Raw genomic sequence first — 144,179 nt, 5'->3', positions numbered from 1 at the left:
AAAGTTGGTGTATTTAATTCATTGGAAGAAATTCCTTTCATACAATTGAAAAACTGACTCAAGATAAAAGAATTCAGCATTAGATAAGACTTGCATTTGCCACATGTTGGTAATGAGGAAGTTGAGCAGACAATACCCAGGATGGAAATCAGCCAGAGACCAATGTCTCTGAACCCCTAGATGTCCCTCAACTTTGCATAGCTGAGGAAACAGCCTTAGACCAGCCACTGCAAGCAGCCATAAAGGAAAGCCGCCAGCCAGGGGCAGGGATGACGGCTGAAGCTCAGAGGAAAAGGGTTGAAGGAGAAGTGGCCTGGGCCAGGGGGAGGAAGGGATGTGCGATGGAGCTACAAAAAGCAGAAAGTACCTGTTATGGACACTGAAAGCAAGCAGCCTGCAAAGCAGTGGTGTAATAAGCACCACAAAACTAACTGCATTACTGGAAGCCAGGAAAATATTACTACTTCTCCCCAGTGAAAATAGCTGGGAAGAATTAACATGAATAGATTTCCAGGATATTTTTAAGGAAAAAAAAAAACAGTTTGTATGACAATGTTTGTGTTTTTAAAAACTCATAAAGTGGTATATATTTCCCTTTGGTACATAGGCATGTCCATCTGCAAATACATAGTAAAAAGACTAGAAGGATATTCTGGAAATAAACAAAGACCACCAAATAAGAACAATCAGAGCTATTATTCGGGGCTTGCTATGCTAAGACTCAAAGAGAGGCAGGGGAGTTGTTAAATGAAGTGGTACATTGAAAAAAGGGAAGGCTTTCACATATGCTGTGTTTGAACGTTGTTGACATGATAAGTATGTTAACAGGCAAACTGGAAGTGGGACACCTGATGAGAGTGGTTTGGGGAGCATACTTGGCTTTCTCTGGTTCTCATGAGTTGAACGCTGACAGTCATTGACCAAGCACTGATACTTCTTACCAGGATGGTTGCTGCAGAGGTTGTGTATAAGTGTTCTGTTGACATACACAGTCTGGCCCTTGTTCGTTTGTATATTCACTGTGCACCAAATGGATATTAGTGGCTACCATTGGTAAGGTGGGAAGGGGTATGGACATCAAAGGCTCAATTCCTTATCTGTCATGCATTATTTTTTCATAAGAAGAATACATTTACTCATTTTTTACTTTTACAGTTTTTTAATATTCTGAAGCAAAATTGTAGAAGGGTGGTTAGTTGTCATTCCTAATTCTTAAAACCCTATACAATGAGTCCTATTCTTATTTTACAGTCAAGAAAACTGAGACACCAAGAAGTTAACCTGTCCAATGCCACACAGCTGATAAATAGCAGACAAAATTTAATTTCAAGTGTATCTGACCCTGAAAGTTACTTTTCAGTGTACCATGAGGCAGCTTACAAAAAAAGTTACTCTAACATTAAAAGAAACAATGTCTATTTGTACCACTTACAAAGGGTACAGGCAGACAGGTTGGATTAGCACAATATTGGCATCTATTAGCACAATACTAGAATCTGTCTACTAATTTGATACTAGAAATGGTTGCTGCCAGTTGAATTTATAAAACTGAGGTAGGGCAGGGACATGGGACAAGGGTCATGTCATTGTAAAATCTCCTTAGCCTGTGAAAAAGGCCCAGCTTATTCTTTAACTTAATCTATATGCTGTTCTTTATCTTCTTCCAACCCCTTAATCAATTAAGTAACTTTGTAACCAGGACAGGAGATAGACCTCCAAAGTGTAATTAAACCTAGGTGGATAAAGAATGCCAAGATCCAGAACAACCCAGTCACCTAAATAATCCTATTCTTAAAACAAAACTTCAAAGGAACAGTGAATCACCTGTATACATCATGTTTCATGCTTACACCTAACCAAAAAGACCCTATAAAACCCCAGACTCTAAACCCTTAAGCATACCTCCTGAGGTTGCTCTCACTTCCCTTTCTTTGAGTGTACACTTTTTGCCTTAAATAAAGACTTCTCATTGCTTACCTTACTGCATTTTGTCTCTGCACTCTTCCTGTGGTGTCTTTGTTACTTTGCTATTTCATTCTAGTTTCCAGGTTTTTACTTTCTCTGTCCTACTTCAGACAAGTAGGGAAGGGCTACTGAGAGTTCTGATTTGGGCTTGCGAGTTCCCATCATCAAGACCCAGACAGGACTGCAGGTATATTATCACGCTCCTTAGTAGCCTGACCAAAAGTCTCCTTTCTTCACCTTTGGGAAGTTCTCAGAACATCTCTCCATCCAGTGCTCTGTGACTCCCCAAAATCCTGGGGTGTTAGAGGCTTAGTTCCTACATTGTGCTCAATCAAGCAGACACTGGACACTAGGTGACTCTGGCCTTAGGAGTTGGCAAGGATTTGCCCCATGCTGAGCAGGAGTTCAATGAACCTCCCTTTCCTCCCTCTGTGCTTCCTTGCTCTCTGCTGCCTGCATTGCCTGGGGACATTCACTTCTACTCTTGCTTTAGTGAATTCCTTCCTTACCTACATGCATCTGCACTGTTCGAGAATTCTTTCTCATTCAGAGTCAAGAACCCTTCCCCATCCAAGTTGAGGTTTCACGTAGTGTGCAGGGAGAGACCTCCCCAGATACAGGTGCCAGAAAACCAAACTACCATATAACAGTCAGGGATGAATTATTACAAGGCTTATCCTTTGTATTTCCAGCAGGGTAGCTTTGGCTTTTGAAAGATAGCATCTAAACTACAGTTATAACTAATGAGAAATAGGATCATATGAAACTTTTACGCATCTTTCAGAGAATTCCTTTCAGAGCAGTCTATCACCCATATTGCTGAGGAAATGGTGTTGCCAATTTCTCTTTTAGGAGATGCTAATACATACATTTCCGGTGGGTTTAAAGCAGAAGGTGAACCAGTTGATTGGTTTTCATGTGCTAATGTAGCTAGCTTAACTTTATCTTGCTAATGAAAACTCTATTAAGGTGTTACAGTTACCTCTAGTTAACAATATAGTTACCTCTGGCTATAGGAGTGCAAATCAATACTGGAAGGGCTGAACTCCTCTCTTTTAAATCTTTAGTTGTAGTTACAGGTTGTGAAGACCTGTGAAGTTAAAAAAAATGCAATTTTTATGTTACGTAGCTATAGCACTCACATGAGACAACAGATTAGTGTCTATACACACTTTTGCTATTTTTCTGCCCTGAATATTACCTTGATGATATACAGAATAACCCAATCATTCTCAACACTGAAATAGCACATTAAAATGATCTAGAGTGCTTAAAACATAATATAAATGCCTTCCATTCCCCCAAGAAATGTTAATTCAATTAGTCTAGAGTCTGCGGCAGTATTTTTTGGAAGCTCACTAGGTAATTCTAACTAGCAGCCTGAGTTGAAAAGCACTGCTAGTGCCCAAGATGGTTAAAATGAAAAGGATTTCATGATGCATTTGCTCAATTTGTTTGCCATCATCATCCCTCTGGGGAATCATTGTCTCCCCGGCTATGAGGTCCTGATGGGGCTGACTCTGCCCCACCTGCAAGAGCCAGTCCTAGTGGTGCTCACACAACCCAGCTGAGAGTAATGCAGAGCATGGTGCAGCCCTCCCTAAGTTTCTGCCCTTTAATGGAAGTACAGCAGATGGTTTTCCTCTACCCATTCTAGGTTCAGTGGCTGGGGTCCTACAAATCAGACTGATGTAAGACAGATCAACAACCAAAATACAAACAGAGGTTTATTAATGCATGCACTGCACATACTCATGGAAGAATTCAGGGATGAATAATTCAGAGGGGTCGTTAGAAGTTGGGTTTATACAGCATCTTAACCAAATAAAATAACTTTATAAAGAAGGGAGAGGACAAAGGAAAAGGGTTTTAGACTTCTAAAGATAGCAAACTTTGGGAAGGTAAATATATGTGGGAAACTAATGGAAGATAAGGGCTAGTTAGTATCATTATATAGATTCCTCTGGTGCCATCTCTGGGCTGGTAAGAGTCTAGAATTATCTCATTGTTAAGAATATTTCTTCCCTTCCTAATAGACAGGGGGAAGCCAGGGAATGTTTCTTGTGTCTGATTTTTCTCAATTGTCTTCAACTCAAGATAATCCATATGCCAGAATAGCTATTTTAGGGTGGAATACTCTGAACCCTTTCAGAAAGAAGTACTCTTGGTTGACTGTAAACTGTAAGTAAGGAATATGTCAAGAATGGCTTGTGGCATCTTTATTACTGCATGGAGGAATCTTTCATCAGTAGAAGAGAAATGATACTAACATACAAACAGAATCTAATGTTGGAGAAAGAGCCTTGATTTTCAATTCAATAAATATCTATTTCTTATGTGGGTTTGCTGGTGATAAATGACTAGTATTAAGCCCCTAAGTCCATCACTAGACTTTCTATTAGATGATCTACAGAACAAGCTTAAGCTGTTTCATGCCAGTTTGAGTCAGTTTTCTATTGCTTACAACCAAAAGTGTCCTGAAAAATATAATAAACATTTAACATTTTTGTAATATGAGAACCAATTTTCAAAGTCATGGAATAGCTTACCTCTCCCCTCACTCCTTCTCAATCTCCCAATCATAGTTTTAGAATCTTTGTGTGCAAAATATAATCTATACAGAAATGTGCACAAAACAACATATGTAACCATTAACCAACTCAAGAAATATAATTTTATTAGCAACCCAGAGACCCAGTTGTGCTGTCTTCCAGTCATTAATTCCAGTGTGTCAACTGAAGGTAACCATTGCTCTGACTTTTAAGGTAGTCAGTTACTCAGATTTCCTTATAGGTTTACCATGTAAGCATGAATGCCTGAAATATAAAATTTTGCTTGTTTTTGAATTTTAATGGGAATCACATAGTAGGTATGTGTTGTGTTTGGTTTTTCTCAACATTATGTTTGTGAGATCCATCCATGTTCTTGCATGTAGCTGTAGCTCATTCATTTTCATTGCTGCACAATATCTTATTGTATAATAAATGTCAAGTTATTTATTCATTCTACTGTTGATAGACATGTGAATTGTTTCCACATTTTATCTATTATGAATACTGGTGCTGTGGACATGCTTGTACACATCTCTTTGTAAATACATGCAAGCATTTCTGTTGGGTACATTCTTAACAGCGGAATCACTAGAATCAATGGAATATAATTATGCTCAACTTTAATAAAAACTGTCAAACTGGTTTCCAAAATGAGTATAACAATCTACATTCCTTCCAGCAATGGAAAAGAGTTCCTTTTGTTCTAAACATCCTCAGCAAGGTATGGCATTAGCTGCCTTTTTAAGTGTGCCTATCCAGATGCATGTGCAGGAATTTCATTTTGGTTTTAATAAAAAATGACATGAATAAAAAATTGACACAATTACTAATGAAATTAAGTACCTGTTTGGTATGTTTATGGGCCATTTGGATACGTCTTTTGTAAAGTACAAGTCTTTGGGTGATGTTTCTGTTATGTTGTTTTATCATTTTCATATTGATTTATAGGGAGAATCTCTGTATATTTGAATGTTGTCCTTTTTTATTAGATATATTGTAAACATATTTCCCTGTTTGTCTTGACTTTTCACTTTCTTAATGGTATATTTTGATGAAAAGCAGTTCTCAATTTTAAGGTACTCTTACTTACCAGTCTCTACCTTAGTTTTTTTGTTTAAAAAGTCCTTACCATGATTTCATATTCTTTATTGTGTCCTGGAAGAATTGTTATAGCTTTCACATTTAGATCTAATATCCAACAGAGTTGATTTTTCTGTAATATATAAGGAAAGGATCATTTATTTTCTTTCCATGTGGCAGTCCAATTGTGAAGTACCATGTAATGAGAGAATTCTTCTTTCTCTACTATATTGCAGTGGTATGTTTTCTGTAAATCAAATGCACATGTGTGGATGGGTTTCTGGGATCTCCATTCTATTTCATAGGTCTATTTTGTACCAATACATGAGAGTCTTAATTACAGTGGCTTTCTAATAAGTCAAAATATCTATTCAAACAAGTATTTCCACCTCATTCTTCATGGGTATTTTGGCTGTTCTTAATCTTTTGCCTTTCCAAGTACCTTTTAGAATTATCTTGTCATTTGTGCTGCTCACTTCTTAAGTCACCCCTAAAACAAAGTTGCTTAGGATTCTTACTGGGATTATATTGATTCAGTAGACCAATTCAGGAAGAATTATCTTCTCTATAACACAATAGTTTTCCAATCTTTGGATATATCTATTTCTTTAGGACTTTAATATCTCAGTAAAATGTTATCATTTTCTCCATGGGGGTTTTGCACATCTTGTCCATGGTACTTTTTCATACTATCTTAATCATTTAAAAAATTATTTTTCTGATTTTTACCAGTATATAGAAATGCAATTGGTGTTTGCATATTAAGCGTGTATCCAGCAAGGTTGCTAACCTCCCCTTTTAATTAAAAAATATCTGCAGATTGCCTTGGATGGCCTACAATCACTTTCATATGTACTGTAAACAATGACAGTTTTCTTTCTTTCAAACACTTATTATTTTATTTAATAATTTATTCAATTATTGCCCTTGCTAGGACTTCCAATACAATGTTAAGTAATGACATTTTTAAAAATTCTTTTTATTTTTGTATCATTAATGTACAATTACATGAGCAACATTGTGGTTACTAGACTTCCCCTATTATCAAGTCCCCACCACATACACCATTACAGTCACTGTCCTTCAGCGTAGTAAGATGCTATAGAATCACAACTTGTCTTCTCTGTGTTATACTGCCTTCCCCAGGCACCCACACCCCTACATTATGTGTGCTAATCGTAAGGCACCTTTTTCCCCCTTATCCCTCCCTTCCCACCCATCCTCCCCAGTCCCTTTCCCTTTGATAACTGTTAGTCCATTCTTGCGTTCTGAGAGTCTGCTGCTGTTTTGTTCCGTCAGTTTTTTCTTTGTTCTTATACTCCACAGATGAGTGAAATCATTTGGTACTTGTCTTTCTCCACCTGGCTTATTTCACTAAGCATAATATCCTCTAGCTCCATCCGTGTTGTTGCAAATGGTAGGATTTGTTTTCTTCTTATGGCTGAGTATTCCATTGGGTATATATACCACTTCTTCTTTATCCATTCATCTACCGATGGACACTTAGGTTGCTTCCATATCTTGGCTATTGTAAATAGTGCTGCAATAAACATAGGGGTGCGTATGTCTTTTTCAAACTGGGCTCCTGCATTCTTAGGGTAAATTCCTAGGAGTGCAATTCCTGGGTCAAATGGTATTTCTATTTTTAGTTTTTTGAGGAACCTCCATTACTGCTTTCCACAATGGTTGAACAAATTTACATCCCCACCAGCAGTGTAGGAGGGTTCCCCTTTTCTCCACATCCTCACCAATATTTGTTGTTGTTTGTCTTTTGGATGTTGGCCATCCTAACTGGTGTGAGGTGATATCTCATTGCGGTTTTAATTTGCATTTCTCTGAGATTAGGGATGTGGAGCATCTTTACATGTGCCTATTGGCCATCTGAATTTCTTGTTTGGAGAAGTGTCTGTTTGGCTCCTTGGATCATTTTTTAATTGGATTATTTGCTTTTAGTTTGTTGAGGTACATGAGCTTTTTACATATTTTGGATGTCAAACCCTTATCGGATATGTCATTTATGAATATATTCTCCCATATTGTAGGAAGTCTTTTTGTTCTACTGAAGGGGTCTTTTGCTGTACAGAACCTTTTTTGTTTGATACAGTCCCACTCGTTCATTTTTGCTTTTGTTTCCCTTGCCTGGGGAGATATGTTCATGAGGAAGTTGCTCATGTTTATGTCCAAGAGATTTTTGCCTATGTTTTTTTCTAAGAGTTTTATGATTTCATGACTTATATTCAGGTCTTTGACCCATTTTGAGTTTACTTTTGTGTATGGGGTTAGACAGTGATCCAGTTTCATTCTCTTACATGTAGCTGTCCAGTTTTGCCAACACCAGCTGTTGAAGAGGCTGTCATTTCCCCATTGTATGTCCATGGCTCCTTTATTGTATATTAACTGACCATGTATTTTTGGGTTAATATCTGGACTCTCTATTCTGTTCCACTGGTCTATGTGTCTGTTCTTATGCCAGTACCAAATTGTCTTGATTACTGTGGCTTTGTAGAGCTTGAAGTTGGGAAGTGAGATCCCCCCTGCTTTATTTTTCCTTCTCAGGATTGCTTTGGCTATTCGGGGTCTTTTGTGGTTCCATATGAATTTTAGAACTATTTCAGTTCACTGAAGAATGCTGTTGGTATTTTGATAGGGGTTGCATTGAATCTGTAGATTGCTTTAGGCAGGATGGCCATTTTGAAAATATTAACTCTTCCTACCCAAGAGCATGGGATGAATTTACATTTATTAGTGTCCTCTTTAATTTCTCTTAAGAGTGTCTTACAGTTTTCAGGGTATAGGTCTTTCACTTCCTTGGTTAGGTTTATTCCTAGATATTTTATTCTTTTTGATGCAATTATGAATGGAATTGTTTTCCTGATTTCTCTTTCTGCTAGTTCATTGTTAGTGTATAGGAATGCAGCAGATTTCTGTGTATTAATTTTGCATCCTGCAACTTTGCTGAATTCAGATATTAGATCTAGTAGTTTTGAAGTGGAGGCTTTAGGGTTTTTTATGTACAATATCATGTCATCTGCAAACAATGACAGTTTTTCTTCCTTAGCAACCTGGACGCCTTTTATTTCTTTGTGTTGTTTGATTGTTGTGGCTAGGACCTCCAGTACTATGTTGAATAACAGTGGGGAGAGTGGGCATCTCTGTCTTGTTCCCGATCTCAGAGGAAAAGCTTTCAGCTTCTTGCTGTTCAATATGATGTTGGCTGTGGGCTTATCATATATGGCCTTTATTATGTTGAGGTACTTGCCCTGTGTACCCATTTTGTTGAGAGTTTTTATCATGAATGGATGTTGAATTTTGTCGAATGATTTTTCAGCATCTATGGAGATGATCATGTGGTTTTGTCCTTCTTTTTGTTGACGTCGTGGATGATGTCGATGGATATTTTAATGTTGTACCATCCTTGCATTCCTGAGATGAATCCTACTTGATCATGGTGTATGATCCTCTTCATGTATTTTTGAGTTGGGTTGGCTAATATTTTGTTGAGTATTTTTGCATCTATGTTCATCAGGGATATTGGTCTGTAGTTTTCTTTTTTTGTGGTGTCTTTGCCTGGTTTTGGTACTAGAGTGATGCTGGCTGTATAGAATGAGTTTGGAAGTATTTCTTCCTTTTCTATTTTTTGGAAAACTTAAAGGAGAATGGGTATTATGTCTTCTCTAAATGTCTGATAAAATTCAGCAGTGAATCTATCTGGTGCAGGAGTTTTGTTCTTGGTTAGTTTCTTGATTACAAATTAACTTTTGTTGCTGACAGTCAGGTAATTGGTGTGTTTAGATTTCCTGTTTCTTCCTTGGTATTAATGACATCATTATTTTGTTTTCTATCTAAGAAGGAAAGCTTTCAATATTTTAAGTGTGAATACAAGTATAATGCTTAAGTATAATGTTTAATATAGGATTTTACAAATGTTTTACCAAGAGAAAAAAGTTCCTTTTGCTTCTAATTTAACAGTGTTTTATTGACAAATGTTTGTTGAACTTCAGGAAACACCTTTTCTTTATTGATATTATTTTACAATTATTCTCTTTATTCTGATAATGTGGCAAATCATACTGATTGTATTTCAGTGTTAACTCAGTGTTTCATTCATGAAATAAACCCAACTTAGTCATCATGCATAATCTTTAGCATTAGAATTATTCATGTGTGAGACTGGCTTTAAATTTCCTTTCTCATATCAGTTTGTCAGGTGTGAGTATCAAGATTATTCTGGTCTTAGTTGATATTCCCTCTTTTTTCTCTTCTCTGAAAGAGCTTGTGTGAGATTGGCACATTACATGCCTAAATGTTTGGTAGAAGCCTGGCCCTAGAGTTTTCCTGCCAATGGCTGTAGTGACCTATATGTGTTCATTTAAGTTTGCAATCTTCTTCACATCCTCTATACTTTTGCTGATTACATACACACACTTTTTAAACCTACTTGTTCTGTTACTGAGATAGATGTGTTAAAATCTACGATTTTGAATTTTAGTTCAAGTTATGTTTTATATATTTCAGGGCTATATAGTTAGGCATAAATAAAACTTTTACATCTTCATGGTGGATTAAAACATTTATTATGATGAAGCATATATTTTATTTCTAATAATTCTTTTTACCTTAAACTATGCTTTCTTTGATATTAATATTACAACCTTAACATCCCTTTCATATGTATTGGCATTTTTTCTATCCTTTTACTTTTAATCTTTTTATATCCTCACATTTTAAATATCATGCTGGCAAACAATACAACACTGAGTTTGTCTCTTATGAAGCATTTAGTCCTTTTACAGTGTAATTACTGACCTATTCATGTTTAAATCTACCGTTCTATGAAATGCTTTCTATTTATCTTGTCTTTCAACTGTCTTCTCATTTGGATTTTTTAATGCATTTTGCCCTCTGCATTAGACTGGAGGTTAGATTTTCTTTTACTATCCTTTCAGTAATTTTCCTGAAGATTTGAACCTGTATCATTGACTTACCAAAGTCTGATATTATTTAAAAGAGTCATCCTCTTCCCAGACAAGGCAAAGTCCTTAAAAGACCTTAACTCGTTTAACAATTTTCAGACTTACATGCCATTTTTCTCAGGTATTTTAATTCTCTATTTAAACCTAAGACATTGTTATTATTGCTTTATGATGTCAATATTCTTTAATGTCCCCTCCAATATTTAGCACTTCCATTGTTTTTTTCTTTCCTTCCTACATCTTCCACCTTCTGATATTATATCTGTTTAAAGAACTTCCTTTAGTATTTATTTTAGCTCCAGTCTGATAGTGATGAATTCTTTTAATACTTGCCAGCAAATGCCATTTTGAAAGGATATCTTCATTGAGTATATAATTTTAGTTTGGCAGTTATTTTCCATCAGCATTTTGAAAATGGCATCCCATTGTCTTCTGGCTCATTTATTTTATTGAGAAATCAGCTCTCAGAAAACAGATGGGTGGTTCTTAGAAAAAAAAATAGACATACAATTACCGTATGACCCAGAGATTCCACTCTTAGGTATATACCCAATAGAATTGAAAACAGGGATTCCAACAGATACTTGGAATCCATAGACTCCACAGTAGCATTATTCATAATAGACAAAAAGTGGGCACAACTGACGTGGCCATCAAAAAATGAAGAGATAAGCAAAATGTGGTATATACAATGAAATATTTTTCAGTCATAAGAATAATGAAGTTGTGATACATGTTATAACATGGATAAACCTTGAAAATACTATGCTACGTGAAATAAACCCATCACAAAAATATAGTGTGATTGAATTTATATGAAATATCTCCACCAGCCAAATTCATAAGGATAGAAAGGAGAACAGACATTACCAGGAATGGAGGGAGGAGAGAATGGAGAGTAGTTGTTTAGTGGGTATAGGGTTTTGGTTTGGGATGATGAAAAGTTCCGGAAATAGATAGTGGCAATAGTTGTACAACATTGTGAATATCATTAATGCCACTGAATTATACGCTTAAAAATAGCTAAAATGGTAAGTTCTATGTTATGTTCATTTTACCACAGTGAAAACAAAAGAAGTCAGCTTTGACACCAGCTTTTTCACTTTCGTATATTTCTTGGTTCTTTTACCAACTGTCCTAAAATTTTCATTTTTTTCAGTGTTTATATTTTTATTTCTTTTTTCTTTGAAGTAGGCCTGTTTTTGTTTATCTGGCCTATAATTCCTAGGCACCTTGAAACTGAGGCTTCATGTTTTTATTAGCTTTGTAAAGTTCTTGGTCATTATCTAGTCAAATATTGCATTTGTCACATTCTTATTCTCCTTGTCATCTGGGACTCTCCTAGGACCTTGACCTTCTCACTAGGTCTTCTAATTCCTTTATAGTTCCTTACCTATTTCCTATTTTTATTTCTCTAAGTTTTATTCTGGAAAAATAAAATAGTTTTACCAATTTTCTCTTCAACAGTATTTAAGTTTTCCATGTTTCATTCGACGTATTTTCCTTTGACCAAATTCCCTCCATGATGTATCTGTCCATTGAGTTAATTTCAGTTACATTTTTAATTCTGGAATTTCTACTTGCATCTTTTAATGTTGTAACTTAAAATTTTTCAATATCTTCATGAAAAACAGTAAGGATAATCTGACAGAGCATGTGCCTGATAATTCCAATAAGTAAAGGTCCCATGTATCTTCTACTGTTTCATTTTATATGTAATATATACATATATATAATTTTATAATACATAATATATACATATATATATAGTTCATGTTTTTCTTGCCTCCTTATACAAAATTGTTCATAGAAATAATTTGAGGGCTAGGGTGCTGTTATCTTCTTCAATAACAGAATTACAATGAATTACTCCAAGTTCATGGGAGTACTAGCAATCAAGGATCACCTCAAAACAATCACAGATGATTTAAAGCCAGTGGTAATCTCTGAAAATGCTTCTCTTCTATTGGTTCTCCTCTTTTTCTAAACTGTAACCCTTAGGGTCCCAACCTAATGTTGGAAAGTAGTTCCCCACAATCCCTTCTTAGTAGGCTCTGTTTTATCATCTCTGTGCAGATTATTTTAGGCTGAAAAATCATGGGACAGCCTCTTCATTTCTGTGCCCAGGGGAAAAGCAGACCCAATTGCCTAGCTATTTCCCTAAATCTCCACCCTTCCCCAGGTTCTGGCCTGGTAATTTTTTATTGTTTTGTTAACTTTGAGAGGCTCTCATGCTTTCCCCACACACCTCCAAATAGCTTTTTAAGTTGTTCTAGAAGGAAAGGTTGACAAAAATTATCTAACATATCAATACTAGATGACCAATTTTAGACCCCATGTTTACTATCCTTTGAGAAATTCTGTTCACACAAAACTTAAGAACCTCATGGGTAAAAGTATGACTGTTTGGGAGGAATCCACTAAACATTTTTAGAATAAGCCCTCCCAAAAACTCAGTGTAAATTTTTATTGTGAGCAACATGCTATAGAAGGGACAAGTTGCTTGTCACCTACTGTTAGTGTTAAAATGAGTCAGAACTATTTGGCTCACAGATGAACTGATTTCCAATGGTAAAGAGTGAAGATTAAATTTTTCCAGAAAAACCACTTAGGAAGACACTGCTTTTTCTTTTTCTTATTTAATTTTCAGATAGTCATATTTTATTTCCAAGCAGATGTACAAGTAGCTCATGCTTTATTTTATTTCCAGTCATGAGAAAAATGTGTGAAAAGCAGGCTAATGATTTTGAGAAAAGCCTGGGGAACTTTCTGGGGAAGTAGAATAGCCATTTGATCCCATACTGTACATCAGGGGCCCATGAGGACTCCATATCAGCAACCTATGGCTCGTGGACCAGATCCAGCCCAAAGACTGTTCCGGTATGGCCTGCAAGCAAAGAATGTTTTTTATACTTTTAAAGGGTCACGAAAAAATCACGTAATTGTATGTGACAGAAATCACATATTATTTCTCTAGTCCATTACAAAAAACGTTTGCTGATCACTGTTCTGTATTTTCTTGTCAAGATCTGTGAAGGTTCTGAGAATTTTACCCTATTTGCAAGCAACAATTTATCCTGCTATAGTTTCTTGGATGCTGATAGAAGACATGAGATGCCAAGGTCAGTAACAAAGGACTTTATTACTCACAGCAATAGCAGTAAGCAGATTGTCAGCATTTGCACCAGGTCCCTAAGCCTCACTGGGCAATGTGAAGAGAACTATTAAAACCTGCACACAACAGTGGTTGTGTTACAAGAGAAGAGTTTAGGGAACGAGGTTTAGGGAACGAGAGCTTAGGGAGCCTGAGTCTTTTCTAATGGGTGGTGAGCATACCTGCTCTTTGCTCCCAGGGAAACATTATCTCAGCCTTCCAGGGCTGCTCACTCTTCAAACATTTAAGAAAAAAGTCTGGAATAAGGGGTGTCAATGTTTCTGCTTGCAAGACATGCAGAAACACAAAAGACCCATGGAGAATTGGTTCACAATAAATCTGAACTTGTATCATAGCCAAGATATGGAAGGACCCTAACTGTCCATCAGCAGATGAATGGATAAAGTGTGGTACATATGTACAATGGAATATTACTCAGCCACAAAAAAGAATGGAATCTTGCCAGTTGCAACAACATGGATGGACACACAGGGTGCTAGGCTAACTGAAATAACTCCGAGAAAAACAAATGCCATATTATTTCACTTACATGTGGAATCTAAAAAACCAAACAAATGAACATACAAACAAAATAGAAATATACTCATAAATACAGAGAACTGGTGGTTGTCATAAGGGAGGGGGTGGAGGGATGGGCAAACCAGGTGAAGGGAATAAAGAGATACAAAATTCCAATTATAAAATAAATAAATCACTGGGGATGAAATGTACAGCATAGGGAATACAGTCAACACTATAACAACTTTGTTTGGTGGTGACCGACGGTCACATTTATTGTGCTGAGCATTTCACAATGTTTGAAATTGTCTAACACCTGAAAGTAATATGATATTGTATATTAACTATACTGCAACAAAATCCAAACTTGTATCTACAGTTACTACCTTCTGCATATTATGATAGCTATATCATTCTAAAAGTTGATCTAAGCCAAATATTGTTAAAGTATTTTCAGTATTCTCTTATAGAAGAAGTAGTATAGTAATAGTACTTCATAGATATTTCTAAAGGTAGTTTAAAATTCTACCATTTAAAAAAGTATTTTTTATTTATTTTGAAATTTCTGATATTCAGAAGGATTTATTTCTGATAGGGTCTAGGTAAGTAGTAACTTATTTTATATTCACTTTCTAACTAACTTAACTGACTTCTACATTTTCTTTAGTGGAGGTACAACACTATGCCATGTTCAATTCTACTCTAATACTACAGTCCAAAATGTGTTTAAAGTTATCCTAGAATTTAATAAGAAATACTCATTTTAGAGAAGAAATCGAAACATTTTAGGGACGTTTTTAATGTATGATCTAACCAGTATTAGTTTCATTTAATTTCTAGAAGTAGAGCCAGTGAAGCAGTTTTCTCACAGCACTATAAATGGAACAGTATTTAAGTAAAAATTAAGATGCGTTTAAAAAAATCTATTTCATAAGATAAAGTTTTACAAGACTATAAATTAAATAACACTGAGTTAAATATTTAACAAGCTGCTTTTACTGAAGAAAGCAGTAAGCTTTGTGAAACTGGAAATCTTTTAGAAAATGTGGATCATCTTTAAATGTCTGGATGGTTATTATTCCCTTAGTACAGTATGAAGCTTTCTCCCCCTACAAAACCAAAAATATGAAATCCAGTCTGAACTGGCCTGATGCCACTATCATATAGGTCTGAGCTGAAGAATTCTGATAAAAACAAGATTAGTTTAGGGATATTATGGGATCTCATGTTTCTAGCTAGGCACTAACTCCTAGCCTACTGAACAAAGGCTGAAGATAAAATTTGATGTTACTCTAGCTTCTTCCACTCAGTAATTTGTAAACAGCTTTAAAACATGTAAGACACACGAATATAAACTAAAAAAGGGTTGATGATTGGTTGCTCCCTACTACTTACACTACTTATAAGTGTTACTATTAAGACTTGTTCAGTCTATTAAACTAATTAAACTAGAAGTCATTTTAGCTGAGAACTAAGTATGAGCTAAATTCACAAGGACTAATTTTATATATTCAAATACTAAGTCATTTAGATGTCCTTAAGTGTTTTGAAAATCTTTATATATCATTTAACTATACCATTAAAATGTATTTTATAGGTTTTCTAAGGCAAATATAGAATATAGAAAATGTTCATATAAATCGATTTCATTTAAAATATTAAAGGCCAAAGTTTAAGCAAGTATAAATTGTTATGAGATGCTAGAACTTCTGACAGTTTTTTATAACAGTGTTTCAGGTGAAGTGAAGACCTGTAGTTTGAAGGAAGGATGGGTAAAACGTATTCTCTCAACTTCTTAGGGAACATACTTTAGATCTGCTACGATCACCTGCTTTACTAGTAACACTTCTCCACTATTTCTGTTGACTTTAATGACTACTGAGGAAGGAAATAGTAGACATTTAAGTGTTAAACACATTTTTGTTTGACAACCAAAACTCATTAGGATCATCATGTTTGTGCTCTGCGGGTGGCTCCTTCTAGGAATGTTCTCATAGACTTCTTTTCAAAAGAATAAGAAGGCTAAGCTATATGCGAATTAAATTAGTTTGTCATAACATGAAATAGGCAAAACATGAAATAGGTTTTTAAGCAATTCGAAAACTATGTAAACAGATCATAAGATTAAAACTATGTACACATAGGTCATAAAGTATAAAACACAAAATAGAAAAAATATTTGCAATGTATGTAAATAAAAAGTTAATTTCTTTAACTTATAATGAGTTTTACAAATCAGTAAGGAAAAAAATGCAAGTACCCAAGATAAAAATATCGAATGATATTAACAGGCAGTTGAAAGAAAAACAAACAGAATTACACTCAACTTCACTCATAATTAAATAAATGCAAACCAAAGCAAATTACACTTTCAACCATCAGAATAGTAAATGCAAAATATTCTGATAATACACTATGTTGGCAAATAGTTGATGGTAATGTAAATCAATATAACTTTTTGAAGGGCAATTTTCTATCAAAATTTTAAGTGCTTCTATACTCTGAACTACAATTCTACATCTAGAATTTATCCAATGAATAAACTCTCAAAAATTGCAAGGTATACATTCCAATGCACCTACTGATTCATCACTGGTAATAAAAATCTGGCCATGACCTAAATATCTGGTTAAATAAATTATTATATAGCTATTTCATTCAAAATTATTTAGCATTGCAAAGACAGACTTACACATGTTGTTAAAAGAATGGAATCATACATGCTGTTAATCTAGGTAAAAAAAATGCCATGTGTATTATTTCTATTTATGTATATAAGAAATACATACAGTTGCCCCTTGAACAACATGGGGGCTAGGGGTGCCAACCCCTGCACAATTGAAAATCTTCATATAAGTTTTGACTCCCCCAAATTTATCTACAATAGCATACCATAGTAGAAGCCTTCTATGTATATATGTCTTACTGATAAAAACAAACAGTAGATAAACACATATCATCTATTACATTTATATTACGTATTATATACTGTATTCTCATAATAAAGTAAGGTAGAGAAACTGTTTTTTCAAGTAGTTGTAAATCTCAAAAAAATTTTCCAACATATTTACTGAAAAAAAAATCACAAATAAGTGGACCTTTACAGTTCAGACCTGTGTTGTTCAAGGGTCAACTGTATAAACTTTCTTCAAAAGAAACTGTTAAGTAGGCAGTCAATTAAGGCAGAACTTCAGGGAAAAGCATTAGTAGAGACTTTGTTTTTCATTTTACCTGATTTAAAATTTTATTTCACTGTATATATATTTATCTATAATTATAAATCTGTTATAATGTATATTACATTATTTGATATACCTTTATCTATATATTATACATTTATATAATTACATTAAAACATATCATTAGTATATATTTATATTATGTTAATATAAATTATATCTCTTATATGTTGTATATTATCGTCTATAGTATACTATTATAATTGTATAAGTACTTAAATATTATGCTTATATAATATATATTATAAATAATACATTATGCATGTAATATATTTTATATAATATATATTTATATAATGTATAATATATTAACATATATTATCCACATGGAGATATCTTTTTAAACAAAAAACTGGAAAAGAATGGGTTCCCAATCTGTCTAGATGGCATTTTAAAATTTATTTTTTAATAAAATACAATACCATAGTATGGCAAGTTTGTTTTCCTCTCTCAGGAACCTTTGGCAAATGTTTGAAGGCATGGTAAAGAACTTTAAAACTAATACCATTCTTGGCACAACCACTTGGAAAACAGTTTTGTCATCAATGGTTTGTCACCATCTATGGAAGGTAAAGAACATACGCTATTAACCAGCAACACCCTCCTAAATATAGACCCTACAGAAATGTGATCATATATTCACCATGATCTATGTGCAAATATTCACAATGTTCACAATAACAAAAACAAAAACTAACCTGGAAACCCCCAAAATACTCAACAATAGAATGGCTATATCAATTGCAGTATATCCACAGAAGTCAATACTATAATGTTATGAAAATAAATGCACACAATACATTCAACATGGGTCAACTGCATAATCATATGCTGAAATGAAGAAAGGTACAGAAGAAACATGCAGTATGAATCAATTTATATTATGTTTAGGGATGTGTATACAGATTGTAAAACCACAGAAATAACTATCACAACTTGTTTGGGAGTGGGATGAAAAGGTTGTGAGCTAGAAGGGCCACACTGAGCAGATTCTGGGGACCTGGCAATATTATGTTTTGGGACCTAGATGGTGATATATCAGATATCTGCTTTGTAATTTTCATCAAAATGTACATGTTTTAAACATTTCCCTGTAAGTATGTTATATATAATAATAAAAACTACAAAAATAAAACAAAGTACCCAATACCATTCTGCATCAAAACCATGGTTCGCACAGACCAATATTCTGTCTATGATTCAAAGGATATCTTATGCTAGTGTTCATGATGTCACCCTTAAGCTTGCAGGATGAATTCCAAGACTTGGACATTTATAACTCCAAAATAAAGTATAGAGAGACTGAATATGGAACTGGGTCTAAACAGTCACAATAAAAATCAGTACCAGTACAGGGCACAGATCCTGTATTTAGATGAGAAGATGGAACTTCTGATCCCTTTTTCATTATTTGATCTTTAATATTCATTCCTAAACCAGATATAGGCTACTCCTTTTCAAGATTATATTTCCTAATGAATTTACTTCATGAATTGCAAGTCCTCTTAAATAATCATACTAATGTTTCCTTCCCATCATCATTGCTCATAGTCGCTTAGCCTGCATAGAAAGAATCTGAGAGCTGAACAAAAAAAGTACACGAAGCATATCAGGAGGCTTAAAGTCATTTAGCTAAAAAAAATCTCTTCTCAACTCATGCTCTACATCCAAATATATGGTGGTGGTGATGATGGAGGAGGAGCAACAGAAGCTTTGAATTGCTATGGTACACAGAGACACAGACATGCACGCATTCATCAGTTTGTAAAGGGGAAAACCCCTTTAAAATGTTAGCTATGTGATAATTTTCACTTAGTATTTGTAAGTACATTTTCAGTTCCATGTTTAACACAATTACAATTTTAATACTAGTATTAGAATGTTTTATAACCCTTTAAAATGCAGGTTTCTACCCACTAGGAGGACTCATCATCACAGGGAATTCCAGAACTCCATCCATGGGTTTTGGCTGGCCACATGACTGCCAGCAAAAGATTGGATTTCCCAACCTACTATGCATAGCCAAGTGCCTAAATTTTGGTCAGTAAAATGTAAGCATGTGTGTGCGTGTGTGTGTGTGAATGTGTGTGTGCGTGTGTGTTCCACTCTCTAGTCCCCCCTTCCCACTGACTGGAAAACAGCAAGAAGTAAAGCTACTGTCTCTGGCTCACAGATGAGAGAACCTCTTGATGGGAAGGAATGGCAGAGCTGCCTGGTGAACATGAGACATACCATTTCTGGATTTTTGTCTGAGTAAAAGATAAATGTCTATCTTATTTAAGCATTGAAATTTGATGATACCATTAAAGTAGATTTTCACATAAAAGCTTAAATAGTCAGTTAAATTATTTGTAGAAAATTCTTAAATCATGGCTCATACCAAAGCAAAAATAAATGCTATTAGTTATTAGGGGATTAAAAATAAAACCTTACACTGAAACACGTATCTATTATTTTTATGTGCATGACCTTGTGATGGCAAACACCTCTCTAAACATTATATTAAAGGTAAAAGTCACAAAGAAAAAGACTAAGATATTCGATGGTAATACATATTTTAAATAATTGAATGTCAGCACAATGATGAATAAAACTACAGTGTAGCTGACAAACTGAAGAGATCAATTTAAGGCTTGTGTCTGTGATACATAAAAAGCTCTTAAAATCGGTAAGTAAAAGACATTAGAAAAATGACACAGAAGATTGTATTATACTGATTCTTGTTTACATGCCATAGAAACAACTCTGATTAGCTTAAACAGAATGAATTACTGGGAGAATACAGGAAAGCTAAGGGAAGAAGTGGATGTAGAAAGGACAGAAGAGGTAGTTCCAGAACTACATGGTAGCAGGAACTACTACACGGTCTTCCCTGAGTGCTGCCCTGTAAAGAGACTGAGGTGGAGGATGGCTCCGAGGTCTGCTGGGGAGTGCTCTCAGGAGATCCACCTACAGGGGAAGAATAAGGCAGAACTGGGCAGAAGACCACCCACGATGAGGATGCAGCTGAAGCCTCAGCCAATCCTACAGGGGCTTTTTTTAGAACAGTCCCAAATAGTGGTAATGGCCCTTGTCTTGTCACTGAATCTTTAGCAATTCATGCCCTGGGCTATCTCCAGGCAGGCAGTTTCTAGTGAGAGAGGCAGTGAGATCTGAGGAGCTAACAATCCCAGCAACTGTACTTAACTTTCTGCATCATACCATTCAAAATTCAAAACTCTTAGGAGAGCCAGAGGACACATTTGGTCATGTGCTCACAATTTGGCTGGGGTAGACGAAGTCCTCTAATATCATATCCTTTCAAAACTGCACAGAGCACGGTCATTCCCATACCCCACAAAAAAACATTTCTATGCTATTACCATGACAAGGAAGAATGGAAGCCAGACTTTCAGGATACAGCAAACGTCTACTACGCATATCAACAGACAATTTTTTAAAATTGATTATATAAATGATTTAGAAACTTTAAAAAATTCACTCTCACTAGCAGTTGATGATCTGAAGATGAAACCATTTTTTGCTAATCAGATCGACAAAGATTAAAAGTGATGTTTCTCAGAATTTTTAAGGGTGGTGGAAGACAGGCACTCAAATACAATGCTGATAGAATAAATTGATATACCTTTCTGAATATCAATTTTGCAATGTATTTCAAAAGTTTTAAAAGTATACATACATTGCAATTTCATTTCTAGGACTTCATCCTAAGGAAATAATCAGTTCTAAAGAAACATATGTACTAGAGAATCCAGACATTAACCCAGACATATATGGTCAATTAATATTTGATAAAGGAGCCATGGACATACAATGATGAAATGACAGTCTCTTCAACAGGTGGTGCTGGCAAAACTGGACAGCTACATGTAGGAGAATGAAACTGGACCATTGTCTAACCCCATATACAAAAGTAAACTCAAAATGGATCAATGACCTGAATGTAAGTCATGAAACCATTAAACTCTTGGAAGAAAACATAGGCAAAAACCTCTTAGACATAAACATGAGTGACCTCTTCTTGAACATATCTCTCCGGGCAAGGAAAACAACAGCAAAAATGAGTAAGTGGGACTATATTAAGCTGAAAAGCTTCTGTACAGCAAAAGACACCATCAATAGAACAAAAAGGATCCCTACAGTATGGGAGAATATATTTGAAAATGACACATCCGATAAAGGCTGGACGTCCAGAATATATAAAGAGCTCACACGCCTCAACAGACAAAAAACAAATAACCCAATTAAAAAATGGGCAGAGGAACTGAACAGACAGTTCTCCAAAAAAGAAATACAGATGGCCAACTGACACATGAAAAGATGCTCCACATCGCTAATTATCAGAGAAATGCAAATTAAAACTACAATGAGGTATCACCTCACACCAGTAAGGATGGCTGCCATCCAAAAGACAAACAACAACAAATGTTGGCGAGGCTGTGGAGAAAGGGGAACCCTCCTACACTGCTGGTGGGAATGTAAGTTAGTTCAACCACTGTGGAAAGCAGTATGGAGGTACATCAAAATGCTCAAAACAGACTTACCATTTGACCCAGGAATTGCACTCCTAGGAATTTACCCTAAGAATGCAGCAATCAAGTATGAGAAAGATCAGTGCACCCCTATGTTTATCGCAGCACTATTTACAATAGCCAAGAATTGGAAGCAACCTAAATGTCCATCGATAGATGAATGGATAAAGAAGATGTGGTACATATACACAATGGAATACTACTCAGCCATAAGAAAAGGGCAAATCCAACCATTTGCAGCAACATGGATGGAGCTGGAGGGTGTTATGCTCAGTGAAATAAGCCAAGCAGAGAAAGAGAAATACCAAATGATTTCACTTATCTGTGGAATATAAGAACAAAGGAAAAACTGAAGGAACAAAACAACAGCAGAATCACAGAACTCAAGAATGGACTAACAGGTACCAAAGGGAAAGGGACTGGGGAGGATGGGTGGGTAGGGAGGGATAAGAGGGGGTGAGAAGTAGGGGGGTATTAAGATTAACATGCATGGGGGGGTAGGAGAAAAGGGAGGGCTGTACAACACAGAGAAGGCAAGTAGTGATTCTACAACATTTTGCTATGCTGATGGACAGTGACTGTAAAGGGGTTTATAGGGGAGACCTGGTATAGGGGAGAGCCTAGTAAACATAATATTCATCATGTAAGTGTAGATTAGTGATACCAAAAACAAAACAAAACAAACAAACAAAAAAAAAGGGCAGTTCCTGTGTGGTAACCTCCAATGAGTTCTACACAAAGGTATAAAGGGCACATAAAAGTGTAGGCAAAGGGTCTGTTTGCGTTTATACAGAAGATCAAAGCCTAATTGGGCTACCCTGAAAATGAACTAAGATACGATATGAAAGAGAACTTCCAACATCAGCACTCTCTGGAAGACTCATGCCAGAAGATGATCATCAAAAAACTCCAACAAAGATCCACGCAGTGCTACAGCTGTAGATGCACTCATCCCACCAGCTCCTGGACTTGCCATGGGAATGAAGGAGATCTCTAAGCTGGCCTGTGCATACAGTAAAACAACAAATTTGACTGGATCTATACTGTTGGAACTCAATCAAGAATTAGGAGAAGTTCAAATTGTAGTGCTCCAAAATCTTACAACTACAGACTATTTACTGTTAAAAGAACATAAGGGATGTGAACATTCCCCAGGAATGGGTTGTTTTAATTTGTCTGATTTCTCTCAGACTGTTCAAGTTCAGTTGGACAATATCCACCATATCATAGATAAGTTTTCACAAATGCCTAAGGTGCCTAACTGGTTTTCTTGGTTTCACTGGAGATGACTGGTAATTACAGGTATGTTTTGGTTATGTAACTATACTCCTATTATGTTAATGTGTGTGCGCAATTTAAGTAGTAGCTTAAAACCTATACATGCTGAAGTTACTCTACAAGAAGATATGTCAAAGAAATAATCAATCTTCCCATGTTTTCTTCCGCCTGCTACTTCTATAGCTTTTCTTCTTCCTTCCTAATTACAACCCTTAAATAGAATTCGTGCCTCATATCAAATTTACCGAGTATCATAATTCTTCCAAGTGGTAAAGATACCTCAAGACAAATGCTGGGCATAGAAGCTACAGGGCATAAATATGCAAGGAAATAAAAAGCTAACCATTTCAAACAATAAGGCTTCTCTCTCACTTACCAACTTTACATTTCCCTGTATGGCCCCGGAAGATGACTGGTTAGCCAGAGACGGGTAAGATTCCTCAAGGGAGGAACAACCTAAGACAGGCACAGTTGCAGGGCGGTCATCAGGTGAGAAATTGGGGATCAACAGAGGTGAGGCTTAGAACCTCACCCCCCCGTTCTGAGGGAAATCTTCTGCATACGTGGATGTTTTATTGCCCTTGTCTAGCTTGGATTAACACATAGTCTACAGGCACACACCTGATCATCTACATTTGCTCTCTTACAACACTAAACTATGTTTTCTACCTTTATCTTGTATCTACCTACCACTTCAGCATTTTATTAAAAATAATAATAATAAAGAGAGAAATGTGGTATCCACATATAAATCAAGTATAAAAACCAAATGAGTATTCATATTTGAACTGACTGTTTATAGTTCATAATGCATGAGCAAAACCGAAAGTTTCTGTAATGACTGCCCTTGTACTGTTCACCATGTAACTTATTCACTATGTAAGAATTTGTTCTCCATGTAAGAACTTGTTTGTTATGCCTCAGAAGATTGGAGACTGACGAAAATTAGGCTTGGGGTGGATTAATGATTGTGCATTGAGCATTGACTCCCCTATACAGAATTTTATTGTTGTTAACAACCATTTGATCAATAAATATGAGAGATGCCCTCACAAAAAAAAAGAAAAAAAAAGGACAGACTTCCAATGGTAAAATAAATAAGTAACCGGGATGTAATGTATAGCATAAGGAATATAGTCAAGATATTGTAACAGCTTGGTAGGGTGATAGCTGGAACCTAGAATTATGTATATAAATGTTTTATCACTGTGTTGTACACTTGAAACTAATGTAATGTAATACTGTGCGTCAACTACCCTTCAATAAAAAATAATTATCTAAAAAAAAAAAAAAAGAAACATATGTGCACAAAGACATTCATTGCATCATTGCCTATTCTTTTAATTAAGGTATCATTGATATACAATCTTATGAAGGTTTCACATAAGCAACATTGTGGTTACAACATTCACCCATATTATCAAGTGCCCCCCACATCCCATTGCACTCACTGTCCATGCATCATTGCCTATTGTATTTATAAAGGAAATAAATTAAACATTCAAAAATAGGTGCTGGATTCAGTGAATTATGATAAATCCAAATAATCCATTATGAAGCCATTAGGAATCATGCAGTTACAGGATATTTACATATACAGAAAGATGTTCATGTTATTGGAAAGTTTTAAAAATTAGAAAAAAACATACAATAAAGCATTTTGTAATGTAAAACAAAAGGTAATAGGATGATGGCATTATAAGTACTATTTCCCTTCAATTTTTCCTATTACTTCTCTACTAAACACGTATTACTTTTATAGTTAGAAAAATATTTTAAATAGCTAATTAACTGACCTAGTAAATATGAGATTTTTTACTTATATTATAGAATTTTATATCCTTAAAATTAGTTGAAGTAGAGGTAGATTTCAGTTCAAATTTCTTAAAAAACAAAAAATACTTTTTGACTAATCAGAAGAGTTGATACTCAGCAATGTCAGAAAAAGACACAGGCCCAACATGGTATCACTTCTGCTAAGTCAGCTCACTAATCCAGGGCTGAATACCTAAACCGGATACAGTTTCAATCTCCTTCAGAAATATAGTCAGTCTGGAATTTTCTGGTCACCATCATCAATAAGATAATTTGTCACATAAACCCTCTCCATCTTCCCTAAAAGATGAGATCATCTGCATTGTAAGACCCTCTGCTATTTCCTCTAAGAGAAAGTAAGTTGTCTAAAACAATCCCTTCTTTCCTTCTGTTAATAACTCTTTTCTACCCTCCTGTCTGTACCTTCCATTTTGTACAATCCCTCAGATAATCTCTCTACTTGCTTGAGGGGATGCTGCTGATTTATGAATTGCTTAATAAAGCCAATTAATTAAATCTTCAAATTTACTTGGATGAAATTTTTTTTTTTAACAGGTCCATATTCAAAGTTGGATGTGGTAGCCCAGTTTTAGGTATAAACAATTAATTACTTGAACGGTAATAATTTGTTGTTACCTTACAGGCATCTTTCGTTGTTTTTAACTGGGATATTGAACCTAATAGTTTTGGCCCACACTTAAGGGAAGATTAAGTTATTTGGAAAGGACCCAGAGGAAAGTAATAAAAATAATTACGTACTTAGAAATTGGGCTGTATAATGACGTGCAAGAGGAAATCATTTAGAAAATAAAACCAAAAATAACCTAACATTTTATGGGTTATCATAACCTCTGAAGAACAGAAGCAAAAAATGTGAATTGTTAGAATAATAATTTAGTTTAGCCATTAGGAAGAATGTCCTGTTCTTGAGTATTTGAGTGTTTATTACATGTGTACTATTATGGCTGTAAGGACCTGTAATCATTAGAATTACTAAAGAAAAAATGCTTTTTCTTCTAAGTGGCAGGGTTAGAATAATTACTCTATTTTTCAAAGTAGAGACTTCACTAAATAATCCTTTAAAATACCATGTTTATGGTTTTTTGAATTTCAGACATCTTAAACAATTATAGAAACATATCTCACTTATACTTATGGCTTTTGGATAGTGAAAAAAATGGGTTAATCATCAAGGAGCAAAGTAGAGGATAAAAAGTTAAGATTTTTTTCATTAGTAGTGAAGAAAATATAGGTATGAGATTTAGTTACAGGATATATTACAATATTTGACTCCATAAAGGAGGGAGGCAATTAGATGAATTATTAAGGGCTGTATGTTTTATAAGTGTTGCTGTGTGTTTTAAATCTCCAGTCAGGGAAAGTATAGTGCAATATTTTATATTGCACAATACAATAATTAAGACAAAATATTCTTCTACCATACTTTAGTATGTAATATATATTTAGTATATAGTGGTTTTTAGTAAGAAACCATTAGTTTTAAAGGGCCCATAGGAGGAAAAAAATGGATTTAAGATGAATAAGAAAGAAATCCTGAGTCTGAGTTGTTCCATCTTCCAAAAATGTCACAGTAAAATAATGATACCAATAGCTGCTTTAAAAATCCAAACTACGTAACAGAAAAAAAGCCTATATACTATTAAAAAAATCACTTAAATGCCTCTCAAAAAACAGAACAGCAAAATTTTAAACTAAACAGGTTACACACACACAAAAGATGGGATTTAAAAGGTTTGCCTTAGTACTATTTCTTTTTTTAAATAAACTATTGAAAGTTTTAAATATTTATTTAATGTTTATATCTATTAGAGTGTACTATGGATCAGACAGTGTTCTAAGCACATTACATATATAGTTATTTATGTAATCTTCATAATACTATGAGATAGCTACCATTATTACCCTTATTTTACAGATAAGGAAACTGAAGCACAAGGTCACACTAGTCCAAGGCCACATGACTAGTAACTACTGAAGCTGAAATTCAAATCCAAGTAATCTGGCTATGGTGACCAAGATGTAACCACTAAGTTATTTTGTAAAAGTATTTACATCATATATTAATATTTGATAACAATTTTGAACTTTAAAGCTTATAAATGTTCACAGCCTACAGAGTTAGGAACATAAATCAGTGCACAGAGAAAGCAATTTTTCCAGTATAAAATTGGAGAAGAAATTTCCTTCACTAGTTTTATGACAAATACATACATAGGTAGAAGTGAGGAATGAGAAAAGATTGGACTATGTTTATTTTAAATGCATATATAAGACTTCTGGGTAGAAAAGATGGCACAGTGGGAGGGCAAGGTGGAAACCTCTTCCCATGTTCACCCAAGGAAGCAGCTATAGCAAATACAACTAACTGAAAACAACCTGAAGGCTGCACAACAGACCATCTACACCTGGGGAAGAATAGAAGCCCATATTGAGAAGGGTAAAGTGACAGAGCCATGACTGACTGGGCCCCAATCCCTGCCCTGATCTCAGCCCACAAGTGGGAAAGAGAGGAACACAGTGGGGAGGGGATAAGCTTACAGGAATCCTGCACATCTTGCCCTAGAGATCTCCTCTGGAAACACAAGTCCACATTGCACTGGGCTTTGGTGATTAATGGGGCTGGATACCAGGGAGAGGTGGAGCACTCTGGAGGTTGAGACTCCTGTCGTGTGTGAAGAACAGGCACGTTCCATGAGTCCTGCTGAGATCCAACACAGAGATGGTAGTTTGAAAGATTAACCAACAGAGGGAAGTATGCCAGAAGGGCAGGGGTTGGAAAGAGTTCTCTCTGGAAGAGAAAAGGCAGGTAGATGATACTTCCCCAACCCTCCCACAGCCCAAATAGTTGGGAGCACACAGCAGCCAGCTCAAATACTCCATCTCCCTTGCTGGTGGCTCAGACCTGTGGTGTGCTCCCTTGTGCAAAACCCATCGGTCCAGCTCAGCCCAGCAGTGTCAAGACTTGCTGCCTGGCAGGAAAAGGTAGACTTTGCTACCCGGCAGGCAGAGGAGGTTTTTCCAGCTTTCCTTACCCTCCCTCATCCCAATAAGTCAGGCACCAGCAGAAATCAACAAGAAAAACTCCACAAATACTTTGTCTCCCTCACTGGCGGCTCAGGCCCATGACACACTCCCCTGTCCACCCACCTCACTTGCTCCATGTGGTCCAGCAATGGCTGCCACTTCTGCCTGTCAGGTAGGGGTTGGCCCCACCCACAGCAATCCCAGCAGAAGTCCCATATGGCATACAAAGGGCATGCTAAATGCAACAAAGGGCAAAATGAAGATTTCACAGTAAAAGTCATAAGATGCTCACTGACCACAGGAAAAAGAATTGATGATCTCACTGAGAACTTCAACAAAGAGATAGAAAATATGAAAAAGAGCCACTCACGGCTGAAGAATACAGTAACTGAAATGAAAAATACAATGTAGGGAATGAATAGTAGACTGCTGGAAGTAGAAGAATCAATGAGATACAAAATAGAGAACAGGAAACAATCAAGCTAAAGAACAGAGAGAAAAAGGAATTTCTAGAAATGAGAAGATGCTAAGAGAGCTGTATGACAATCCCAAATGAAACAATATTCACATAATAAGGTCGCAGAAGGAGAAGAGAGAGACAAAGGAGTAGAAAGTCTCTTTGAAGAAATAATAGCTCAAAACTTCCAGAATCTGGGGAAGGAAATAGACACCCAGATTCTGAAAGCAAGGAGAGCTCCTAACAAAAGGAACACCAGGAAAACAACACCAAGACATGTAGTAAGCAAAATGGCAAAGATTAAAAATAAAGACTTTTAAAAGCAGCAGGAGAGAGGCAGACAGTTACCTGTAAGGGAAACTCCATAAAGCTATCATCAGATTTCTCAGCAGAAACTTTATAGGCCATAAGGAAGTGGCATGAAATATTCAATGTATTGAAAGGGAAGACGTTACAACCAAGAATCCTCTACCCAGCAAGATTATCAATTAGAACTGAAGAAGAGATTAAAAGTTTCCCAGGTAAACAACAGTTACAAGAATTCATCACCACTGAGCCAGCCTTACAGGATAAGTAAAAGGGACTTCTGTAGATGGAAATGTTCTTAAGCCTAAATATTTTTCATCAGTGAAAATACACTCACAGTAAAGGTAGTAGACCAATTACTTACTAAGCAAGTATGAAGTGAAAAAAAAAAAAGTAAAGTCAAATATGCACAAAATCAGTGAAGGGAAACCCAAAGGTGTAGATTGTGACAGCTTATACATAAAGTGTGGGGGAGGAAGAAGAATGAAAAAGAAGTGTTTTTAGATTATGTTTGAAATAGAATGACCATCAACTTAATATACACTGTTCTATATTCAGGAAACTTCTTTGAACCCTATGGTAACCACAAAACTAAAGCCTGTAATAGATACACACAAAAATTAAAAAAAGAAATCTAAGCATAACACTAAATAAACCATTATGTAACAAGAGAACAGTATAAGAGAGGAAGAAGGGAACAGAGAGGAGCTACAAAAACAACCAGAAAACAAGTAATAAAATGGCAGTAAGTACATATATACCAATAATTACCTTAAATATAAATGGACTAAATGCACCAATGAAAAGACACAGGGTGGCAGAATGGATAAAAAATCAAGAACAAATTAAAACCACAATGAGATATCACCTCACACCAGTAAGGACTGCCATCATGGGAAAGACAAACAACAACAAATGTTGGCGAGGTTGTGGAGAAAGGGGAACCTCCCTACACTGCTGGTGGGAATGTAAACTAGTTCAATCATTGTGGAAATCAGTATGGAGGTTCCTCAGAATGCTCAAAATAGAAATACCATTTGACCCAGGAATTCCACTTCTAGGAATTTACCCTAAGAATGCAGCACTCCAGTTTGAAAAAGACAGATGCACCCCTATGTTTATTGCTGCACTGTTTACAATAGCCAAGATATGGAAGCAACCTAAATGTCCATCAGTAGATGAATGGATAAAGATGTGGTACATATACACAATGGAATATTACGCAGCCATAAGAAAAAAACAGATCCTACCATTCATAACAACATGGACGGAGCTAAAGGCTATTATGCTCAGTGAAATAAGCCAAGCGGAGAAGGACAAGTACCAAATAATTTCAGTCATATGTGGAGTATAAGAACAAAGGAAAACTGAAGGAACAAAACAGCAGCAGAATCACAGAACCCAAGAATGGACTAATAGTTACCAAAGGGAAAGGGACTGGGGACAATGGGTGGGAAGGGAGGGATAAGGGCGGGGAAGAAGAAAGAGGGCATTACGATTAGCATGTATAGTGCGTGGGGGACACGGGGAGGGCTGTGCAACACAGAGAAGACAAGCAGTGATTTTATAGCATCTTACTATGCAGATGGACAGTGACTATGAAGGGGGTATGTGGGGGGACTTGGTGAAGGGGGGGAACCTAGTAAACATAATGTTCTTTCTGTAATTGTAGATTAATGATACCAAAAAAAAAAGGAAAAGGTTAAAAAAAAAAAATCAAGATCAGTCTATATGTTGCTTACAAGAGACCCATTTTAAACCTAAAAACATACATAGACTGAAAGTGAAGGGATGCAAAAAGATATTTCATGTAAATAAAAGGGAGAAAAAAGCAGGAGTAGCTGTACTTATATCAGACAAAAAAGACTTCAAACAAAGAAAGTAACAAGAGGCACAGATGGACATTACACAACCACAAAGGCATCAGTCTAACAAAAGGATAAAACAATTGTAAATATCTATGCACCCAACACAGGCCCACCTAAATATATAAAACAAATACCAACAGACCTAAAAAGGGAAATAGACAACAATACAATCATATGAGGAGATTTTAACACCCACATACATCAATGGACAGATCATCCAGATAGAAAATAAGGAAACAGAGGCATTGAATGACACATTAGACCAAATGGACTTAACAGATATCTACAGAACACTCAAAAGCAGCAGAATACACATTTTTCTCAAGTGCATATCAAACATTATCTGTATCACATAGGACACAAAAAGTGCTTCATTAAAGTAAAAAAAAAAGATTAATATTGTATCAAGCATTCTTTCAGATTCCAATGGTATGAAACTAGAAATCACTTACATAAGAAAACAAAAAACCACAAACACAAGGAGGCTAAACAACATACTTTTAAATAATCAGTGGATCAATGAACAAATCAAAAAGGAAATCAAACAATATACAGTGATAAGTGAAAACAAAAATACAATAGATCAAAACGTGGGATGCCACAAAAGTGGTTCAAAGATGGAAGAGTGTAGCAATACAGGCCTGCCTCAAGAAACAAGAACAATCCCAAATAAATAGTCTAAATTCAAAATTAGAAAAAGAACAAATGAAACCCAAAGATAGTAGAAGGATAGACATAATTAAGATCAGAGCAGAAATAAAATTGAGAAGACTAAAACAATAGAAAAAAGATCAATGAAACCAAGAGCTGGTTTTTTGAGATGATAAACAAAATAGATAACCCCCTAGCCAGACTTACCAAGAAAAAAAGACTGAGGACACAAATAAAATCAGAAACAACAAAGGAAAAGTTACAACTGACACCACAAAAATACAAAGGTTAATCAGAGAATTCTATGAAAATTATAAGCTAATAAATAGGACAACCTAGAAGAAATGGACAAACTCCTAGAAGAGTACAACCTTCCAAGACTGACCCAGAAAGAAATAAAATCTGACCATACCAATTACCAGTAACTAAATTGTATTGGTATTCCAAAAACTCCCAACAAACAAAATTCCAGGAATACATGGTTTCACAACTGAATTCTATCAAACATTTAAAGAAGAGCTAATACCCATCCTTCTTAAAGTATTCCAAAAAGTAAACCAAATTCAAAAATACATGAAAAAGATTATCCATTATGATCAAGTAGGATTTTCCAGGGAAAGAAGGATGAGACAATACTCATAAATCAATCAATGTGATATACTGTATTAACAAAAGGAAGGATAAAAATGATATGAGCATCTCAATAGATGATGAAAAAGTCCTTGACAAAACTCCACACCCATTCATGAAAAAATTCTTAACAAAAAGCTGACAGCTTTTCTTCTAAGATCAGGAAGAAGACAAGGATGTCCACTCTCACCACTTTTATTCAACACAGTACTGGAAGTCCTAGCCACAAAAATCAGACAAAATAAAGAGATAAAAGGCATCCAAATTGGTAAAGAAGAAGTTACACTGTCACTATTAGCAGATGACATGATATACAGAAAACCATTAAAGACTCCACCAAAAAATTATTAAAATAACTGGATTCAGCAAAGTTACAGGATACAAAATCAATATACAGAAATCTTTTGTATTCCTATATACTAACAAGAAACTGGCAGAAAGAGAGATCATGAAAACAATTCCATTTACAATACCATCAAAAAGAATGAACTATATAGGAATAAACCTAACCAAGGAGGTAAAAGACCCATACACTGAAAACTATAAGACACGAATGAAAGAAAATAAAGACACAAATAAATGGAAGTCCATCCCACACTCATGAGTAGGAAGAATTAATATTGTCAAAATGGCCACCCTGCCCAAAGTAATTTACTCAGTGTAATCCCTATCAAAATACCAATGGCATTTTTCAATGAACTAAAGCAAATAATCCTAAAATTCATATGGAACCACAAAAGAACAAGAATAAGCAAAGCAATCTTGAGAAAGAAGAACAAAGCTGGGGGGATTATGCTCACTGACTTCAAGCTATAATACAAAGTTACAGTAATCAAAACAGTATGGTACTGGTGCAAGTACAGACCTATAGATCAAAGGAACAGAACAGAGAGCCCAGAAATAAACCCATGCATAATGGTCAACTAATATATGATAAAGGAGCCATGAAAACACAATGGGGAAAAGACAGTATCTTCAAAAAATGATGTTGGGAAAACTGGACAGCTACATGCAAGAGAATGAAACTGGATTACTGTCTAACTTCATACACAAAACTAAACTTGAAATGAATTAGAGACCTGAATGTAAGACATGAAATCATAAAACTCTTAGAAGAAAATGCAGGCAAAAATCTCTTAAACATAAGCATGAGCAATTTTTGTCTGGACATAGCTCCCTGGGCAAGGAAAACAAAATAAAAAATGAGCAAGTGGGACTACATCAAACTAAAAAGCTTCTGTACAGCGACGGGCACCATCAACAGAACAAAAAGGTAACCTATGGTATGGAAGAATATATTCATAAGTGATTTATCTGATTAGGGGTTAACATCCAAAATACATAAATAACTCATTTGCCTCAACACCAAAAAAACAAATAATCAGATTAAACAATAGGCAGAGGACCTGAACAGACATTTCTCCTGAGAAGGAATACAGATAGCCAACAGGCACATGAAAAGATACTCCACATCACTAATTATCAGCGAAATGCAAATCAAAACAACGAGCTCTCACCTCACACCATTTAGAATGGGAACCATCCAAAAGACAAGAAATAACAAGTGTTGGCAAGGATGTGAAGAAAAGGGAACCCTCTTACTGTTGGTGGGAATATAAACCAGCCCAGCCAATTTACTTCCTATAATGCTATGGAAAGCAGTATGGAGATTCTTCAAAAAACTAAAAATAGAAATACCATATGACCCCATAACTCCACTTCCCAGATTTTACCCAAAGAAAACAAAATCTCTGATTTGAAAAGATATATGCACCCCTGTTTACTGCCTATTTATAATAGCCAAGATATGGAGACAACCAAAATGTCAATCAATAGATGAATGTATAGAGATGTGGTACATATACACAGTGGAATATTATTCAGCCAAATAATGTCTTTCTTTTTTTTAAAAAAGAAAGAAATCCTGCTATTTGTAACAATATGGTTGGACCTAGAGGGTATTATGCTAAGTGAAATAAGCCAGGTGGAGAAAGGTAAATACCATATGATTTCACTTATATGTGTAATCTAAAAACAAAACAGAACAAAATGAACAGAACAGCAGTAGACTCAGAGACACTGAGAAGTGACTGGTAGTTACCAGGGGGGAATGGTTGGAGTGGGTGAGTGAGGTGAGTGAGGGGGATAAAAGGCACAAAATCTCATCATAACATTAGTTGGTCACAGGGATGGAAGTGTAGCATGGAGAATACAATCAAGGGTTCTGTAATATTTTTCTATGTTGACAGATAGCATCTGTACTAGTTGGGGTGAGTATTTATAATGTGTATAACTGTTGAATCATTGTGTTGTATATTAGAAATCAATATAGTATGGTATATCAACTATAAGTTAATAAAACAAATATATTTATCATGAACTTACTGCTTGGATATGCAAAACATAATTTAAATTCGATAAAGCATTGGGTTGTCTTTTTTGAAAGACATAATTTACAAATATGAATTTAAATATTGTTTAGAGAAAAGCACAATCAGATTTTAATGTTTAATTCTATGACTTACTTTAAAATTTTTGTATTTTTCACTAGAACAGAATGTGATTAGGACTTAGGTAAGAAAACAAAATTGTAACATTTACAGCATAAACAAGCTTCTCTAGGGTAACTTTTCTTTCCATGATGGGAGAATCACTATTTCTCAAGAAAAATACCACTAGCCTAATCTGTATTCTGAATGCCAGCTTGTAAAAAGGAAAGGTATAACCAGGAAGAATGTGAACAGAGTTCATCAGACTAAAACTCAGTGGTAAAAAAAGATTGCAGAGGATGACTAAAAAGGCTTTACATGGTTTTGTACCTCACATGTGTTTATGATGCAGATATGAAAACTGTGGGTTTCCTCTTTGGACATTTGAGCATTTGTGATACGATAGGCTTAAAATAAGAACCTATGCCTCTTCTAGTTCTAAAGTTCTAAGTACATTCAATACATAGTACTGAGTACATTGATATATTGCCAAAGGATGACTTTTTGATAAAAGCAGAAAGTGAGTGAAATGCACAGAGTACCTGTCATGGTACTGACAATGAGTCTGTTCTCTTTGAGGTTAGTCTCTAAATTAACATCTGGTAAATCTGACGAGTTTGCTGACAGTGAACTAAGGGAGACCACCCCTGACAGCCCTTCTACAAGCTGCAGTTGCACAAGTTGTACAGTTGTTCCTTTCTCACTATCTTCCATTACGTTGGCTAACAGATGTTAATAAATTCAATACATATTCACCTCTCGTCTTTCTCCACCTCTTGGCATAATTTAACAGAGCTGATCCTATTTCAAAAATGCCTTCACAGGGTTTTCTTCTCGTTTCTCAGGCCACTCCTCCTTTTATTTGGTCATTAAATGTAGGAATTATACAAGGTTAGATCCTAGACCTTTTGAATTCAATGCATTAGCCACTAGCCCATGGGGCTATTTAATAATCTTAAATTATACAAAAAAATATTAAGTTCCCTGGTTCCTAGGCATTTCAAGTGCTCAATAGCCACAGACAGCTCATGGCTGTTATACTGGGCAGCACCAATACAGGACATTTCCATCACAGCAGAAAGTCCTATTGTACAGCGTTGTGCTATACCACCCCCCTGAGCGATCTTATTCACGTTCATGGTGTCAGTTTCCATCTTATTGCAGAAGACTCCCACATCTGTACTCTCTCATACAAATGTCTCCTTTGAGCACAAGACCCATGTAGACAAATACTCTGACTTTTCCACTCCCACTTAGATGTCTCAAAAGTACTTCAAGTCCATGATGCCAAAGACCAAATTTTGCATATTTGTCTCCAGACGTAGTTTTGGAATGTTTTTTTTCCCTCACTAGTACTGCTATCATCTAACCCCAGGTGAACAAGTTAGGAAACTCAAGTTATCCTTTATTCTCCCTCATTCCTTCAACTCATTTCCAAATCCTCTGATTACCTATTAAGTATCTCTCAAATTTTTCCCCTTCTTCATCTCCCTTGCATCCCCATAAGCCAAACTCCTATAGCTTGATTAGTGGGAAAATCTCCTTGGATTCAAATCTTAATTTTGGCTGAGTGACCTCAACTAAGTTCCTTAAACTTTTTCCTTAACCAAGGTTTTTATTTGTAACCTGGGGATAATAGTATTCTTCAAAAGTGTTGTTGTAAGAATTAAATAAGATTATGAATGTAGTTGAACACAGTATCCAGGACATAAATTCCCTATAAATGTTATCACTATCATCTCATGCCTAGATTACTGAAACTGTCTTTCCATGCTTACTCTTGTTCCTCACCTATTTGCTGCCCACAATATAACTAGAGACTTTTAATAAATGTAAATCTTATCATATGCCGCTCTATCTCCCTGGAAACCCACTAATGGTTTTCTAGGGCTTTTAGATTAGAAGACTCATCTCTTATCACTCTTGCCCATTAACCCCTGTTCTTTAACCAAACTGGCTTCAAACTCCTAAATCTGATTATGTTCATTCCATCAGGGCTTTTGCCCACAGTATTTCCCTTTTCTGAAACTCCCCTGTAAATTATAGTTTAATCTTAGCCATCCTTCAGAACTCTGCTGAATAGTCACTTCCTCCCTCAGTGTGTCCTTCTGTTTTGCATTCTCATTATACCATGTTCTCTGCCCTAGAACTTATCAGTGTGCAATTACATACTTACATAAGTGACTACTATTTATTCCTATACAAATATTTGTTTCTTCACAGACATCTCAGACTGACCTCCTGGTATTCCTCCCACCTGAGCCTGCTCCATTCACCAGCTCCTCCATCTCAGAAAACAGCAAAACCATTCTTACAGTTGCTCAGGCCAAAACCCTTGGTTTCTCTTTCACACTCCACATCCATCAGCAAATTCTACTGCTTCCCCCAAATTTGACCACTTTTCCCACATTTCCATTGCTACCCATTATGGTCAAAGCCAAATCATCACTTCCTGGGTTTTTGTGGTACCTCTTAACACATCTCCTTTGTTCCTTGACTCCTCACTTACCCCCTTGTATATTTACAAGGTAGCTAGATTGAGTCTTTAAATATATGTCAAATTATGTCATTCTCCTATTCAGGCCCTCCAGCAACTTGCCACCTGCTAGGGACTGAACTGTGTCTCCCCTAAATCCATCCATATGTTGAAGTTCTAACCCAAGTACCTATATTAGAGATTGTGCCTTTAGGGAGGTGATTAAAAATAAATTGGGTCATAAGGGGTGAGCCCTGATCTGCTAGAACTAGTACTACAAGAGACATCAAAGTTCTCTCTTTACAATGTGAAGACAATGAGAAAAGTTGCTGTCTGCAAGCCAGGAAGACAGCCTTTTCCAGAACCTGACCAGGCTGGCACCTTGATCTTAGATTTTTCAGCCTCTAGAACTATATGACCAAATTTCTGTAGTTGAAATTTTTATGGCAGCCCAAGCTGACTAATGTACCATCCCACTCAGAGTAAAAGCCAGTCCTTTCACTAGCCAAAGAAGGCCTGCGCGTTCTGGTCTGTCATGTCCCCAACCCCTTACACTCTCTGAACTGACCACCTTTGGTATCAGTTAAGCAGCTTAAGCCACATCCTCCTACATGCAATTCCACAAATATCTCAGACATGCTTCATCTTTGGACCTTTGCTTTTGTCCTGCTTGGAACACTTTTATCCCCCCAATCCGCATCATTTACTTCCTCACATAAATGTCACCATCTCAGTGGGGCCATCATATGGAAAATTCTGCCACCTGCTTCTCACACATGCTATCACATTCCTCTTTACTTAGCACTCACTACTAGCATGCCACATTCTTTTATCTATTTATTTATTTGCCATTTCCCTCACCTGACTATGAGTTACAAAAGAGAAGGCTTTGTCTGTCTTGCTCACCGCTATATCCCCAGAACACAGAGCACCTCATAGTAGGTGCATAACCATTTGTTCAGTTCAATGAATGTTGAGTTCCAACAGCCACAGAATTAGTTGTGCAAACTTTGTAACTTTTTGATGTCTCTAGGGTTCAGCAAACGGCAACGTTCATCCCCATCAATAAAAACTTTAAATACATAAATAGAAATAAATAACAACTGATTGAAGAAGCCGTTCATTGTTAATCTGTTTTTAAGTAGGGCCGTGGGTGGAATTTAGGTTAAAAATGGATTCTGTTGCTTAAGAAGCAAAGAAATTACATTCCCCTACATTTTACAGAAAATAGGGCTGCAGAGGGATACCTTTCTGTTGTAATTAAAAGAGGAATTCTTCACGACCTAAACCATGCCGAAAACTTTCGTTAGTTTGTTGCTGCTCTCACTGTTCACTTCTGAGGTGAGCTTCCTATTTTTTGAAATGCCTTGTTCAACATCGCCTTTAAACACTAAGATATCACAACTAAGCTCCCTTCTCACCTTGAAACATCACCGCTTTTAAAATAAAGGTGTAATCGAAGTGTGGACACACCCACTGCATCACGAGTGGCATTAGTTTCTGGTTATGCAAATGTAACGCGGCCAGACGGGTGAGCCTAGCGCCCAAACAGCGGCGCGGAGGAAATCCTGCCTCCCCTTAGGCTCAGGCCTGGAGTAAGTGCGGGAAGTCGCGGCGGACAGCGGCGACCTAGCCGTGGGGAGCACCCCGCCCGCACCTCCGGAAGCACCTGCGGGCCCGACGGGAAATCCCCGGGCATCGTCCCCACAGAAAGGTGACGGCCGGCGGCTCCGGCACTGCCTCGGGTACCACGCGCCTGAGGGGAAGCGGCTCCGTAGCCCTGCAGCATCTCGCGAGATTTCGCCCGCTCAGCCCAAGTACTGCGAGTTCGGAACCTAAAAAAAAAGGGCGAGCGGGCAAGAGCTGCCGAAGCCTCCCCCGTGGTGGCAGCTGCCGAGGCAGTATCAGCAATAGGCTTCAGTCCAGGCAGCGCCCGCGGGCCCCTTCGCCGGCGGGCTGAGCTCCATTCACAGTCCGACACGCGTAGGCCGGGCCACGGCCCGCTGACGCGCAGCCCCAGGGGCGGGGAGAGAGGGAGGCGGTCGGGGGGCCCTCTCCTCTCCGCCGCAGAGCGGGGCGGGGGAAGGAGGTGGAGGGTGGGAGGAGGACGACGGAAGGGGAGGCTGCGGCGCGGAGGTCTTCCCGGTGGCACGCAGCCGCGCCTGCTCCCGAGCCCGCCGCGGACCCGCCGCACGTGAACCTCGCTCGGGCCGCTCTCCCGTGCGGCCCCGTCGGAGCCCAGCAGCGCAGGGGCGCGGAGGGAGAGTCTGCCGCGCGCCACTGCGGACCGCGGGTGGGCGGGCGGAGGGGCGGGGAGCTGCGGGCCCCGCCTCCCGCGTGCTGCAGCGACAGCTTCCACCGCGGCGGCCCCGCCGAGGCTTTAAACAGCGGGCCCGCCCCGCAGCCGCCTCACTCGCGCGCTGAGTCGGCGGCGGGCGCTGTTCGCGCGGGTCCGGGCTAGCATCGGCGAGCGGGCCGCGGGGAGGGCGACTCAACTACTTGGCGTCGCGGCCGCGGGCACCGCTGGCCGGGGGCGCGGAGGGCGTGCAGTTCGCAGCGTCCGCCAGGCTCTCCGGGTCCGCCCGGGGTCGGGCGGAGATGGAGCCGGGGCCCACGGAGTCCTCCTCCGGCGCCTCGAGGCTGGTGGGGGTCGGGGAGACACCGCCAGCAGCCGGGATGGACCTGCCCGGCACGGCCGTGCCTTTGGTGCCGGAGGATGCTGCGGCCGCGAGCCGGGGCGGCGGCGGGGTCCGCGGTGAGGGCGCCGCAGCGGCCGGGGACGTGCTGGGAAGACCCCTGGGGCCCACCCCGAGCCAGAGCCGCTTCCAGGTGGACCTGGTTTCCGAGAACGCCGGGCGGGCTGCTGCTGCTGCTGCGGCGGCGGCGGCGGCTGGTGCAGCGGCGGGGGTCAGGGAGACCCCCGCGGAAGGGAAAACCAGCGGCGACAGCGGGCCGACTAAGGGCAGCGAGGAAGCCAAGGGCCGCTTTCGCGTAAACTTCGTGGACCCGGCTGCCTCTTCTTCTGCAGACGAGAGCCTGTCGGATGCGGCGGGGGTCGGAGGCGACGGGCCCAACGTGAGCTTCCAGAACGGCGGAGACACGGTACTGAGCGAAGGCAGCAGCCTGCACTCGGGCGGCGGCGGCGGCGGCAGCGGGCACCACCAGTACTACTATTATGACACCCACACCAACACTTACTACCTGCGCACCTTCGGCCACAACACCATGGACGCCGTGCCCAGGATCGATCACTACCGGCACACAGCTGCGCAGCTGGGCGAGAAGCTGCTCCGGCCCAGCCTGGCGGAGCTGCACGATGAGCTCGAAAAGGTGAGCTCTTCCGGCCCCTTCCCCGCAGCCCTTGCGCCAGCCCTCCCTCCTTCCCCAGCCACTGGTCCGCGCTGACCGCGGGATGTGGTCGCTGGCTTTCCGCGGGCGAGGTGGCGGGAATGCTCGTACACGACTCGCTGACATCTGTGGGTTCAGCTGTCAAGCGTGGAATTGCAGAGGGACGTAACTTAATTTCTTTAAAAGTTTGCAGTTGGTTAGGATAGTTAGTAGGTAATACAGGAGAGGCTTCATTGAACGACCTTCCCCATCCAGTTCTATACCTCGTGTACGCTTGCTTTCTCACCCAACGCTTCACAGTCAGTCATCCCTCTGAATGACAGTTGTTTCTTGTGGGCCACGGAAGAAGACGTGCAGGAGATTTAGGTGAGGATGTCTCTGTCTCACTCTCTCTTTCTCCCCCTCTCCCTCTCAGAGAGAGAGAGTGGAAAACACCTACCATCTGTGTCCTTTTAGAGGTTCTATTGTATGGCTTATGCACATCCATTAAGGGTGCTCAGGAGAGCAAACATTAGTGTGTGAAGGGAAAATCTTAACTGTGTGTTTGTGGTCTATGAATTATTAAAACTCAATTCTTACAGTCTTGAATATGTGAAGGATCATAAAAATCTCACTTCTTGGAATGTGCTGTTCCCGATAATGGCACAAGTCCATTTTTTATAATGTAAACCTTTTGGGAGAGGACTGTATAAAAGAGAGGTTGGGGGGCTGGGTGCAGTCTTAAAAAAAGAGAGAAACAGGAGAATTGTTTTTTTCTATTGAGGATGTCCAGAAAGACCTGGGTTCTTGAGTAAGTAGTTACACTGTGAACAGAAACCATCCCTATAAAGTCTATTGATTTCTGTAATTACAAGGTTTGTGGCCACATTCAACTTTTATTTCTTTAGGTTCAAAATTGTTACTTTGAGATAACATTGATGCTTTTGAGATTTGATTAACTTTTTTATGAGTTAGGATTCCTTGAAGTCTGCCTTTACAAGTGTATAATGACTACATTGATGGAATTTTGTGAATGTGAAGAGTTGCTACCATATTGGGGTAGCATTGGGGGGGGTTGAAATGTACATAGTGTGGAAAAATTTGAATACAGAAAGTATGTGATTTCTTTTGGACATGATTATTTGATCTCATACAGTCATTTCGGTCAAGACTGTACTTGTCCCAGTGTTTGCAATAATTAGAGGTCCCAGCCCTTACAGCCTATTGATTCTTTAAAAGCTTGGCATCATTTAGTTTTGGAATATACTATCCCTATTATTCCATTGTGGTATTTTGTCATATCACAAGAAAAACAATTTTTAAAACACTTTTTTACTTACACTCCTGAAGTTTCTGTCATCTATTTTTTCCTTTCAAAACTCAAAATCTTTGTAGATAGGTAGCTAGTAACTTTCCTTTCCTTAGAGCATTTTTGTTGAAAATACGTAGATACGTTTCAGATTGATTTATACAAAGCTGTGTAGTTGAGCAGTAAAGCAGTCTATATTTGCCCATAAGTTTTAGAAAAGGTTTTTTAATTGAAGGTTATTATATACCTTGAACTTGTAAGCCTCTCAGGAAAGTTTTTTTTAAAATTATGTGAATAACAATACACTTTACTCCAAAACTTCAAGTTTTTGTTTTGGCAATTTTGGTCCACTTACAGTGTCTAAAAAAAGAACACCTGTATTGTTAGGTATATAGGAGTTGAAGAAGTCACTCAAGTCTCTCAGCTTCCTCAGCTTTCAGGGTTATTTTAAAGATTAGGAAAAAAAAAATGTATGTAAAGACCCATGTCAGTGCCTGGAAAATAATGGTTAGTGTCGTTATTACTTCTATCTCTAATTGGCTCTTCCGAAAACAGTTAAATTCTAGGATTTCAATTTTAGATTCACTTAATTCTTACATTATTAGATGAATGTAGTATATACAGTGTTATGTTCAGAGTTTCAGTTATGTGGCATGTAGTATAATGAATTTTTTGTAGTTTTTTTTTTTTTTTTTTTTTTTTTTTACCTTCTGTCACTTGGGTACTTTATGGCCAATAAAAGATTTATTAGGTTAACTTGGTATAGAACCTCATATTGAAGGTAATCGTGTTTAGAATTTAGCAAATGGTAGACAAACCTGTCATGGTCAGGAGTACAGATCTGGCTATAGAGATCTACCACTGTTGAGGGAGGGCAGGAGGAGGTGATGGCATAGGTTGGCCAGATCCCCAAAAGTTTTTCCTTACCCTGTCCAGATTGATTTCTACCTCCTGAGAACCTTTTCTAATACTTCTAGCCCTCTGTGGATCATAGTATTTGGAATTCTGTAACTTAATTCTAGCACATGATCGATTGTCCTATGGTCTGCTAGAAACTCTAGAGGAGCCACAAAAAAAAAAAAAAAGACAACCACCCCAGAAATTTGTTAGAGGAAAAGACTATATTTTCTTCCTTCTACCTGAATTCTTTCAGTTGCCCAGCACTGTGACTTTTTAAGTATTTTGCCTGAAAATCCAACTGAAGGGGAATAGTTAAATCCATGGTGCATCTCGCTGTATTATGCAGGCATTGTAAGGCCAGCACTCACGAGTTTCCCATTTATTACATATTTATTGGAGAGAGGAGTTTCTTAGGTCTTGGCCACATGGCTTTGGCACTGCAGGATAATGCAGCGATTGGCGAAGCAGATGTGACTCTGCCTAGACATGTGCTAAGCAAATAGTTGCATGAAAAACATAACTACAACCTTTGGCTCACCTCCTGCCCCAGTGCTGTGAAAGAAAAGTGTAGGATGCTAATTAAATAGTACCTAATTTTTATTGGGGTTAGGGAGGCCTTTTTTTGGAGAATTGAACCTAAAACCTGAATAATTGATAGGGCAAGACAGTGTTCCAGGCCAGAGGAACAGCGTATGTAGAGGTAGTGAGCTGAGAGAGAGGTGTATGCAACAAACTACATGGAGGCCAGAATCAGACTTTGTTATAAATGTAGTGGGAAGTTCCCGATTTGTGTAACACAGCAACATGACCTCTTTGGTTTTACCATCTCTGACTGCTGGGTGTAAAGTGGACTGCAGTGGCAAGAAACGAAAGCAGGGAGATCCAAGCTACTACTGCGGCCTGGGTTACGGAGAATAACGGCCCCTGGCAGAATATATTGGATGTCAGTGGACAGGATGTGGGAGTGAAAGAGAAGTTCATTCCCAGGGTTCGGACTTGAGTGACTGAATAGATGGTGCTACTGTTGCCTGAGATGGGAAAGACCGGAGAAGGAATAGATTTGTGGGGGGAAAGCAAGAATTCTGTTTGAGTAGCTTGTAAGACATCTTAGTCCAGGAGTCATTGTTGAAGGAGAGGGGCAGAGTATGTTTCATATGTATATAAAATGCATATTGCATATATAATACATACATATGCATTATAAACACACTACATACATGTAATATGTAATGTATAGACACATAATATGCAAAAAATATATGCAAGTGTATAGTATCTAAAATCGTGGATGACATTACTTAGGGAGACTGGGTAGATAAGAGAACAGAAATAGAGTCTGGGATTGGGTCTACAAAATGTTATAGGAACTGTTAGAGATTGGGGAGCCATGAGCTAAGGAAACTGAGAAGGATCTTCTAGGCTGGTGAGAAACAGCCAAGCGAGCAGTGTCAGGGAAGCAGAGAGAATTTTAAAGAATGCAGAAACTCTTCCAAACTGATGGCCAGAATTGATTTGTTTCATTAAGTTTCTCAAAAAATAAAACTGAAGTAATTATTTCCTGTCCATACAAGGAAAAAGTAGAAAGTAGAGGGTAAATAAATGAGTATTTGATGGATAACTTGATTCTGAAGGGTGTAAAAGTACAGTGGTGGGTTGCCCATAGGAGCTCCTGTTGGATTTAAAGCATCATTAAAGCAGTTTTAAAGGCAGCGTTACTGTGGCATAGCTGCCCTTAGCCAAGGCTCAGGAGTTCTGCTGGCGGTATGCCATCTCATTTTATATGGCCACTCTCTTAGAGCCTTTCTCGTTAATAAAAAGGGAAGGTAAAGAGGGCAGTTATACCAACTATCTTTTATGTTGCACTGAGCTTGTTGGTTTTTTTCATCTAATTCCCAAGAAATAGGTCTTAGATACATTTTACTCATGATAAAATGGGCTCATAGGAGCTGAAGAAAGTGCTTAATGCCACTGTCATAGAAACTGGTACAGCTGGAATTCACACCCAGGATTGTCTAACGGGAATGCCAGGACACAGTAGCCAGTCTTCCTTACCTCCTCTTATCTGTCCACCTGACCTGCTGAGATGGCAGGGGTGTTGAGGGGGTCATGTTGGGGATTGCCAGCATCATTCCCCCACCCTTGACATCCTGAACGTGGGATAATTATGAACAGAAATGGGGAGGAAGTCTGGTGATGATGTGATTATTGATTAGTACGACTGTCTCTCACTAGGATCTGGGCTTGTGTCACGGTCATCTCCATACAGAGACTAAGTACTCAATAGATTTGTTCATTGAACATGTCAGGATGGGCAGTTCCTCCTTCTTACAATGATTTTAAGTAAAACTCTTAAACAAGTATTAGATACTTGTATAGTATCTAACTTGTGCAACCGCTTCTCTGAATGGGCTGTATTGATTCTTGGACAAGAAATTCCGCTTACTAGTAATCACTTCAGCACATAGCTTGCTTGAGTCCTTGACAGTCACCTGCAGGAACAAGCATGGGTCTTACCCCTGGGGTAGGGAGTAGCATAGTCCTGGGTCTGAGTAAAGGTGGGACCATGATAAAAAATCCTTGTGTGTGTCAAAGTTAAACTTGGACTATTTCACAATTTTGGTGGGGGATCCACTCTGCTAACCCCATGATAGCTGAGCCGGTTTACCCATAATACTGTATGAAATCCCCAAGTATGCAACTGACTGCCTGGGTAGAGGGAAAGATATATTTGGGGATTTAAAATGTGGCAAAAAATCTGTACCCTGGTATCATAATTGATATCTTCTTTATATTTGTGTTACCATATTCACATTCCAATCCTTTGAAACTGGAATTTAAAGGACCAAAATAGTGTTTCTTGGTTTTTACGTGTTGAGCATTTTTTTTCCCAGTAATTTTTAATTTCATGTTTCATATTTTTGTTTGGAAAGTCTCTAGTAATAATCAAATTGGTTCCATGCTGAAGTGAAGTGAATAGGAAGTGACTTACTCAACACATCCCTCTTGAGCACCACCAACAGCACAGTTCTAAGGGCTGGGAATACAGCAGCTGAGCTAGTGCTAGTTACATCGTTTAGATTAACTGCAGTTAAGAAATTAAAGGTGGATGGATGGTGATGTCTGGGGTGGTACTCTTTGAAGGCCTCTCTGGTATGTGAGCAGATGCTAAAAGGGAGTGACGGAGCATCCCTTGCAAATACCTGGGGGAAGACCACTCCAAGGAGAGGAACTCTAAACGCCAAGACCCTGAGATGGGAGTGCGCTTGGCATGATTGAGAAACAAGGAGGCTGACAAGGCTGGAGGACCTAGAGAGGGAGTGATGGAAGAGGTCAGAGCAACAGCGAGGAACAAACGGCATAGAACCTTGTAGATTCGATCAAGACTCAGCATTTTACATGAGTGGTGTGACCTGCCTTGCATTTAAAACAGCACCCTGATTGCTGTGTGTAGAATATACTGTAAAAGGGGTAAGGGCAGAAGCTGGGAGACCAGTTAGAAACCTATTGCAGTGTTTCAGTTAGGAGGATGATTTTTACTAAGGTAATAGTGTTTGCTACAGCGTGGGGTGTTGACATGCTGGAGATGCTGAAAGGTAGAGCTGTTGGGGTCAGCTGATGGTTTGGTTGAGGGGTATATGGAAAAACTGATGCCACAGTTTTCCCCCTGTTTAGAATAGAGCTGATATTTTTGGAGGTGGGGAAAGACTGAGAAGAGCAAGTTTGGTAGGTGGACTGAAGGGTTGGGTTTCATTGTACAAATTAGTTCTACTGTGGAGCAAATATTTATGAAATCGCAGCTAGTGGTTTGTGATATAATAGAACTTATGAAAGCAGGTTTTAATTTGTAGCATAAAAATGTGCTTATATGCTCTACATTTCAGGTAAAACTATGAAAACCAGTAGTTGTTCAAATAGGGTACCAAAGGGTAGGGAGCCAATGGGTTGATTTCACAAAGTTGAAAGAGTAAGGGATGGAAAAGGAAAACTACTTAAAATACTGGGGTTAAAATACATCAGTGGTTTTCCATTTAAAGTATGAAAGCTATCTTCTGCCAATGGCTTTCTTATTCCTCCATTTTTCACTAGAATTATGAAAAACTTGGAGCTGATGCAGAACTTGAGGATTTCTAATTAGAAAAGGGGGAAATCTGAAAAGGCGAAAATAACTTAGTGGAATGTTGTCTCTGCAGAAGCTAATTGTGGCTGATGATCCGTAGTGCCCTTGAGCTCAGAAATTTCTGTGTTTTAATACCTTCTTTATGCTGTTCTTGAGCACTAACACATTAGATAGTCATCTAGGTTAAGATTTCTACAAATCTGTGGGATGGTTCTTTGTTGGGTTGGTGTAAATTAGTTAATTCAGTTACCTAGCTTCTAACAGTTCAGTGTGGGAGTCGTTCTGGAGCTTTTTTGCAGGTAGATGGCTTGTTAGGGCAGGCTTGATGACCTCAGTGGACGAGACTTAGAGGACCCCTGAGGACTGACTCTCTCCCATCATTTCACCTAAATAGTTCTTGTTAAAGTCACCAGGGACTTCCATTCTTATCACGAAGTCCAGGAAACTCCCCTCCCCCTGGCAGCATTCAACCTTCAGCAGCATTTGATGTTCTTTTGAGGTCTTCTTGTCCCTCTATCGGCTTCCATAACACTTATCTCTCCTTTTCCTCTTCTCCGTCTCTGGCTCTTTTAGACCAGTGTCTTTTGCAGTGCCCTTCATCTGTGCACTGGCTCTCCGCAAGGCTCGATTCTGGCTTCTCTCCTCCCTCTGTCTCCCGACTCTCCCTACACTAGATCCTCTGTAGGCTAATGCCTCCCAGCATTTCGTCTTCTACCCATACCCCTGTTCTGAGTTCAGGGCATCCACTCTCTACTGGATATTTTTGCTTCATGTCTCAGAGACACACCAGACTCAGAGACATGTTTTTATACCTCTCTTTCCAAAAAAAGTAGCCCACCCAGGTCTCTTCCAATGTGTCCTATTATCTCTGTGAGTAGTATCACTATTCATCATATTATGCAAGTGAGGTACATAGAAACGCCCTTCCTTTCATACCCCCAATCCAGTTCATCACTGAGTTCTACCACCTTTATTTCCTATATATTCTTTTCAACTTCACTGCTGCCATCCTAGACCAGATTGTAGCATGTCCCTCTGCAATGACCTTCTAACTTGGTTCACCACATTCACTATGCCCCCTCATCACTGCTGTGTCCAGAATGATCGTTTTAAAACAAAACTGATATGTCATTGCCTGGCTTAAAATTAGCCCTGTGTTGTCTGGTTCTGACCTGCTGCTGCTTCAGTGTTTTAGTAACTTGGTGATATGATACTTCCTCTGGCCATAGGGCCTTTGTGCATGATACTATCAGTAAATGCTTCCTCTTTTCTCCCCCATACACTCACTGTTATCTTTTTGGTTTTAAAATTTCGCTTCAATCCTTACTCTTTAGAGAGGAAGTCTTTATCCTCCAGCTAGGACAAACCCCATTTCTCTTAGAGCCCTTGCTTCAGGTACTGATAGTATATTTATTAATGTGATTATATGAGTCAACTCAAATTGACTTCAATTCCATGAGATGTAGACTTAATGTGGCTGTTTATCATTATGTCCCTAGTACCTTCCCCCTTATATAGGCCTGCAGGCCCTCAGTCAATACACGCTGAAAAATAGAACTAATTCTTTTATAAATTAATGTAGTATGAAAGAATCTTACTCTTTTACATACCGTATATTTGTTTCCTGGAATCTCTAAAGGACTTTTGACAGGCAAATTGCTCTAATTTTCACATTCGGAGTTTAAGATGCAAAAGAGCTACATAACCTGTTCAGAACCAGGACTTGTGACTGGCAGAGCCATGGTTGAAAGTTGGATCAAACATTCTGACTCCCAGTTAGAGTTAATTCCAGTAACCTACAGTTAAGTACTATCTAAGTTTTTGTTATTTTGGTGATTTTTTTTTCTTTTTTATATACTTGTGACAGCTGCTTTTTAGTTCATTGAAGATTATGTAGAAAAGATTTGGATTCCTCAGTTTTACTGTATGGATGTTTCTTTTCCTAGTAGAAAAATCTTCCAAAAATTAAGTGTAAAAAAGTTTCTTAAAAGTGGACTCTTATTGTTTCATTTTGTTCATTTCCTCTGTCTTTCCCTCTCTGTAGCTCCAGAAACTGTGACCTAAATTTGTCAATGTTTTAGGGTTGCACTTTTCAATTCTTTAACCACTAGTCACATTGTGGATGTTAATCCAAGTTTAAATTAAGGTTAAAAGTTCAGTTCCTCATTTATGCAAGCCACATTTTAAGTGCTCAAGACCCATGCATGGCTAGTGGCTGTCATACTGGACAGTTGCGACAGAGCATTGCCATTATCGCAGAAATCTCTTAGTGCTGTCAAGGGAAGTGTATTTAAAGAAACTTTTTTCCTCCACTCATTGATTCTTCCCTTCCTTCCTTCCCTCTTTTCTTCCTCATTAAATAGTCAACATTAGTTTAAAATTATTAAACATTTTCTTCTAATTTTGCATGGGATCTTTCCTCGAATAAAGGTGTCTAGAACATTTTTGACCCTCATGAAATGTTTGTTGAAACAGTGGAATCTGTGTCTTTCTATCTGAGAGTGGAGATCTGGGTCTTTATTCAGAAAGGCTGTGACAAATTTCTTAATACTGTATAAAAGTTTGTTTCCAAAGCACTCTTAGCTTACATATCTGTATTTGGTCTTCAGATCTGCCTTTGGACAAGGTAGATTTTCCAAAGTCTTGGAGTAGCAGTCTCATTCTGCCAGGTTGTAGTCTGCCTACAGCCACTTAACTAATACTTGGTGAGGCTGGATCTTTTTGAAACCAGGTTGCCTTCTCACTTTCTTTTCTTCTGGACAAATGATTCCTAAATTTTAAAAGAATCACTTGGAGAAAAATTACAGAATCCTTTCTCCCAAAGAATATATAGGTCGTTTTAAAAAAGCTTTCCTGGTGATTCCCAGAAAGCCAGGTCAAGAACTAGTGTCCTAGAACATTTGAGAATCTTAAACACTGTGATTATCCCTATGACAGTAGCACATAGTTATTTTCTTTGATGTGCTAATTCTCATCTTTGAAATACCCTTATGTAGGCAAGTGCTAACTATCGGAAGATCTGGCTTTAACCCTTCAGTAACTGGATAGTGACTTGCATTCAATTACCAATTTCTGAACATCTACCATGTTGCAGGAGCTCTCTGTAATCTGCGCTCAGTAACTTTCTAAACTAGTTAGTTTGCAGTTAAGACAAACTCAGGCTGATAGCAACTTGCCCAAGTCTCATAGCCAGTAAGTGGTAGATGCTGAGTTTAAACCTAGGCATGTAAATGAAAACTCACTTATAAGGTATCAGGACAAACATATATGTTGCTTATTAATTGTCTGTAAAAATCTTATAGGGAAGTTAGACATACAAGTACTAATTGATAAATTTAAATCCTAATGAGTTCATGTGGAATAGGTGAACCTAAATAACTGCTTCTCTTTTGTAGAACTTAATGGTTTCAGACATAAACACTCAGGCTTTTACTATTACAGAATTAAAGTTCATGATAAATCTTACTACTGGCTTACCTATGGATTTCTAGAAATAATAGGTTTACTGTGTAGGTTTGGAGAAATTACTATACTGTTTCACCTATTTCAGTCCCAGTTATTTGGCAGATTTACTGACCAGAAACAAAGCTAATACACATTATGGAAAGCAATATGGAGGCTTCTCAAAAAAACTAAAAATAGGAATGCGATATGAGCCAGTAATTCCACATCTGGGAATTTACCCAAAGAAAACAAAATTACCAATTTGAAAAGAAATATGCACCGTCCCCCTTTTATTGCAACATTATTTACAGTGTCCAAGGTATGGAAGCAACCTAAGTTTCCATCAATGGATGAATAGATAAATGGATAAAGATGTGGTGCATATATACAATAAAATATTAGTCAGCCATAACAAAGAATGAAATCATGCCATTTGCAGCTAAATGGATGGACCTTGTGTACATTATGCTAAGTGAAATAAGACAGAGAAGACAAATGCCATATTATTTCACTTATATGTGGAATCTAAAAAACAAAACAAAACAAATGAACAAACAAAACAGAAATAGACTGAAAAGTACAGAGAACTGACTGATGGTTGCCATAAGGGAGAGGAGTTGGGAGATGGGTGAAATCGGTGAAGTGGATAAATAGGTACAAACCTCAAATTATAAAATGAGTTAGTCACAGAGATGGAAGTGCAGCATAAGGAATATAACAATAATATTGTAATGTCTTTGTATCTTGACATATATCTATATTGTGAGAATTTAGTAATGTATGTAATTACCAAATCACATACATCTGAAACCAACATAATACTGTATATCAACTATATTTCAATTTACAAAAAAGATCCAGCATTTGAGCAAAATAACAACAATAGCAACAAAAAGGCTTTCACATAGAAGGGATTTACCCCCATCTGCACTTGGGAACTGTAAAGTTACACTTTATATATAGTTTTTATAAGTATGTCTATCTGGTTTCCAGATCCAGGGCAGGTTAAAAGGGAAAATGAACACTGGCAGATGTGGGTCCAGAGATCCCAGCATGTTGTAGAGACAGAAGATCAGAAAATCATTAAAAGCAGAAGCAAAGTTCTCAGAGAAGAGCAGTCTTGAATAGCCCTTTAGAGTGGGCACAGAGAAACAAGACCTGAGCTTGGTCACCACAGCATCTCCATTTAGCACAGTGCTATTGCAAAATAACAAGTATTTTAAATCTTAATATAAAGGAAAGTCAGTGAAGTACACACTTTTGGAAAATTTCAGTCTCAAGTCAACCTAGAGTATCACATTTTAAAGGACTGAGAATTAATCCTTTTAAAAACAAACACTATTAAAATGTACTCCAAGGGTTTTATTGTACTTTGTTTACATAAAATGTTTATTATTACTTCATAATGAGGAAATAGAGAAGGTTTGGAAAATAGAGAAAGTAAGTTAAAAACCTCTAATCCATTTTTGCATTTTTATGTATATTTTTAACTACAACTTTATATCCTACTTTTCCACATAGCACTGAATAACCAACCAATCATTAGTAAATAAGTAATCAAAGTTTCCTGTATCACCCACAGAATCTTCTATTTAAGGGAATGCTTGTATGATACTCTCATACCATGTGGTACATGGTACATGTACATAACTTGCATTTTCTCTTGTAGACTATTTAGAGCATTTACATGTATTGTAATTTGGTTGTAATTAGGCCTGGTATTATGCTATTGGTTTTCTGTTTTCTTACCTGTTTTTTGTTCCTCTTTGTTACTTGTTCCAATACTCTTTTTCTGCCATCTTTTGTGCTTAATCAGATTGACTAGTTTTAAAAAAAATCTCTTTGTATTATTATTTCAATAGTTGCACTACTTAGAATATTGAATTTCTTCAGCTAAAATATAGGAACCTTAAAATAGAACCTTACCATAGTGCTCTGATTGTCATATATATATCATAAACCCATAAAACAGTGTTGTAGTTTTTGCTTTCAACAATCATACAGCTTTTTAAAGAGAAGAAAAGAAAAATAGACATACATTATTTTAGACTCACATTTACTTCCGTTCTTTTTCATTTCTTCTTGTACATCTGTGTTGCCATCTGGATACTGTTTCCCTTTCTTAAGTACTTACTGTAAAGGAGGTCAACTGGCAATCAAGTTTTTTTGGTTTTTATTTATATGAAGATCCTTTTATTTCACTTCACTTTTGGAGAATAGTTTTGCTTGATGCAGAGTTCTTGGTTGACAGGGTTTTCTTCTTTCAGCCCTTTGAATGTACAGTTTCAGTGTCTTCTGGCCACCATTGTTTCTTTTTTTCTTTTTTTTACCATTGTTTCTGATAAGACAGCCATTAATCACATCACTGCTTATCTGTATATATGATATGTTGTTTTTCTCTGGTTGTTTTCAAGATTTTTTCTTCACCTGTGGCTTTCAGCAATTTGTATGTGAGGGTGTTTCACTGCTTCTTCCTGCCATTTCCATTCTGCTGTTGACTCCATCCAGTGAATTTTTCATTTTGATTGTGATTTTTTATGGTTTCCAGTTACTTTCTTTTTTAGCCTGGCTTCTTGGGGTAGGGTACTATATGATTTAGTCGTCAGCTGAGATTTCAGACTTATCCTCGATTTCATTCCTTATTTTTTCCTAGAGATACCCACTTAATTTCCATTTCCTCTTTTGGCTTTGGGCTCTTTTTTCTAGTATTTCAAACTAGTAAGGCTTCCTGCCATTTAAATTACATACAGTTGGGGAATACGCATGCTTTAAAAATTGCATCAAACTCAGGGTTCTCACCCAGTGGAGCTGTGTCCATCAAGAGTATTTCCTTCTCTGTTTTTTGTTTTTTTCCATCTGCTCTAGGTTCTTTTCCATGTATATATAGTTCAGCTGTCAGGGATTTAAATCGTGGCATTTCCAATACTGTGACCTTCAGAAAAAGGACTTGCCACCTTTCATCCTCAGTTTCCTTCCGTAGGAAATAGGAAAGATGATCATTTATAGTGGGAAATACTATATTTTCATGTGAGAAATGCGTGAGATACCAAGTGCATGTCATATACTAAATGTAGTTTTTGTTATCACATGGTTTGTTCTTCATGTATATTTCTCTTGTAATATTTTACACTTTATGTGATGCTTCTAGTCAAATATATCTTTGACAACCTGGCTAAAACTAAAATAATTTAACCACATGTAAGTCATATTTATTGAAACTAGAAGATAAAAGTTTTCTGGTAATTTGAATTAAAATTATTTAAGCTATTTCTTGACATTAGCAAGTTGTGTGAGATTTGAAATGATGCAAAAATGATGGTGTTTTTAATACGTAGCGTTAGTCAGTCTTGAATGGTTAGTAAAGAACATGATGGGGTAGGTAGAGGATTGAATTCTTTGACTGCTGTCATCAGTTCTGACTTGGTTCATTGTAAAGTCACATGGTCACACCATCCACTTTTATCTGTGGCACTTGAGGTTTGAGCTTTGCATTAATGCCACTGGATATTAATGGACCATTGTTAACCAGAGCAGATTGGATTCCTGTAAAACAATACTTTGTTTTGAGAGAGCAGTCTGTATGGGGAGCATTACACTGAATACACCAATCACCGACAGCACGGATAGGAAACGTTGGTAGCTTTGGGGTGATACAATTGGCTAGTACTTGATGAAAAAATTGTTAGAATAAACCCAGCCACTTTGGCATCTAAATTTGCATATTTATGCATCTATTTTCAGTTACTAATTTGGCTGTGTTTCATGATACTAATTTAACACTTTAGCATGTCTTAGTTTTAAGCAGATATTATTAAACTATCTGAGAAGTCTTTACCTTTAAAGTATCTTTATTAATATTATAGTTCAGAATTTTATTTTTAGGACTTAAATAGCATTTTTTGGTGAACTTTTAACATATTTGAAGTGTAATTTGGGGTTTATTTAAATCAATAATAACTGCTTGTAAACAAAGAATAAATTCTTGTATATTAATAGTGCCCCAAAATAAGGATCCCTACTCCTCTGGCTGTCATTAACAGTGGCTTATTTAATGTATTTAAATAAAGCTGGGCCCAGCAGCTTTGCCTCTTTTCTCAGACCATGCAGTCTAGCATTAACCCTAGCTGCTGTAAAGTGCTTCTGTCGCCACTAAAGAAAATTGCGAAGGAATGCACTAGTAGCACCAAAGAAGTTACAAAACAGTTCTAGTAGTGTGATCATTGGTTATAAAAGCCACATTCTTTGTACTACCCTTCAGCTTGTATAGGTGATAAATTTTTACCACTGTGTGGAATGGTGATGCCATTAACTGTACCTTAAAGGTCTGTGTTTTTGTTTTATTCTTCCAGAGGTAATCTTAAAATCTGCTAATAGCAAATTTTAAGAAATGATATAGTAGACTCTAGATTAATGATGTTTTACAGTATTTATTTTTATGTATTCGTTCAAATCCAATGATTTAAACTCATGATATGAGCAGTTGCAGTAATAGATCATTTATTTGTTGTTTATAATAGCCAGAATTAACAATTACTTTGTTATCATGCATTTAACACTTTTCCTTGTTTAGTCTTTTAAAAGGTCTTTTTTTAAATTGTGGAAATAACAGAGAAAAACATAAAACAAATATAAACAATCAAATTAACACCTATATAATCACCACCCAGATCAAGAATAAAATATTGCTGGCACCCTAGAAGTCCTCTGCACACCCACTTCTTATTCTCCCACCAAAAGTAGCCACCGTCCTGACTTAATTAATGGTGATCGTTTCCTTGGGTCTTAGTCTTGATTTTTTTCTTTCAAATGGCTTTTGTCATTTTTATATGTTCCTGAAGACTACTGCTCGAGGTTGCCTGCTTTAAAGTTTTATATAAGTGGAGTCATATAGTATATTTTTACCCATCATCTTTTGCTCATTGTCATGTTTGTGTGTATTTATAATTCATTCATTTTTATTGCTATTTATTTTCCATTGTATAAAATTCTACAAGTTATTCTGTAGTTATGGATGTTTGGATTGTTGCCAATTTTTTGTCAGTTTTTAATAGTGCTGATATGAACAGTTTTATACAGGTGTCTTGCTTCCTACAAGTATTGTATGTCTGTAGGGATATACCATAGAGCAGAATTGTTGGGCTAAAGGTTATTCATATTTTCACCTTGAGAAGATAATGCCCAGACTTTTCTCCAAAGTTGTTTACCAATTTATATTCCCACCAGCAATGTGTGAGAGTTTTTGTTTTATATACAGTCATCCATATTTTCTCACTTCATCTCCTCAAACAGTATGGAGGCGGTAACATTATATGCATTTTACATATGTGGAAACTGAGAGCCAGAGGGGTCAAATAACTTGCCAGAGTTCACATAGTGAGTTAGCAGAGCTGGAATGTGAACCCAGATCTGACTCAGGAGCAGACACTTTAAATTTCAGTTCTGTTTTAGGACATTATTTGGACAACAGAGATTACCCATTAAGACTCAGTATTCATTCACTATGTCTTTAATAAAAATGACAGGAAAGGTCAGTGCTTTTGGAGACCTTCCATTTTAAATCATATTAAAGGAGTGCAGGTGGTTGCATAGATTACAAAAACTGAGTAAATGAAAAAGGTGATTATAGAGTGTGATATGTGCTGTGGAGGAAATAAAAGGGGCACCAATGAGCAGAAACTACTGACTGGTCTGGGAAGGAGAAGGCTCCATGTAATTTAAGCTAAGACTTAAAGGAGGAGAAGGAGCTGGTCATCTTCAAAATGCCCTACAGAGGCAGAGGCAGCAGCAAGCAAAATGTCTGTCAGGAGAAAATACTTTAAAACCAGTATTTCAGCAACAGAAAAGTGTTACATCAGATACTTAGTTAGAACTCTTAGTAATTTTCTAACTTACAGGATAGAAGTTTGAGAGTATCATAAAAGGTATATAAAAAACTTCCAGGAAAAAATTAATAGAAATAGGAAAATGGTCTTTGATTGGAAAAATACAGAAGCCTCACTTCTAAGACAGACTAATATTTACCTTTTCTTTAACCATGTCTGATCTTACTATGTGTGGTAACAAAATATTGAAGACAAGTATCAAGAATTCTGTGTGACTAGTTTTATTTTTCAAATCTTCCTGAATGGGCCTGAATGTGTAGGTGGATACAGGGGTCAATAGGTTGCAGTGGTGAAGCATATAAAGAAGGAAAGAACCGTGTATGACCTGCCATATTGGATTGAAGGATTTGCTAGCTGGAGTAGCTAATGTGGGTTTTTATTGGAAAAAGAGTATCCTAGATAACATAGAAACTGAATGATTGGCCTATTTTACTTACCCTCTCTACCACAATAGCCTACAAATAAACTTCCAAAATTAAATAACACACATAACTCTTTCTAGTACACAATTTTATATTTAAACATCTGTCTCCCCAGATGGATTGTGTCTGGGTACTAGCAATTCTTTCTCCTCCTTAGGTGGTCCGTTGCAGCTCTCTGTAACAATCCTGCAGGAGCAGTTTCATAGATACTGTAGACCCTGGGGGACTTTCTACAAGGCACAAAGAGATTTTTAAAAAATCCCTTTTGGTGCCGCCCAGCACAGCACTTCTGCTGTTGTTTTTTATGAGGATGGTGTCAGAAGCCTTAGCTTCTGTAGATTGGGAAGCAGAGGAAGGGAGGGGAAGATGAAGCACTGTGTAGAGTGAAAATAGCTAGGAATTGGGAAATTTTAGCAGGACAATTTTCTGTGTTGGGTGATTTATCTGTCTTTGTACCCTAGCCCAAAATAGAGACCTAAAATGATTCACCTTGGCTCACTGTAGTGTGTGGAATCAGAAGATTCTCTTCCCTGCCACGTTAATAGCTCCATGATTTTGAGTAAGCTTAAGTTCTCAAAACTTTCCTCATTTGTTAAGTGGAGAGAATAATACCTACTTCTTAAAAATGTGCCCATTTGGGAAATCAGGTATTTAGGGGAGGGATCTGCCACACAGTAGGATTTCAGCACATTGTAATCCTACTACTAAATCCTGGCTACTAAAGTAAGCCAGACAGATGCTGAAGGTCTCCCATACTAAGAGTTCTCAGTTTATCCCATAGGTAATGAGTAACCAGACCTATAATATGTGCAAGTATATTTTATAAAAAATTCTTACATCTTGAAGGCAGAAAAACTACTTCATTGTATTTTGCAGTGTTTCTGAGCACAATCATTCTGTTATGTATCACAATAAACTTGAATTGATTGGGTTGGATTCTATGCCAGTGTTCACTTCACCCCTAGATACACAAAGTCAAGTACTTCTTAACCTAGACACTAATTTTTATCCAGATTTGAACTCTAAAAGTCGTGGGGGAAACAATCATGCCTTTCATTGTATTTTCCAAGTGATTGTGTAGTTATGGGAAATACGGAATTGCTCAGAAACACATGGAAATAAAGTGTATTTAACTACTGAGGCAGCTTGTTATGCCGCTAAATAAGCTTTCCCATCTTGTTTTTCATTTAGTGAAGCATTAATTTGGGTTATAATTTAAAACTTAACTGCCAGAGGGGATTATTGTTTCGGTACTATTTACGTGTGATCTCCCTTAAGGCTGGACTTGTGACTTTTTTGGTGGTTGTTAAATACCAGAAGTTTTTCGTATTTACATGATGTGGTCTGCCGGAATAATTTGAAATTGGATAGCTTAAACAAGGGTAAGCATTTTTGTATATTTTTATATCTCTATATTCTCTATCAAACTTAATACCCTTACATATCACCTTTTTCTGAATAAGCAATTATTAAACATATTAACATATTTAAAGTATTGTTAAATACTTTATGGCTACATACCCCCACCTCCACCCCCAATTTCTATCTTGTTCATGTTTTTTTTTTCTGCCACTTTAGATTATTTCCTAACATTGATTTATTGTTTTAAAAAGTACATCAATTGTGGCTGGGATCCAGATTTTATCTCATAGATCAAAATGGGAGAAAGCAGTGTAATTCCCTAATCTTTGTTTGATAACTAAATGTTGAAGAGACTCTTACTATGTAATTGCTGGGTTGGAGAGGCTGAGAGAGTGGTATTTCAAGAAATGTTTCGGGAGAGAGAGTAGTCAGCAGTGTTATATGCTGTTTTAAAAATCCAGTGAGACAGAGACTGAAAAATGTACATGAAGTTTGGCAGGCAGAGTCTTTGGATATGTTAAAACTGTCCCAGTGTTGTAGTGGGGAAGGCCAGGTTGGTGTGCGTTGATGAATGTGCTGTAGTATTTCTGCAAGCATGGTTGGGCATTTGGGGGGTGGGAAGCTGAGGGGATGAGGCAGTTGCACTAAAAAGTTAACCATGGTTAAAAAAGAAAGAACGATCAGGTTGAGGTACAAGGGAGAGAGGAGATGATGGGAACTACAACTTCTCTGTTACTCTACAAAGAAATATGACCATTGACACCAGCATTCCCTTTTACTCTTGTATTTTCTGTATTCTCAGAGAAGTGCTCAGCTCCTCATGTTTCTCTAAGTTTCTCTTTTCATTCTTTTCCCATAGCTTCACCCACTAGCTGTTGATCCCTGGCCCCTCTCCTAAGCTCCAATTATGAATTTTTTAACTGCCAGAGAGAACTCTTTAACAAATTGTCTCATCACTCCTCAAAGTCAACATGTTAAGTAAACTAGTAATTTCCTTTTCATGCTGATATAATTTACTAGCATCTCTATTTCTTTCATTAAAAAATCCTTCCAGTTACTGAGGGTCTATTTGTGTCTTCCATTGTTTCCTCTGTCTCTTTCTCTCTTCCCCACTCCTTTGTTACCCTCACCCCGCCACCAATCCCTGCTCCCTAGACTCAGAATCACTGCGCTGCTCTTTGAAAATTTATTTCACCAAATGAATTCATTTGGTATGCTTCATTTAATATGGTGTTATCCATCCATAAAATCATGTATTATTTTTGATGTTTCTACTTTGCTTTCCTATTATTTCAGGAAAACAACGCAAATATAAACTCAGTTTCATTATATTTAAATCTACTGATTGAACTATAAATAATAAAAAATATTTTACTCTAATTTTTGAATTGTATTTTAGAGATTAAAAATAAGCACTTTTAAAAATAGAGCTTCAGAACTTAATGAAGAGATAAACTTTCATTTTATGTGGTTCTATGTTTATCTTAAAATACTACTTCATACACTAGAAAATCTTTGTTTTTTGAATATAGTTGTTCATAGTACAGTGGAAACTAGCATAATTACTGCTAAATCTTAAACTTTGAGGTGGTATTCTGATGAACACTCAGTAAAAATTTTAAGATGCTGGCATGCTTTTGCATTGTTGAAAAAATACCTACGTCAATACTTACCGTTGGAAAATATAGCATATTAAGTATACACATCTTTAATTTTCTTTTAATAGATAAGGGGAGATGTCTTTTTGTGTATATTAGAGACTTTAATACTTTAATTCTCCTTTCATAAATTACCTGCAGAGCACTAAATATCCTAGAGTGAAAACTAAGGAATTTCTGTCTACTTTAAAGTTAATTGAATTAACAGGTAAACATTTTTGTTTTGGCTTTATTTGAACAGCTGAGCTTGTCAATCCCCATGAGGAGTCTTTTTTTTTTTTTTTAATTTGGGATCATCATTGATGCTCAGCCATCTAGAGCACATCCAACAGTGGAAATGAAGCCAAAGTGTGTTGCTATTGTGATTGAACTACAGAGACTCCTGGTCACATTTTTTTGACCCTATTGATACATAACAAGTTTGATAGTTACTGGTTCCAAATTATACCAGAGTCTAAGGGAGGAAGAGGCATAACAATAGTCAGACACAGACAGACTGCAATGACAAGTGACAGTCTACAGTCTGATATGAAAGAAGAGATGAGAAAAATGACCAGAAGTAGTCATTTCAAAACATTTCATGACACAGCAATTCTACTCCTAGGTATATACCCAAGATAAAACATATCCACACAAAAACTTTTACACAAATATTCACAGCAGCCTTAGTCATAATAGACAAAACATGGAATCAGCCCCAATATGAATCAACTAATGAATGGATAAAGAAAATGTAGTATAACCATATAATAGAATATTATTTGGCAGTAAAAGAGTGAAATACTGATACATACTATAACATGGATGAAGCTTGAAAACGTTATGCTAGGTGAAAGAAGCCAGACACAAGGCCACATATTTTATTATTTCATTATTCCACTTATGTGAAATGTCAGAGTAGGAAATGCATAGAGACAGAAAACATGATTGCCAGGAGCTAGAGGACAGGGGAAATGGGAGGGACTGCTGATGTGCACAGAGCTGCTTTTTAGGGATGATGAAAATGTTTTAAACTTGATTGTGATAATTATACAACTTTGTGAATATATTAAAAATCTTTGACCTGTGCACTTTAAATGGTTGAATTATGTGGCATGTGAATTATATCTCTAAAGCTGTTACAACATAGTAGATTGGGTAGTTAATTTTTTTTAAGTGGTTCATTTTTAAGTTCTTAGTGCTCTAGGAATAAATCATTTTCCATGTATTTTACATAGTTGAAATTATAGCTGTCTGAATGCAAACACAGGATTAGTTCAAAGTTTGATTATTTTTCTCATCATTAAAAAACCTAGGTAAAATAATTTTTTAAAAATATGAAATTTTTGCATCTAACTTATAGTAATGTTTCTTCTAGTGCTTTAAAGTCTAAGAATTAGTGGTGGTTGTATAAAATATGGAATCTAAGGACTGATTAGGTTGATAGCACTTTGAAAAAGCATATAGCAGTAATGCAGTAAATTGAATTAAATGAGTGTACTGGATAACAGATACTGATCAAGGAAAAAAGGGAAGTTTGGATTATGACATAGATTTTTTTCTGTGTTACATGGAACTTGCTACAGCTCATGTCTGTGAAAAATATTTTAAGAATTCACTAGAAGGTATGAACCACTAAGAATGGCCAATTTTCAGGTTAAATGATAATTTTGTTGGCTCTTATGCATTTAAAGAATTAGGTTGGAAACACAGCAGGATTCTGTTCCCTGCTGTTGAGCTATGGGTCAAGGAAGAACTATGGGGATAGTTTCTAGGTCTAGACTATTTTCTGTCTCCCAACACTTCCCTCCACCCTTCATGACCTGTGTAAGGCACTGTCACTGGTTTGGAAATTCGTCCTGTGCCTTGGGTGTGTTGGGACTGAACAAGAGCTGAGAACCAGGGAAACAGAGAGAGAAGGTACAGAACAAAAAACTAAGCACAGTAGAATCAGATGTGAAGTGTAAAAACAATGCTAGTTGTGAAAATGCGTTGTATCAACCAGTTCATGTCTGAATCTGAGAAGGACTACAAGGGAGGAAGTGAAGAGCACTGAGTGGTAGGCTGGATGAATGCAGATGAGGAGTGAGTAAAGGGAGGAAGTGTGAGCGAATCTCGAGGACCATGGGAATCCTGCCGTCCTGGGGCTACACAGGGAGAACTGTGCTCGTTATGAGGAAGAGGAGTTTTAAATTGTGAACATTGGACTTCAGATGTGGGCAGGATGCCAGCAAGGCAGTATGAAGCTGTGGCTAGAGAGGCAAAGTCTGAAGTGACTGGCCTTGCTGGCCTAAACTTAGGGAACAGTGTTATTGTGTCCTCCATAGACCACCAAAATGTAGTTAACGTTTGAAATTATTAGAATGGGTTTACTGTCATGATAAACTTAAAATTTTTAAAACTCTGAATAGTTAAGGTTTTCGTCCACTTTATTGCTTTACATTTTCCTCACGTAAAATATTCCAAATCCCTTGATTCTTGGAAATCTATGTCCTCCTAAACATGGCTAAGTGTATTTATTGATATTTGTTTTTATCACATGATTTTACATTTTGAGTAATTCTTAAGTGTAATTCATATTTTCTTTTAATAACCAGGAACCTTTTGAGGATGGCTTTGCAAACGGGGAAGAGAGTACTCCAACCAGAGATGCTGTGGTCACATATACTGCGGAAAGCAAAGGAGTTGTGAAGTTTGGCTGGATCAAGGGTGTATTAGTATGTCCATATAGACTTAATTGTAGATATAAAGCATTTCTTTTTATTATAAAACTTTCCTGATATTTTCATCAATTCTTAAGAGAACTCTTCTTTCTCTTTTTCAGACTGCTTTATTTCAGTGTTTAATGATCAAATTAATAACTTGTGCCTCCTTTCCTTGTAAATGCTAATTTAGAAAAAGGAAATGTGCTATATTAATCAAATTATGCTTGATTACTTCTAAACTATATTGTATTGCCTCCTGTGAAACTCACATATTGTCCCTTTTCAGAAATTAAGTATGAAGCTATTAAACGGATTGAGCATTAGAATCGAGAAAGTTGAGCAGGTAGTAGAGCTGAATTACATATACCACTTCTTTCTTGCTACCACATTCTCTTTTGGAGAGAAATGTGTAGAAGTTAACAGGCAACAGAATAAAGGAGAAATACTTAAGTGTTGAGGTCACTTCAGTAGACAGGTTCAGGTGATTAAGCTTCAGATTTATTTCTGTTTTTCAGTGCTCAGATGGGCACTAAGGATTTGACTGGAGTACACAGGCTGAAATAACCTTCATTGGTACTTTGCAAGGACTTAAGTAGACTTGTACTGACATTTAGGGAGAAGTAGAGGGAAAATCACAGTTTTAATAGTAACTTTAGTGCTTAATCAATAGAGTGAATGTGAAGCTCCAGGTGGTATTGTTTGCCTGTTCTTAGATTTAAGAACTTAGCCTTCTAAAATACTATGTATGGGCATAATAAATAAAAGTAAAAATAAATTGGGGAAACTGTCTTACAAATAGCTTAGATTTTTGAAAGATGTGTGAACAGTTGGTATTTTGTGTTAATATTAAGCAACTTGAATTTCCTATAGAAATCATGAAATGAGGAATCTATAAAAATAAGTAAAAATTAATTTTAGTTGTATTGATAAAGGGGAGCATGAACTGCTCTTTTTATGGTTGAAGTCTTAAAATATTCCTTTTAGCTGTCTTGTTCAAGTTGCTTCTGCTGCTTCAGATCAATGTGATACATACACATACACTTGCATGCACACACACATCCATATATTACATTATACTTAGCTCACATTTGACCTCTCATTAAGCTTTTTAAAAAGCTATTAAAGAAAGGGTGAGTAAGGTAAGTGATTTAAAACAACTTTGTATAGTTTTTAAATTGTGTTACCCTAGTTCGGGCTTGGTTATTTGTATCTATTTGATACTTTTCTTCATCTCTGACTTGGCTTCTTTTTCTTTCTTAGGTACGTTGTATGTTAAATATTTGGGGTGTGATGCTCTTCATTAGACTATCTTGGATTGTGGGTCAAGCTGGAATAGGTAAGTGAAGTTACCTACTGTTCCATCCATTTGAGAATTAATAAAGTAGCTGTGTGCGTGTCTCGGCTCTGAACCTCAGCATTCGAGCAATCAGTCATTCTAAGCTATGTTCTCCTTTGAATCAGGTGGTCTTAATGTTACTTTTTCCATAATTCTGATTTGACTTTTCTAAAATGAGATAAAAATGAGGTAATTTGTAAGTTGTAAGTAAATTCATTATACTCAGACTAATTAGTTCTCCTTATGCCAGGTTTAAGTAGGAGTGTTAAGTGTTCTCAGTGTCTTTTCTTTTTCCTTAAAGGTCTGTCCGTCCTTGTAATAATGATGGCCACTATTGTGACAACTATCACGGGATTATCTACTTCAGCAATAGCTACTAATGGATTTGTACGAGGAGGTAAACTCCATCTTTTCACATCATCACCAGATTACTGGGACTAAGTAAATTGAGATGTAAAGTATTTTTTGTCTTAAAAAGTATTCTAATTATTTTTTACCTTAAAGAAGCAACATATCAGTTCTGTATAGGCAAGAAAGTTGTTACTAAGCACTTTCAAACTAGCATGTTTGACTGTAAGTATATTCATATTATATATTCTTATCCCTATATGTATTTTTATATTTATATTCAATATAAAATTTTATATTGACCCATATACAAACATGTATGCTTTAAATTATGTAGGATATTCAGTGTTATTTGGTAGCAAGAATGGAGCTCGTCACTGGGTTTCTTCTTCATCAGGCTGCCCCTGGTTGCCTCCTCCTGGGCTTTAGCCCTTGGATCAGTAGCATGCATTCTGCATTTGTCAGTATTGTACTGGTGTAACCTCATCCCTCCCCACAGGGAAATTTAGGCAGAGTTCTTGCCCCATGATCTAACAGCTTGTATGAATTATACCTGGGGCTCGTCTACACTCTCAACTCTAGCGTCTTCTGTGGAGGGCCTCTTTCATTAGAGTCCACAAGATCTGCCTTGGGAAATTTTACCATCCCCAGGGAGAGCACCCAGAAGACCAGGAGGTGGTCTTGGGACCTCTGAAAACAGGAAGAAAAGAATTCCACTTCCCCAAACAAAACCCATTGATGGAGTAAGGAGAAGATCCCTATAAAAAGGAGAAAATGTGTAAATGTGTACCAGCTCCTATGAAGTCATCATAGCAGATCGGCCAAGAAAAGAATCACCCTGTTCCATCTGCCTCAACTAATTTGCAGATCCGCACTTGACATTATAGACATACAATTTCTGCTTTATCTGCATCAGGTATTTAGAGAGAGAACAAGATTGAGCCTCTCATTTTTCCCCATCATCTTCATATTTCTTCTATACCAGAGGATCCAGATCATTGCAGCTGTGGGGGAAGCTGGTAGAGCACATCAACATGATTATGACTGTGCTGAGCCTGCCTCACTGTTTGCAGGAGTTACATGTGCACAGAGTGGATTGAGCTATCTTGGGGTATAAGATGGGGGTATGGCCAAAATTGGTAATCAGACAACACTGAGAGGTTCTTTTGGCTTCGTGTTTACTGGGTTCCCTGCGCTTCATTTCTTTCTTCTACTGCTGGGGAATGGAAGTGCATGGAGAAATGGGGTGGGATGTTGGGTATTTGAAGGATCACAAATCATCAGAAAGTTTCTCTTTCCAGTGCTTCTAATCTTGAGCCTTACACCTCAGGGAATGAGGCATGAAGCCACTGACAGCATGAACCCCAGACTGTTCTCCATGTAATTCAAACTTAGGAGGGTATAGATTTCCCTGCATGTGACTGTAAGTCATTTCATATTTCAGTGGTACCAATAATTTTCATATATATTCGTGAATACATCTAGCTCAGAAATTTTCTGTCTGGTCTTCCTTTCTGGGATACCAAGGAAGAATGAAAATGTGGAGCTCATGAAGATGTGTCCCAACAAATTACCATAGGCTGCAGTTTTGCCTAAGTTCTCTCAAAATGATAGAGTAAGTTCACAAAGGAATAAAATATAGGGGGAAAAAATTGGATTATATAATTCAGAATTCTCCTGTTACATTCTTACAGATAAAAAAAGTGAATGTGTTTGCTGCAATAATAAAACCTATAGGAAAAAAAGAAAGTCCTTAATTTGAGGATATGACCAAATACTTTGAAAATTTTATAGAAAGCATTCATTTTTCACTCATTAATTGGTAACTTTTGAAACCTGGCAGATGCTTTACGAACATAAACGTGCAGCATGCTCTGCACTGAAAGCTTCCTGGAGATTCTTTCAATGAATGTAAGCCCCTTCTGTATCTGCTTCTTGGACTTGGAGACCCCCTAATAGAATTTATTTTGGCTTCCTGAAAAAACAGTATTTTCCACATGGGAGAAAGTAGATACAGGTTTAAGACTGATGAGACTATATTACACCCTGTAGTTGTGATTCTAAATGGGAAGTGTCAGTATGATTCGTACATATTATTCCAAAAGTACATATTGCTTAGCTCTGTCCACAGAAATTACCTGGAACAAATGACCAACCCAGTAGCAACAGATATTACTAGTGCCCACATAGTATATTTCCACTCAAAAGGAATCGAGGAATCTTGGAGAAATGATTGGTTCCAGATCTGGGCAGGAAATGTCGTAGAGGGGCCTAGGCATCTTTTCACATTGGAAAGTAAATAGATAACAAAAGCTATTAGTTTCATGTCAGAAGTACCCAGGAGCCAACTTGAAGAACCAAACATTGACTTCAGTTTGAATAGTTTGAATGGCAGAACTGCTACTACTAATAATAACTGATTTGAATGTAAACATAATATATGATAAAACCCATAAATTCACAGGCACCACAGAAAATCTGTTTCACCTTTGAAGAATGCTTGGCAACTCTCCAGTGAAAAAAATGAAGGTAGAGAATCTAGTGTTGAATCAAGCTTTCTTGGATGAAAGTTTCCTTACCTAAGTCAGCCCAGCCAAAAAATTGTCCTTTAGGTAATTATTCTACGTAATAAGTGAAAAAGGAAAGAGAATTAGAATATTCCAACTTTATAAACCCTTTATTCAATTAGCGTATCTGTGAAGTATTGTTTCCCAACAAAATGAATCTGAATCTCATTATGTCTATAGCTCCAGGAAGCATTTTAAAGAATGCGCAGAAGAGAGAGGAACTTACTAAGTGATGCTATGGGGTGATAGCAGATTTCAGACTGGGAATCACTCTGGAACAAGGAATAGTTCTTATTCAACAGAACTTCCCAAGGAGCAAAAAAGACAGAGAGGGAGTTATAGTTTTAAAACAAACTTTAGGAGACTCATAGATAAGAGTTCGTTTGCTGTTCTTAAGGTTAAACTACTTCGTCTTTCAGTAGGGTAGGACTAAGAGTGCATGGGTTGGATCTTCTCTAGCGGGCCACTGAGGACTAATTTTGAGTGCCTCCCTTGAAAGGCTACATAAAGAGATGAAGAATAGAATCAGAACTATCCAGAAGGTCAGGGTGCCAAGGATTCCATAGGAGAAATGGAGGGATACCATGGAAATAGTGATGTCTGAAACCCATCTTAATTTTTTATTAGCTGAAAGCTGATTATTAAGGGAATTAATAAGGAAATATTTTTTTACCTGAAATATTCCTTAAAGGCTGTGGATGGATGCTCTGATGAGTATTTCAAGTCAAAGGGCTCCCTTTTAAACTTGTCTAGTTAACATTGTTACTATAAAGAACTTTCTTGAGGTAGTACTTGCCAGTTTACTTACCTTGGTTCTTAACTCAATTATAGTATTTATATTTTACTAATATTGAGTAATAGTTTATTTTCTAAGGCATTTTAGTACTTCCAAGAGCTGAAACACATACAAATGTCTACTTTTCCTAGTGCTATGTGTACTTTCTGCCATAGGTGGTATTTAATATTACTAAGTATTTATTACTAAGTAATCGTAACATTGACTTTAACAGTACATTTTATAAATTAAACAGATACCAATCTACAAAAGTATACTGTATTTTTAATATGAACTAGCTGCATTTATAAACCAATGTAATAATGTCCAATTATGAAGTCTAGGACAAAACATAATATGGAAACATTCAGGGTTGCTAAAAAAAAGGAAGAGTCAAAACTTAGAAAATAAAAAATACTTTGTTTCAGGCTTGATTAGATCTTAGTAATGACATTTGGGTTACTGTTTAAAGCTCCCAGCAGCTGGTCAGAGAGTCATCCCCCCAGTTCTTGGCCTCCAAAGAGTAAGAATACAGTGCCGAGTAACTGAGGGAGGCACCCCTTCACCTGCGTCTCTGGCAGAGCCCTTGCCCAACAGGCACAGTAAATGCTCTACAGATTATTACAGCAGGCCGGGAGCCCAGAGGGCTTTCCTATTCTGCCAATCCTGTGACTCTTGAAGACATGGATTTTACAGAAGTCACTTGGCGCACGTGAGACAGGCGCTGTACTCAGGTGGTGCTGCTGTCTGGCAGCCACTTAACACAGAGGCCTGCAGCTCCTAGACTGCACAGACCAGAGTTCTTCCATCCTCAGATAACTAATCTGTGAATACAGACTGATTTAGGAATAGAGGACAATCACATGCAGTCTGGATTTTGAACCATACTGTGTTGTATGAACTGAGCAGTAGAAGGGAAAAGTTCTCAAATCACTTTTGTTTTGGAGCATCAAATTAAGAACAGAGATCAGTACACTTTGAAATATAAAGCCAGGTTACATCAAACCTCAGACAGGTACTTCTGAAAACCTAAAATCAATATAAGTCTGCCTATTCCATGACTGAGATGAAGTTTTGTATTACTTGTATTTCAGTCAATCAACAGATAATTATTGAGTTCTTGTGACAGGCACGGGTTTGTAACAATGAAAGTCAGACAGTATCCTATTTTCCTGGAGTATAGTGGCAATTATTTTTTGATTCCATAATCTTGACATACATTATCTGACTTAATGTGACACTGTCATTAGTCATGTTTGTAATTTGTGTGGGTGAAGAGAGCAAAAATGAAACAATTATGCTAATTTTTTTCAGCAACATTAAATTTTACGCAAATTCTGCTGGTGAATCTTTCTTTAAATGTCTACAATATCTTGGAATTACCTTTCTGTATTCTTATCTTTTTTTTCCCTGAAAAAATTGAAGACCTCTTCAATTTTACATATAGATAAAGACAAATATTGGAAAACCTTAAGATTTTTCACATGTTGTAAGTGACAAAGTGCATTCTGTATTGGTAAAAAATCAGATTATCATTAATATATTTTTTGTTAAGTCCATTACATAAACTTCATTAATTCCTATTATCACCAACACGGAGTTCTAAGTTAGAGTTCAGCTCCTTAGCTCTTTACTTTTATTGCTAATTTTTTTTCAAATTGTAGCTTTTCAGATCAGTGAAACATTTGAAGAAGTGGTAAAAAGCAGTTCTGTAATAGTTGTATTATGAGGTTTTTATTAGACTTGAACACTGTATTTTCAGCTCATTGAAACACTTTATATGCCACAAATAGCTCAGGTGTGAACCTGGAAGTAACTATAATTTTTGACTTGGGGTTTTCTCCTTGATTCACTTGGTGACATTTCAATTTCGCCAGTCTTTAATGATTAAAAAGTATTTTAACTTGGTTCCTATAATTGCTGCAGAATTAGGGCTATATGTCTTTGTTCTTCAAGTTTAATTTATTAGGGAGATCACTCATAGTGAAACTAGAGCACCAGGAATCACAGTGATCATAGAGCACCCAGTCCTGTCTGAAGATGCCGTGTTTGTCACTTCCCTTTCCCTATTTGCCTTAATAATGACAACAGAATAGAGGAAACTTACGAAACTAACAGGCAAAAACTCATTATTGCGTATTTGTTAGCAAGGGTAATAGAGTGTATTTCCTAGAACAGTGACCAGAATGGATGTTGGATCCATTTGGATGCATTGTAACTGCATTGTATTCCCAAAACTGTTCTTCAGAATTTTACATAAAAGTGACTTTGGATGAACTGTTTAGTGACTGTACAGAACGTAGGAAGTTTACTTCTCTGACACACAAAGGATGCTGGTATATTTTCTAATCAACACCAGTGAGCTCTGAACAGTAATTGCTAGATAGTGTTCTTTCTCACTGATAAGTTTATTGCCTTTGTGTTGTCTTCACCTTTTGAATTCTTTCTTCCTTAATATACCAATGAAACTTTTATTTTACAAAATTTCTACAGACATATAATTTGTATTTTAAATGAAACTACCTTTAAGCTACTCTTGGAAGGAAGTTTGTTACATCACAGGATACATAGCTGACTCGTATTATGTATATCAATCATTTCATCCAAGGTAAGTAAAAGATGTCTGGGTTTAAATTTTTCATTGTCCTGTTTGGTGGGTAACAACTCATTGAAGCTTTATATTACTAGAAATTTTGAATCTTTTGATGATCGAATAATATCGGAACTTAAGTAAATAAAGACAAAAGTATTGATAATTCTATCAGTGTATCATACAAGCCAACAATTAAGTTCCCACCATTCTTATTTTTTCAGATTATAAAAGTAAGACATATACATTGTGAAAAATTAAGTTTGAGTAGTTTAAATATTAGACTTAAAATCCTAGCATTTCTATCCCCAGTGGTGGGGCGGGGGGGCAAGGGGAGTGGAAACACTAATTGAACTGTTAAATATACATTTCTTCACATATTTTTCATTTTTTGTTAAGATATAATTTAGGTAAAATTCACTTTTTTTGGTGTGCAATTCTGCAAGTTTTGACAAATATAAATAGTCATGTACCCATCACCACCACAGTCAAGACAGAACAGCTCTCTCACACCATAAAACTCCCCTGTGCCCCCTCAACTCTTCTCAACTACTGATCTGCTTTCTGTCCCAATAGTTTTGCATCTTTTAGAATGCTGTACAGATCACATGGCATGTAGCCTTCTCAATCCGGATTCTTTCACTTATCTGAGTGCTTCTGAGACTCACCCACCTTATGTATATCACTAGATGATTTCTTTTAACTTCTGAATCTTATTCCATTGTGTAGACATACCTACATTTGTTTCTCCATTTCCCAGTTGAGGTGTTTTTGGCTATTACAAATAAGGCGGCTGTATTCATTTGCATAGCGGTCTCATATTACTGAGATAAATGCTAAGGAATGGGATTGCTGGCTCAAATGATAGGTGCATGCTTAACTTTATAAGAAAGTGCCAAACTATTTTCTAATGACTATCATTTTGCATTTCAACTGGCAATGGATGAGAATTCTAGTTGGTCCACTTGCACATACATCTGCATTCTCATGGCCACTGGTAATTTTCAGTTTTGCTTTGTTTTGCTGTTTTAATATGTGTGTAGTGTTATCTCATGGTAGTTCTTTGTACTTTCATAATGGCTAAAGATGTTGTATATCCACTACCCGTCAGATTTTATTTTATATGTGTTCACTTTTCTACCTTATAGTTGTTTGTAATTTGTATTTTAAATTGAACTACCTTTAAATATCTTGGAAGGAAGTTCGTTTTCATAGAATACATGTGCCAAAACTTGATTTTGTTCAGTTCTTTCCACACCTGAGGCACCAAGGATGTCCTGGATCACCTGTTTGCTGTGATTTTTCAGCATCATATTGGACAGTAAGATTTCTTGCAGTTTTGTCAGTAGTTACGATAAATGAAGATGAAATAATCCAAAAGAACTTGAACAGGTTTGTTAGTGTTTCTGAAATTTCAAACGTTTTCCACACTAATATAAAGCATTTAGCCCACACTAGCAGGTAGGAAGAGCCATGTGGTGCTAAATTGAACCATGTGTAGGGTTTTTTCTTTGTTTTATTGAAGTATAATTGAAATACAACACTGTATAAGTTTAAGGTGTAGAGTACAATAACTTACATATAGTGAGAAATGATTACCATAGTTAAGTGTAGTGAACATTTACCATCTCATACATACAGAACAAAAATACATGTTTTTATCCCTTGTGATGAAAACTTTTAAGAGTCATGTGTGGTTTAAGAAATGTCTTTTTGTGACATAATTACTTGTCAAATATCCAGAGTGTCTGGTCAAAAGAAAATAACGAGTGCTTCTACCTTCCTGCTTAGATTTTTTGTCTTTGCATATATTGTTTTGAAGATGCTATTTAATTGGAGATCAAGTCAGTTGTTCTGAGTGTTCGTGATAGCAGTGTCTGATAATGTTCCTTTCTATGAGATTGATTAGTACCTCTGTAATCCTTCAAAAACAGAACAGGGTGTTGCTCCTGGCCATGATCACTCAACCTTGGTTAATAATGGGTTTCTCATTGTTATGGTTCTCTTCTGCAAAAGCTAAGGTGTAAATACTAATTAATGCATTACTTAAAAAATTGGCAAGTCAGTTTTTAGTGACAGACCTCACTGAGAAGTATCAAATCATGCACTTAAGTTAAAAAAAAAAACAAAAATAAACTTCAGGGTGAAGTCTGTTTTTCATAAAAATGTTGAATATTTTGCAATAACTTTTTGACTCTGTATCATTCATGAAATTCTGAACTTTAGGTAACAGCGAGGAAAATGTTTTTAGTATTTTGCTTTAGTTTAAAATGAAATTGTAAATAGGACTTTATTTTTTCCAGAGTTTTTAATGAGTTCTTACAACAAGAAGAGATAGGTGGGGCAATCATTTTAGTTTGAATTTTACTTGTAAAACTAATTAACACATCACTTGGCTCTTTTCGCGGCTTTACTGTAACTCACCTATTGCTTGATGTCACCAACCTTCTGGAATCCCAGCATACTCAACGTAAAATGAGGAGTTTGGCCCAAAGATTGAGATCCCTTCTAGCACCAGCGTTCTATGAGGTCACACATACGAACCACAGTCGAAGAGTTTGGAGTAGGTAGTGGGTAGTGATGAGAAATTTTGGGTCACAACTGTTTCTTTTCATTTTGTGTATGTTAGATGCTGATCCTGAACTAGGATTTGGTTCTTTGTTTTTCAAAAGGACACATAAATGGATTTAATTGCCTGTTTAAAAAAATTTTCATTTAGCACATAGTCCAGCTTAAAAGTAACTTTTGATTCCTTTGGTTAAGTAGTCAGTTGATGAACTTGCATAGGGACCTCTTTAATCTTCTCTTGAAGTCTAACACACGAGTATTTATTTGTTGCTGTATTATTTTGACTAGAATACAGTTTTCACATTTTATAAAATGCTAGTTGATAATAGATTGGTAGCTTACTAAATGAACATTATTGAAGTAAAATTCACATGTAGTGAAATGCATAGGTTTGAAGGTTATAATTCTATGAGTTTTGATAAGTTTTTGTGTCTTACCTCAATATAATGTTTTTGGAATCCATCCATGTTGTTCCAGTATTTTGTTGTGGTGTTCTACTTCTGTGTAGTGTCCCACTTAATGACTATATGACTTGGCAACGAATTGGCAATAACAATAAACAATTTTTTATTTAGTACCTGTTGATGGATATTTGGGTTATTTTTCATATGGGTCTATTCTGAATAAGCTGACAGGAACATTCTTTTATAAGGCTTTGTGGTTGTGTGTGTTTTTATCCATTTTGAGAGCATACCTAGAAGTAAATTTGTTGATTCATGGGGTAAGTGTGTGTTTCATCTATAAAAAAAAATGCCACATGGTTTTCCAAAGTGGTTGTACCATTTTATACTACCATCAACAACATACAAGACTAACAGTTTTTCCGTATTCTTGCTAACACCTATTTCAATTATAGCTGTTCTTATGGATGACTCATTATGAAAAGCATCTTTTAATCTGATTAAGACCACATGTATGTCTTATTTTGTAATGTATTCAAATGTTTTGCCAATTCTTAAATTGTTATCTTTTGATTTGTAGTTTTTTATATATCCTGAATATATCACATGTCTTAATGTATTTTTTCCAGTTTGTGACTTTCCTTATCATTTTCTAAATCATGTTTTTTGAAAAGTGGAAGTTTACCATTTTGTTGCAGTCCAGATTTTCATGATTTCTTTTATGGTTACTATTATTGTTGTGTCTTGAAATCTTTGCTTATTCCAAGGTCATGAAGATATTCTCCTTTGTTTTTGCCCAGAATCTTTATAGCTTTTGTTGTTATATTTTTTACTATAAATGGTCTCAAATTAACTTTTGCACATTATATGAGATAGAGGTTGAGGTTCTCCCCTTCTTTAGCTCTTCCTCCCCTGCCCCCCCTGCATACAGATAACCACTTGCTCCAGCAGCATTTGTTGTAACAACTATATTATCTTCTGGATTACTTTTGGTATTGAAAAATCAGTTGTCTGTATATTGTCTGGACTATATGCTGTTCCATTGATCTGTTTGTCCTATTTTGCCATTTCTTCCCTGTCTTGTTGGTTAGCTTTTCAAGTCCCAAGTCTTCCAACTTTTTTGAAATTGTTTTGGCTCTTTTAGACCCTTGCATTTGCACATAAATTTTTCAGTTAACTATAACAGTTAATGCTAAATAAAATGAAACAAAAACAGAAGCAAAACCTTGTGGGGGCTTTAGGATTTCAGTTTCAAAAAATCTATTTGGGAAGAATGACCAAGTTATAACACTGAGTCTTCTAATTTATGAGTATAATTTAGATTGTCTTTTATTTTTCTCAGCAGTGTTTTGTATTTTTCAGTACAGAGGTCTTGCATATATTTTACCAAATTACCCCTAAGTATTTCCATATTTTTCATGTTATAAATGTTAGTTGTAAATTTTATTTTTTGATTTTTTTGTTGCTTATATATAGAAATACAGAAGACTTTAGTATCTTGACATGGTATCCTTGCTAAACAAAAAGTTATGTCATCTGTGAATAGAGATGGTTTATTCTACTTCTTTGCAATCTTAGGATTTTCTCCTTTTTATCATCTGTTGAATTTAACCACCTCCAGTACAGTGGTGAATAGAAATGGTGTGAGAATAGAATCCTTGCCTTGTTCTCAGTCTTGGAATGAGTTCAGTATGTCATTAGTAAGAAGATGCTATAACTATGGATTTTTTGAAGATGGCATTTGTCAGATTGAGAAAGTTCTATTTCTTAATTGCTGAGACTAGTTATCATGAATGGATGTTGAATTTTGTCATGCTTTTCCTACATTTTTTGAAATGGTTATAATGGATTTTCTCCCTTATTCTGTTATTATCAGAAGTTAAGTGGTTTTTTTGAATCTTTTTGAATATGTGGAGGTTTTTATTACAAGTTTAATTTCTATGCCAACAATAACATTATTTCAGCTTTCTGTTCTTACCATAGTTCTGGCTTGTTTTTATTCATTTCATCTAAGGTACATACACATCTAAGTTACAAAATCCAAGGAATTTATCCATTTCATCTAAGTTACATATTGATTGCAATATAATTTTTAGTATTTTATCTTTTTAAGCTTTTAATGACTGTAGGATTTATAGTGATGTGTCCCTGCTTTTGTTACTAATTGGGTTAATTTGTTTTTTGTTCTTGTCTAGCTCATTTATCAGTTTTACTAATGTTTTTTTAAAATAACTTTTGGCTTTTTTTATCTTTCTTTATCATTTTCTGTATCAGTGATTTTTGTTCTTTTCTTTTATTTCTTTGAATTTTACTTATCTTTTTGTTAGCCTTTTAAGGTAGAATACTAGATCATTGATTTTTCTATCTTTTTAACATAAGCATTTAAAAGTGTAAATTTTCCCATAGTTCCTGCCTTAGGTATTTCTCACTAATTCTGATGGGTTGTGTTTTTACTGTCATTCAATTGAAAATTCTTTTTAGTTTCCCTTATGGCTTATTCTTTAATCAGTGCATTACTTAAAAATATGTTGCACAATTTAGAGATATTTAGGAATCTTTCATATGTTTAATTTGAATTCTGCTGTGGGTCTGTAATATCCACTGTATCATTTTAGCTCTTTGAAATTTACTGAGACTTTTGTCAATCAGTTTTTAATCTTAGGTTCTTCATTTTCCTAGTTAAGATTTTAGTTATTGATTTGGAATTTAGCAAGAGCTAGAGCTACAGGGACATATACATGTCTATATATATATATATATATATGTATATTAATATATATATAGTCATTATTTAATAACAATGGGACCCAGTATATATGCTGTTGTCATTACTTATAATCTCTGGTATATGACTTATTTGTGTTCTCTACACCCAGAAGTTAGGGTGCTTTATGACCAAATTATGAGACCCTAGTAGGAACTTTTTTTCCTATCTGACTTTTAAGTTTGCTTTACCAGTAGATTTTTTGAAAGAAAGTAATTTTTTTTTGTTTTCTATTGCCTTTTAATTGATTATAATTCTTTATCATACTCCTAAGCATTTTCAGCAATAACAAAAAGGCTGATTTTGTAATGTGTATTGTACTTGGATAAGCAATGAAGTTGGAGACCTTAGTTTCAGCCCAGCTCTCCCTTTACTGCTTGCATGACCTTGGTCAAGGTATCTATCCTCTCTAAGCCTTTATTTTCTTCTATGTAAAATGGGAATGATAATAGTAATTTGCTGTAATTAAATAAACAGTGTAATTTTTAACAAAATGAAACTTAAATGTAAGATATTAACTACTTGTTGTGAATTGGTAAAAAGACCAGTCTTTCAGTGTCTTGGATCTTTAATGCTATCCACTTTGATGCTAAGGAGAAAAAGAAGAAAGTTGCTTTTAAAGCTGGCTGCCTCTGGGAAGCAGGAGGGAGAGTGGGAAGGAATAGAGCAGAAAACTGTCACTTTTCATCAGGAGTAAAAGTATAGGAAGATGAGCAGATGCTTTTAATATTCTTCATTATCCATGTGTCTCTTCTTATTAAGAAAAAAAAAAGCCAAATCTTTTAAAAAGTAACAAAACTGGGTTTGAGGTTTTAAGTTTTAGGTATCCCAATTTATAGAAGATTCCAAATAGTTCTAAACTGCCAGAATTTGCCTACTTATGTCCATCATACTGAAGGTGAATTTCCCCTTCCCATTATTTTTCCCCATGTTAAATACATCTTAAGTTGCATATTTTCTTCTTAGTAATAGAAAGACTTGAAATTTCATAAAGTTAAATCTTTAAAGCACATAACAACTGAATTTCCTGCTTTTACAGGTCCTATTGGTGATGTTTCTCATTCTGTGGTTTATATTGTCAACTATTGAAACACGAGAGTGTTGACTAATTTCAGTTAACCTTTCATTGTGGCTTAATATTCTCATCTATAAAATCAGGCTAAATATTTGGATTAATTCATTGTTGTATTGGGATTAAATAATCTACATCAATTTTGAAAGCATTAAATATAGTATGTGATAATTACAATATTCTAGAGATTTTCCTTATGGTTAATTAACTGGTTTATTGTCTTCAAAACTTACTCTAAGATCTTTATTTGACATAAGAAATTGTTGCTATGTAAGTCCATTTAAATTTTTAGTGTTCAAAAATGTATCTGGGAAATTTAAAAGTCACTTTATCTCATAAAAAATCTCTCAAGATGAATACTGAATGGGCAAGTAGCATTTTTTTTCTTCAGGATTTTCAAGGTGATGAAAATTATTATTTGGTAAAATGAGTAGCTAAGGAATTTGGGCAGTTGGGTTTAAAGTGTAGAATATTTTAAGAGAATTGATAGAGTTAACCAAAAAACCTAGTACAGGTATTTTTCCAAACTATAGAATTTTGTGTTGCATTTGTCTTCATTATACTAGGAGAATAGTAGAAATAAATATTCAGTTTAATGGCATTTTATTGTATGACCTTAAGAATTAGTATTTCATCAGTATGTAAAAAAATGTATGTAACTTCATGTAACTTAAGTATTATTGAAACTTAAGTTTTAGTTTATGATTAAGATTCAGAGGCCAGAAATAAATCAGAATTTAGAAGAGATCTTGGAGACTTGAACTTCACATTAGATTGACTCAAAATCATGATAGTGATTAATTTTTTTAGCTAGAAAATTACTTGTTTCATGATAGCTCATTTAATATTCTTTACTCTGCCATTTAGGCAGAATTTATTAGGATGCAAACTATATTTATTTAGGATGCCACAGTATGCTCTTCTCTGCAGTTTCTTGTGATACTTTTTTTTCCTTTTTGCCTTAGTATTCACTTTGCCAGCAAATTACCATACTAATTTAAGGAACTGAAATCATGTCAACTGAGATTTTAAAAGTTACATTAAAATTTTAAATGTTACTCAGAAAACCACTGGGAGATGATCTTGGTATCTATGACTATGAGGACGAGGCTGTTCCCCATTTAAATAAAGCTTTAGAAGAAAAGCAGGGATTTAAATAGCAGGGTGGTGTTATATTTGATAGGGGGAGAATTCTGTAGATGTTGAGAACTGTTAACAAATGAAGTGGGTTGTAAAGAATTCTTTCTGGGTGTTCTTCCCTGAAAATATGCTCACCCACTTGTTTGTTTATTTAACTACTGTGCTTGTGGAGTCATGTACTTTGTGAAGTCTTCTGTGTAATTAAAAAGATGGTTTGACATTTAAAATCCTAACTTTAGTATTTTCATTGTTTCTTTCCTTTTCTTTAGGAGGAGCGTATTATTTAATATCTAGAAGTCTAGGGCCGGAATTTGGTGGTGCAATTGGCCTGATCTTTGCTTTTGCCAATGCTGTTGCAGTCGCTATGTATGTGGTGGGGTTTGCAGAAACTGTGGTGGACTTGCTGAAGGTAATCTGACCTTTCTTCTACTCACTGGTTTACCAAACCTTTCTGAGGGCTTATGTGCCACTCACATGTTAGATGCTAAGAAAGCAGTGATGAACATAAAACTCACTTTTTCAGGAAGTTTAGCAGGGGAAATGGACAAAAAAATTACAGGATGTCAGAAGTGGGTAACTATAGGAAACCTTGGCAGCACAAAGGGGGAAATCACTTAGCTTACCCTCCAGAAATGTGGGCAGCAAAAGACTATCAAGGGAGGGTTTTCCAAAAAGGGAGTCTAGATATTAAGATATTAAGATATGGGGGAGGTGGGGTGTGGTGTGAGGGGAGCAGGGAGAAAAGGAAACAAAAGCTTAGAAGGTCATTAAAGTACTTTTTTAAAATGAAGTATTTCTCTATGACTGGAGCACAAAGTAGCAAGAAATATACTAGAGTGGGAAAAAAAGGATCGAGTCAGGAAGGGTCATCTTTGCTGTTAAATTTGGGTCTTACCTTGATTGGAGTTGGGGGCCATGGCCTCATCAGTTGGGGGCATAAAGAAACATCTGACCACAGTATAGAGAATGGATTTGAGAAATCACAACTAGAGATGAAGGATCATTTAAAAGGTGATTATGACTATCTTGAGAGAGGAGATGGTGGCATACTAAAACAATGACCAGTGGGGCTGGAGAGGTATAGGTGAATTTGAGACACTTTTAAAATGTTGAGTAAGTGGACTTGATGATTTAAAAGAGATGTGGGAATTGAGATACAAGAGAAACTAAATTTCAAGTTTATACATGGATTTCTGAGTTAGGAATTTAATTGGAAGATTATGCTGTTCACTGTGAGATAGAGAACACAGGACAGTTTAATTTTGAATGTCTTATTTGAGGTAGCAGAGGTATATCCAAGTAGAGCTGGCCAGAGAGTAGTAGGTAATACTGCTCTGGAGTTAAGAGAGCTGGTTCGAAAAGAGTCATTGGGATGTGTGTAGGTAAGGCAGTAGAAGTAGAATAGGATTCAGCATTATTAAGTGAGAGGCACCTCAAGTGACACCTGTAGTTCATGTCAGATTAGGTTGTAGGTCTCTTCTTCTGCAACTACTAAGTGGTAAAGTTGTAAGTGTAAAGTCAGAAGACTGACACATTGGCATTGACCTAATGTGACCTTTCTGTATAGGCTCAAAGGGATGGAGAAGAGGAAGGGCTGTAAGTAAGCAAGCAGTGTAGTTGTTAAAAGTTCATATTCTTCCATTAATCAGTTTAGTGTGTTTTAAATGTTATTGATATTAAATGAGTTAACTAATCACAATAAATACAAAATATATTTCTCCTATGTAACTTTAAATCCTATTAGTACTACTTAGTCAATTCTCTTTTTGATTTATTAAGTCAGCATTAAATATAGCATTATCCCTTTAGTCATATTTTTGATGTTATTAGATACTTGAATGACACCTCAGTAGTACACAGCTACTCATTCCTTTTCCTTAGGTCTCCCTATTCATTCCTTAAATAGGTATTTATTCAATCTCTTCACGTACCGTTCTGGTAGGTCTAAAATGTTTTAAAAAGAGTTAAAGAGTTTCTCTAAAATAATATTGCTCATTACATTTTTAATCTCTTCTAGGAACATTCCATACTTATGATAGATGAAATCAATGATATCCGAATTATTGGCGCCATTACAGTGGTGATCCTTTTAGGTATCTCATTAGCTGGAATGGAGTGGGAAGCAAAAGTAAGTAATGATATAATTGGAATACCTGTAAATATTTAATATATGAACTTATAGGGCTTTCATTGGGAGCACTATAAAGTCTAGTGATATTTTTAGGTTCTGAAGGTTCCTAAGGGGCTATTTCAGGAGAAATTTGTGTATAAGGTTATTTTCTATTTGCAAGTCAAGAAGTATTTGGAGATAACAATTTAGGGGTACCAATTAAACATAGTACTTTCTAAATGTTTGGATTCCTACCTCCCCTCTCATCTCCTAATCTGACCTACATTGTGTAGAAATGCTCAGGTCACTATATTACGAAACCTAAATTAAACTGTTGGCTTTGTAATTTGTTTAAAAGTCCATTTTAAAAGCTAAACACAGCAGTAATAAACTTGAGGCTTGCCCCCATAAGAGATTAGAGAAGCTAATCTTGCTTGCTGTTGAAATCTCAGAAATCATGACTGCCAAAGCCGGAACCACTGTTCTCTGGTAAAAATTGTTGCAGTGGCATATTAACCTGTAGGCAGAGCACCAAAAATATTTCTCTTTGAGAGAATGTGCCACAACCAGTGGTAGTTTTCTGAGTAATGCATATTCACAAAGGTGCTGCTGAGGAACTCTCCCCATTCGGGTTACTTCATGTTTACTTTTATAAATCCTATAAAATCACATATTTGTGATACATATGAATATGATAATATTTACCGGATCATAAGTTAGGGAAGTCAGAAAGAATTTTTTTCAAGGTTATTTAAGTCATTAATATATAATTAAATTATTTACTTGTACATGTAACAAATTGACTACCGAAAAGAACAGAATTTCATACTAGGTGAGACAACATTAGCATATAAGTAGTTCTTATTTCTACAGATGACACAGTTTTTCGTAAGTATCTTCTCACCTTTACTGGGAGGCTGAGCGTGCAGGAGAGGCAGGGGCTTGGGAGCTGGGTGAAATGGGTGGAGGGAGTTGTGAGATACAAACCCCCAGTTGTAAAACAGATGTCAAGGAGATGGAGTGTACAGCATGGTGATTGTCAATACTCCTGTATTACATATTTGAAAGTTGGTGAAAGATTATATTTTAATACTTCTCATCACAAGAAAAAAAGTTTCCTAACTATGTATGGTGACAGATGTTAACTAGGCTTATTGTGTTGGTCATTCCCCAATATATACAAACATCAGATCATTATATTGTACACCAGAAATTAATATATTGTTATGTGTCAATTTTATCTCAATAAAACAAAACAGAGTGGAGGAGGAGAGGTGGTGGGGTTCATAGATTGTTCCTTTCTTCCAGACCCACTGCTAGTTGAATTTCACTCCTGAGTACTGTTTTCTTTGCACACTTTTTCTGCTTCCTTTCCTGTAGCCATCACACATTCAGCATTGTACTCGGACTCTGTGTGAAACTTGTGTTTGTAGCAAATATGTTCTTCATGTCAAGTTTGTACTGCTATGGCAGAGGAGACAGGAAAGAATGGTACAAAGGATGAAAAGTCTACAGTGTTGGGAATTGATAGTGCTTTATGTTCTGTGGAAGGGTGTGTACATCTTTAATTCATTTTGGAAATGGATGGTCTGGTCCTACGGATGCTTTCCATTTTTGCCCCGTGTGTTGAACATTCTAAGATAGTTCTTTAAAGACTCTTCATTTAATAAAAATTTATTGAGCACCTACTTTGCACTTGGCCCTGTTTGAGGAACTGGGGAAACAAGACAGAAATCCTTTCCCTCTTGGAAGTTATATTCTAGGGAAACTGAGTCAGTGTGTAGTCATAAGAGATTTTATTCTGATTTTTGATGTTTAAAATTCCAGGCTCAGATTGTTCTCCTGGTGATTCTCTTGCTTGCTGTTGCTGATTTCATCATAGGAACATTTATCCCACTGGAGACCAAGAAGCCCAAAGGTTTCTTTGGTTATAAATGTAAGTAAAAGAGAGTATTTTTTTGAAGGTGTATGTTATTACATTCTGTTAGTAAACAAATGTAGCACACTGTAGATATTTTGTGATATAATTGAGTTTGATGTAGTGACTTATCCTAATTGACAATAATTCCGTTTAGTTCTGTCTCTCTTACGTATGTTACAGTTGGAGTTAAAAAACACTTCTATTTACATCTTTCCTTTTTAATTATTAGCAACAAAAGATGAAAGAAGAGAGAAAAATCAGTGCTATTGAGGAAGGGTGCTTTTGCCCTCTCTAATTTGGGGAATTTGTAACTGAAATGGTACCATTTGTTCTGACATGGCTTTTTAAATTCTTTCAGTTGTATTTAAGCACAATAGTCTAAAAGTGCCTAAGACTGTGAAAGCAACTGCAAATGTTAGTTTCTTGGTGTAATTGCAAGTTCAGTTTTTCTATAGTTTACATTATAACTTGTGTGGGAATTTTCCAGTTTTCATCTTCCATAACCCTTTTCATGCTGTATCTAATTGTCAGTACTGGTGAAATTTACTTGTCGTTTATTATTTCCTAAAGTGTCTGTCTGTATCCATCCTCACCCCTGCCCCATCCTCACCCCACCTAACTGGGCAGCTCTGAACCTCTCTCTGCAAGGTAAAGTGGAAGTGGGGAAGAAGAGTTGCAACAGCACCAGAGAGGGTTATCACTCAGGATAATAGATCTGCCTGTCTTCAGTTGATAAAAACTTGTTTTGAAGCCCTACAAGAAGAAGCCTAGCTGTAGTTTTCCTGAGTTGTTTAGCACAGAGCTCCTGATAGAGTTACGTGAACAGATAGACTGTTAATTGATGCACATGTTCCTTCAGGATGTCTTACTAGAAAAAAAAAATCAGCTGAACTAACCTGTGGAGCCAGGAGACCTACTTGTACATTTTGGTGTAATCTGTGCTCCCTAATTTATGTTATTGACTGGTAACAACATACAGTCCTTGGATCCTATGTGAATAGCACTGCTTATATCAGACACTGACTTAGTTGGCTGGACTGTTTTCTGATAAGAATTGTTTCAAGGTTCTTAATCAAGGACACCCATCTGTTTGTGCCTAGTGGTCCTGGATTGATAGTTTGTCTAGATTGATTGATTGTCTATTCTGATTACTAGTGCTCACGTGTACTTCTAAACTGGGCTTTAAATTCTTGATTTCCTCGACTGAAGGACAGTGTCTCCACTAGGCATGCCAGAAGTGAACGTAGCATCAATTAAGCAGATAATTTTCTGTATTTTGTGCTTTCATAATTATATTTGTGTTTAGAAGGTTCCCCCAGTTGGCTTTGTCTGATTTATTTCCATAGGTAGAGGTTTTCATTCTGCCAGGAATGCCACGTGAGTGATGTGTTCTCAGGTCAGCGCATCAGGAGACTCACGCGATGTCCATTTTTCCCATCACTGATGGTTTTTAATTTTGATAACTTGGTGAAAGTGGTACCTGAGAGCTTTCTCTTTTGTGAGTGCATAGCCTGTTCCCCATCGTGCTTTCACTTCCTTCTTAATTCCTCTCATCTGGCTTCTGTCAAGGGCATGGCCACATGGTGCTGGAGCCAGCAGGCACTTCTTTAGTCCTCTGCCTCTCAGCAGAATTATGCTTAGTTGTTCCATCTCTTAAAATATTTTTCTTGTTTTATTTGATGTCAGGCATGTTAGTGTTTTACCAACTCACTGGTCACTGTATCTACTACTCCTGTTAAACCTGCTCATCTGCCTGTCCTGTAAATGTCAAGAGTCGCACAGAGTATGGTCCTGTGCCGTCTGGCTAGGGTCGTTCCTTTGGAGTCTCGGGGCTCAAATATGGTACCAAGAGAGGGACTTGTTTCTATTCCTGGATTTCTCCTTTAGACTTCAGACATTTGTATATATCCAACAGCTTTTTTGATATCCCTCCTACCTTAACTTTCTCAGGCTTCTCCATCTCAGTTAGTGGAAGAAACCAGGATTTCAGTGTTTCCGACCTGCCCCCTTATTTCCTACTCCTTCTCTGACTAGTACATTATTCTCCCATCACTACGTGGAACCACCCAGTAACCCGATTGGTCTCCCTGCTCCCTATGTTAATGCGAAGTTTAACTATGGACAGTCCACTGTCCATACTGTGTTCCCACAAGCATTAATCATATTGTGTCATTTGCATGTTTCTAGGTCTACCTTGGCTTCCCATATTAGGATAAAATCTAAACTGTGGAATTTTGTACAATCTCACCCCACTGATCTCTCTAATCTCATTTCAGTTCTCCCCCTTACTTTGGGAGCTTTATATTCTTTTAGTTCCTCAGAAGAGCTAAATCTTTTTCCCACCTTGGGGCCTTTACACATGTTGTTTCTTATTGCTGGCATACTCTCTCCCCTGACCATCACATGGCAGGTTTTTGCTCAGTGAAGTCTCATCTTAAGTATTATCCCCTAGTTATCTCTAAATTTAGCCTTTTGTAGCCACATTGAATTAGATTCTCTCTCATTCTTTATCACTACACCTTGTTTCCATCAATACATTTAACTGCTGCTTGTAATGAATGTTTCTTTACTTATTTTGTGGCTTCCCACTGAGACTCTCTAAGTTCCATGAAGGGAGGAACCATGTCTAGCTTGGTGGTGTTCGGGCTCCAGGCCCTTGAGATGCTAGATGGCTCCAGTGCAGACCTGGCGCATGGTAGACACTTTCAGTACTGGATGGACAGATGAGAATTAATGTGTGTTGCAGTGTCAGCGCCTGTCAGAGTAGATGGAAACAGTAGAATTAATTGATGCTTTCGTTATTGTTGAAAAGGAAAGGCCCTTTACCTAGTTTGCTTTAGCTAACATTGTGGAAGCTTGGTGAATAATGCAGCCTCAAAAATCAAACAGGTCACCACTAGGAAATAGAGAAAGCTGTACATGGTATATAAGTTGGTTGTAAGAAAAAAAATGGTTCCAGTTTAAAGTGAGGTTCCCTTTGTTTTCCTACATCCTTTCTTTCTTCTTTGACCTCTGATATTGAGAGGTTTATCCATGCTTTGATTTACATTTAGGTGAATAACACCAATCAAGTAGAAGTGCTTGAAACATAATTAGTAAGGTACACAAATAGCAGGGCAGGACCCAGGTCAAACCATCATTTGATTGTAAACTGTCTACTCACACAAGAAAAGAGGAGTGTCAGTACTTGAATTAGGAAGTATTCAAGAACTGGCCGTTTACTGGAACTGAAGAAAAGTCAGGGATCATATATAACATGCATACCACTTACTCTTGATCTAAATTATTATAGTCTAACCTCCTATATTAATTGCCAAAAATATTTTGGTCTCTGCAGCTGAAATATTTAGTGAAAATTTTGGACCAGATTTTCGAGAGGAAGAGACTTTCTTTTCTGTATTTGCCATCTTTTTTCCTGCTGCAACTGGTATTCTGGCCGGAGCAAATATCTCAGGTGATCTTGCAGTAAGTATTATAAATTACTGTGTTGATTATATGTAAAAAATGGTATACATATATTTAGTTTAAAAGATAGACTTAAAAAAATCTTCTTGTCTTCTAGGATCCTCAGTCAGCCATACCCAAAGGAACACTCTTAGCCATTTTAATTACTACGGTGGTTTACATAGGAATTGCAGTATCTGTAGGTAAATAGCCTTACATTTCTTTTGTTTCAGAAATTTCATGATGTACATACTATAAATATTTATTTTCATACCATTATATTTCTAACTTTTAATATCAGAATATTTCAATAAAAAGGCATGGGAGTTTCATACTTTAATTCCAAAACAGTTTTAAGTAAACTAATAGTGATTTTATAGACATTTTCTAAACCACCAATGCTCTATTATTTCTCCTCTTAGGATTTTTATTAACTCTAGGAAATCAGAAAATTATATAAAACTTTATTTGCAAACTCTTAAATTTTAGAGATATATTTATAGAAAAAACTCATATGTAAAAGTAAGTGAATTTTACTCTGATACTTAGAAATTTTTAATATTTTTGTTTTTGGTGGCTATTTCTTGCAGTCTTACTAAATGAAGTTTGTTTTAAGAACATTAAGCAATGCCTGGCATTTTTTACCATAAAAACTGATTTTGGTGAATAGAACATACTACATTGAATAAACAGTGTTACTGTTTGAATAAAAAGTCTTAAATTGAATGAAATGATTTTAAATCATTTTATTACATTCATGGAATCAAAGCATTTTAGAACTTGAGAGGACTTTAAATAGTCTCTAAATCCCTGTCATATAGACTAGAGAATAAAAGCATAGAGGTTTTGCTATAAACATAACTGGCACTTGCTTTTATTACAGAATTCTTTTCATGGCAAAGAGGATTGTTTTCAAATAAAATTTTCAGAGGCTGTTAAAAAAGTAGATTCTTTAACTGAAACATTCTAGTCAAGAACAAAATTTAATAGCCATTAATTTATATATAATTTATATGCAGTGGTTATAGATAAATTGCCTCAAGTTCATTAAACTTCCATGAAACTATATACTTTATCCAGAAAACATATATTCTTGAAATGTAAGCACTGTATTCATTGTCTGTCCTCTAAAAATGAAGTTTTACAGTTCAATGTAAGCATAATCCCAGTATAAATTGAAGTTTAATACCTATCTAAAGAATTACATAATGCAAATTCATAGACTATAGAATATAAGGTTTCCATAATGTCTCAGTAAGAAAATTGTATTTTTCCATGTATTTTATCGGGAAGTTACAATAGAACTGTTTTTACAAACTGCTAATTTGCATAAATGTAATTTTGAAGTTTCACTATAAACAAGAGTTAGAAATGCTAATAGTAAATATTATCATGGTGGGCTAATTTACCATTTAAAAAAGGAATTGGATTTCATTTATCCTTACAATCCACATGTTAAGTCCCTGAAATTCATTTGGAAAAAACAAATGCTAATTATATATATAAGCTGAGCAAAATGTTTTTGTGTACCCCTTAAGGTACCTAGCATACTTGTGTGTGTTATACATAAGTTAGCTAAAGAAAATTTAGTTTTAATTTAAAGAATGGTATAACTGATTATGTTTCAAATTGGGAACTAATTTGTTAGAGCAGATAAATGTTTTTTCTAAGTGCTCTAACTGCTGGCCCTCGCTCACTGCATTCTGTGTGCAGGAACCCTTGGGGCAAGAGGAGGAGCCCGTCTTCTCCCTTTTTCTCTGATATTCAGGAGCTGGGCCAGTAAAGACTGCCCCTACCGCAGTGGCTGTGTAATTGGTTCAGAGCAGTGGAACCCTTCTTCCCCTAAGCAGTTCTGTCGTAGGACATGGCAGTGTGAAACTCCTGAAATCATAGCTGCTTTAGGGAAAACAAAAGGGTAGAGGTGCTCTACCTTCACCCCCCAAGGGGTTTCAGAAGTACCTTTACAGAAAGATGGTTTTGCAGACACTGCTCTGAAAGTTTCATGAAGACATTGAAGAATAAGGGACTTTCTTCATGTAGTCTGTCTAGTCATTATAATCCCTTTCAAACTTAATTTTCTGTTTAGTTTTTGCTGTGATGTCTGTAATTTTTACCTCATAAATGATGAGATAGTAGTGTTAAAGTGCTTAAAAAGTAAAACTATATGAAGATTAAGGAGTGGTAATTACTACTAATTGTATATCACTTGTTATTCTAAATACTGAAGTGCTTTTCTTTGAAGCTTTTCAGTGTTTATTATGGATATTTTCAATTTTGCATGAAAGTAGAGAACATGTTCTAATGAGCCCAGTAGAACCATCACCTGGCTTCAAAAAAGTTATCAAGAATTATCTGTAACATGGTTAATCTTGTTTCATCTATACCCATTCACTCTGCTCCATGGGTTATTTTTAAGCAAATCTGAGGTACCACATATTTTCTTATTATCAAGGTAGACTACTTGAGACAAAGGTTTAAATAGAATTACCATTCATTAATGTCCAATTGTTTTTCTTCACAGAAGATACGTATTACCTGAAGTCTGATCTTTGGCACATTCCAAATGTATAATATTTGGAGTATAGGAAAACATTTCTGCCATTGTAACAGAATGTTTCATATTTGTTTCAACACAGTGTTTTATGTTTGTTTAACCAAATAGGCCAGGGAATTCTTTTGCTAGTGATTATTTTTCACAACTATGTTTACAAAGTTTTTAAGTGTGTATGAGTAAATTATGTGTAAATACTACTCTTCATGATGTTCCTTTTCACCACTTAAATATTGAGGATCACAATGCTTCCCAAATTCTGTTCCAGGTATGGCTGTCTTACCTGTGAAACAGCGTATGCTATAATAAGCCAGTATATATGCAGTCAGTCCCATAACTGTCTGTGGTTTCATAGGTGATTTTGAAATGGATGTAAATGTTAGTTATACTACTTGTTCTCAATGTCGCTTGTGCTTCAGGTGCTTGTGTTGTTCGGGATGCCACGGGGAACGTTAACGACACTATTGTAACAGAGCTAACAAACTGTACTTCTGCAGCCTGCCAATTAAAGTTTGACTTTTCATCTTGTGAAATCAGTCCTTGTTCCTATGGCCTAATGAACAACTTCCAGGTGAGCAACAAATTTATATTACACAGAACATACTTACCTAGGGGTCAGGCTGCTATCAGATCTGGAAGGGAGGACTATTAATTACTTTATACCAAGTTACCTGTTTAAAAAGACTATAGGTAATGAACTAATTGGACAAACAGAAAAATATGAAAGGGTAAAATCTGAAGCTGTTCAGAAGCAAAATGGCTCCTGAGGATAACACTTGCGTGACAGGGTATTACGTAGGACATGCCCAGAGTACGCTGTTAAGGAAAGAAGGGAGCAGCAGACGTGTCTCTGTTCTGCTCCACTGATCTTTGTCCCTCCACCAAAACATGGGTCTGAGGCCAGGTAGGTGGATTCCTCCCATGTTATCCTTTTTCAAAGTTGTAGTTGTTTTAGTTCCTTTGATTTTTCTGTATAAATTTTAGAATAGTCTTAGTTTATTTACAAAAATTCCTGCTGAAATTTTGATGGAACTGTATGAAACTTCGATGCTGATCTGGGGAGAATTGACTTGTTTACTACATTGAGTGTTCCAGTGCATGAGCAAGGAAAGTTTCTCCATTTGTTTAGACCTTGTTTGATTTCTTCCATCAGCATTATGTAATATATTTTCTTAGCTTTACACCTACATACTTCATTTTTATTTTGAACATTTTAAATCCATACTAATTGAAAGGAGTTCAGTTTTCTAATTGGATGTGTCTCCATGATTGCTTTGTATATATAAATATTTTTTTTAAAAGCTTATCTGTATCAGTAGTGTTGCTTAATATGGCCCATATAGTCATGCTGTGCTAAACCACACTACCTTTTAATAGAATTGTTAGTGGGTGCTTGCAAGTTTATAACCTTTTAAAACATGAAGTATGTAAAGATAAGTATTACTTTTCAAGTATTTGGAGAATATCAGTCTTTCTGCCTTTTATTATTATCTCTATAAGGTACTGAAAGCAAATGAAATTTTTGTAAAATTTACAGGTTTGTACAAACTAAGAAGAGATTATTGTCTGGAGGATAATTTTGGGAGTTGCTTATTAAGTCCTAGGATACTAGAAAAGAACACAGAGGTGTAGATTCAAGAGATTAAAACAATCTATGATAAATTTATATAATAGACAGTTGTACTAATTCAAACTGAGAAATAAAATTTTGCTTCCTAGTTTTTTTTTTCAATATTTTGTAAACATAAACAGAATGGTTGAGGATTTAATGTATTTCAGAACAGTATAAATTTTATGTAGAACAATTAAACTTTACAATAAAATTTTGTAACTTAAATTTTCAGTGGCATTATTTTTATTTTTCTATTGTATGGTTTCAAGCAGTTGATTGCACTTTCAGTGGTTATAAATATTGAACCCAATTATGTAATAGAAGTTTGTTTTCTAGTCACAAGACTAGGCAAAATCATAGGAATGAAAGAAAGTATTCATGTCCAGCTAATGATTCAGGCCAATTCTGACATTGATATTGTGTATGAAAAGCACAAAATGTTGGTCTCTGCTTGGTGGTTGCAAGTGCCAATTAGATTTCTGTGTTGTTGCCTTAAAATATAAAAGTATGTTGTCTTTATCACATCTAGTAGGACTCATCCAAGCAAAGAAAAATTTGGTATATGTAAAGTTGCTTTTCTAATTTAAGTAAAATTTTTTAAAAAACTAAAGCAATATAAAATGCAAAAAAATCCTGTAGAAATGCAAACTGCTTGTGATTTGGACAGTGAAAAGAATGGTGAATAGAACAGTATCTGAGCAGCATATAAGTTGCAGTCCTGTCATGAAATCTATACAGAGCCACACTGTATAATGCTGTTTTGCATACAATTGACTTTTCATACTTAAGGAGGAAAAGTGATTTGAGTCATCCGTTTTGTATTGAACTTTTAGTTTTGCTATATAATCGTATGTTTCATATTGTTTTTCTACATTGTAATGTTTTCTGAAACCTCTGACTCATCATTACTTAATAAAAAAAATGTGAGCTTCTTTGCTTTGTCAGTCAAAGGCCTTAAGTGTCATACCCAAACTTAATGTCCACTGTTTTCTGTTGAGACTAAACTGCAGTGATTTCATGTTTGTGTACATACACATGCACACATGCCTGCTCTACTTGGGTCTTTTATTAGGTGCTTCACTGTGCTTGGAGTGCAGCTGCTTTTTCTTTTATACATCCAAATCTGCTTGGTTTCAAGGAAACCCAGTTCCATGAAGATTTTCTTGAACCCCAAGTCATCAACACACACACATCCCAATCACACAAAATATCACCATTCATCTTACTTGCAACTTTTTTACCTTTCATTAGCTTTTGTCTTTTTTCCCCACTATTAGGAAAGGACCATCTTTTTTTTTTGATCTTTGTTTCCACTCTGTATCATGAACAACACAGATATTACCATTATTTGTATTCATTATTATTATCCTTCTACTCATATTTTACCATAAAATGGTCAGAAGTACAGACGTGATTGGGTAAATATATGACTAGAAGACAGGAAGCTCACAAATCTGGAAACACAGTGTTCCAGATGCTAAGCATGAAGCATTATCTACCTCAATTCAGAGGTAATGGAAGCAGAGAAAATGTCTGTTTTTCCTCAAAACATGGAAGATGAGAAAGGTTACAGTTATATGTAACGTTGGTTGTGTCAGTTTGCCTTACTCCAAGAGTATATCACATCTCTGTTCTCCACTTTTTTGTCCATTTGTCTCCTGTCTTCACACTTACTTGAGGTTTTTACTAAGAGGCAGGAAATTCTGTATAAACTGCTAAGTATATATAGCACAAATCAAGTCTGCTCATTTTTTTTACCTTGGTCTAGCTGTCCTTTACAATGTCCTTCCCTAAAGACATGACTGGCAATGCTAGATAATCTAGCACTAACTGAAAAATATTGCTTATGAAAAATGTATGGCATCCATGTAACTACTACATTGTTTAAAGGGCTGAATGGAAAATCATCTTCACAAGTTTGTTTTTCTCCCTAAGAGTCTCAGAGAAGTCAATGCTAATATTTCTTAAAACACTTAATGTGTTCTTCATTTTTACCACTAAGTCTTCTGGAAGGTACAGGGAGAGACAATTAAGTGAAACAAAATGGTTTATGTACATGTGAAATCAGAATTACGCATTATGGCCAGTGGTTGTGCCCATAGCTAACTTTACATCTGGTTTAAAATACAAAGTCATAGTCAACTGTGATGGTCTGGGTCAGTGTAAATGAAAGGTAAATCCCTACTAATGAAGTAATGAATCTAGGCGATGATCATTACAATGGATCAAGCTGATAATGCCTGAACCCATCAGACACTCTTCCACCTTACTAATCTATTTGCACAAATTTCAAATGAACACTGCAGTGAATACCGGTGTACCTACCCCTTCACTTGTATTCACTAATCATTTATATTTTGTCCCATTTGCTTTACCTTTGTATATTCTTATTCTCCTCAAACATGAAAATAAATTATATACATAATGACAGTATGGGATATTTAAAACATCGTGTACTAGCACAGTATAGTTGTCCCACTTAATACATTAATAAACACTGTTATTTAAATTTATTTTCCATATTCATATTTCCCCACTTGTTCCAGTAATGTCCTTTATAGCTATTTTTCCCATATCCATGATCCAATCTATGATCACCTATAACATTTAGTTGTTGTCATGTGTGTTAGTTATCTTAAAATCCTTTAATCTAGAGGAATTCTAGTCTGTCCGTTTTAATGTTTTAATACGTTGACAATTTGAAGATTCCAGGCAAGTTACTTTACATTGTGCCCTTCAGTTTGGATTTATCTGATTGTCTTCTCATGATATAAGTCATCAATCTGTTTTTTAATACCATCATAGAGAAATATTTGAACATAAACACAGAGAAAGCAATATAATGTACTTAATGTGTACATTTTCCAGTGTCATCAGTCATCACTGCATGGCTATTTTTATCTATATTTATTTATTTATAATGCCCCACTTCCCAAATTACTTAGAAGCAAATCCTAGACTTAGATCTTTTCAGCTGGAAATCTTCCCACATTTAGCTCTAAAGTTAAGGACTCTTTTTAAAAACAAAAAACATAACTACAGTATCGATCTACTATCTTAACATCAAGAAGAAACACCAGAATCCTAAGTATATCACAGCACCTTGAAATGTTTTTGCTTGAAAACTTGTATCTCAGTCTAATGAACTGTCTTGGTCTACCTGCCTGTGCCAGAGATGAGGGGAACGGTAAATGAGACAAGTTGGAGATACAGTTAGCAGAATCCAGAGGGTGGGGTTTCTCTAGGAGAAATGACATAAAAATGAAATGGAAAGAAAAGGGTGAACTGGTAGATTGAAAAAGACTTAAAGGATGTATCAACCAAATGTAATGTGTAATCCTTCTGTGGATCTTAGTTTGAACAAATTGTGCCTCAAAAGCAAGAAAAGAGGGATAGTTTAGGGAATTTGAATGTTGATTATTGAATATTTAAGAAATAACTCAGTTTTTAAGCTGTGGCAATGGCTTTTGTAGTTTTTAAAGTTCTTATCAGAGGTATTTACTGAGACATATGTGCATGAAATGATATCTGAAGTTCGATGCACAGTAATAGGGGGATTGGTCCTGAGCTGGTCATTGTTGAAACTGAGTGATAGATACTCAGTGGTTTAGTATGCTATTCGCTCTGCCATTGTGTGTCTTTGAAATTTTACCAAATAAAAAGATGTTTTTAAAGTAAGGGCTAGTGGTAAATCTTTTTCAGAAATTTAAAATGCACATAAACATTGTTATTATTTATCACAAAATTTTCCCTGATATTAGCCATCTTCATTGAAATAATAAAGATGTATAGTATTTGAACTGTTTGTAAGACTTATTTTTCCATTTTGTAACTTTTTTTAAGGTGATGAGTATGGTGTCAGGATTTGCACCATTAATTTCTGCAGGTATCTTTTCAGCAACTCTTTCTTCTGCATTAGCATCCCTTGTGAGTGCTCCCAAAATATTTCAGGTAAGTATTTTCATATTACAAGCTTTACTAAAGAGGAAATTAAGATAATACATCTTAATTTTAGATTGTTAATATTTTCAAGTTGTTTGTTTACTTCTGTCAACCCCATATATGTATATGATACCTATGCACATATTGAAACAGGTATATGTGATTTTATGTATATGAATGTGAATATGTATTCTTACATAAACATTTGTGCATTAACTTACTGTCAGTGTAATCTTTGAGTTGTCTTTTTGGAAATAGTGATGGAATTTTGTTTTTCTGACATAATTTGTTGGCATAAATGTTTATATTGTCTTACTGAGGATAAGGAATACAGTTCAAGACATAAAGTAGAAGAATTAAAGGATCTTGCCCTGTTAGCATGATGCCAACCTATATGCTTTATTTTACACATATATGAATGCCTGTGTGCCACACATTGTGTTAGCTGCTCAGGATATAAAGATGAACAAGATAGACATTATCTCACTTTAATGAGCATTCAACAAATAGCTGATAATAGGAAATTCTTTCTAGTACTAAATCAAACAAATGTTGATCTGTAGCCTTATTCCTAATGTAGTACTAGCCAGTGAAAACAGTAAAGGTGTAGAGGTCACATATATGTCATATTCACCAGGCTTCCAAATTTATTTGTATGCCTGCTCCTCTGATTTTTTTCTTAATAAAAGAATTTCAACATGGGGATGGCATAAGGCAGACAAAAACTTTGGTGGTTTTTCTAAACCATCTATCTTTTGATGCTTAAAATGTTTGATCTCCATTACAGTTTGTAGGTGAAGCAGTGCAGCATGGGAAAGAAAGAGGACTAAAAATTAGAAACTTGGGTTCCATTTCTGATTAGCATTGTAACTATAAGCAGTTCTGTATGTCTAACTTCATTGCATTTCATTTTAATGTTTACAATTTCTTCACTAGGCTCTATGCAAGGACAACATCTATCCAGCTTTCCAGATGTTTGCTAAAGGTTATGGGAAAAATAATGAACCTCTTCGTGGCTACATCTTAACATTCTTAATTGCACTTGGCTTCATCTTAATTGGTTAGTCATATAGATGGTGTGCTAATGTAGATTTTGGTGCATTTATAGTATTAGTTATAAACATCGAATTATATTATAAACAGAACATTACTCTGTCTAGTATACTAAGTTCCTTTCTGATCATATGAATGAGTGTTTAGAAAAATACAGCAGATAATAGTGTTCAGTGTACATATTGGCTAAAATTATTCTTTAAGTCCCCGGTAGGGCTAAGGGAACTCCTAGTTTTTGTCCATAAAACAAGTACAATAGCATAAGGAAAAGGACTCCAGTGTCCTCCATGAAGGTAGGGCCTCCACTTTTGCCACTTTTGTCTCTGGTTACCACTGAGCTAATGGGTTTTTATTTTAAGTGTAATTTTACCACCAAATGTGGAAACTAACTGTCTTATAATGCTGCTAGATATGTATTTGGTATGGCTACTTTTGGAGAACAAGTTGCCAGTGTTTAGTGAAGTTTCCCACAATCTAGCAGTTCTCCTTAGTGGTATGTATCCTAGAGAAACTGGCATATAGACCCAAAGAGCCATATATAAGAATATTTTTCAGTGTCATTAATTATTAAAAAAATGGAAGCAATCTGAACACCTCTATCAACAGAAGAATGAAACTGCAGAATAATACTCAGTGAATCAACTTGGTTTTCATATATCAGTGTGGATGAATCTCAAATATAATAAATGTAAAAAACCAAATTGCAGATACATGTAAAGTATGATATTATTTATGTAACTTTAAAAATACTCAAAATAGTAAAACATAATGCTTATGGACTATATAGGCATGTAGTAAAACTATATAGTATCATTGGAAAGAATATTCCAAATTTGAAAGCATAAAATTTAAAGGGGTTTCACTGTGTACATAAGACTTGATTTCTGAACAGTAAAGTATATGAAGTATATATGGCAAAGTATCTGTACTCATTAAATCTGAATGGTGGATATAGGATGTTCATTATGCTATAATATAAAGCTTTGAAGTGATTTCATAATTTTAAAAAGTTAAAAAATGTCAAATATGTCAATAAATACACCTACTGTTTCTTTTGCAGCTGAACTGAATGTTATTGCACCAATTATCTCCAACTTCTTCCTTGCATCATATGCACTGATCAATTTCTCAGTATTCCATGCATCACTTGCAAAATCTCCAGGTGATTTTACATTTAAAAAAATTTTATAAATATGTTAATATTAATGTCTTTGATTTCAGAGAAAATGAAACCAATTTTAAAAAGTGGTATATGTGGGATTAACATTTATTAATGTTCAGTCTCCTTTTACAGTTGAGTCAAATTGAGTCTTCGAATAACTCTTTGTTATGAAGTTTACTGGTGATATTCTGTTTTTCATCTTCAAAGCATTTAAGATAGCAATCTCAAATTCTGACTTAACACTGTGAACTAATTATTCTGCTTTCTTTTCCTGTTTTTATTGTCTTTTAGCTGTTTTCTGTGTCAGTTCTAAGAACATTATTATGATATATTTAACCTGTACAGGTATTTTCAACACAATGAATTCTATGGAGTTCCTATACAAGGGATTCTGGCGACTGAAAAAGTACCCATATGCTTCTGCTATGGGCTTCGGGTTGTAAACCATAACAACAGTGGGACAACAGTGAAGGAAATGAGGGAACAAAGCACTGTTCCTTCTGAGGATCTAAAAGTCTCTTAGAACAGAAAGATGAGTATGAGAAGTTAGGACACAAATATCTTAGCTTCAATTTTTACTTAAAGAATATAAATTTTAGACGTTGGTGTGGCTGTAACAGGACAACATGGGATTCTTTATTATAACTGTCAATATTAGTATCTTAGTTGTGATATTATAGTGTCATTTTGCAAGATACTGTCTTTGGGAGAAACTATGTGAAAGTTACTCAGAGTCTCTCTGTATTACTTCTTACAACTTTGTGTGACTGCATTTATCTCAAAATTGAAAGTTTAATTTTAAAAAATTATTGAAATGATTTTTTTAAATTTGGCTATGGAACTACCTATGAATGAAAATTTTAAAACATGGTGTTCAGCACTTTTTAGAGTGAGTGCAATTCATAAGTACTTCACCAAATGGAAAGATATGTTTCTATAGTCAATGCTTAGTTTTCTAGCAAGTAGATGAATTTTTAATGATTCTCAAGAACATTTTGTTAGAATTATTTTGTATATTAAAATATGGATGTCCCATGCTAAAAACCATAAAACAGAGTCATGCTCTTAAAGACTTAATTTGAAAATTACTTTCTTAAGTCTTCTCTATTTTTAGCATTCACTAGGGTAGGTTGGTTTAAACTTTTTGGTTAAAAAGTTTAATACAGAACTAGTATGAATAATGTGGAAGTAAACAAATATGCCTCTTCGTGGCCATTAAATACCATGAAATTGTGATCAGTAATGTTCTATGACTTTACTGTTATACGTCAGCCTTACACTTAATGTTTAAAGTCCTCTCAGGATAACAGCCACAAAGAAAGTTATTTTTTGCATACATATATATCGTTGTCTACAGCAGATGAGGTATCTGAGTGACTTTTATTTATCTTTTTCATTTGTTATTGTTAGGATGGCGCCCTGCATTCAAATACTACAATATGTGGATATCACTTATTGGAGCAATACTCTGTTGCATAGTGATGTTTGTCATCAACTGGTGGGCTGCACTGCTGACATATGTGATTGTCCTTGGGCTGTATATTTATGTTACTTACAAAAAACCAGGTCAGTAGTCTTTTTTATTTAGTATTTCAAGCTAGTAAACATCTAGAAGTTATTCGTTATTTTTCATATCTAAGCATAATCTTTTGTGTATTTTGAAAGGTACCTTGTATAAAACCTAAAATACTTTATTCCCAAATACATGTAGTTTTAATGAAATAACTACTACAAGACTTTTATTTTGTGGAATTATTTTTACCCATAAATTAAATTTAATCCTCCTTGTAGAAAAATAGCAAGTTCATCTAATTTACATTCTGTTGCAGTCAATATATTTTAAAATCATTCTTTGAAAGGTTTATATTTGCAGTACTATAGTGGCTGTTAACCTAATAAGCATATGTATTAAGTACTGTGGTCTTAGTATTTGCTGTAGTATTACAGAACTCACAAGATACCAGAAGACATAGCATCTTCTCATCAAGGTTATATATAGCAGGGAAAATAGAACAAACATGTTTTCATTAGGAAATAGTTAAACATTACTTTGCATGAGTCAGACTGATAAACTACTGGGTGTGTCTGCACATAAGGAGATCATGCTAGAGTATATTAGGATTCGTCCAGTGTTCAGTATGGTAACCTATAGCACAGAATAAAGATCCAGAGAGAAAGGGTTGAACAGTTTTGGTCCAACAGAATAATATTAAGAAGAGATTATAAGAGTAGTTGCAGTGTAGTCATTTTAAACAGTGAGGAAACATTTTGTAATCCAGATAAGAGATGGTAAGGTTTTAGTTAGAGTGATAGCTTTAGAAGTGAAATGGACAAAGAAGATATTGTTTTAACCATTTTAGATGCAATGATTTCTCTAATGTACCTGTCAAGTCTTTACAGTAGCAAATGTCTAAAATTGTATTTGGTGTCCAGGCTGTTTACAGAATAAGGAATAAAATTTTGCCTATTGAAATAACTTACACGCTAGTAAGTACTGTAAATGGTACTTTCAGAGACCCAACATCTTGCAGAGATCTGCCTCTTTCCCATTAGACATCTGACTACATAACAATAATTTTAAATGTTTTGTTTATTTTGAGTTGCATGCACAGCATGTTTGCAGCCCTGTCACCATAGACTTTTTCTAAATTGTATTTTTTCTTTAAATGCAATTATAGTTCGTATTAGCATTGTCCTAGTATCATGCTATGGACTTTACCTACTGAAAGTTCTGAATGCAGTGGTTTATTTTACCAATTGACTTTTTAAATATGAAAGCACTTTTTAATTCTGTGTCTTAAATTGGTTATTGATTGTTATTAATATTGTTGTTAATGCTGCATGAACACTCTCTTTCCACAGATGTGAACTGGGGATCCTCTACACAAGCCCTCACTTACCTGAACGCACTGCAGCATTCAATTCGTCTTTCAGGAGTGGAAGACCATGTGAAAAACTTTAGGTAAGCAATAAGTTACAGAGAAACGTTTTATCGTTGGCGACACTGAGTTCTTCACCTACTGTTCAGTAACATTTTCGTGTGCTGATGTGATGAAAAGTTCTCTGAAAGCATATAATACTGTTTTCTGTTTTGGTTGGATTTGGGCAATTTCTTCAAAAACAAGCTTGAGATTTCTTGGTTATCAAAATTTCAAAAAGATAAATTATCATACACCTTACCAAAAATGTTATGGTAAGTGATGGAGATCTCTTGTTTAAAAACTTCATAGGTGTCAAAAGGTGAACACTTTTTTTCCTTTTTTGGCCACTGAAGTTATATAACTACTGTATAATTACTAAGTATGAAGTCCATAGAGATTTTTAACATGCCTCATTTTGTAATTTTACTATGGCACCAAATATTTTCATGTTAGTTACTTCTGTCTCATTATTGACTAAATGGAAACCAGTTTCAGTGATAAAGAATAAGTGCCTTAAACATTTATGACTATTTTCCTCAATAAATGGCTTTATATTTTATCTTAGAATAGTTTATCAGTAATCAATTTAAAAACTATTCCTTAATTTAACCTAGTTCTTATAATTGGTTGGTGAGATTTAGTTATTAAAGCACTGTTGCTGTATCCTTCTCTAAATCCAGAAGTATTTACTTATGTAGTCTTAGGAATTATAGATTATTATTTATACTTAAACATAGGTTTATCATTTTTTTAAAAAATTAATAAACAGCCATTTTCATATTCTGTGAAACTATGAAAGTTTGTTTCAGGGCTGTGAGCAGGTGACTTTCTGTAATCATGATAATCACTTACTGGCTTTTGCATAATAAATAAAGACACATGTTTCATATTTGTCCTTGAACCAAAAGGGAAAAAATGTTTTTTAAAGAAACTTGAAGACTGAATAAGCACTGGAAGAAAATTGCTCTACTGAATTTCTCCCAATGAGAAAAGCCTTTGTGTATCCTTCTGTTACTCTTTTGGGTACTTCCTCTCCCAGCCCCCTTTTTCGAGAATAAAAAGTTCCAGCAGGTCACAGATCCTCAAATTTGGAGTAGAGAGAAATTGGGAAATAAAAAAGGAATAAGAGCCCTGGGAAGAACACTTATGAATTTCAGCACATTTTCAATAGTTGATACCAAGTATGGTGGAAAATAGAAATCATTCCTTTATGTAAAAAGTTGTATCCAGAACTGAGAGTAGGACCAAGAGTCAAGTTAATCTGCCATCAATAAAAGGCTTGTTGGTCTGACTTACTGTGGTAATGGGAACATTTCTTAAAAAATATTTTATTCCAATATGGTCTTACTGAATTTTTATCAGAATTATACATGAACATACTTTAGAGAGGAAAAACCTAGGTTTGTCATGAAAATTAGTAGCTGCCCCACTTCTCATGTCCCTATTTCTCATACTACATGCAACCACTTTCAGCTGATTAGTTTTGATTTGCTTCAGACTCCCAAACAACATGCTTGTCTTACGCTTTTTAATTTTTAATTTTAGGTATTATTTGTTAATGTCCTTCATCCATGTGTACACACACACACACACACACACACACACACACACATGCCCTCCCCTTTACCCCATCCTCTCAGTATATTTCTATGCCATTATTGTGATTAGATCATACCTGCTATTTATACTTTTATGACTTTTTAAACATGCTTCAGAGCTGAGCCATGTAGTCAGTTATGATTGCTTTTTATTTCCTCTAAGCAGCTTTCTTGCTTTCTCTAGAGCCAATAATCTTTCTTTTTTTAGTTTCCTGCTTGTCACTATCAGCCTTTACCAAATTTGCTAAAAGATGTAGTTTCTGTTTCCTTGAAGTGTTTCTCACTGTTTCCTGTTTCTCTAATTTAGGTTCTCAGATTTAGGCTTGTCTGCATTATCTGTGATCCTTGCCCAGGGAGGTTCTGCATTGGTGGGTGGGGCTTATCAGCAGAGCCCTTAGTGTAGATTAATGTGGCTTTGCTTGTTCTTTGAGAAATTTAAGTCATTTTAATGACTTTATTTTTTGACATGATTACATTTCCCAGAAAGGAATCTTTTAGTCTTCTGCTTATTGATAAAAAGTCCTAGCTACCAGAGCTGTGAGCTGAGTGGGGAAGGAATGCAGAGGTCTTAGGATTCAGCATATAAATGTTCTCCCCACTCCCCTATTAAAGTAGCTGCTTCTGCCCTGAGCTGTTGTTGCTGGGCTCCGAGACCAGAGGCATTCTTACAAGTAAGCCGTAGCCTAATAGGGTGGTGGCGGGACAGGCAAGTTGCTCATCATAGTGATGTGAATGATTGCGTTGATCTAGGTGTTTCTCACACAAAGGTCAAACCGTTCCTTTACTTTCTTTAATGCGCTGTCCCTGACGCCTCCAGAGGGGCGCCTACTGCCTCCAGGGCCTAAGCACCCTGGTGACTTCTCAGTGCACAGTCAGTCTTACGGTTTCCTCTTATGCTCAGCCAGCCTTTTCCTGATTTGTCAAACCCTTTATTATTCTTCCATCTGCTTTCTAGCTTTCAGTATTTCAGTGCTATTGTGTCTTCTCTTGTTCTCCATATTTTTTGTGATAAATTCCGATTATACATAATCATGGAGATCTTTGAGGAAAGAGGTAAAAAGGAAGGCAGGTGTTCATACTTTCTCATTTCTACTCAGTCATCCCTGATATATTCTGTACTATGTCTTTTTTGGTTTGATAAAACTATACCAAATTATGTCTTTGTGGTATATTTGCTATTTAGTAAAGATAGGGGCTACAAGTTAATTTCCCACAGTAATAGGTTATATTAGAGTGTATGTTAAATCACCCTAAAAAAAAGTTGAAAAAATACAGTGACTAAACAAGACAAAAATTGGTGCCATGCGATGGTCCAGAGGCAGGTTTCTGTCTCACGGCAGGTAAGCAGACTTGCTGCATTTGGCCTTCAGGTCTCACATTCCTTGATCTGTCTTGTCAGTCTGCCTTTCCCCAGTGTTTTTGTCCATGTGGTCAAAGTCATCACTGCATCCATTGTCTAACTTACAGGAGAGGGAAAGAAAGTATGGAAATGGCAAGCTTCCATTTAAAGAAAATGATCTGGAAATAGGAACACTGTATGGGCTGTGAACATCAGTCCCAGGGCCATTCTGAGCTGCTAGACGGGCTAGGAAACATAAGCTCTAGTTGGGGAACCATGTAACCTGCTGACATTCAGGTAGGGAGACTGGACTGTTAACAGTCTCAGCCATAGAGGATGATTTCCTGTTTAGTTTCCCCAAAGCAATTATTCCAGACAGAATTGGTTTTTCAGCTAGCTTGCTGAAATTCCAAGACAGCTTTTTTTTTAATTCAGATTTTTATGTTAATTGTATAAGAATAATTAGGAACTACCCTAACAATTAATTTAGTGATTAAGTCAGATATTTTATCTATTTGTTTTCGTTAAAGTTTTTTTTAATTACATAAGTTCTTGTTTTAAAGAACTTTTACTAATCTGTTTGAACGTATAAAATGGTACTTGAACACTTTTTCATCAAACAAGATCGATTTCCATTTCTAGTCAGTGAAAATCAAGAGCTACAAATATATGAAAGTCCTGCCACTGTCTTGTGTTTGCAAAGGCAAACTGAATTCAATTTCGGCTTCAGCATAATTAATTAGAATTAAAACTTTTAGTCCAAATAGAAATCTTTTCTTTACCATAGGTGGTTTTACTGATACAACAACAGTGATTTAGATTAAGCTAGATAAGAAAGTGCTGATACTATAAAGTATAGGTAATGATGAGGTGATCAAGCCAGAAGAAAAGTGACCCCTTTTGTACAGGACAGCAAGGCCATGCCCTCAGGACCTTCTATGAACTTTCTGAAAGAAATGCAGTATTTATTACCTTTAGAAGATGAAAGCCATTACATGTTGTTTAACTAGCATGGCTATTTTTTTCTGTTATACCAGAATCTTGATGTATAATGTTGTTTAACTAGCATGGCCATTTTTTTCTGTTATACCAGAATCTTGATGTATAATATTACCTGTTATTATAGAAGGACATTAGCATGATGTTTATAACAAGGTTTTTTTCCTGAATTTCTCATGTTCAAGAAACCTGGGTTAAAAAGTCCTTTTCTCTGAATGAGAATCCTGTGGCCTGTGACCTTGAAGACAGCTGCATAAAGGAGATAATGGTGGAATCATATATTCTTAGAGAAGCAATTTAAAATTATGTCCCCAAAACCTAAACATCTCTCTGTTTTTTCTTTTAATTTTATATTAGGCCACAGTGTCTTGTTATGACAGGTGCTCCAAACTCACGCCCAGCTTTACTTCATCTTGTTCATGATTTCACAAAAAATGTTGGTTTGATGATCTGTGGTCATGTACATATGGTAAGTGTTAGTTTTTATAGTAAATCTTTTTTCACTCTGTGTATATATTTTGTAGTCTGGGGGGGTTCTAGATGTGAAATAATTTGACAAGATAAATCCATTGGATTTGCTTGGGGTGTTTTGAAGGTAGTTTTTTTCTTCAAAATACTTTTGCTTTATATTATTCAGCCATAAGAAGAAAACAAATCCTACCATTTGCAACAACATGGGTGGAGCTAGAGGGTATTATGCTCAGTGAAATAAGCCAGGCAGAGAAAGACAAATACCAAATGATTTCACTCATCTGTGGAGTATAAGAACAAAGAAAAAACTGAAGGAACAAAACAGCAGCAGAATCACAGAACCCAACAATGGACTAATAGTTACCAAAGGGAAAGGGACTGGGGAGGATGGGTGGGAAGGGAGGGATAAGGGGGAAAAAGGGGCATTAAGATCAGCACACATAATGTAGCAGCGGGGGGACACGGGAAAGGCAGTGTATACAGAGAAGACAAGTAATGATTCTAAGGCATCTTACTACACTGATGGATAGTTACTGTAATGGGGTATGTTGGGGGGACTTGATAATAGGGGGAGTCTAGTAACCATAATGTCGTTCAAGTAATTGTACATTAACGATACCAAAAAAAAAAATTAAGAATTCAGATAAACTTCAATTTAGCAATTCCATTTCTGGGACCCCTTTCCATAGAAATAAAAAGCACAAATATATAACTAGGAAAATGAATTAAATTCAAAAAATTACTTTTGCCTCTACAACTGTCTAAAATTTCACTCTTAAAAAAAAAAGATTTTGAAATTTTGAACATTTATTGTTTTTCTTATTTATTATGAGATTTCAGCAAACTGTGTTGCCCATGTAGATCAGTTTGGCCAAAATAAATAGCTTCTTAATAACTAAGGAGCCTATATTAAACCCAGTATGGGTTTTTCTTACTGATAGTTCTCATAGAGTCCTGAGAACATGAGGAACATTTATTCACCAGAAAAAAATGTTGGAAGAGGTAGACAATTCATGGTAAATATTTAGTATCCAGCGTCTAAGCACAGTGGATACTGAATTTCCAAATTCAAGCACTTTCAATTGCCCATTAATTTTTGTTTTGACTAGTATTAAGAAAAATTATTTAAAAATAGTGTTAAACATTTATCCAAAAGCACTTTTCTGTTTTTAGCATCTGGGCAATTGAAAAGGATCTTTGGAATATTTATTTGTCAGATTAGCTTTTCTCCATAGTGTCCAAGTTCATCTTGTTCTTGGGGCTAGAAATGTGTGTTGGATGCTGGCTGTCTGAGCCCCTGCTAGAGTTGCTCTTCACTTGTGGCCACAGTGTAGCAATGCCATTTTGGGGAAACACTGAGACACTGGCCTGACTCAGGACCTGTGGAGTTTTCAGTGTTTCTCAAAGTTGGGGTCTTGAGCAGAAGTAATTACAAATGGGGCAGTTTTCCTACAAGGAAAAATAAATTGTATTTTTCCTTATTCATGTGCAGTTGGTTCATGTGTAATCTTAAACTTATTTTTACATTTTGCTTTATACATTTGTGTATAGTACATTTTATGTTTTGCTTGCAAGGGTCAAAATAGAATTGCAAATTTAAAAAGGTCATTTCCTTTTATTTCATCATGTAACAAGTAAGAAGAAAAAAATACATTTATGTTATATAGCTCACATGTATTTTCAGTGATACATCCATATTATCGAGAATTAGTAGCTCAAATGTTCGGGACAGACAAAAAGCAAGCTGGGAAACAAAAAACAGAAAGCACTTATTTGTCTATGTAATCTCTTCCATTTTCAGTAATTTCTACTTTCTCTCATTTACTTGGTCTCAAAAACTTACTGTTTATTTTCAGTCTGTCCTTTTTTCTCTTCTCCCTTCTACTGGCATCCCCAGTGCATTAACTATTCCATCAGCTCTATCTTTCCATAATCTTTAAGTGTTAGAAAACATTCACTGACATGAAAATGAATGCTGCTGTACTTCTCTCCCTCATCCCCAATGTTTAGGCTCCTTGTTTGAGCCAGTTTAAAAGGATGACCTTTATAAATGTGGAGAATAGATTACCTTTCGATTGAAGATACTGTTTATATTTTTACCTTAAAGGGCCCTCGAAGACAAGCCATGAAAGAGATGTCCATTGATCAAGCCAAGTATCAGCGATGGCTCATTAAAAACAAAATGAAGGGTTTTTATGCTCCAGTACATGCAGATGACTTGAGAGAAGGTGCACAGTATTTGATGCAGGTAATTTGTTAGCGCTCTAAATAACAATATTTCAGTCTTTTGTAAGCATTATAAAACTTAGCATTCTAGGTTTCATTTTTCATATTCATTCAAATGGTCAATTTAAAATATCTTTATTAAAGTAGACTAAGATTTGTAAAATTTTAGAGCTAAACGGACTATAGAAACAATGTGCTATGGTTGACAGTGAAGAACCAGTTTGTAAATATCTTAGCCTGTTTCTCTAAGATTCTTCCCATTTATTCTGCTATAACTCACTGGGTTTTTTTGTAAGATTGTTAAGTAATGGCAGTCCTTATTTTTTTTACATTCTAGTTCTGTATTGTAGTTCTCACTATTTATTTACTAGTACTAAACTTAGACTTCCCTTTTGGTTTTGTGTATGGCATAGCAGCCAGAATATGGGATTTGGAATCAGTCCTAGGTTTAAGTGATAGCCCTGCCACTTCCTTATTATGGATTTTGGATTAAACAAGTCATTTAATTTCTCTGAAGCTCGGAACCTCAGCCAGCCCTAAAGGTTCTGGAGGAAATAAACGGGTTGAGACAGTGTTTGCCAACTTACTTTTATAGGAATCCTTTTCTTCAAAAGAAAGCTTGACCCAGTCGCTGTGTTGATGGTAGAGCTGCTTTGTTGCAGTAGAGGTGGGAGGCCTGGAGTGCTGTCATCTGAGTCCTTTCTGTTTTGTTTTTCTTAAAATTTGACAAGCACAGGGCTAAGAAGGACCTAGGCCATCCTCAGGAATACTAAAGTGTGGGAGGGGTTTGCTCTGCAGACATAAAGCTTTATCATAAATCATTGTAATTAAGATACTGTGATATTAAAGTAGCAATGGACAGTTAGACTAATGGAACAAAACAGAAAAAATGGGCCATTCATACAGGAAATTTAATATATGACAGAGGTGGCATTGAAAGAATGGGTTGGGACAATTGATTATTCATGTGAAACAATAGTTAACAGTCCCTTACAAAGACCACACAAAAACCATTTCCAGATGGATTGAAGAACTAAATACGAAGGTAAATTCCTTTAAACTTTTAGAAGAAAATTCAGAATAATTTTATGAACTTTGGCTAGGGAAGAACTTTTTAAAAAGAGATACAAAAAGTTGAACTATGAAGAAGAGATCAGTTATTTTTTAGTTAATATTAGAACTTTGTACATCTGAAGAAAACATGAAGACAAAAAAAGCCACAGACCAAAAAGATACCAGCAAAAGAGCATATTATTAGCAAAGAGTATGGTCCAGGGTATATAAAGAAATACTACTACCTAAGTAAGAGAGGGGAAAAAAAGGGAGCAAAAATAAAAGAAAAGAAGAGGAAACCTAAATGACAAAAATTAAAATCACAATAAAGTTCTGTTCCATTCCCATTAGACTGACTAAAATTAAGTCTGCCAATTCCAAGCATTAGAAGTGTGGCTATCCTAGGATATTACATACTTAAGTATGTACCTTAGAGAAACTTTTATACATGTGAAGAACATTGTATGTAAGTATTCATAGCAACATCATTTGTAATACTGAAAAAGAAACGAAAGTGACTTCAACAACCATCAATCACAGAATCGACAGCTGTAAAATCCTGCAGTGGAATTCTCTACAGGGGTGAAAAAGGAGCTGCTGTGCATAGCAACAGGGATAAACCTCAAAAACTGAAGGTGGAAAAAGATGTGAACAATATGAAGATACAGATTTTTTTAAATATGTAAATGAAAAATGTATATGTATGTATGTACATATGCCTAAATAATGGAGTACATAGTAAAAATATACAGCAGGCATGAGAAGGATACATAAGGTGCTTAATGTTGTGATGTTTACTTTTGTGATGTTTCTTAAGCAAAGTGGTGGGTACATGATTATTTATTCTTTATTCACTTCTGTATGCAAAATATTTAAATATTCAAGTAAAATTCTACCCCTGGTCATGAGGTTGTTTCTAGTGGATAAATCTTGCTTGTATTTGTACATTTCATAGGAACATTTTGATAAGTGCTTTATGTATTTAAAAAATCTTTTGAAGGAAATGAAGGAAAGTATTCCCTTAGAATAATGGTTCTTAAACTTAAGCTTGCATCCCAACCACCTGGATGACTCGTGATAAGAGACTGCCAGACCTGACCTTCGGAATGATTCAGTAGGTCTGGGGTGCAGCCTGAGAATTTGCATTTCTGTAAGCTTGCAGGTGCTCCCGCTGCTGCTTGTCCAATCCGGGCACTGCACTCCGAGAACCTCCACTTTCGAGGGTTTAAGTAGTATCAGTGATAATATTATCAATCTGATGAGGGTTAGGACCTGTCTGCCCCGTCATTGCCTACCACCTAAGGTATTCACCCCGGTGGGTAATGACAGTAGTGTGGGGCAGGGTTAGGATATGTACAACAGTGTCATATCTGTAAGCCTGGCAAATATAAGCACTTACGAAGATGCCCAGGAGATTGGCTTTGTTATAGTGGCAGAGGTGTATGAGGAACTATATAACATAGCCTTACAAATAGATGAGTTGCCTCTGTAGAATAATCATTCAAACCAGTAGTATAAGTTGTCACTGAGAGTATTTCTCTTCGCTTTGTACATTCTGGAAACCAATTATAAAAAGTGGCAAATGTCTGTATGCCTGGAAGTTTATAATCTTTGTTAAAATAGTTTTTTATACGTTGATTTCTTTCTACAGTAACCTGTTTTCTAATTCTAGAGATGCTGTTCTTTGATGGTTTTGTTATGTTTTACTAGGCCATACATTCTGACTTTTCATTGCTCTGTTCCCTGAGTTGTCTAGTTACTAATTATAATCATAAGCATTTATTTATCATTAAATTACCAGTAAGTATCCAGCCTCCACAGCAGAACTTGAGATTCACTATTTTTAGAGGTGGTCTAATCGATAGCTTGCTTAGGGAGCCCCTTGTCAGTGAGACATTAGCACTGCCAACTTCTTTGTGTATTTGGGTTTTTCTTTTAAATGGCAGGAACCACTTGATTGTCAGTCCAATTTTAAAGAGTTCATTTTAAAGAGTAAAAGTCTCTTGTGGTCAGGTGACATCATGGTGGCCTTAAAAGTGAAGTGATTTCATTTAGTCTCAATGTGGAGATAATTCTGCCATTTTTCCTGGGCAAAAAAATAGCTTAAAATTATACTGTGTAATTTGTGCTAGGTGTTTTCTGACACCTTGTCTCTATCAGCCACATTTTGAGGTAAACAGTGATGTTTTTAAATTGTTCTAAAATAAGTAAATTGGAATAATTTTACATTGTCAATAAGAATATTTGGTAAAGTAAATTATATCCATGTCCTTATAGCCTCATCCTAAATGTATATAGTGCCATGAGATGTTAACTAATGATAATTTAAGGCATATTACTGTTACCTAAACATTTCAAAATTGACCATACAGAACATGTAACCAAAACTCTGCAATTTTTTTCAGTAATTTTTTAAGTAATACAAGTCTCATGGCAGAACTTAATTTAAATAGTTAAGTGTGGCATTTGAAAGTGTTTTTACTATTAGTGAAAGACAAAAAAAAGCCACATACCATTGGGGAAACAGCTGTCTTTTATGGAGCAGTAAAAATGATTATTAGATATATAGAAAAATGTGATAACAAACTAAATGCATTTCTTGGCAACAAATTCTGGTGGAAGATGCATGGAAAACATTACAAAAAGTTCAAAGAAATAAAGAGCACAGTAGGAATGTGTGATTGAAACTAGAAATATGTGTAATAAGCTTCAGATGATTGCTATTTTGCCAAACCAATTTCAATTATGAAATTCCACAAAGCGGTGGTTTTCTCTGAACCATTTAAAGAAATATGTTCCAGAGAAGACATATTTTCAGTAATAAATTATTCTTAAAACACATGCTGTTTTATGGAAACTGAAAATGTTACATCTCATTGAATAGCTACTTTGATTAGAATTTACAAAGGATTTAAGGGTGAGTGATACTTGTGAAATGTCTTTGCTCATTGAAGGGTAAGTTATTGAAATAATGAAGTTGAAAGCGAAAGTGTACAGGGTGCCACAGGATGTTATTGTTAATTTCATAAAAATAAAACCTTTTAATTGTTATAAGTTTGCTATTGTTAATTTCATAAAAAATAAACCTTTTAAATATAAGAAGTCTGATGAGAAAAGGAATAACTGACAGTATTTTGTACTATCAAGAAGTTACTAGTGATCTTCTGGCTTAGTTTTCTGAAAGCTATGAAACTTAAAGGTAATTTCTTGGCTTTCTTTACCAAAAAAGATAGGGGGAGTGGATGAAAATATACTATGTGGTTAGTGGCTACCTTGCTACCTAAGTTTTAAAAAAGAAAAATGAATATTTTTTATCTGAAACTTGAAAACAAAGCATTGTTTTAAATACTGAGTGGAAAAAAATCTTGTTTTTTGAAAGAAACTTGTATACAGATCAGTTTGAAAATGAATGTAAACTTTACATGGTTAGAAATAGTTCTTTTGTTCCCTGATTATCTCAAGTCCTTAGGAAAATATCTAGCACAGGGTCAGCACTTGATAAATACTTGAATTGTTTTTACAGGTGACATACTTAATATTTTTACAAAAAAATTAAATTAAGTGCCACATCACACCATATACAAAAATTAAGTCAAAAATGGATCACTGCCCTGAATGTAAGAACTAAAACCATAAATAAACCTCTTAGAAGAAAACATGGAGGTAAATCATCATGACCTTGCATTTAGCAGTGGATTCTTAGATATGACACCAAATGCATGAGTAACAGAAGAAAAAAGTAGATAATTTAGACTTCATCAAAATTAAAAACTTTATGTACCAGAGGGCATTATCAAGAAAATTGGAAGACTACCTACAATATGGAAGAAAACATTTGCAAATCATGTATCTGATTAAGTTTAATATCTAGAAGATACATAAAACTCCTAAACAGAAGGATGCCCAATTTTTAAAAGGGAAAAAGGACTTGTGTAAACATTTCTCCAAAGAAGATACAAAGATAGCTAATAAGCACATGAAAAGATGCTCAATATCACTAGTCATTAGGGAAATGCAAATCAAAACCATAATGAGATACCAGTTTATACTGCTAGGATGCCTGTTATTTAAAAACAAAAACAAAAACAAAACAACAGGAAATTACAAGTGTTATGAAAGATGCACAGATATTGGAAACTGTGCATAACTGGTGGAAATGTAAATGCCACAGCCACTATGGGAAACAGTTTGGTGGTTCCTCAAAAAGCTAAACAAGGAACTAATCATATGATCAGTAGTTCTACTCATAGCCGTATTCCTAAAAAAATTAAAAGCAGGGAGTCAGAAAGAAACTTATATGACAATGTTTACTGCAGCATTAGTCACAACAGCCAAAAGGTAGAAACAACCTAAATGTCCATCAGCAGATGAATGTATAAAAAAAAAATGTATGTGTGTTTGTACACACATATACATACATGGAGTATTAGCCATAAAAATGAATGACTTTCTGATATATGCTGTAACATGCATGAATCTGGAGACGTGCTAAATTAAATAAGGCAGAAAGAAAGGATGAATACTGTATGATTACACTTATGTGAAATATCTGGGATAAGCAAATTTGAGACAGAAGTAGATTAGTTATTGAGGTCTGGAGGGAGGAGAGAATGAGTAACTGTTACTTAATGGTTACAGAATTTTTGAAGTGATGAGGAAGTTTTGAAAATATGTAATGGAGCTTAAAAATCAGTGTTTGAAATCTTACAGAAGAAGAGATTTATTGGATTTGGGGACATATCTGTTAAGCATACTGAATTGCAACTCTTGATAAGGTTGCAAGAAAAACTGATTGAACAATTAAGGAAGGAACTCAACTAGCCAAATTTCAGCAGAAGCTTTTACATGATTGGAAGAAAGAATTCAAAATTTAGTGTTTATATGATACAGAACTGCAACCAACGGTGAATGCCTTCATTTGGACTTTTGCCTCTAAGTTTTAATGCCTATAAAAATACATAACTGGGAGTACCATTGTATCATGAGTTTTATAAAAGGTTAAATATATTCCATCATCTTTCTTTTTCTAAATACATGAAAATTTTGGTAAATCATGAAAGTACAATAATGTGCTCCTACAACTTTTCAAGTATTTAATATTATCTTCTACTTTTGTAAATGTTTAATCTTAATATATGATTAATGTATATATAATTTTAAATATGCATATATTAGACGCTCGAGAATATTTGCTGGTAAGGATACATAATTTAAAAATGCTTGAGGCTGTCCATTTGGAAGGTTTCCTCATTTAAAATAAATTTTGTTGAATAGCATATCTTTAAAGTTATATTATCCCTACATTTTAGGCTGCTGGTCTTGGGCGTATGAAACCAAATACACTTGTCCTTGGATTTAAGAAAGATTGGTTGCAAGCAGATATGCGGGATGTGGACATGTATATAAACTTATTTCAGTAAGTATCCTTTTAATCCTGTAACTCAGTTGATTCAGAAAATGTTGATTTTGAAAGTTTGCACTGGTTTTTCAAGCCTGTTTGTACTATAGTCACTTCTGGTGGGAGCATAAGTTCGAAAAGAATTACACAAGATTATCTGGATTTTAAACTGATGTCTATTTTGGATTAATTGATCTCTCTATATGCTTGGACATTCACACACATATAAGCATACACACACGTTTATACTCTGGTTTCCTATTTATATTAGTGAACTTCATACCTCTACAGCTGTTGGGAAGCAGCATCCCTAATGTTGTCAGACCCAGGACCTTCTGAATTGCATCGTTTTAGTATCTGACACTGAGGAAGGCATTTCATCACTGAAGCCAGCCTCAGGTTTAGGTTTCAAGCATGTTTTGCATTAGCCTTTTGTTTACCCATTAAGTTATTTACATTACTTTTTTTTTTTTTTTTTTGTAGATAATTATTTTTTTATTGAAGGGTAGTTGACACACAGTATTACATTACATTAGTTTCAGGTGTACAACACAGTGATAAAACATTTATATACATAATTCTAGGTTCCAGCTATCACCCTACCAAGCTGTTACAATATCTTGACTATATTCCTTATGCTATACATTACATCCCGGTTACTTATTTATTTTACCATTGGAAGTCTGTCTTTTTTTTTTTTTTTTGAGGGCATCTCTCATATTTATTGATCAAATGGTTGTTAACAACAATAAAATTCTGTATAGGGGAGTCAATGCTCAATGCACAATCATTAATCCACCCCAAGCCTAATTTTCGTCAATCTCCAATCTTCTGAGGCATAACAAACAAGTTCTTACATGGAGAACAAATTCTTACATAGTGAATAAGTTACATGGTGAACAGTACAAGGGCAGTCATCACAGAAACTTTCAGTTTTGCTCATGCATTATGAACTCTAAACGGTCAGTTCAAATATGAATACTCATTTGGTTTTTATACTTGATTTATGTGTGGATACTACATTTCTCTCTTTATTATTATTATTTTTAATAAAATGCTGAAGTGGTAGGTAGATACAAGATAAAGGTAGAAAACATAGTTTAGTGTTGTAAGAGAGCAAATGTAGATGATCAGGTGAGTGCCTGTAGACTATGTGTTAATCCAAGCTAGACCAGGTCAATAAAACATCCACGTATGCAGAAGATTTCTCTCAGAACAGGGGGGGTGAGGTTCTAAGCCTCACCTCTGTTGATCCCCAATTTCTCACCTGATGGCCCCCCTGCGACTGTGCCTTTCTTAGGTTGTTCCTCCCTTGAGGAATCTTACCCGTCTCTGGCTAACCAGTCATCTTCCAGGGCCATACAGGGAAATGTGAAGTTGGTAAGTGAGAGAGAAGCAATATTGTTTGAAAAGGTTAGCTTTTTACATCTTTGCATATTTATGCCCTGTGGCTTCTATGCCCAGCATTTGTCTTGAGGTATCTTTACCACTTGGAAGAATTATGATACTCGATAAATTTGATACGAGGCACGAATTCTATTTAAGGGTTGTAATTAGGAAGGAAGAAGAAAAGCTGTAGAAGTAGCAGGCGGAAGAAAACATGGGAAGATTGATTATTTCTTTGGCGTATCTTCTTGTAGAGTAACTTCAGCATGAATAGGTTTTAAGCTACTACTTAAATTGCGCACACACATTAACATAATAGGAGTATAGTTACATAACCAAAGCATATCTGTAATTACCAGCCATCTCCAGTGAAACCAAGAAAACCAGTTAGGCACCTTGGGCATTTGTGAAAACTTATCTATGACATGGTGGATATTGTCCAACTGACTTGAACAGTCTGAGAGAAATCAGACAAATTAAAACAACCCATTCCTGGGGACTGTTCACATGCCATATGTTCTTTTTTTTTTTTTTTTTTTTTTCGAGGGCATCTCTCATATTTATTGATCAAATGATTGTTAACGACAATAAAATTCTGTATAGGGGAGTCAATGCACAATCATTAATCCACCCCAAGCCTAATTTTCGCCAGTCTCCAATCTTCTGAGGCATAACAAACAAGTTCTTACATGGGGAATAAATTCTTACATAATGAATAAGTTACATAGTGAATAGTACAAGGGCAGTCATCACAGAAACTTTCAGTTTTGCTCATGCATTATGAACTCTAAACAGTCAGTTCAAATATGAATACTCGTTTGGTTTTTATACTTGATTTATGTGTGGATACTACATTTCTCTCTTTATTATTATTATTATTATTATTATTTTTTTTTTTTAATAATTATTTTTTATTGAAGGGTAGTTGACACACAGTATTACATTACATGAGTTTCAAGTAGTGGTAGAACATTTATATACATAATTCTAGGTTCCAGCTATCACCCTACCAGGCTGTTACAATATCTTGACTATATTCCTTATGCTATACATTACATCCCGGTTACTAATTTATTTTACCATTGGAAGTCTGTCCTTTTTTTTTTTTTTTTTTTGTGAGGGCATCTCTCATATTTATTGATCAAATGGTTGTTAACGACAATAAAATTCTGTATAGGGGAGTCAATGCTCAATGCACAATCATTATTCCACCCCAAGCCTAATTTTTGTCAGTCTCCAATCTTCTGAGGCATAACAAACAAGTTTTTACATGTAGAACAAATTCTTACATAATGAATAAGTTACATAGTGAACAGTACAAGGGCAGTCATCACAGAAACTTTCGGTTTTGCTCATGCATTATGAACTCTAAACAGTTCAAATATGAATACTCATTTGGTTTTTATACTTGATTTATATGTGGATACCACATTTCTCTCTTTATTATTATTATTTTTAATAAAATGCTGAAGTGGTAGGTAGATACAAGATAAAGGTAGAAAACATAGTTTAGTGTTGTAAGAGAACACATGTAGATGATCAGGTGTGTGCCTGTAGACTATGTGTTAATCCAAGCTAGACCAGGGCAATAAAACATCCACGTATGCAGAAGATTTCTCTCAGAATGGGGGGGTGAGGTTCTAAGCCTCACCTCTGTTGATCCCCAATTTCTCACCTGATGGCCCCCCTGCGACTGTGCCTGTCTTAGGTTGTTCCTCCCTTGAGGAATCTTACCCGTCTCTGGCTAACCAGTCATCTTCCGGGGCCATACAGGGAAATGTGAAGTTGGTAAGTGAGAGAGAAGCCTTATTGTTTGAAAAAGTTAGCTTTTTACTTCTTTGCATATTTATGCCCTGTGGCTTCTATGCCCAGCATTTGTCTTGAGGTATCTTTACCACTTGGAAGAATTATGATACTCGGTAAATTTGATATGAGGCACGAATTCTATTTAAGGGTTGTAATTAGGAAGGAAGAAGAAAAGCTATAGAAGTAGCAGGCGGAAGAAAACATGGGAAGATTGATTATTTCTTTGATATATCTTCTTGTAGAGTAACTTCAGCATGTATAGGTTTTAAGCTACTACTTAAATTGCACACACACATTAACATAATAGGAGTATAGTTACATAACCAAAGCATATCTGTAATTACCAGCCATCTGCAGTGAAACCAAGAAAACCAGTTAGGCACCTTAGGCATTTGTGAAAACTTATCTATGATATGGTGGATATTGTCCAAATGAACTTGAACAGTCTGAGAGAAATCAGACAAATTAAAACAACCCATTCCTGGGGACTGTTCACATGCCATATGTTCTTTTAACAATAAATAGTTTGTAGTTGTAAGACTTTGGAGCGCTACAATTTGCACTTCTCCAAATTCTTGGTTGAGTTCCAACAGTATAGATCCAGTCCAATTTTGTTGTTTTATTGTATGCACAGGCCAGCTTAGATATCTCCTTCCTCATTCCCATGGCAAGTCCAGGAACTGGTGGGATGAGTGCATCTACAGCTGTAGCAGTGCGTGGATCTTTGTTGGGGTTTTTTGATGATCATCTTCTGGCATGAGTCTTCCAGAGGGTGCAGATGTTGGAAGTTCTTTTTCATATCGTATCTTAGTTCATTTTCGGGGTAGCCCAATTAGGCTTTGATCCTCTGTATAAACACAAACAGACCCTTTGCCTACACTTTTATATGCCCTTTATACCCTTGTGTAGAACTCGTTGGAGGTTACCACACAGGAACTGCCCTTTTTTTTTTTCTTTTTTTTTTTTTCTTTGTTTTTGGTATCACTAATCTACACTTACATGACGAATATTATGCTTACTAGGCTGTCCCCTATACCAGGTCTCCCCTATAAACCCCTTTACAGTCATTGTCCATCAGCATAGCAAAATGTTGTAGAATCACTACTTGCCTTCTCTGTGTTATACAGCCCTCCCTTTTCTCCTACCCCCCCTTGCATGTTAATCTTAATACCCCCCTACTTCTCCCCCCCTTATCCCTCCCTACCCACCCATCCTCCCCAGTCCCTTTCTTTTTGGTACCTGTTAGTCCATTCTTGAGTTCTGTGATTCTGCTGCTGTTTTGTTCCTTCAGTTTTTCCTTTGTTCTTATATTCCACAGATAAGTGAAATCATTTGGTATTTCTCTTTCTCCGCTTGGCTTGTTTCACTGAGCATAATACCCTCCAGCTCCATCCATGTTGCTGCAAATGGTTGGATTTGCCCGTTTCTTATGGCTGAGTAGTATTCCATTGTGTATATGTACCACATCTTCTTTATCCATTCATCTATTGATGGACATTTAGGTTGCTTCCAATTCTTGGCTATTGTAAATAGTGCTGGAATAAACATAGGGGTGCATCTGTCTTTCTCAAACTTGATTGCTGCGTTCTTAGGGTAAATTCCTAGGAGTGCAATTCCTGGGTCAAATGGTAAGTCTGTTTTGAGCATTTTGGTGTACCTCCATACTGCTTTCCACAATGGTTGAACTAACTTACATTCCCACCAGCAGTGTAGGAGGGTTCCCCTTTCTCCACAGCCTCGCCAACATTTGTTGTTGTTTGTCTTTTGGATGGCAGCCATCCTTACTGGTGTGAGGTGATACCTCATTGTAGTTTTAATTTGCATTTCTCTGATAATTAGCGATGTGGAGCATCTTTTCATGTGTCTGTTGGCCATCTGTATTTCTTTTTTGGAGAACTGTCTGTTCAGTTCCTCTGCCCATTTTTTAATTGGGTTATTTGTTTTTTGTTTGTTGAGGCATGTGAGCTCCTTATATATTCTGGACGCCAAGCCTTTATCGGATGTGTCATTTTCAAATATATTCTCCCATACTGTAGGGATCCTTCTTGTTCTATTGATGGTGTCTTTTGCTGTACAGAAGCTTTTCAGCTTAATATAGTCCCACTTACTCATTTTTGCTGTTGTTTTCCTTGCCCGGGGAGATATGTTCAAGAAGAGGTCACTCATGTTTATGTCTAAGAGGTTTTTGCCTATGTTTTCTTCCAAGAGTTTAATGGTTTCATGGCTTACATTCAGGTCTTTGATCCATTTTGAGTTTACTTTTGTATATGGGGTTAGACAATGGTCCAGTTTCATTCTCCTACATGTAGCTGTCCAGTTTTGCCAGCACCACCTGTTGAAGAGACTGTCATTTCGCCACTGTATGTCCATGGCTCCTTTATCAAATATTAATTGACCATATATGTCTGGGTTAATGTCTGGATTCTCTAGTCTGTTCCATTGGTCTGTGGCTCTGCTCTTGTGCCAGTACCAAATTGTCATGATTACTATGGCTTTATAGTAGAGCTTGAAGTTGGGGAGTGAGATCCCCCCTACTTTATTCTTCTTTCTCAGGATTGCTTTGGCTATTCGGGGTCTTTGGTGTTTCCATATGAATTTTTGAATTATTTGTTCCAGTTCATTGAAGAATGTTGCTGGTAGTTTCATAGGGATTGCATTAAATCTGTATATTGCTTTGGGCAGGATGGCCATTTTGACGATATTAATTCTTCCTAGCCACGAGCATGGGATGAGTTTCCATCTGTTAGTGTCCCCTTTAATTTCTCTTAAGAGTGACTTGTAGTTTTCAGAGTATAAGTCTTTCACTTCTTTGGTTAGGTTTATTCCTAGGTATTTTATTTTTTTTGATGCAATTGTGAATGGAGTTGTTTTCCTGATTTCTCTTTCTGTTGGTTCATTGTTAGTATACAGGAAAGCCACAGATTTCTGTGTGTTGATTTTGTATCCTGCAACTTTGCTGTATTCCGATATCAGTTCTAGTAGTTTTGGGGTGGAGTCTTTAGGGTTTTTTATGTACAGTATCATGTCATCTGCAAATAGTGACAGTTTAACTTCTTCTTTACCAATCTGGATTCCTTGTATTTCTTTATTTTGTCTGATTGCCGTGGCTAGGACCTCCAGTACTATGTTAAATAACAGTGGAGAGAGTGGGCATCCCTGTCTAGTTCCCGATCTCAGAGGAAATGCTTTCAGCTTCTCACTGTTCAATATAATGTTGGCTGTGGGTTTATCATAGATGGCCTTTATTATGTTGAGGTACTTGCCCTCTATTCCCATTTTGCTGAGAGTTTTTAACATGAATGGATGTTGAACTTTGTCAAATGCTTTTTCAGCATCTATGGAGATGATCATGTGGTTTTTGTCTTTACCTACACTTTTATATGCCCTTTATACTCTTGTGTAGAACTCATTGGAGGTTACCACACAGGAACTGCCCTTTTTTTTTTTTTTTTTGTATCACTAATCTACACTTACATGACGAATATTATGTATACTAGGCTCTCCCCTATACCAGGTCCCCCCTATAAACCCCTTTACAGTCACTGTACATCAGCATAGCAAAATGTTGTAGAATCCCTACTTGCCTTTTCTGTGTTGTACAGCCCTCCCCTTTCTCCCACCCCCCTATGCATGCTAATCTTAATACCCCCCTACTTCTCTCCCCCCATATCCCTCCCTACCCACCTATCCTCCCCAGTCCTCCCTTTGGTACCTGTTAGTCCTTTCTTGAGTTCTGTGATTCTGCTGCTGTTTTGTTCCTTCAGTTTTTCCTTTGTTCTTATACTCCACAGATGAGTGAAATCATTTGGTATTTCTCTTTCTCCGCTTGGCTTGTTTCACTGAGCATAATACCCTCCAGCTCCATCCATATTGCTGCAAATGGTTGGATTTGCCCTTTTCTTATGGCTGAGTAGTATTCCATTGTGTATATGTACCACATCTTCTTTATCCATTCATCTATCGATGGACATTTAGGTTGCTTCCAATTCTTGGCTATTGTAAATAGTGCTGCGATAAACATAGGGGTGCACTGATCTTTCTCATACTTGATTGCTGCATTCTTAGGGTAAATTCCTAGGAGTGCAATTCCTGGGTCAAATGGTAGGTCTGTTTTGAGCATTTTGGTGTACCTCCATACTGCTTTCCAGAATGGTTGAACTAACTTACATTCCCACCAGCAGTGTAGGAGGGTTCCCCTTTCTCCACAGCCTCGCCAACATTTGTTGTTGTTTGTCTTTTGGATGGCAGCCATCCTTACTGGTGTGAGGTGATACCTCATTGTAGTTTTAATTTGCATTTCTCTGATAATTAGCGATGTGGAGCATCTTTTCATGTGTCTGTTGGCCATCTGTATTTCTTTTTTGGAGAACTGTCTGTTCAGTTCCTCTGCCCATTTTTTAATTGGGTTATTTGTTTTCTGGTTGTTGAGGTGTATGAGCTCTTTATATATTCTGGACGTCAAGCCTTTATCGGATGTGTCATTTTCAAATATATTCTCCCATATTGTAGGGTTCCTTTTTGTTCTATTGATGGTGTCTTTTGCTATACAGAAGCTTTTCAGCTTAATATAGTCCCACTTACTCATTTTTGCTGTTGTTTTCCTTGCCTGGGGAGATATGTTCAAGAAGAGGTCACTCATGTTTATGTCTAAGAGGTTTTTGCCTATGTTTTCTTCCAAGAGTTTAATGGTTTCATGGCTTACATTCAAGTCTTTGATCCATTTTGAGTTTACTTTTGTATATGGGGTTAGACAATGGTCCAGTTTCATTCTCCTACATGTAGCTGTCCAGTTTTGCCAGCACCATCTGTTGAAGAGACTGTCATTTCGCCATGGTTCCTTTATCAAATAATTAATTGACCATATATGTCTGGGTTAATGTCTGGATTCTCTAATGTGTTCCATTGGTCTGTGGCTCTGCTCATGTGCCAGTACCAAATTGTCTTGATTACTATGGCTTTATAGTAGAGCTTGAAGTTGGGGAGTGAGATCCCCCCCTACTTTATTCTTCTTTCTCAGGATTGCTTTGGCTATTCGGGGTCATTGGTGCTTCCATATGAATTTTTGAATTACTTGTTCCAGTTCATTGAAGAATGATGTTGGTATTTTCATAGGGATTGCATCAAATCTGTATATTGCTTTGGGCAGGATGGCCATTTTAACGATATTAATTCTTCCTAGCCACGAGCATGGGATGAGTTTCCATCTGTTAGTGTCCCCTTTAATTTCTCTTAAGAGTGACTTGTAGTTTTCAGAATATAAGTCTTTCACTTCCTTGGTTAGGTTTATTCCTAGTTATTTTTTTTTTTTTGATGCAATTGTGAATGGAGTTGTTTTCCTGATTTCTCTTTCTGTTGGTTCATTGTTAGTGTATAGGAAAGCCACAGATTTCTGTGTGTTGATTTTGTATCCTGCAACTTTGCTGTATTCCGATATCAGTTCTAGTAGTTTTCGGGGGGAGTCTTTAGGGTTTTTTATGTACAGTATCATGTATCTGCAAATAGTGACAGTTTAACTTCTTCTTTACCAATCTGGATTCCTTGTATTTCTTTGTTTTGTCTGATTGCCGTGGCTATGACCTCCAGTACTATGTTAAATAACAGTGGAGAGAGTGGGCATCCCTGTCTAGTTCCCGATCTCAGAGGAAATGCTTTCAGCTTCTCGCTGTTCAGTATAATGTTGGCTGTGGGTTTATCATAGATGGCCTTTATTATGTTGAGGTACTTGCCCTCTATTCCCATTTTCCTGAGAGTTTTTATCATGAATGGATGTTGAATTTTGTCAAATGCTTTTTCAGCATCTATGGAGATGATCATGTGGTTTTGTCTTTCTTTTTGTTGATGTGGTGGATGATGTTGATGGACTTTCAAATGTTGTACCATCCTTGCATCCCTGGGATGAATCCCACTTGGTCATGGTGTATGATCCTTTTAATGTATTTTTGAATTCGGTTTGCTAATATTTTGTTGTGTTTTTTGCATCTACGTTCATCAGGGATATTGGTCTGTAGTTTTCTTTTTTGGTGGGGTCTTTGCCTGGTTTTGGTATTAGGGTGATATTAGCTTCATAGAATGAGTTTTTGAGTATCCCCTCCTCCTCTATTTTTTGGAAAACTCTAGGAGAATGGGTATTATGTCTTCCCTGTATGTCTGATAAAATTCTGAGGTAAATCCATCTGGCCCGGGGGTTTTGTTCTTTGGCAGTTTTTTGATTACCGCTTCAATTTCGTTGCTGGTAATTGGTCTGTTTAATTTCGTTGCTGGTAATTGGTCTGTTTAGATTTTCTGTTTCTTTCTGGGTCAGTCTTGGAAGGTTGTATTTTTCTATGAAGTTGTCCATTTCTCCTAGGTTTCCCAGCTTGTTAGCATATAGGTTTTCATAGTATTCTCTAATAATTCTTTGTATTTCTGTGGGGTCCGTCGTGATTTTTCCTTTCTCGTTTCTGATACTGTTGATGTATGTTCACTTTCTTTTTCTCTTAATAAGTCTGGCTAGAGGTTTATCTATTTTGTTTATTTTCTCGAAGAACCAGCTCTTGGTTTCATTGATTTTTGCTATTGTTTTATTATTCTCAGTTTTATTTATTTCTTCTCTGATCTTTATTACGTCCCTCCTTCTGCTGACCTTAGGCCTCATTTGTTCTTCTTTTTCCAATTTCGATAATTGTGACATTAGACCATTGATTAGGGATTGCTCTTCCTTTTTTAAATGTGCTTGGATTGCTATATACTTTCCTCTTAAGACTGCTTTTGCTGCATCCCACAGAAGTTGGGGCTTAGTGTTGTTGTTGTCATTTGTTTCCATATATTGCTGGATCTCCATTTTGATTTGGTCATTGATCCATTGATTATTTAGGAGCGTGTTGTTAAGCCTCCATGTGTTTGTGAGCCTCTTTGCTTTCTTTGTACAGTTTATTTCTAGTTTTATGCCTTTGTGGTCTGAAAGGTTGATTGGTAGGATTTCAATCTTTTGGAATTTTCTGAGGCTCTTTTTGTGGCCTAGTATGTGGTCTATTCTGGAGAATGTTCCATGTGCACTTGAGAAGAATGTATATCCTGTTGCTTTTGGATGTAGAGTTCTATAGATGTCTATTAGGTCCATCTGCTCTACTGTGTTGTTCAATGCTTCCGTGTCCTTACTTATTTTCTGCCCAGTGGATCTATCCTTTGGGGTGAGTGCTGTGTTGAAGTCTCCTAGAATGAATGCATTACAGTCTATTTCCCCCTTTAGTTCTGTTAGTATTTGTTTCACATATGCTGGTGCTCCTGTGTTGGGTGCATATATATTTAGAATGGTTATATCCTCTTGTTGGACTGAGCCCTTTATCATTATGTAGTGTCCTTCTTTATCTCTTGTTACTTTCTTTGTTTTTGTCTATTTTGTCTGATATTAGTACTGCAACCCCTGCTTTCTTCTCGCTGTTGTTTGGTTGAAATATGTTTTTCCATCCCTTGACTTTTAGTCTGTACATGTCTTTGGGTTTGAGGTGAATTTCTTGTAAGCAGCATATAGATGGATCTTGCTTTTTTATCCATTCTATTACTCTATGTCTTTTGAGTGGTGCATTCAGCCCATAACATTTAGGGTGACTATTGAAAGGTATGTAGTATTGCCATTGCAGGCTTTAAATTTGTGGTTACCAAAGGTTCAAGGTTAGCCTCTTTAGTATCTTACTATCTAACTTAGCTCGCTTATTGAGCTGTTATATACATTGTCTGGAGATTCTTTTTTTCTCTCCTTCTTATTCCTCCTCCTCGATTCTTCGTATGTTGGGTGTTTTGTGTTGTGCTCTTTCTAGGAGTGCTCCCATCTAGAGCAGTCCCTGTAAGATGTTCTGTAGAGGTGGTTTGTGGGAAGCAAATTCCCTCAGCTTTTGTTTGTCTGGGAATTGTTTAATCCCACTGTCATATTTGAATGATAGTCGTGCTGGATACAGTATCCTTGGTTTAAGGCCCTTCTGTTTCATTGCATTAAATATATCATGCCATTCTCTTCTGGCTTGTAGGGTTTCTTTCGAGAAGTCTGATGTTAGCCTGATGGATTTTCCTTTATAGGTGACCTTTTTCTCTCTAGCTGCCTTTAAAACTCTTTCTTTGTCCTTGATCTTTGCCATTTTAATTATTATGTGTCTTGGTGTTGTCCTCCTTGGTTCCTTCCTGTTGGGGGTTCTGTGTATTTCCCTGGTCTGTTTGATTATTTCCTCCCCCAGTTTGGGGAAGTTTTCAGCAATTATTTCTTCTAAGATACTTTCCATCTCTTTTCCTCTCTCTTCTTCTTCTGGAACCCCTATAATATGGATATTGTTCCTTTTGGATTGGTCACACAGTTCTCTTAACATTGTTTAATTCCTGGAGATCCTTTTATCTCTCTCTATGTCAGCTTCTATGCATTATTGTTCTCTGGTTTCAATTCTATCAATGGCCTCTTGCATCCTATCCATTCTGCTTATAAACCCTTCCAGAGTTTGTTTCATTTCTGCGATCTCCTTTCTGGCATCTGTGATCTTCCTCCGGACTTCATCCCATTTCTCTTGTGTATTTCTCTGCATCTCTGTCAGCATGTTTATGATTCTTATTTTGAATTCTTTTTCAGGGAGACTGGTTAGGTCTGTCTCCTTCTCTGGTGTTGTCTCTGTGATCTTTGTCTGCCTGTAGCTTTGCCTTTTCGTGGTGATAGGAATAGTTTGCAGAGCTGGGACGAGTGACGGCTGGAAGAACTTCCTTTCTTGTTGGTTTGTGGCCCTCCTATCCTGGGAGAACAGCGACCTCTAGTGGCTTGTGCTGCGCAGCTGCGCGCAGAGAGGGTTTCTGCTTCCTGCCCGGCTGCTATGGAGTTAATCTCCGCTGTTGCTGTGGGCGTGGCCTGGCTCGGGCAGCTACTCCAAAATGGTGGAGTCGCGTTGGAGCAGGAGCTGCTGGGAGGCTATTTATCTCCGTAAGGGGCCTCCCTGCTCCCTGCAGCCCAGGGGTTAGGGTGCCCAGAGATCCCCGGATTCCCTACCTCTGGATTAAGTGTCCCACCCTGCCCCTTTAAGACTTCCAAAAAGCACCCGCCAAAACAAAACAATGACCACAAAAAAAAAAAAAATTTAAATAAAAATAATAAAAATAAAAAATTTTTTTTAAGTAAAAAAAAAAAAAGAAAGTGGCCGCTTGTTTTTCTTTATGCTCCGGCGCCGGCCTCAGGCATCTGCTCACCGGTCTTGCTGCCCTGTTTCACTAGTATTGGGGGCCCTATCCCTTTAAGACTTCCAAAAAGCGCTCGCCAAAACAAAACAGCAAAAAAAAAAAAAAAAATGTTTGCGCGCTTTTCTTATGTCCTCTGGCACCCGGCCTCTGGTGCCCGCTCACTGTTCTTGCTGCCCTGTTTCCCTAGCATCCAGTGCCCCCTGGGCACGTACTGTGTCTGCACTCAGGCCCAGATGGCTGGGGCTGGGTGTTCGGCAGTCCTGGTCTCCATCTCCCTCCCGCTGTGCCTATTCTTCTCCCGCCGCGAGTTGGGGGGATGGGCGCTCGGCTGCCGCCGGGCCGGGGCTTGTATCTTACTCCCTTCGCGAGGCGCTGGGTTCTCTCTGGTGGGGATGTGGTCTGGATATTATCCTGTGTCCTCTGGTCTAGGAAGGGTTGTCTTTGTTATATTTTCATAGGTATATGTGGTTTTGGGACGAGATTTCCGCTGCTCTACTCACGCCGCCATCTTGACTCCGCCTCTACATTACTTTTTAAAAATGTATTTATATGCTTTATTTTTCCACCTCCTTCAAGTATAATTCTGAGTTGATTCACTTTTTAATGGTATTCCCAATGATCTTTATCAGACAGCTGATTTTTGATTGACATCACTTTAACTTCCTGTGTATGAATTGACTAGTGGGTTCTTTTTATTCTTTTGTTACTTTGTCTTTTTGATTTTGCTCTGTTCATTTAATTATTGGTTTTTATGTATGTATCTTTTTACCACAAATGTTTTTTGGAACTGAGTTATTTAATAAGAGTAAAACTTCTTTTTATTCTGCCAGATTTTTTTCTATGTCTTGACAAATACTTCCTTTTTCTAGTATTCCGGGATTTGCTTAACAAGTCTCTATCTGGTTCACACTATTTCATAGAGGATAAATACTCCCTTTCACTATACCATACTCAGTTGAAGAATAGTCTTTTTCTTGCCTAATCTACTGATGAAATAGAACTGTTCACCCCTCCTCATAAAGTATTTCTTCATAAATAAGTTTGCTTTTTTTATTCGAGAAATTACCTTTGACAAAGTAACTCTAAGACCAGATTCAAATCGTATTTCTCTGAATTTTGGTGTAATTACCCTTAACTCACTACTTATTTCCTCTAATGGAACTCCTGTCATATCTGTATTATTTGCCTGTGTCACAGATGAGTTTTGTTATCATGGCTTCCTTGAAACATCTTTGAAGAAGTAACCAGATCTCATACTTTACTTTTTAAAACAACCTCTCTCTACTGATAGTATAGGATAATCTTTAAAACAATCTCTTTCTACTGATAGTATACAATGAATAAGATTCCGAAGTAATTGTCAAATCCTTTTAGTAATTTAAAACTCTGCTGGTTTATCATATATTGTGACTGCTCTTTGGCTCTAAGTTTATATCTTTTTAGGAAACAAGTTTTCATCCTGCCTTTCTAATTCTTTTCTCTGTACCTTGTATGGAGGGTGATGAGGGAGGTGCAGAAAAAGATTAAATCATGTAGGACATGAGCCATGCACTACGGTTTTTCTCTCTCAGGATGAAAGACCAGTGAGATAGAGTATTATCCTAGGAAACAGAAAAGTGACATTTTTGCTTCCTTATTAGCTACAGTTGCTCATAATAGGGGCAGTAAAAGAAAGGAGTTTTTTTACTCTGACCTGGTGGACACTGAAGTGAATGTTTGCTCTGACAGTCCAGTACTGCCCTAAGTGTTGTACATTAGCAGCCATTGGAAGACAGGTAACAGAGCTCCCTGCTTTCCAGACCCCCAGGAATTGGTGGCAGCTTTAAAGCAGTGATACTGCTTATCCTTCTGTCTTGTGACCCTTAGGTTTTAGTTGTGATTCTAAATTCTTTGAGCAGTTGAGGTACACTGTACTATGTTTTTTATTAACAGTGTGGAGGATCTGAAACTGCAAATCAATTTCTGTATCTTACAGAAATTACACAGCTTTATAGAAATTCCTAGGTTTATAGCAAAAACATTAAGCTATTTTAATCCAAAGTAAACTCAGGGATTTTGATTCAGTTGATTTATTAGCTTTTTTAAAGTACTTGTAGTTGTTTCTTCTCATGTTAACTATGTCTTTCAAGATACAACTGAGGAAGGTTAACATATCTTGTAATTTCTTTCTCCAGTGAATCTCTTTTGACCTTAAATTATCATAGGAATCAGGCCAATATGATTTAACAAAACAAAACAGTAACAAAAGACCTTTTACAATGGCATATTATACCCTAAACATGTTCTTCTTCTTAGTAGGAACAAAAATTTGATCATTTTATTAGATTTTAGCCTTTTTGTTACATATAGCTATAGATTAATATATCACTTTTGTATGTATATAGTGAATATTGGTCACTTTATAATTAAAATTAATTTTTAAAGACAGAAGCTAAGTTGGTTCTCATTCTGGAGAACAACCTGAAGTTTTGGAATTAGAAATTCTTTCAGAAGATTTGAGAACTTTGGTCTGTGTGATTTATGGTCTTAAAGAAGTTTCTAGAATTTAAGTCTGGTTTAAGAGTTTTCTTTGAGGTTTTAATGTACTTTGTGTGTCTATATGATGTTCCCATTTGTGTTTAAAAAAAATTAAAAGGACATATGAATACCTTCCTGTAAATGCATATAAAACCTTTGGACTACTTTTTAAAATAGTTTTGTAAAAAATTTTAAATGACTTAAAAATACTCTTTTCTCCTTTCAGAGATGATGCCATCACACTCTACAACCTGCTTTTATTCTCAGTAGAATTTATTTTCTTTGTCTTAATGTATTTCTCTTAGCTTTAATGGTATAAGCCTAAATTAAATGTGATGGGATTACTCCAAGTTGTTTTTCCATAATTTTAGTTTGTTTCTAATAGGATAAAAATATAGTTACTACTTTAAATAGCTGCTGTAAGTAGAATATCAAGACTGTGAGGATCTACACTTAAGTAGTTTTTAAGAATATTACAGAAAAAGGGAAATGGAATGGTCTAGGATTTGAAATTAACATTATATGGTAATTTTTAAAGCATATTTTGAAAAAGGTGTTTAAAGCTGATATTAATCTTAGCGATCCTCTATTCTTGCCTTTGTTTTGCAGAAGAGGACACTGAAAAAAATTTTTGTGAATTTTTTTTTTCTATTATAGTGATGCCTTTGACATACAATATGGAGTAGTGGTTATCCGCCTGAAAGAGGGTCTGGATATATCTCATCTTCAAGGACAAGGTAAATCTGGTTTGAAATAAGATTTTTTATTTTTAAAGTTTACTTTAAAAATCTCCCTTGTGCTACATAGCCCTCTTTACAGATCCCTGACACCATATTCTTTTTCTGTCCCCTGTCATTAATTCCTGACACCCACTAATCTCTTCTCCAACTGTAAATTTTTAAAGCATTATACATAAAAAATTATGTATAATTATTGTAAATTATTTAATAATTTTAATATTTACTGTCTGTTCTGTGGCATGTACTAGTTGTATGGCATCTTAAGGTCAGATCTGTTTGGCTTTACTGAAGTCTTGTTTTCTCTTTGTACCAACCTTGATGATGGTTTACTGATTACTAATGGGGAGAATAAAATTCCATCCAAATCATAAGTTCAAGAGAAATAAACGTTAGTTATGATTGTAGTTTGACCAAATTTGTAAAAACACGTGATAAATAGCCCAAAGGAAAAGTTACTATGACTACCAAATGGTTAGATATTTTCATGTTTATGAAAATCATGCTTTGTACACAGAGGTATATTAATAATGAAAAACTAAGCTTTGTGATATCATTTACTCTGTCATCAGAAAAGACCCTATAAATCACTTCCTTTAACTTTTTCATTTTGACATAATTACAGATTCACAGGAAGTTGCAAAAAATAGTACAAAGAGTTCCTGTATATACTTCATCCAATTTCCCCCAGGGGTAACATCTTACATATCTATAGTCCTTTATCAAAACCAGGATGCCTTATTCATATTTTACCAGTTTCACATACACTTGTGTTTGTGTGTGCACATGTGTAGTTCTATGCCATTTATCACATATGTTAATTCATGTAACCAGCATCACAGTCAAGACACAGAACTGTTTGTTCCATCATCACAAAAATCTCCCTTGTGCTACATAGCCCTCTTTACAGACCCCTGACACCATATTCTTTTTCTGTCCCCTGTCATTAACCCCTGACACCCACTAATCTCTTCTCCAACTGTAAATATTTAAAGCATTAAAAAAATTTTTTTCAAGAGAAGCTTAAAACCTAATTAAGGTATACCTACTGCTTTTTCCAACTTTATTAAAACTATGGAAAATTCCATGCCCTCTATTGATTTCCAGGTAGTTTAACAAATATTAAAAGCTTAAGAAAATTTGCCTACCTAATATTTTACCCTTATTAATTAATTAACTAAATCATCAAAATTAGCTAAGCCTAAATAGTTGAGGGACATGTAATGCACTTTTGTCATCTCTGTATGTAGTTAAACTATTGTAACCTTCCGGTTCCCCCCACCATCTTAAGGGTGTTGTGCAGTTTTGAAAGGAATGCTTCGAGGTCTTTATCCATGTAACACAAGAGTATGGCTTGCTGAAAGTGCATTTTCTTACCCTGGAGTAGGTCTTACAAAATACATTTCATTTCTCCCTTGCTGTAACACTGAGGTTTAAAATACCTGTTAACTATGTGTAATTATTATGAGTTGTGTTTCCTTTCACTCCCCAAAATATCACAGTTTCATTAATAAATTATATATGTAGTTCCTTGATTTCCTGAGATTTGAATGTGATTGGAACTTTAAGAAAATATTTTCATGTGTTTATAATCATGAAAACTGTTTTGAAAGCCATGTTATTCCACCTTAGGGTTTGGAGACAGGAGTTTGGTATAGCACAGAGATCACAAGCACAGGCTTTGGAGTCAAATCCACTTTAAAAATCCCACTTTCCTTCTTAGTAATTTGTAGGCTGGGCACTCTGCTGACTTCCAAGGCTCAGTTTCCTCATCTGTAAAACATGATCACTTAGGGCTGTCATGAAGATTAAAAAGGAGATGTGGACTGTGAAGCTCTTAGCATACAGAGCTGGCACCGAGGCTTACATAGTTTCTATTATTACTTCTCATAATATACACAAATAAGGGATGAGGATTATGAATAGAGTACCAATTTCATATTATGTTTCTCTTTGTGATAAATGTCTTTGTAGTGGAACTTGGATGTTTACTAACTCCTTCCCAAAAGTCAAGAAGTGAAGAAAGTGCTTTAAAAATTAAGAAATGGTACTTTAACCATGAGTTTAGGAAAGTTCTGACCCCTAGTTTTGACTCTGCTGCCATGAGTATAATTTTTCAGTGTTGTCTGTCATCTTACATGTGTTACGAACATCTGTCACACTTTACATGTATAAATGAGAGTAGAGTCAATTCACATTTTTATACATCATTCTTCCGTCTGCGGGGTTCTTGGGTTCTGTGAATCTCCCTCATGGCTGATTCTCTAGCACTTAGTTCAGATCTCTGATGCTTAGTGGTAGCTCAGGATATTTGAGTGAATTGTCAGTTCAGATGATCACATTTGTTTATATAAGAAATCACTTATAAACTTACTATTTCATAGTAAACTTTGCTTAAAGCTGTCATTTAATTATTATATTTTGATAATATTTGTTACTTTCATGTCTCTAGAAGAATTACTGTCATCACAAGAAAAATCTCCTGGTGTCAAGGATGTGGTACTAAGTATGGAGTATAGTAAAAAATCGGATTTAGATACTTCCAAACCATCTGGTGAAAAAAGCATTACACATAAAGGTAATTTTTATTTAAACCAGAAATTTCATTAATGATCATGTTTTAATTTTTGGAGAAATGGTGTTTATTACATAATAAGTCTTATAAAGTGACCTGTTCTCAAACTTGTACTGTTCTTTTCTAGTTGCTTAGGTAAAATTCATGTCTTTCAAAACTGGCTACAAAATGACTAGATCTTAGAACAGAAACCATGCCAGTTGATTATATACTAGTATACTCTTGTATGTTATTATTTATACTTGTTTTAAGTATAACGTGTTAATTTGAAGCATAGGTGAAATCTTGGAAAGAAACATGGTAATTTTAGAGTAATGTAATATAGCATATGATAACATTGAATGGAATGAAGTTTATAAAATTAATTTACCTATTTTTTTTGTAACTCAGTACTTAAATACCACAGGTTTTTGTTATGTACTGAAATATTCGGAATGTGTTTACGTCTATTGCAGCTAGAGTGGTTCAGATTAAATAGTGTAGTAGAAAAATCAAGTGTAATTTTATTCCTCAATTTAGTCTCTGTGAACAAACGACCTATATGTATTTGCTTGCTGAACTATTTGTCCATAATTACAGACATAATACCCTGGGTGGCTCTTATGGTTTAAGCCACAGAAAGATTTGCAGATCTCACAAAGCTTGCAGTTAATTCCATCTACAAATCTGTGCGTCATGTTTATGAGAAGGAACGAGGGATGACTTCCAAATCTTACTCTCCCACCCTCACTCTCCTACCTCTGTTCAGTCTAGTATCTCCCTCTGTCCTATTTCCGATAACACGCAACAAGAAAAAAATCTGCACTGTAAATCATCAAACCATATCATACTTTTTTGATTCCTGTAAAATAATTATCATTCTTTTTCTGAAATTGATAACCTCAGACAGATCCTGTCTCTCTGAAATTAATCACTTCTAGATTATTTAGAAGCATTGATGTTGTTTCTGACGTCTTTCCTCTTACCTTGTTTGAGTAGAGTTGTAGTAGAGAACCATTTTTCCTTTCAGTTCTTTGCTGGCTTGATTATAATTCTTTTCTGTTTCATGTCAAAATCATAAAACTGATTATGATAATGTTCTTATGTTCCTGCATTTATTTTAGTTTATAATATACATTCTTTCATTTCCTGCCTTTTTTTTCTTTTGTCCTTTTCTCTTTCCTAAAACAGATCCTTTCTTTACAGAATCTACTAGTAATTAATCAGTAAGACTGTGATGGTAAAGGAAGAAGTAATATTTATCAGGCATCTACTCCGTGCCTCCCACGTTGTAGTAGATGTTATCCATATACTAGCTCATGTCATTATTTTTATAATAGAGTAGGGAACTGGGTCAGTGTATTTCTACTCCTCTTTTTATTATAAAGATGTAAATGCCTTTAACTCAAATCATTTTTAAGAATCAGGATTTCCTTGACATTTTCTGAGCTCTTTTAAATAAATACACAGTGTCCATAGTTATATCCATAAATGCTTTTGATTATCATCAAAGGCAGATACTATCAAATATCTGCTTTATAAGAACAATATTTAATACTATAAAATTAAATGTAATAATTGGAATGTTTCTTGTTCCAGAACAGGCATACGAAATTAGTGTTCAGAAGCAGCATCAATTATATTTTGCATTTATTTACTGTTGACTCAGTTTAGTCTCTGCTAATTTCAAAACTAGCATGAAAACTATAGGAAAGTTTATAACCTTAAGAAATCTTTAGAATTATAAACATTCTGATGTAGTATTTATACAGTCACAGATATTTGGTATGTCTGTCTTGGTCATTGAGGGATATAGTATACAAGGGGATAAACAGACCACCCTTTGAATTCTTATTTTGTGCTTGGCACTGACTGATAAGTGCATTATGATGTAACAACCTTAAGAGGTAGGTATTGTTCACCCTTTTTACAAGTGAAAGTAACTAGCTCAGGCTCACACAACCAGAGAAAGGAGTAGAGGTGTATAATATTGGAATCCTGGGAGTCTGACTCAAGGGCCCACTGCAGTCTACCCTTCCCTGTCCAAATTGGGAGTTCGATATGCCTTAAACAAATAATACTTTTTTTAAGAAAAAAAATTGGGATTTCTTATACATAACAGAAAAAGTGTTAACCCCAGGAAGCTATGTATAGATATTTAAATATAAATGGACCAATATATGCATATATTCATTCATATACATGTACCTATATATATATATTTATTATATTTATTTGAAAAAAAATCACAGCTGTATAACCTGGCATTTTATATAAACCAAAAGACTCTGTCTCTAATCCAGTTCCTTAATATTTCAAGTGATTATTAATTTTTACAAATAGTAAATATCCATTGTTTCTAAAATTACTTTTCAATCAGTTGCACAGTAATGCAGTGGTTTGTTTAAGTTTTGTGAATTATCTGCAGCATCAGTGTTTTAATGTCATTGCTACTTTATGAACTATAGGTCGATAACACCTTTCCAACTGATGTCACGTATGAAAATTTAAAAGTTTAAAAATTCTGCTTAAGTTTTTGCCATTTTTACAGGAATAATATTTAGGGGTGAGTGTTTTATCAGTGATCCTGTTGGAAGGGTCTAAAATAGGTTTGCTTCTTAAAATCCTGAACACTCAATGTAGAAGATACCTATCTTCAGTCTTATTTTTCACTGACTGTTCCTTCATATTATGTTTTGTTTATAAATGTGGTCAATTTACATTTTCATCATTTTATTAATATAAAGGCAATTAACTTATATTTTGTGTTTTTTAAACATAATCTAGATGAGGAAGAGGATGGCAAGACTCCAACTCAACCACTGTTGAAAAAAGGCAGGCCATTTTTCATCATTTTGTTTTAATCCCTTTTTTCATACTGTTAACTCTTTAACTCCAACCTTCTTATTTTCTTTTTTTTAACCTTAGTTTTTATTTCCATGGTGAGGTGATGTTACAGTTACTTATTAAATGCAGATTAGAAAAATTATCATTAGCCCAACCAAAGAGTTAAATCATCCCAGGAAAAGGTGATTATATCAAAGACAAATTCTTTTAAGTCATCATAGCATTTCTGAAATACTCAAACCCTGAAAGTTGATACTAATTTTTAAATTTAAACTGCATGGTTTAGATGATACATAGAGACACTGAAGTAGGTTTCTTTACAGTGTCACTTGCATTCTTTACCATCAGTTGTACCTAGCCAAGTCCTTCATTTTGATACTAATGTATTTTTAATTTCAAAAATTGCAATATTTCTCACAGTCCTGCTGCGTTTGGGAGATACACAGTCATGTCAACTTACATGAATTTTATGAGGAGATAGAGGTGAGAGTTTCGGAGCAGTGTGGTTTGGTAGCCATATTATTTCATCATGCAAAGTCATTTGTCATGTTTTGTACATCATGGCACAATGAAAAGTGAATGATAGGCTTTCTGAAAAAGTGATCAGATTTCCTCCTGTGGATTTCTGCTTTTAAAAGTTTGGTGTTGAAATTTCATAATAGCCATTTGCTTGCTCACAGAGGCAATGCTGATTTTTTTTTTTAATTCCTGGGAATATAAATGGGAATGCTCTTGGTACATGATTCTTTTCCCCTGCAGCAGATGGTTGCCCTTCCAAGGAGTTCCCACTATCTTTCTGTGGTTCAAAGAAAGATGTGTTTACATGGCTTCAGAATTGGGTGACACGTTTTGAGGGGATAAAAGTTTAGGTTAAAGATGAGGGAATTTTTCCTTGGACTAAGGGGTTTCACAATGGTAGTTGTAAGATTGTATTCATATGTCTTCCACTCCCGTGTGTCTTTTATATCACAGATAACAGCATTTTATGTAAAAAATATTTTTGTACTGTAAACAAACAAATTTTAAGGAAACAAGGTTACAAAGGAAATATGTTCATGGAAAAGACATAAATTTAATTTGTCCAGTTAGTCCTAAACAGCTTTTCAAGAATCAAAGTCGAACAGTTACAATTTTAATTGAATTTATGATTCTCTTTCATTCAGAATGTTTAAGAATACTAGAAATTAGGCAAGATAATTTGGATGAGTTCAACTATTGTGAAGGTATATTCATCTGTAACCATTTAAAAAATGCTTGAACTCTAAATGACTGAAAGCTTACTGATGGATGCCATATTAAATTATCTGCATTAAAAACATTTGACTACACAAGTTAGGAAACTATAGGAATTCAGCAAAAGGGACTTTAATATATACCTCTCTTACATCTTATTTTTCTTTAATCCTTTAGAGCTCAAAGGCCCTGCTGCACCTTTAAATGTAGCTGACCAGAAGCTCCTTGAAGCCAGCACACAGTTTCAGAAAAAACAAGGAAAGAGTACTATTGATGTTTGGTGGCTTTTTGATGATGGAGGTACGGTTATTAATATATTTTTTGACAACTTTAAGTATACTGAAATTGGGGGAATAGTATTGAGAAATGGTTTGTGCTTTGCCCATACATCCCTTCAGGAATATCCTTAGTTGGCCTATCCGCTGTCCTGCAGTTTCAAAGTCGCACAGTCCTTCCAGAAGCTTCATGAACTTAACTTTTCTTCCCCCCCCATTATTTCAGACTTTTTTGTAGAATGTCCCTTATTTCAGAGTGCCATTTGATGTTTCGTCGTATTTAGTTTCAAATGATATTTTTCTGGTGGAAATAGCCCTGAAGGGACGCTGTGCTCTTCTGTCAGCGTCAGCTCGGGTCGCATGTGATAGTGATTGGTCTCATCACTGCTGAAATTAGCTTTGACCATTGCATGAAGTGCTTTTCACCAGGTTTATACACTGAAAAGTTCCTATTTACCCCTTTAATAATTACAGCTATTTGGGGGATGGGGAGTTCCTTTGAGACTAGGTAAATATAAAATTGCTGCTGCAACTTTGATCACCATCTTTGGCATTCACTGGTGTTTCTGCCTGAATTTTTTGTTGTTTGTGGTCGCCAAATGACGTTTTTCCAGTCCCATCATTTCTTCCTTATTAATTCATTGGCATTTTACTATAAGGAAGAGCTTTCTCTTTATTTCAATCTGTGTGGACTGATAGATTCCTATTTTATTCAGCAGGACATGATATGTCATTTTCATTATTTGTTTTGATGTTCATACTGGCCTAGGTTTGGCCAGCAGGATTCTCTGTACTTCTAAGACTGACTTCTGTATCATTTGTCATGTTCCAGTCATTCTTTATTTTCTGATACATTAAGACATTCGGGCTCAGTTTTGTACTTATACCAGCCATTGAATCACTCTTTATCTGAGGAGCCCGGATTCCTTTCTGTGGAGAATGTTGTCCAGAAACAAAGATCAGGGCATTAGATACGCTCATTGCTTCCGGGGCCTCCCTGTTCCCCGGCCTTCTCGGCGGACCCATCTAGGAAATGCAAATTTTCTTTTTTGGTATGTATGTTTGTATATGCAGGTATACACTGACAACCAGTACCAGTCCTGAGCTGCAGCGTTCGGCCCAGCTTCTCTCTTCTTATATTTCTCCTTTCAGTGAGAAGCCTGGCTCCTGCTGGCTGCAGTGAATATTCTCATGTCCTCAGTCCCCTTGTATGTGACTCATCTGACTCTGCCAGCAACTAGCCTGCTTCCCTGCCCTCCTCACATGAGCCCTGACTCCTCTGGGCCTCCCTCCGTGGGCAGCCTGCCTGATGGCTTTTTGACTGAGTTACTGAGGAAGGGCAGAAAGAAAAATTTTAAGATTGAGCTGTAGTAAACATGTTTCTAGAGACTAAATTGAATTAAAAGTTTCTTAATTGAGAAATGAGCTTTTAGTAAATGATTTGTTTTATTTTATGATTCAGGTTTGACCTTATTGATACCTTATCTTCTGACTACAAAGAAAAAGTGGAAAGACTGTAAGATCAGAGTATTCATTGGTGGAAAAATAAACAGAATAGACCATGACCGGAGAGCGTAAGTCTGTTGTAAATTGAGGGGCCTTTGTCTTAGTAGTATACTTCATTATTGCAGTATAGATTTGATAAAAATTAGACAGTCCAGAAAATGTTAGTCATCTTTCTCTACTCTATACTGAAGCTGAAAATTCTAGTTAAATAAAACCTCATTCTCTTCGATTTCGTTGTCTTGTTTAAGTTGTAGTTAGTCTTACTGAAGTAATATTTTTTAATATATTGACATTTTAGAAAGTGTTTATTAAATGCTTGAGACATTAAAGTGTTATGTAGCTTTTTTTTTTTAATCAGAAGAAAGTGCACAAAGGTTCCGTCTTCATATATGGGATACATTTTATAAACATCAAGACCACAGAGGTGCAGACACCGTTGTCATTCTCTCTCTGTCTGTACTGTTGCAATTCGAATTCCGGTTTCAGTGCTTCTCTAAGTACCCTGTGTCTTTTCTCTGCCCTTCTCAGCATATGTGGTACCACTTTGCTCCCAGTTTCATGTTCAGAAAGAAGAGCTTTGATCATGATTCCTCTGCCCCAAATATTTTAAATTTTTTCTCTGTATTCTCTCTGTTCTTACCTCCTGTTTCCCCCAAATGCCTTATATTCAGTTAAGATTTCTGCACCTGCCCAGAACATGCATGTGGTTTTAGACTTTTACTCCTTCGCCTTCTTTGGTCTCCTTATTATAAATAGCTTCTCACTTGCCTCCCTTCTCTGTCTGTTAAAACACTCCATTCTTTAAGGCCCAGGACTCTTGTTACCTTCTCACAGCACCTTCCCTAATACTTTTTTACCCTTTTCCCCTCAACTAGTTGTTATATTTTCTTCCTGAATCACGATACACTTGATAACCAGTCATCACATTCTGGGGCTTGATACTCATTTTTTTATCTTAGATTTTAGTTTTGTGGGTCCTGTAACACATAGCAGCTACTTAGTAGATTTACACCAGAATTCAACAGGGTGTTTATTCATTATGCAAGAAATACTAGTAATAATTTAAAAGTTAAACCTGTAGCTAATCTGTTTCCCAATATCTTAATTTAGAAAATTAATTTTATTAAAAATCCTGTTTTGTTCATTGCTTTCCCTTTATGTATGTTTCCACCTTTCTGTTGTTGCCACCAAGGTTTCATTGCCAACTATGCCTCCAAAAAGCTACTTATTTACTGAGAAATCAGAGGCTTGTTGGAACAACCTTTCTATGTCTGTCCCAGTTCAAAAAAAAAAAAAATGCCATGAACTTAATCTGCTGTCAGTTATAGCTTCAGTTCAGCCCAAGAAGTCATATTTGGGCTTAGAGCTTTGTATTATTCATGGATGGAAGATTAATCCAAAAATAATTAAATAACTTCATTACTTTTTACTGAAATCCATATACTTACCAATATAGTTGGGCTAAATTAACTTTTAAAAAACTAGTTGCCATTCAAATTTCATTATTAATGTCTTGCTCTGTCCATTCATTATTGGTACTAGAGGAGAGTCAGAAAAAATAAAAGAATGTAACAGAAGTCTCTACTTACGGAGTTTAGATGTCTACTCTGTGAATATAAAGGATGAATTAATTCAAATGGACTTTATGTAGCACCTGATAGACTTTTCATGTAAATCATGGTTTACAGATATGCAGATTCAGCCCTGAGTAGAATAAAAGTACTTATATAAGCCTTCATGTATGTCAAAGCTATTCATTTTTGTTCTAGGATGGCTACTTTGCTTAGCAAGTTTCGGATAGACTTCTCTGATATCATGGTCCTAGGAGATATTAATACTAAACCAAAGAAAGAAAAGTAAGTTATTGGATAAATTACATTGTACAAATTTCTGATCCTTTTCTGGATGACCTACTCAGACACTCCAGCAATTCCAGATCATTCAGATTAAACTAAGTACCTGGAGGTTTTGCCAATAATGAGTTACATGGGAAGTTCACTTTTTTAAGTCTAGTGCTGATATTTGGCATGCTTATAAAAAATAGCAAAGTAAATCTAAAGGGCTTTCAATATTCAGAGAAGAATTCAATTACTGCTTTAAAAGTAATTTTTGAAAATCACTGATGCCACAGAAATTCTATATGGTTCTTTAAATTTCCATTCTTCATTCCCACATTCATTACTACCACTCAGTCCCTACTCCACATATGTATTACTTTTCACTATTTTGTTTTAGTTATAAAATAGGAGGATCTAAGAGTTTGCCTTTTGTAGTTGCATTCAGAATTCTCAAAAGTCAAAGAAAACTAGACTCATGGAATATTACACCTGAAAATGGTATATAGACATTGTTATAATTGTATGTGTATTTATATTACCAGATATAACTTTAATTCTTCTCAGGTAAATGTTGAATAAATGATGAACATTATAATTGTCCTGAACATTAATAATGTATCTTTTTTGGATCTGGAGATTAATTCTGCATCTCCTGAATTAATCTGGAATTGCCGCTGGACTGTTTAGTATCTGCCTTTTCCTCCCTTCAAAATATTCTAGTACCTTTACTTACACTACTTTTATTCTGTGGTGCTTGAACTGGGAAAGCCTTTAAGTGCTTTGAGTAAAGAAGTAACTCACTCTGAATTATTGCCCCAAAGGTTCATTTTGGCTACTGTGATGAAAGTTTATTCAGGTCTAAGGGATGGGCATAGGATCAGGGATAGATACAGAGAGATCAGTGTTAGCAGTTAAAATTGCAATTCTGCTACTATAATACTGTTCTAAGTGTATATTCAATTTGAGAAACTGGTAATTGCTCTTCTAAATACATTGCCAAAGTGATTGCTATAGTTATAGTATTGAGGGGAATACAGTAGATGGAAAACTCTTAACTTTCAAGTTATAATTTAGTGTTTAAGACCTTACTGTTAAGCCATCCAAAATAAGGTTGTCAGTATTCTGTCTTTTTTCAAGTATTGTAGTTTTTGATGAAATGATTGAGCCATACAGACTTCACGAAGATGATAAAGAACAAGATGTTGCAGATAAAATGAAAGAAGACGAACCATGGCGAATAACAGATAATGAGCTTGAACTTTATAAGACCAAGGTATTCTTCCCCTTCTGCTTCCTGTGCATTAACATTCCTTGTCACTTTTTAACTGAAAACATAAGTAAGTATCAAGAATGGCACTTTGTTATAGGAGGAATCAGTTGTGTAAATTAAAACTCCTTTAGTTGGATTTTTATGTAGACAGTGTCAAGCATTAATTGTTTTAAATTAGGAAACAGATATTTTAATTACAGCAAAATTATTTTGGTTTCTTTTTTGTCTACTTACAGTTTTATCAGCTGTGCTAGATTCCAGTTTTCAAATGGTCTAGGATAACTTTGTCCTGTTTCATTTCAGACACACCGGCAGATCAGGTTAAATGAATTATTAAAGGAACATTCAAGCACAGCTAATATCATTGTCATGTGAGTAATACCTATACTAAGATTCTGAGTATTCCTTTTATCATAATGCAATTTGGATTAATTTCTATACCAGATACATATAAATAATCTGAATCCTCACACCCAAGTTCCCACACACAGACTTTACTTACAGACACATTGTCCTGCTCTCAGTAGCTTTCCCTCCACTGAACCAGGTTGACTAGATAACTGCTTGAACCCAAATTTTCTCAGTCCTGGAGCCTGGGTCCTTGAATAAGTAAGGAAAGCTCAGGTCTCCAAAAACATGCCAAATGATGAAATAAAGTAATACCAAAGGGTTGTTATTTTGATTGACATAAAACACTTAATACACCAGAAAGTTTTGTTTTGCTGATGATGATCAAATATCTGTAGTGGAAGATGCTAAAACAGAAACACTCTATGGAGCAACTGGTCTCTACTACTACTATCTACACATAGAAATGAAACCCAGAGAGATTAAAAGAAGATGACAACTAATATGTAGAATTATTTGTGTTTGAATTTAATTTATCCATCTCTAGTTTCTACTTTCTAATTCAGATAGAAACATCATTTCTCCCAAAAGAATTCTATCCTTATTGAAGAAGGGGAAATTTGGAGTTCAATGTTAGATACCAAATGTGTTAACACTTTAGAGACATATTTGCTATTCTTATGAAGACATTCTAAAAATCTTCTGTTCAGACTTGAAAAAATGGGGATAGTGGTATGCGAGGGTAGTAGTTGCTCTAGTATGTGCAGAATTTCACCAGTCAAAAATAGTAATTTTTAGTTTCTATTATTATGACTTAATTTATAATTTTTTAAAATTGTATTCCTCTCAACATAAGTGCATTTTCTTTCTCTTTTTGGTACCAGGAGTCTCCCAGTCGCACGGAAAGGCGCCGTGTCCAGTGCTCTCTACATGGCATGGTTAGAAGCTCTCTCTAAGGACCTGCCACCAGTTCTCCTGGTCCGTGGGAATCATCAGAGTGTCCTTACCTTCTATTCTTAAACGTTCTGCGCAGTGGGCAGCTCTCCAGATGGTACTTCAGTGCCTAGTGAAGTAACTGAAATCTTCAGTGACATGTTAACATCACAATGGCAAACTGTGACTTTTCTTTCACTATTTAATTAATTCGAAAGCACACGGAGAAGTCGCTCCGTTGATATGGGTGTGGAGACTTCAGTTTTAGTCAATTCTGTATCTCAATCTTAATGAACGATGATTCCTTGTTGGACTGAAGCTCACGAGAGTAAAATTTACCTTTGCTACTTGAAAAGCAATAAAAGTATGTTATTTTTTGATTGATGAAAGGAGTACAAAAAGCCTTTAGCCTTGAGGTGCCTTCTGAAATTAACCAAATTTCATCCATATATCCTCTTTTATAAATTTATAGAATGTCAAATTTTGCCTTCAGCTTTTACTTTTATTTCTATTCTCTTTTACCTTGAAATGGACACTGCTTTTCTTCCATTGACCAATTAGTGTTGAGTACTGTATGTTTTCTATTACTTTTATAAAAGTATCTGTTAGGTATAAAGGTGAGAATTAGAGCAAGGTAATGAAAAATGCAAAAAAAAAAAATAGGAACCAAAAGTGACCCCAAGGTTAGGTTTGTATATGTATAAATGTAGATCTAGGGAAAGAAAGGCCCAATAAACTTTTTTTTTAACCTCTAATTGGCTCTTATTTGTATCCTTATTTGATTATTAATTTCTTGAAACCTTAGGAAAGGTCAAAGATTTATCCAGTACTTCTGTATACTGTGCTAAAAAATCACATACTGTCATTCTTCAGACAAAAATCCTCACAATTGTTATATTCATTAGAAGAAAGATCTCTCATAATTGAGAGTTTTCCTTAAATCTGAGTGACTTTTAAATGCTAAAAGGCCTTTCTGGAGAAAAATAAGACAAAGCAATGTCATTTAATAGAATATTTCAATAAACACTACATGGAATTTCACTGTACCATTAAATGTTTCAATGTCAAATGTCAAACATTTAATGTATCATTAAAATGTTTAATGCTTCATCAAATGGTTAAATGGACCACTGGTTTCTTAGTGAAATGTTTTTGGGCTTAATTCTGTCAATTGTCAAATATTCTTAGTCTTAATTAATATACTCAGGTTTGAACAGATTATTCTGAACATTTAAAATTAATCCATTCTTAATACTTTAAAACTTTTGTGTTAAGAAAAACTGCCAGTTTATGCTTTTGAAATGTCTGTTTTGACATTGTAGTCTGATAGTACAATTTTGACAGTGCATATGTACTGTTACTAAAAGCTTTATATACAGTTATTAATGTGAATTTTTTCATTTTTTATTCAAGGAAGGATTTCCTAAAAACATTTCAAGGGATATACATACATGTGTGTGTATATGTATATGCATACATATATGTATATATAATGACATTTATGTTGCTGGTTTTTTGCATTTTTTAAAGTGATCAAAATTCATTAGATGAAATTTTTTTTGTTTTAGTAAACATAAGCTCAAAATTAGATTGAAAGACAAGTTTCATGGAGAACAAAGGTGATTCTTTGAAGAGCATGTAAATTCACAGAATTATCCTTTGATTAGAAAGTGGAGAGCATTTTATCTGAAGTGCTGTTCAGTAAGTTTATTAGTACAAGTTTCAGTGGGGAGAAATTTATGCAGGTTTTCATGAATCTTTATAAAAATCTATGAAGTCATTGTCAGTGCAGTGTTTCTGCTGCAAGAGTATGAACTAAATTCATACACAAAATGAAGATCTGATAATTTTGAATTGAAAATGTTAAAATGAAGCAATTGTTTTTCAAAACTTTTTTCCTGCATCATAACTGACAGCATTGTTCCATTTATTGCAGGTTTTGTAATGTTTTGGGGGAAAGAAAGTAGAAATGTCATACTATTCAGTAAACAATGTCATGTTGTAACTTCTTGAATGGATAATAGGGCGTAAACTGAGTGCTGCTATCTTGAAATGTGCACAGGTACACTTATTTTTTTTTTTTCAAGTTTTTCCCATTCAGGAAAACATGATTGTGATCGTACTACAGGAACCAAATGTCATACGTCATACATATGTGTATAAAGTACATAAAATATATCTAAATATGCATATTGTGGGGAGGGTGATATTGTCTGTGAAATAATGTAAGAAGCTTTTCATCTTAAAAAGAAAAAAAAGCATTACTTTCACTTTACACTGGACACCAGGTCAAAATTTTCCAGGTTGTTGGATTCTCATAAATTTCAACAATTCTAAGCGATGCTTGCTAGTGTTGAAGCTTTTCTACTCTATTTTATTTATGCTGAATTTGATTATTTTAATGCCAAATTTTTTTTAGATCTGATCATTAGTGGTAACTTGGAAATAAATAATTGTGCAACGGCACTTGGCAGTTCATTATTCCTGTAGGTAAAAATTCAATGGGCTTAGAATGGTGGTGTTAAGCTGATAATTAATGGTTAATTAAATGAAATATTTATTTGTTACATTATTTCATTTGTACTTTAGGTTTCCTTTTACATTCTTTTTATATGCTTTCTGACATTACATATTTTTAAAGACTATGGAAATAATTTAAAGATTTGAGCTCTGGTGGATGTTTATCTACTAAGTTTGAAAATGTAATATTTTGATAATACTGTACTATAACTGTCCCACAAATGCTTTTCTAATGTTTTAACGTTGAGTATTGCAGTCGCTGCTTTGTACAAAGGTTACTGCAATAAAGGAAGTGGATTCATTAAAACTATTTAATGTCTACTCTTATATTTCATCTATTTTATAAACCTATGTCAATTCTGTGATTCAAATTCATTTATATACCTATTATTTCGTTGATGTCTGAGTTTTTTAAATGGCTTTTATTTTAATATTTATATCTTGGAAAAGTGGTTTGAAACTGTTCACTAACCCCTAAGCCTTTGGAATAATCATTGTTGATACTGACAATGTGAGCCATTTAACGTAAACCTTTTTTTGATTTTTTAAAAAAAATCACTTCGCTTTTCTAATTCTGCTTTATCTTAGGACCAAAGCATACATTTATCAGTGAGGAAACTAGAAGATTAAAATGAATTCATAGTCCCGGAATATAATCTGATTATTTTCTTCCTAAAATGTTTGACTAAGCTGATTTACAATTTTACAAAGCATTATCAATTCATTTGAACATTACAGTAGGTGTGTTTCACATGCAGGACAGGTATTCCTCTTTTAGTCTTCAGAAAGCCGTTGGAGCAATGTAGGGAGTTTCCCAAGGTCATGTGGTAAGTTAGTGAAGGATGTTGGCCTACAGCCCAGATCTTTCATCTCCAGAGATATCTCCTCTACAGAGTCATTGCTGCCTGATCCGTAACTTAGAGGTAGGGATGGGTGGGTGGTCTCCAAACTCATCCCTATCTGCCCAGGAAGAATGTGCAAATCAGGTAATGCAAATTATAGTTAGAAATATAGATTGACTACAGGTTGCCTTAATAGATCTGAAACCAATGATGTACTGTATGATAGTTGCCTCTCGCTTATTCTCCAATAAAAGCCAGTTTACTCATCTCTTCGGGGAGTTAAAAGATTTCAGAGGTAACCATGAATGTGGCATTTACTAATAGTAGAGCATCCAATGGTTTTCAAAACAGGAATGAATTCATCTTTGAGCCAGCAGACAGTTTTTGTTCATTTGTCAAGAAGGAAAGGTAAACGCATTAATAGTTTCTGTCCTTATACATCAACAGGATGTTTGTAGAATCGCAGCAAATAGACAATAGTTTAATGTTTAACTGAGTAAAGATGGCACGAGTCCTAGGATACAGGCATCCGAAGGTACTGTTGAGTTTAGCTAGTTCAGTTAGTAGATATACAAAATGTGTTGGTGTGTTAGCCAGTTTGACACACTTTTTTTGTAGACTTCTTTACTGAAAGAAGTGAAGACCCAAGTCTTGTGGTTCTTTGTAGAATCCAGAGGCAATAATCAGATCTGATTTACACGTGATAGGAATTTCAACTAGGCTATTACATGGTAGCATTAAGAACTTGAGCCCATTTTTTTTCCTCTTGAATCTACTGTTGAATTTTGTGTTAGACAAGGTAAGAGTTAGAAACTCGTTTGAGGAAAAATGTGGAGACCTCTGAACGTGTTACTTCCCAGTGTGCATCCTTCCTGTGACTGCCCGC

The 144,179-nt window shown here is 35.9% G+C and overlaps 1 protein-coding gene across 2 annotated transcripts; it reads left to right on the top strand.

Annotated features, from left to right (window-relative positions):
* Positions 1 to 39,401: 39,401 nt before the first annotated feature.
* SLC12A2 (solute carrier family 12 member 2) lies at positions 39,402 to 142,761 on the top strand. 2 transcript variants are annotated; one of them, XM_036903221.2, is made up of 27 exons: positions 39,402 to 40,359; positions 62,027 to 62,146; positions 63,395 to 63,470; positions 63,772 to 63,867; positions 77,965 to 78,104; positions 79,713 to 79,823; positions 81,633 to 81,741; positions 85,064 to 85,191; positions 85,289 to 85,373; positions 88,141 to 88,292; positions 93,177 to 93,284; positions 94,212 to 94,335; positions 95,389 to 95,490; positions 96,901 to 97,056; positions 98,353 to 98,452; positions 102,705 to 102,816; positions 104,926 to 105,066; positions 111,407 to 111,513; positions 127,048 to 127,127; positions 129,580 to 129,705; positions 132,469 to 132,516; positions 133,939 to 134,061; positions 135,499 to 135,610; positions 137,312 to 137,398; positions 138,518 to 138,653; positions 138,954 to 139,021; positions 139,883 to 142,761. In XM_036903221.2, exons 1-27 carry the CDS (start codon positions 39,628 to 39,630, stop codon positions 140,016 to 140,018), a joined length of 3,615 nt encoding a protein of 1,204 aa, XP_036759116.2. In that variant the 5' UTR covers positions 39,402 to 39,627; the 3' UTR covers positions 140,019 to 142,761. The 2 variants fall into 2 exon arrangements, with proteins under 2 accessions (XP_036759116.2, XP_036759117.2); XM_036903222.2 differs by lacking the exon at positions 132,469 to 132,516.
* The last annotated feature ends 1,418 nt before the right edge of the window (positions 142,762 to 144,179 follow it).

This window comes from Manis pentadactyla, chromosome 13, assembly GCF_030020395.1.
Source record: "Manis pentadactyla isolate mManPen7 chromosome 13, mManPen7.hap1, whole genome shotgun sequence".
NCBI classification, from domain to species: domain Eukaryota; kingdom Metazoa; phylum Chordata; class Mammalia; order Pholidota; family Manidae; genus Manis; species Manis pentadactyla.
Note: the sequence above shows the minus strand (reverse complement) of the source record. Positions and strands in the feature narration are given on the sequence as shown.

What these genes read in the sequence shown, in the direction of transcription:
- SLC12A2 (XM_036903221.2), top strand. Translation starts at nt 39,628, where the DNA reads ATGGAGCCGGGGCCCACGGAGTCCTCCTCCGGCGCCTCGAGGCTGGTG. An exon ending in AGGAATTGCAGTATCTGTAG is followed by an intron (nt 85,374 to 88,140) that starts GTAAATAGCCTT and finishes CTTGTGCTTCAG; the next exon opens with GTGCTTGTGTTGTTCGGGAT. An exon ending in AAAAAGCATTACACATAAAG is followed by an intron (nt 129,706 to 132,468) that starts GTAATTTTTATT and finishes AACATAATCTAG; the next exon opens with ATGAGGAAGAGGATGGCAAG.